We start from the raw sequence: 111,572 nt of genomic DNA, 5'->3' as shown, positions 1-111,572 counted from the left end.
AAATATGATGTAGAGCGCCATTCCCGAATTTGTTTGGGTTTTGTTTTTGCATGCTTGGGCGCTGATAAAGCGCTGGCCATGGCCTTTTTTTCCATGTTAGCGCTTTGTTCCAGCTTCAGCTGTTGTTGAAGCGCTATGTAAACCAATATTGCATTGAATTTTGGACAGCCGCCCTCATTTCAAGCTCATATAACTCCAGACCCATATCATTTAGGATTTATTTTCTGATCAAAGAAGAGATTCTAAGGTTTCTAACACGGAATTGAATGTTTATGTAGTCCTAAAACTCAATATTCTGTGGGTTCTCAAATTTGAGTGACAGTGACAAAAACCCTGGCACTGGAGTGGACACATATCTGCACGTCTGGCAGTGAATGAACGTGTAGGCCTACTATACTACTGAAGCTTTCCTGAGTATTTGGTGTAGAAAGTTTGGGGAAAAAAACGCTCTCCATGTTCACTGAACTAACCGCAAGTTTGTCCAACTTTTGGGTGTTCAACTATTTCCCTTTCCCTTCCTCAAACGATTGGAAAAAGATAAATCGCAACCCAATTTGTCCATCCGTCCGTGATGATTCCACTGTGTGTTCCTTCAACTTGGAGCCATATCATACAGCGCTATGGATGTTCTTGGCGCCGGGTTTTCATCAAAACAGGAAATCTCTTGTTATGAGAAGAAGCCCCTTTTAACCACAGATGTTGCACCGACGCGCGACGCAACACATGAAGCATAACAATTTACTTAATGGATGCGTAAAAACGTCCAGCCAAGATAAGCGGCCAAGAAGTATTGTTTGCTGATTGTGTTCATCCCCCCCCCCCTCTCTCTGCTATTCCTACACACACACACAAAATGAGGTTTAGTGAGCTTAGCCCGAAGGCCTTGTGCAATATTTTTCTTGAGAAATCGAGGGAGACAGCAAGAGAGGCAGTGGCAATATGTCACTGTAAATGTTGCCATCACAAAGCACACCCTGTGGCAAGAAAAGAGGTGAGGAGGGGGTGGAGGTGTGATATGTGATGCGCGGTGACGTCGTACACTTAAGAGATGACACCAGGGCAGAGAGAGAGAAGAAAGGGGGAAGGGGGTTGACCTATCTGGTATGTTTGAGTGAATCTGACCCATTTAGATTTTTTTTTTTAAAGGAAAGGTGGACAAGTGGTTCCTACAACTGCTCTACAGATGAAAGGTCCTATATATATGTTGGAACCCCAGCTCCAATATAGAGGTGGAGTTTTGTGTATATTCCTCCATGTTTATGTTATTTATTTTTCATGTTCTAAAATGTTCCTAATTTTAATACTCCGGAATTTATAGAGTCAAGAATCTGCATTTGCCATTCTCTGCATTTTGTCATTTCAAAGTTATGTCTAGCGTTGATACGTATCTCTTGTTTCAGTAGAGGCGGCGTGCAGAGGCGGCCTGTTGAATTAAATTCTCTTCAGGGTCACGAAATAGCTTGGGTCAACCCCGATTAGAGGTTTCAACGAGGATTAGTTGCCTGGTCCAGCAGCTGGTCATCATCAGAAGTACAATAGTGACGCGATGTGGTCATAAAAGGTCACTGCAACATAAATTAACATCCTTACACAAAGGAACACTATGAACTATGCATTGCAAGCGTCACAAAGACATTACGCGGTATATGGGGACCAGGACAACCCAACGTACACGAAAATCCGCGAAGTAGAATCATATAATAATAACCCACAGCTATGTATATAACCTCTGAGTCATTCTGTGTTTTGTTTCTGAACGTTGAAAATAAAATCTGTGTTGCATCAAAACTGTACTGTATTGTTATTTATCCTTCTAAATGGAACTTAACTTTTGCATTCTCTTGCTAATAAGCAACATGTCTCATCAACTGTTTGTTGTGATACGTTTGCAAATGTTAGCGTCCAATTCCTGAACAAACGACCAATGTCCGACTCTGCTCACCTCTGCCCACAACAACAATGCATTCATTCACGCCGAACAATTGCTGACCCGTGTTTGTTTTAATGAATGGCAAGGATAGAGTCCCACAGCGGCTCACTTTTGGGCCCAGTGTGCGCGAACGAAACGTTTGCATGAGCGAAAATAGGAACATGGCAAATAAATCCATCTATGATTTCTCTGCCGAGACCCTGGATGGAGTGACGGTGCCCCTTGGCGACTTTCGGGGTAAGGTGCTTCTTATCGTCAACGTGGCCACCTTCTGAGGGTCAACAATAGAGGAGGTAAATTATGTAATGATCTTTCCAGCATCGTTTGCCTATCGGGGGCCATTTTTTGACACCCAGATGAGCATGATACACTTTGTTTAAATGTTTTATGTGTTCTATTCTCTTCTGTTGAACTTTTTTTAGTACCATCGACTGAATGCACTCATGGAAATGTTTGGTGACCTCAATTTCACTGTGCTGGCCTTCTCCTGCAACCAGTTTGGCCTTCAGTCCCCTGGCAAGTCTACTCATTCTATTGGATGCTTTTATGGTCGGGAGTTTTTATAATCTCTCTTTTTTAATGCATTTTTTGTCTTATTAGAAATGAATAATGAAACCTTACACATCCTGAAGTATGTGAGACCCGGAGGGGGATATGTGCCCAAGTTTCCCATCTTTGGTAAGGTAGATGTAAATGGAATCAATGAGGAACCGCTGTTCACTTATCTGAAGGAATCGTTGCCCTTTGTGAATCCTGTCATTGGTGACATAAAGAAGTTCTACTGGTCACCAATCACGGTCAATGATATACGATGGAATTTTGAAAAGTTTCTAATCACTGCAGATGGCAGACCCTTCAGCAGGTAAACTTGTTTTCAAACATTAAATTGAGGCCCCAAATGACTTTTTTGATCAAATACACTCATTGCTTTTTTAATAGACAGTATATTAGGTACACACGTTTCACAACATTTTTTTCACTTTTTGCAGGTATGAACTTCACTGCCCATTCGACAAAGTTGAGAAGGACATCGCCAAGCTCCTGTGACAGATTCTTGTCAGTTGCTTCATGGTGGCAATGTGATGGTCCCTCGGTAAATGCACAAGTGCCCCTGAGCTGGACCTGATGAGGAGGAGGAACAAAACTTGGAGAAACAGTGCATTCACTCTGAGCGCAAATTCCTCACCGCCACCAATGCAATTAATGAGATGAAATATGAATGAATCGATGAAAAGTTTTGCTTCCTTTCATTATTAGATTAGCCTTTATTAGACCCTATCTGGTCGAAAAACGAAATATTTCACATTATAATCAATGTAATCAAAGTCTGCTTTTTTATTCGTGATTGAACAATACAAAAACGCCTGCTCATACCGGAACGTTAAGCAAGGATAATGCGTCGGTCACAATGAAACGCAACACAAGGAAGTGACGTCTAAAGAAGCGGACACCCGACTTGCAGGCCCCATGTTACGCATTTCTTACGCGCCACTTTGCATTGAACAATAAACATGGCCGCCGTTGGCTTCCGACGGTGGGCTCGAGCTCTTACAAAGGGGCAGGGGCCCGGAATTTCAGGTCTTTTTTCTGGAGTTAGGGCAGGTGAGTTTAGCCGGTGCGCGTCGTCGTGTGAATTTGATGATCATTTTCAAATAAACGCGTCACGCGCTCTGTTTGTAGACAGTAATTAACGTAACCTTGACATGCTAACTTTAGCTTGAGCTAACTGTTTGGCGTCATCTGACGGCGAGGAATGACACTTGCTGTTACCGTGAGTCTGTCTTCAATTGTTTGCTCGTATGCGCGATCTGTGTCATTTTTATTTCTTCAGCATCCGGTTCCTCAAAGTCCGATCTTCCTGGCGCGTACCCCAATACTCCAGAAGAAAGAGCTGCAGCAGCAAAGAAGTACAACATGAGAGTTGAGGACTACGAGCCCTATCCAGACGATGGAGAGGGGTAAGCCTTTCTGTCATAATCATTTTAAATCGTTACATTTAGTTTATAGGTAATGCTTTACTCCGTACTTACTATACTGCCATTGCAAGTTGGAAAGGAAACCAATGCATTTCTTATTTCATTGTTTGACACCTTTCATTTGTCTTTTTCTTGCAGCTATGGGGATTATCCCAAACTGCCTGACAGATCTCAGCATGAGAGGGACCCTTGGTATCAATGGGACCACCCAGACCTGAGGAGGAATTGGGGCGAGCCGGTAATAATCTTAATAAATGATTAACAACATTTTGTCCTTCCACATGGAAGTTGTTTGTTTAGTTCAATCAGTCATTGTTGCTGTTTTTTTATATCTATTTGTTCGTAGATGCACTGGGATTTTGACATGTACATCAGGAACCGTGTGGATACATCTCCCACTCCTGTGTCCTGGAATACCATGTGCAAGCAGCTATTTGGCTTCATTGGCTTCATGCTGTTCATGTTCTACGTTGGAGAGAAATTCCCTAGTTATCAGCCTGTTGTAAGTACAAACCACAGCTCTTGTTTATGAAATCACATAATGGCAAAAAAAGATGAGTCAAATAATGTTGACAATGACCGTGTGACAGTGACCCACATTGTCATTATGAATTTATTTAAATCCACCATTTTTACAATGAGAAATGTATAATTATACCAGAAAAGTGTCAGTTTAAGTATTTTCACTTATGTCTATTTTTCTTACCATTCCAGGCACCAAAACAATATCCATTCAACAATCTGTACCTGGAGAAAGGGGGAGATCCCAATAAGGAGCCGGAAGAAGTCAAGAATTATGAAATCTAAATGATATCTTCATATATATATGTATATATGTGTGTCTTTCGGTCAAGAATAAAAACGCCTACCAGCCTCCACAATTATTAGTGTCATTATTTTAACAAAATGTATTCACACCAATATGACGACTATAGTGATACAATGTTGGTTAGATAAAGTTTATATTTAGGAGCGTTAATGTGGATATCAACTGTTTTGCGTTTGACATTAATGCAGGTCGGAAATCAGTCCCCTTCAGGCCACCGTAGCTGAGTGACAACACGGCATCAATCGGATTGGGTTCCGGTGTGCGGCGGCTAAACGATTAGCTTAGCCAGCGGCCATCGTCCGCTCAGTGCTCGTGGGCTGTCCGGCTGGCATTCAGACTGTTGTAGGTGATATTTGCATGAATTATGAACATATTTTGTTTGCTGTATTTTCAGTTTGAGTGTCGTGCGTCGCTTTATTTTTATGACAATTTAGTGCTAAGCGTGTTGGCCTACTAGCTTGATTTGTCGTTAGCCGCGTAGTCGGTTCATGTTTGTCGCGGGTTAATACAATAAATACTACTTCATATAGCGTTTTCACAATAAATGTTGCTGTAACAAGGTGCTTAACAAAACTTAACATAAAGTAAAATATTAAATACAACGCAATGTCGCTTATTCCAAATAATGACGGCCCTTATCAACTAATACTCGCGTGCCACGCTAATGCTAACCGCTAGCTTGGATTTACTTGGACTTTACTCCAACGAAGGGTTTATTAGCCACGCGGCGAGGCGATTTTACGCCTCGTTTTCTGTTCAATGACTGAACGTTGCTCACAAACACGACATTTGCCTTGCTTATCTTTTGGGGCTATTAAAAAGACGTGTGAGTTTCTCCGCATTTAGCCTCGAGCTGTCAAGAGTAGGCGTCAGTCAAATGAATCATGACATTGTGGGAAACTTTAACAGCGGAGTTCTTCCGCCATAGCATTTAAAAATCAGTCAGGTGAGGCTATTTCACACTAAAGTGACCGTTCGCATAATACTCGTATTTAAAAAAATTCTGTATATATTGTTTAGTGTACATGTACACTGTGCCATATATCTTTTTTGATACCTAAGCCCCTATTTCTGCAGTGTGTTGAAAGGTAAAAGAAGATGAGGTTGAAGGAGATCCAGAGGACCGCCCAACAGGCGTGGAGTCCAGCCGAACACCATCCCATATGCTTGGCTTTAGGTACTTGAACACAGTCTTTTAGAATTAGTGATTGCAGTTTCAGAATTGTGCCTGTTAATTGAGCACGATTTACTTTCTCTTCCACAGGCACGTCAGCGCAACAGCTCGATGCCTCGTTTAACACAACGGCGGCTCTGGAGATATTCGAACTCGATTTTTCTGACCCCACCTTAGACATGAAGTTGAGAGGGTCACTGTGCACCACCAACAGGTAAACTGAAATCACAGTTGACTATTATTTCTGGAGTAATTTTTCTCAAATTAAAGTATGTGTGACTGTACAACCTTCCACAGATTACACAGTCTTGTGTGGGTCAACTTTGGGATGGGTGAGGATGCCATAGGAGGGAGGCTGGTAGCAGGCAGCGAGAATGGCACACTAACAGTTTATAACCCAGAGGCGATTGTGAACTCCGGAGCTGAAGCCTTGGTGGGACAGTGCGACAAGCACACAGGACCCGTGCGAGCACTTGACTTCAACCCTTTCCAAGTGTGTTTTGCCACCAAATACAGAAATGGCTGTCTATAAAAATGTATTTTTATGTTACCCTATGAACATAATGTTCCTCTTGTTGTCCCACAGAGCAATCTCCTTGCATCTGGAGCGAATGATTCCGAGATATACATTTGGGATCTCAACAACTTTAGCAGTCCGATGACACCAGGAGCAAAAGCGCAGGTGAAAACATTGTTACAAGCATTTAAATTAATTGACACTTTTAAAAAGAATGTCCTAATTTTTACTGACTCCACCTGTTGTCACACTGGAGCACAGTTTTAAGCACCATTTACCTCTTATGCTTCACATAAAGTTTGCTTTCTGGTAGCCCATGGAACCTCTTCTTCCCTTTGCAGCCTGCGGAGGACATCAGTGTGGTTTCGTGGAACCGGCAAGTGCAACACATTCTGGCCTCGGCCAACCCCAGCGGCAAAGCCATCGTTTGGGACCTGAGGAAGAACGAGCCCATCATCAAGATCAGTGACCACAGCAACCGGGTTTGTAGACCCTTTGGATTTATTTGAAAGCTCTGCGTAGCTAAACGCTTCAAAAGGTAAACATTTGTCATTTGCAGATGCACTGTTCCGGGATGGTTTGGCACCCCGAGGTGGCCACTCAGTTGGTGCTGGCCTCCGAGGACGACCGCCTACCTGTTATCCAAATGTGGGACCTCCGTTTCGCCACGTCTCCCCTTAAAGTGCTTGAAAACCACACACGGTCAGGCTAAAATAGATCATTTATTACATTTTTTGGGTTTATTTATTAAAAAAAACTCAGTTTTGTTTGTCATTGTCTTCCTAAAGGGGGATTTTGTCCGTCTCCTGGAGTCAGGCTGACTCTGAGCTCTTACTTAGCAGTGCCAAGGACAACCGCATCCTCTGCTGGAATCCAAACACTGCAGAGGTATGGCAATAGTTTCCTGTCTTGTTACTTAGGACAAATGCATAATATATATATATATATATATTTTTTTTTTGATAGGTCATCTACGAGCTCCCCACGACAAACCAGTGGTGTTTCGACGTCCAATGGTGTCCCAGAAATCCTGCTTTGCTCTCGGCGGCCTCCTTTGATGGCAAAATCACAGTTTACTCCGTAATGGGTGGAAGCTTAAAGGCTCAGCAACAAAGTACTGCTGATAAGGTAGAAGCCTACGTCATAAAGTGTCAAGAAATTGTGGGAAAGAATAGCATTAACATTTTTTTCTCTTTCCTAGATATCATCCTCATTTGATACAATGGATCCCTTTGGGACAGGTCAAATACTCCCTCCCCTGCAGGTTCCTCAGCCGATAGTACAAGAAACCATCGTTCCCCCTCTAAAAAAGCCGCCCAAGTGGGTGCGCAGGCCAGTGGGAGCTTCCTTTGCCGTAAGTGAAAAAGTCTCCCGGAGTAGAGAGTTGCATGTCATTGTCCTTCCTGAATCATCTTTTTTTTTCTCACATCAGTTTGGCGGCAAACTGATCACGTTTGAGAATCCCAAGATGGCGCCCGTGCAGAGCCCCCAGCCCGTCCCCATGCAGGTGTTTGTCAGCCAGGTCACCACGGAGACGGAATTCCTCCAGCGCTCCAGGGAGCTGCAGGTGGCACTGCAGTCAGGTTCCTTCAACAGCTACTGCCAGGCCAAGATCCAAAGCGCAAAGTCCGAGGCTGAGCAGGACATATGGAAGTTTCTTCTGGTAAGGCGTGCATGTTCTTACGATTTGTTGACATCATTCATTTGTTACTTTTTGAAGTACATTTCGTGCTTTTTGCGTGTTTGTGTTGACAGGTGAATTTTGAAGATGAGGCACGCATCAAATTTCTGCGGCTTTTGGGTTTCAGCAAAGAGGAACTTGACAAAAAGGTATTATGAAACTGGAATTATATTTGAAAAAGCTTGCACATTTTATACACAAAATCCTCTAATCATGGAGGCCAGTATTAGTAGATATACCTCAACGGAGTTAATAAGCATGCACACTACTTTTATACCCAACAGATTTCTAAATGCTTAGGGAAGAATTTTCAGCCCAACGGACACGCCGTGGATGCTGACGACCTGGCTCAAAAGATGCTGCAGCTCTCCACTGAGGTCTGTAAATTCCTCCTAAAATTCCGAATACATCTTCGCACTTGATTCATTGAGTAATGAAACCTCTTATGTTTTCTCCACAGCGGTCTGAAGAAGCCGATGGCGAAATCAAGACATCAGGCTCCGTCTCCCCCGCTGACTTTTTCAACCAGAAAAGGAACGAAATCCCCAACTTTCAGATCCCCGTTTCATGCGGTAAGCCCAAGCAAATCTTTCGCCCGCCACAATTGAGCGCCGTGTGGCTGAACAGGGAACGTTCTTCATTAGATACAGACGGTTTGATAAGCCAGGCGCTGCTGGTGGGCAACTTTGAGGGCGCAGTGGATTTGTGCTTGAGCGACGGCCGCTACGCCGAAGCCATCTTGCTGTCCATCAGTGGCGGTGAGGAGCTGCTCAAGAAGACCCAGCAGAAATACCTGAGCAAACAGAAGAACAGCATCTCCATGGTGAGGCATTGTAAGATTTTTATAAAATAAAATGATTTAGCAAAAAGGGGGTGTCAGAGTCTTAATTAAATGTAGTCTTTTTTTGTAGCTTATATCGTCAGTGGTGACGCAGAACTGGAGAGATATCGTGCAAAGCTGCGAGCTGGACAACTGGAAGGAGGCGCTCGCAGCTCTCCTTACCTACGCTCACCCCGAAGAATTTGCCCAGCTGTGCGGTAAGATTACGCAACTGTCACAAAAAGGAGCCTCTTTCGCTTACGTCATATTCAATGTCTGGGGGCTAGATATCCTGGGAGGCCGCTTGGAGCGAGGAGGATTGGAGAAACGCTGCCTACAGGCGTGCTTGTGTTACATCTGCTCCGGAAACATCGAAAGGCTTGTGGAGTGTTGGGCTTTGCACAGGGACTGCTCGACTCCTCTCGGCCTGGAGGTAAAGAAAATTCTGGAAGCAATTTTTAGTTGAAAGTATCATGAGCATCGCTAGTCAATGCTTTGTAAGTAAGCCAAATAAACATTATAATTCCCTTAACATGTAATTGTATCCACATTCTTTAATATTTTATTATTAATCTGATTTTATGCAGAAGGTTTTTTTCAAGTTCAAGGCAAGAAGATAATTAAAATTGCACTTGAAACATGTTTTTATATTGAGCTCAGAATGCTTTAACTCTAAGTTGTTTGTTCTTTTTTTTTTTTCAGGATCTGGTGGAGAAAGTCATTATGCTGCGCAAATCAATCGAACGCCTCCGCAACAGCGAGGTGGCGGTGCAGAGCCCCGTCCTGGCCGAGAAGTTGACGTGCTACGCCGGCATCCTGGCCGCAGAGGGCAGCCTGGCCACTGCCATGGCCTACCTGCCGGACAATTCCAATCAAGTGAGCTTTTTGTCCTTATTTTGTCCCACGTCAAGTGAAAATTAACTTGTGTCTGATTGATGTGAGTTGTTTCCCCAGCCTGGACTCACCATGCTGAGAAACAGACTGTTCCATGCTCAGGGAGAGGCTCCAAGCACAGCCAAGCCCATTGCTGCATCTCACACTCCTGGACAGAAAGCACAAATCATGGTATGGATTCGTGCTTCATCATTTTCTTACTCGCTATAAAAAGTAGATGGGGCAGCATTCAGTATTGTTCTCTTTCTCAAATGAAGGATCAGTACCGGGCTCCTCCTGCCACTCATCATCAGCAGCAACAGCAGCCTCCCATGCCGACATCAACTCTTTTTCAGCCTCAAGTTGCTCCAAGTAGTTCCGGCCCAGGTGTGCCTCCGTCTCTTCATGGGCTGCCGCCGCCAACCATGAGACCTCCGTACCCGCAGCACCCAGCTCCAGGTATCACGAGAACTTGATTCGTCTGTCGCATCTTGAATTTGATGTTTGAATTAATTTCTGTCTTGAAGGTTTTGTTCCTCATCAGCCATTCCAGCCATCCCCTATGAGCGGACCCTCAGTGTTCTCTTCTACAGGCCCCACCATGCCGGCCGCTAACTTGTCAGGACCTTCTCTGCAACACCCGTCGTCAGCCCCTGGGGGCCTCCCCCCCATGCCCAGCCCTGGGGTTCCACCAACGAGCTTTATGCCGTCTACCTCCATGCCATCGAGCTCCCAGCCCGGAGCCCCCGTCCCCATGTACCCCGGAGGGCTCCACAGCCAGGGGCATCCACCCCCCATGGCAACCGGCCCCTATGCCCCGATTGGATCAGGCTACCCGCAAGGGGGCCCCGGAGCCCCTGCTGCAAAGCCCTTTGCGACCTCACCTGTCGCTCCTCCTCCCCCAGGTTGGTGCCTTCTCTTTCACTTTAGCTTCCATCTTTTTCTTGTCTCACATCTTCTGACTTGATGTGCGCATCGTCAGTGATGGTTACGTTACACTCCTGTCCTCCTCATGTTACTTGCAGGATTCTTTCCTTGGCTGAATACCCAGTCTGACCCCCAAGGTGACAGTGTTAGCAATGCTTTTGCGAGAAAAGTTCAAATGAAGCCAGAAAAATAGACATCTTGACAATTTGCTTCAATAATTTTTTCTTGACTTTGGCATTAAATTGAAAGCTCTATTTTTCTGGACACGTATCGTATGTCTGCTGCCTCTTGCTTTTGCTGCTGGAATATTACAATAATTCCACATTTGAGTGTGAATTCAAGCATTCAAAGGCATCTGCTTGATTGCTGTTGGGTGATTATCAAGTATTTGAACAAAACAGGTCTTGCCAGCTTGATAAATTTAACAAATTATTCTTGAGCTCAACATGCAAATGTTTATTTTCGTCTCTGTTTTAGTGTCCCAAGAAGGCTGGAATGATCCACCAACGGTACGAAGTGGACCTAGAACTAAGAAGGTACACTTAGTTTCTCTCCAAAGTCTCGTATTGCATAGGAATCCCATTAAATTGTTGCATCAGCTCATTGGCGGAAAATAGTTGCACTGTGCCTGTTAGGCAGAAGCCACCAAAGCTAAGCTATTGCCTCATTCGGGTGCAGCAAAGCCCCCTAAAATTGTCGATAATTCCATGTCTGTTGTGATGTACAAAAAATGGCTGTCCAATGTTAACTAACACACCGATGAAAAATGTCCGATTTTAATAGTTTGATGTGTGAAACAGGTTCCCGATAACTACACTCCACCCGCTCCCATCACCGCACCCGTGATGGGTTTTCCGGGTGAGGCCCCTCAGCAGCATAACAACACCCAAGTACCCCCCGGAGCACCTCAGGAGCCCAACATGCAGGTCAGCGTCTGACCCAAGTGCCCCTGCTGCATGTCAGAATCACCCACGTCGATTCCACCTCATTCTTTGTTTGCATATCCACCCTCAGCTCCTCCAGCAGCTCCCGGCAGAGCGAGTGGAGCAGAAGGAGATCCCCGCTGAGCACATGGTGCTCAAATCCACCTTTGACAGTCTGGTGCAGCGCTGCCAGCTCGCGGCAGCAGACCCGGTGAGCCTTCAAAGTGACTTTGTCATTCACTAAAAGGGGACTTTTATTGTATATTGGTACCTATAGTTCAACCAAACTTGCTTACCCACTCATTTACACTGCCTTTGCATAAGCCTAACCTATAAAACATTTATGATTATTAAATCATATCTACTTGAACAGGTAAGCCCATAAATTAAGAGGCCATTGTAGTTATTTCAATTCTTTTATTCACAGCAAACCAAGAGGAAGCTTGACGACGCAGCCAAGCGTTTGGGATGCCTGTATGACAAGTTGAGGGAGCAGTCGGTAAGGAATTTTTCAGTGCCACTCATATCATATTACAAGCACATTGCGGTTCTATGAAGGTTTTCTTGAAATGAAATATATCTATTTAAAAGTGTGGTTTGCAAACATTTTAAACCCCGGTAACACAAACAAAAACCAATAATGAAATTACCTGTAATACACAAGTTGAGGTTCATACCTCCATTTTTTTTCAGCAACTTGTCACATGTTGACGTATTTCTCAAAAATATCTCATCTATAAGGCAATTCTGTGTCCTGAGTCTCAGACTCTGGTGCTTTTGTTTAAATGTCATCCTCTCCAACCCGATATTGAATGATTGAATTTTAAAACCGGTCGGATTTTATAATAAAGCATTGAAAGAAAGTTACTTCAACCTATTGGATACTTTTGACGCCATCGACCACGCCTCCACTTGATTTCCCATTTCACCAATGCGACTTTCATCCTCATCACTCTGACCGCCGTCTTCCTGCGCTTTTCACGAATGGCACCTCTTCTCAGCTCTCGCCCAACATACTAAACGGCCTGCACGAGATCGGCCGCTGCGTGGCCAGCCAGCATTACCAGCGCGCCCTGGAGGTCCACACCCTGGTAGTGAGCAGCAGCAACTTTAGCGAGATCTCTGCCTTCATGCCCATCCTCAAAGTGGTCATGACCATCGCCAACAAACTGGCCGTTTGAGCCACACGGCCTTCGCCTCGGTGAATAAAAACAACAAGAAAATCTTCATATTTATTTCCTTTTTCTTACGTGAGCGAATGGTGGTCTTCATCGTATCATGGGATGGGTTAAATGAATGTATCTTGAAACTTGTGGCGGAACAAACGATGTACAAAATAAAACATTTGTATGCTTTAGTGTGATTTTGTTGTTGGCGGACGGTTTTATAATCAGATGTATGAAATAAAACAAAAACATGTAAGAAATTTGCCATAGTGCACCGATCCATTCATGAATTGTGCCATTTTTTCCCCCACCATATTCGGTCTGTAATTTAGCAGCGGATGAATGATCAGCATATTAATTTCATTTGACGTTGCAGTTTCCTGGCTTTGTCTTCTACTTGACTTTTTAAGTACTTGTACAGTAGATGGCATAGTTGGAAAGCACTGCATAATCTGGTGGGATTGTTTGCCATGTCACGGAAGGAAAAAGGCAGTAAAGTGCCTCCTTTTGTGTGTGTGTGTTTGTGTACGTGTACGTGCTATTTTTTTTTTTTTTTTTTGGTTTGCACAAATGTTTATACAGAATGATCAATTTTGCTTATTTAACCCATGTCTGATTTTTTTTCCCTCCACTTTTCAAATAAAGTTGTACCTTCCATTTCAAGGCTGCCGCTCTTTATTTTGGCACCAAAATGAAGTTTATGGATAGATAGAATGATAGAAACTGTTTCACTTAGAAAGGTGAAGTATCGTATTTTCTGGTGTAAACGGCGCACTGGAATATAAAGAGTACCCCCAATGAATGATGTATTTTCAAACTTTTTCCATATAGAAGGCTCACCTTCAATGTATGACAAAAGTTTTCCAAGTATAACATAAGTAATATAATATATACACATACATCAATATATATAAATCCATATATATATACATACACATACATCTATACACACACATGTACATATATATATATGGATTTATATATATGTATGTGTGCGCATATATATGTATATGTGTATGTATATATGGTTTTATATGTGTATAATTTATATATAATTTATATATATATATATATATATTTGTAACAAAAAATGTATTTTGCATTTGTGTCATGAAAAATGTATTTTGCATTTGTGTCATGAAAAATGTATTTTACATTTGTGTCATAAATATAAATATAAACTAAGCCAAGGAAATATCAATATTTAAAGTTGGTTACTGTATTTCAAAGGTGAAATGTAAAAATAATTCTGACTCATGATTAAAAGAATAATTGTTTTATTTATATTTTTAATGGCTTGGTACCGGAACAAAAAATGCCGCAAGTCATATTCTGTTTGCATTCGACTCATGCAGTCATTTTAAAATGTACCTGTATTTTTTTTTTTACATATTTTAAATGTGTGCTATTTGCATGAGTTGATATCATTGTATTTTGCATTTATGAAAGGTAGCAGTCACACTTGATCCCTTTTCCTCCCAATTCCCATGTTTTTTGAAAGCCTTCCAAGGCATCACCTTTGGGAGGGCAGAGTTTTACTGCCTTCAAGGACTTGTTACATAACAGTCTTCGCGCATTTCATGTTATGTTGACACAAAGTTCACCCGCCGCCATTGGTGAAAGGATAATCAGAAGTCAGGAACTAAAGGTTGGGTCAGTGTGTTCATTTTTTGGGTGACCTTGAACTCGAGTAACCCTGCAGTCATGCAAGCCCTGCGGTGAGTTCATATTCCCAAACATCACGCCACACGGAGCAGCAGACTGAGTCATGATTCTCTTCTTGGGCTGCACGCACTGAACTGGAACCCGTAAATGGGGTCAGGATATTTGAATAATACCTTTCAATGCAAACGCAATGCCATTTTTTGGATGTCTTCTGTCCACTTTGCATCCTATTTTCACACAATGGTGCTTGAATAGTTTTAATTTCAAATTTCCTTTTAAATGGACAACAAAAACACTGCCATCTTCCGTTTTTGGCAATGTCGGCTAAATTCTTAAGGCACCCAACAAAAATGACACAGTGTCTTGAAAATATTGTGAACTTTATTTCCGAACTGAGCATTTTGACAAAACAATTCAAGACTTTTTGCGATGACTCGTCGCTTTGGGGACAACTTTAATTTGAGGGGTGGATGCACAGCGTGTGGCGTCGCCACCGTCTTGGCACATTCGTTGGAGACATGGAGGGCAGAATTTTGTTGACATTTGATATCAAAATCTTTATTCCAATGCTACTTTGAATTCTAATTCCAACTATGCCTCTGTAAACATGGAGCTCGTTTTCATTTTAGCATTTTTTTTTTTTTTTGTCGGGACAGAATGGCTGAAGGAATGAATTCAAGTCATAAGGCATTTGGTAGTTTCCTGACATTTTTTAAGGGAGGATCAAGGGTGGACAAAGTCAAACAGATGCGCCAATTCCAGCTAAAAGATACAAAAAAGGGGTTTTGAAGGCTTGCGGTTCAAAAAAAAGAACGGCAACAATAAATACATAAATAAGTATTCTGTAATACCCGACGCTCAAAAGGGGCTTGAAGTTAAATGCCGCTCACCGACAAAAGCATGTACCATTATCATGCATGGATGAATGGCCGCGTGGTCACATGACCAGGCTGCTACATCAAACGGTGATGTTGCGAGGAAAAAAAAAGCCACGAGAATATCCCAAAACATCCACAAAGCGCGTTCAGAGAAAAAATGGCACTAGATAAATGGCATTTTTGTAAAATTTCACCACAATAGGGAACCATTTTGTTCCGTTTGGTTTAATTTTGAATATTTGGAATCAGATTTTTTTCTTCAACCAAACGATGCTAACTATTAATTGTGTAGCATGGCTAATGTGGCTAACTTAGCAAACTTGGAAAACAGCAAAGATTCCCCCCGCCCCAAATTACTTCACTTCAAATGCAAAACTTTTTTGCCATTGATCTAAACCCAATTGAACATGAGAAATCTGCAAGCTTAGCTAAAACGTGTTTGTTTATTTTAAATCGGCTTCACAAATTCGAGTTAGAGCTACGAAATACCGCAAAAATGTGGTCGCATCCACCGCACCTCCTCCTGTGAAGCCGATTCAAGACTCCACGTAGTGGATGAAGAGATGAAACTCCATCCCCCAAAACAAAAACAATAAAACTTGTGGAGGTTTTTATTTTACGTTTCAAGCTCGGCGAGGTCCGGCCATTTTGATATCAATATTTTTTTAGCCACTGCGATAGTTGCCATCGCCCGTCCGCTGCACTCGTGCCAACACCGTCTCGTGAGATACTCGCTTCCGGTCCTTAGCGAGGCCCAGGAAGCACATCAGGTCGATGAAGCAGGTGGTGAGGTTGAACTTGCAGCCGAACTCGCTGGTGGCGTAGTCGTAGGGGAATGTGTGGTGGTAGTTGTGAAATCCTTCGCCTGGATCAAAAATACATTGGGACATTATATTACGATATAGAATGGAAAAAAATGAAGTATCGTGATTCCTTGCATTTACTAGGCTAAGCTAGTTTCTTGTTAGCCTGTCAATGGGATTTTTAAATGGGCTGTGTAGTTTTGGTTCATTTTGGAAGTCCAAGATGGCGCCCGAGTCGGCAGCTGTCGTTTTTACCATTTTTGGCCACGACATTTATGAAGGAGGCGACTGCTGAGCGGATATGCCAGCACTGTTTTTGATTGGGAGGAATGTCTGTGCCATTTGTCATTTTGCAGCAGTGAAATGTCCATTTCTAGTATATAAAGCACCGAAAGAGCATCCCCAACAGGCTGCCTCTTCGCTACCATGTCTGCTCGCGTTGTGTCATCATACCTATGGCGCTAAACGTGACAAACTTGTTCTCCCGGGGGTTGATGTTCTGGTCGTACGGCCGGTTGCCCCACATGTGCGCGGCACTGTTGACCAGCCAGGTGGCGTTGAGCACTAGCGTGTAGCGCAGTACCGCCGGCACAAAGTAGGCCACCCGCAGGGACTCGCCCCAAAAGTACCAAGGCACAAACATTGGCACGAAGAAGCACATGAGCACCACCGATAGCTTGTAGTGTCTGTTCGGAGGAAAGAGACACAAGTGAAAGTATATTTCCTTACCGTCGTCAGGCGGCATCGTTGTTTACATTTGTGTGTCAATGCCAACATGCTTGAATGACCTTGTGAAACCAGACTGGCAGCATATATTGTGAAAGCACTATCCTGATCATTTTGCATTGAATTTGTTTTCTAAAATAGCCAAAATGTACTCACTTCCTCTGAAACATGACCACTTTGTCAGCTAGCAAGTCGTGAAGCTCCACCTTGCGTCCCTTCTCGATAACGTCGGGATGTTTGCGCACCAGCAGCCAGCCAATGTGGGCAAAAAAGAAGCCGCGCACGGCATTGTGTGGGTCGGCGTCCGTCTCCGAGTACTTATGGTGGACCCTGTGGTCGCGAGCCCACTCGTAGATGTCGTTCTGTCCGCAGGGTGGAGGGCAAATAATTTAGCATGAATAGCCAAAGACTGACAGTAGTATTAGTATGGTTTATTTTTATTTTTATTTTTATTTTTATATTATTTTGTGTGTTTAGTTTTTTGGTACCTGAAAGGACATGGAGTTGGCCACGGCCAGGAAAATCCTTAAAGGTAGAGTGGCCTTGTAGGATCTGTGACTCCACAGGCGGTGAGCACCTGCTGTCACTCCTAAAGCACTTAGCAAAAAGCAAAGCACAGCTGCAAAAGACACAAAACGCACGTCAACATGCAATCCCGAAAGCTCTCCAATAGCTTCTCTACAGGACATTAACTCATTCACTGCCATTCCCGAATTTAATTGGGAATTAATTGATAATAGGATGTCAAGCGCCATTCCCGAATTTTTTCGGGGTTTGGTTTTTCTTGCTGTGGTGCTGATAAAATGCTGGCCAGACCTCTGGTAATGTTATTTTCCCTTCCACAAGGGGGCATCATTTCCCTGTTTTCCTTGTCAGCGCTTTGTTCCAGCTTCAGCTGTTGCTAAAGCGCTACATCAACCAATATGAATGTATTGCATTGTACTTTGGACATCTGCCCTCATTTCAAGCTCATATAACTCCAGGCCCATATAATTTAGGAATTTACTCTTTTTTCTGATGAAAGAAGAGAGTAAGATTTCTTACGCCGCATTGAATGTTTGTCATCCTAAAACTCAATATTCTGTGAGTCCTGCAATTTGAGTGACAATGACAAAAAAACCCTGAGACTGAAGTGGACACATTTCTGCACATTGTCTGGCAATGAATGAGTTAAAAAAACAGCTTAAGTCAATTCAAAAGATTTTTAAGGGCGTGACAAAACATTCGCCGTCAGTGTTCACTGTGGCGTTCTTTTATTTTAAGGGCCGAACAAACCGTGTTTTAGCATTCAACTGAATAAGCTACAAGTCAAGGCATGTCGCACAGTTGTGTGAACGGAGTCATAAAGTTGCACATGATCACTGACTCATTGCATTTTGATTTATTTGCCGTTCACATGCGGGCAACGCAACATGATTTTTCTATGTTGTCTATAATCAACCATTGCCATTGCTACTCCACTTCAAATTTGTAAGAACAGCATCTCAATCTCCAACAAAATATGCCTTCAATGATATATGATATAATAATAATATGTAATCTATTTTGTATTATCTCCTTTGAATGACCTGACTGATGTAGCCTTTGCCCCCATCACATTTTCCAACAGCAAATTTGAAAGCGACTAGACTGATTATGTCATCCACGCATGTCATCATAAAGAGTTCAAAGACCCTTTAACACCCCCGTTATCAGTAATAGCTTTTTACACGCACAACAAAAAAACACAACAAAGCAACACAGCTTTTATTGCAATGTCCTTTTTTTTAAATAAAAGACAATGCTTTTAACTTGTAAGCCTGGACAACCGTAAAGCTTCCAATGGAAGGAAATTACCGTATTTACTGGAATATACGGCGCACCTTCGACGAATGGCATATTTTAAAACCTTTTCCATACATAAGGTGCACTGCATTATAACAGGCACCTTCAATGAATGACGTTTTAAAACGTTTTTCATACATACGGCGCACTGGATTATGAGGCGCATAGACAGACTTTGATGACACTCCATTTATTTGTAATTACATTCAGCGTGTTTTTCCACTTTTATATAATCCCGGTTAGACCCCCAAACATTAGTTCAAAGAGTCTAAGCTTTCTTATATCAAATTATTTGTGGTTTGAGATTTTTGAGATTTATGGACTGACTTGTACATCCACTGAGGCCACAGTTTGACACGTTCATTCCAAATTGCCATCCAAGTCAAGATACTGTTAGAAGTGCATTTCAACAGCCTCAGTTTACATCTCAATACCACTACAGGTATTTTGGAACCTGGATTGAAACTCCCTAACAAATGCGACCAGACAATCAAAATTTGGAGCGCCCTATCAAACTGTCATACATTGTTTTTTGGAAGGCGGGAGGAAGATCAGAGCACCTGGAGAAAAGCCACATAGGCGTGGAAAGCATATAAAAACTCCACACAGAAAGACTACCGCCTAAATGATTTCAACGAAAGCACATTATGACCTTTGACAGACATTCCCAAATCTTGCTACCATTAACTCAAGTGTAATCCACTTGTGAGGATTTGATAAAAATAAAAACGGCATTGTGAGTGAACAAACAGGAGATTGTAAGTCGCGATATAAGTCCACTTACACCACAACAGGGTAGCAGGCGAGGCGCTGGGGACGAGTAGCACGCCGTACAGGGCAGCTAGATGCAACACGGTCATGAGGATAACGTTCCTCCACACGACGATCCTCGGCGGCTTGGGGCCTTGCTTCTCCTCGTACGTGTGGTCGAACGCGTCTTCCCTGCAGGGGGCTTCCATCGGAGAGTCGCTGCTGGATGCAGGCTGTTGTTGTTTCTGTTTTTGCTCCTCCGCCTCCGTCATCGCGGTTGGTGTTAATGTCGGGTTTGGCTGGATCAAGGCTCTTCGGCCACCACGGAAAAATACAAAACAACGGTTAGAACGGTTGTCTAGTCCAATGGAAGGGAGGCGGAAAGGCGACGGATACGGTGATGCTCAGGCCACTCGCGATCGTTGCGTAACGTCGATATGACAGGCTCCTTGAAAATAATGGAGACCCGGTGGAGGGCGGGGGGGGGGGGTGAGCTGCAGACAACTTTAACAACTCACCTAAAGCAGGATTAAAGAAGCCTTGAATGCCAACCGTTCGTCTTGTATTGAACGGAAAATAAAAGAACAGAGAGAAGTGTGTCGCATCAAAACCAAAAAGAGATAGGGAAGCGCGAGGTGCTTCTGCGGCTCTGCGGCCAATCGGCGTGTAGCTCGCTGCTCACTTTCTGCTCTCTGATTGGTTGACGGTCCATCTGCTGTTCACCACCTCTTCTTCGCTTTGCATCCAGATGTGCAATTATTAGGCTCGTCTAACCCCCTTTCCACCCACCTAGACGCGCACCCCTGTCAAGCGCACCTTTCACACGCACACAAAGTGTCCCACACCACCACGCACACCCCGTGGAATGACAGGAGTGCCGTCACAAACAATAGAACATTTAAATTAGGAACGGTTCCAGCAGCACGTAAACGCATCGACGTACAAGTTTGGTATAACGGAACTATCCAATCGACCATTGATATCAAATTGGAATTATTTCCTTTGTGATTATTGATTTTATTTGTGGGAGAGTACTAATGTGCATGCATGTTTAACTACGCAGCAATGCGTAGTGACAGGCAGTACAAATAAATTCAATCAAACTGCATGTTGGATTGGATTGGATGTGCCTTTATTCGTCTCTCAGTGGAGAAATTTACATTTCACAGCAGCAAAGTTATGAAAGGAAGAGAAAAGGCATCCATGTAAAATATGTGCATTGGTTCAATATAGGTTTGGACTACTGTTATCTAAATTCAGTGACCACTCCCTGCCGGGGGGAGTGTTTGAATGCCCAATCGAACTGAACTGGGACGTATACTTCATTCATGCAACTCCATTACCGCTTGAAAATCCATCCGTGTCAATATATTTTCAGTTTTTCTGAGTAGTTCAAATACAAATATATGATAAAATGAATAAACACCCCCCCCCCAAAAAAAAGCTATACAAATAAATACCTATACAATTATGCAATTAATTAAAAAAACAGCAAAAAATATCGGTAATCTTACGATGCCATGTCTTTTAATTAGTGGGTTAATATATGCACAATCATTAGGGCCACGTTTCGTTGTATTCGATTATTTTTATGTTTTTGAACACTGTAAATATGACACATCCGCGTCTTTGACCTACATTTTTGTATTTGGGGATTTTTCTCCCTCTAGTGGATAAATTACTACACTACTGGTCATGCCCTGCTCGCGATGCTAACCCATTTCTTGAAGTCTCCAGCGATGTACAGAATTCGAAAGGTGAATTACATCCATATACATTGCGTTTGGTGACGTCACAGTGCGCATGACATAACCGTACCGCTTTCCTGACTTCCGGTCCTGCCGCTAACCCATCCGAGGTCCACCATCACCATGGAGGTGAACCGGGATGAGGCGGAGAGGTGCATCGACATCGCCACCGCGGCTATGGGCAGCGAGGAGCCGGACAAGGCGAGGAGGTTCCTGGAAAAGGCCCAGAGGCTCTTCCCCACCGAGAAGGCGAGGGGTAAGTCGGATTTACTAGCACTTGAACGCATCATCGGCCTTCTGCATGGATGTCTATGTGCAAATACAGGGTGATGTACAGCGCTTTTGGTGGGGGGTAATCCTGCTGTGATATTACCGACCCCGGACGCAACCACAACGCATAATATAATTGAACACACATAAATGCATATTTTTAAAATCAGTTCTTTCAATATTAATGCTTGGACCAGAGGCCATTTTGGACAGTTCGTGTTGGAACAGTTTGGGTCACAGCGCAATAAATACAATTAATACATTTTCATTAACACTTTAGCATTAATACTGTTGCTTGATCCATTCACACATCCATTTTCCATCCATGTTTATTTTTCATTCATATTTGAAGTTAATAGTAAATTTGACAAATAACGAATTGTGAATTTTATATTTTCACACCAAAATGTTCAACCAATCCACATCGTTTCAAGATAGTGTTGCTCCAACTATTTAGTTCATCTTATTAAAATATTTTAAAAATCTCCCCTTCAATGTTGAGTGAAAAGCAGCTTGCCCCTGAAACACCAAAAGACGCCACAAGGCGGCGCCAAGTGCCTTTCTTTTCAAAGAAGGATCAATTTCTTTTTGTTTTGTTTTTTTCTTTTTCTTCTTTGCTGAAAAAAAAATCTGGGTTCAATTGACAACCACTGACTGCGTTGTTATTGTTTGTCCTTAGTGTTACTGGAGCTCATCTCCAAGAACGGCTTTGCACCCAAACAAGGCATTCAAGTGGACTTGAATGGAAACTCAGGGCCTCGACTACGACAGAACCAAAGTGACCATAACAGACCTCAAGAGAAGAACCCCTCAGATACCTTAAAGTCCTACACCGCGGAGCAGGTGGCTGCTGTGCGAAGGTAACCGATCTATATAAAAGAAAATAAGTTATAATAGAATGCAAAACATAACTACGAGCATCATTAAAAAAGTATTATTATTTTTGAATCCCTGTGCAGGATCAAGCAATGCAAAGATTTCTACGAGATCCTCAGTGTGCAGAAGGACGCCTCCGAGGATGAACTTAAAAGATCTTACCGAAAGCTTGCATTAAAATTCCATCCAGATAAAAATCAGGCTCCTGGTGCTACAGAAGCATTTAAAGGTCACCTTTATTATCAACACTTTGAGCTATTTATTGCCGATATGTACAATTAAACTAAAAGATGTTGTCGTCATACATTCTTTCTCACGCTTTTATGTATGTTTTAAATGAACAGCCATTGGGAATGCGTACGCCGTGCTGAGCAGCGCCAACAAAAGACGACAGTATGATGCGTGCGGCGAGGAAAGGCAGCATCCTTCCAGCCAGGCAGATGGCAACTTTGACGCCGATATTTCCCCTGAGGACCTCTTCAACATGTTCTTTGGAGGAGGTTACCCAGCGAGTACGCCTAGCCGCTCTCCGCGTTTAACTTTTTTGATGAAGTATTTACCTTGTATTATTGTATAGGTAGTCACCATGTACACACAAATGGAAGGAGGCATCACCAGAGGCCACAAAGAAGAGAGCGACCACGAGATGTGAGTATTTTGTCTCAGAGCAATTTTGCCTTTTTTGGCCAATAGGAGTGATTGACGTTTTAGCCACCTGGCCTCAGTATATTACAAATTACAGGTATTCTCCAGAAGCTAAATATTTTTTTTTCTCTCTACAGGGGGGCTTTGCTCTCTTCGTGCAGGTCCTGCCCATCCTCATCCTGGTTATTGTGTCTGCTCTTAGTCAAATCATGGTCAAAGGCCCCACCTACAGCCTCAGCTATCGTCCGTGAGTCTATAAAAAAATAAATAATACTATTTTGACTTTTATTCCAGATGTGTCACAACGTATCTCCCTGTCGCTTCGTCACGTGGCAGATCAGCAGGTCACACGCAGAAGCGGCTGACGGAGAACCTGAAGGTGACCTACTACGTGGCCGAGAACTTCCCCAAAGACGTCAACGACGGGAATCGCAAGCGCCTGGAGGAGACGGTGGAAGACGATTATATATCCACATTGCGGAACAATTGCTGGAAAGAAAAACAACAAAGTACATTGTCAACTTGTATAAACTACATCAACCCTGCACACTTCATGTACCTTTTGAATGTTTTTTCCCCCTCTCTTTCGCAGAAGAAGGCATGCTTTACAGAGCGCGCTATTTCGGTGACTCGGATCTCTATCAGAGGGCGCAGAGAGCCCGGACGCCGAGCTGCGCCAAATTGTCCGAGATCACCGCCTCCTTACATGGTTGAAGTCCTCCTTATTTTTTTGCAAGTAAGGAAATAAAGTTATTTCGCAAAGGAAATATGCTAAAAGAAATAATATTTGGAAGTGCTACATAAACCAATATGTATGTATGGCATTGTATTTTGGACAGCCACCCTCATTTCAAGCTCATGTAAAACTCCAGGCTCATATAATTTAGGAATTAACTCTTTTTTTCTGATGAAAGAAGAGAGGCTAAGGTTTCTAACGCTGCATTGAATGTTAATGTAGTTCTAAAACTCAACATTCTGTGGGTCCTGGAATTCGAGTGACAATGACAAAAACCCTGTCACTTTGTCAGTCCAAAAAAAACATCAAAAGCTGATAATCATTGTCTGTTTATATTGATTCTTTTTTTGTGTCCCTTTCAGACTGACCTAGCTGTAAAAAGATGCGCTTCCCTCCCGAAGACAACTTGACATGGAACACTTGACTCAGCGGCTACTGCTAAACTGGTTAAAAAGTGACAAAGCAAAAAGGGGTAAGGATTAGTTCCCGTGTGCCAAACTGGGTTTTAATACCTTATTGCACGGGGATCATTTTTATCAATGGGAACGTTTCAGTTGCACCTTGCAAGGGACCCCTTTCAATCTATGCAGAAAGCATGTGGAAACACTCGCCTATTGTCTCATCACCTATGTTGTCATTGATGTCTCGGCCACAAAGGTGTTTAAAAATAATTTTCGAGTCCATTTTGAAAGTCACAGTCATGTGAATGGTCACAGTGGATTTTCAATGAGTCCCAATAGGTCACAATGCTAACCCCAAAGACTAAACCCCATACGCTAGCCTTTAACCGGTAGTCGTCCTAGCTTGAACGACCGTCTCTTGTCGCATCTGTTTGACAGAAGGCCATTCCAGAAGGCCACAGGTGGGTGCAAATTCCCCATGCTAACGCCAATGATTTTTACATGTCACCACGCCAACTGAAGACCACGTCTGGTTTTTGGCACGTGTTCTGGCATTCGCCGCAGATGTCTCGCTAAGAGCAAAATGCGGCGGGTCCGAAACCACAAACAAACATGTGGAATTGTTTGACCATAAAAAAGGCCAAGGACCAGAGACAAATATACAAATTTCCCCTCAAAAATATCTGCTTACTCAATGAAACAAGAACCATCCACATTTTAATGCAAACCTCTAACCTTGGCCTCGACCATGCCCGACTGTTCACAACAGTGAACAACAAAAAAAAAAAAAAAGCGGCGTGCCATTTGGCTACCTCTTCATCTGTTACTCATTAACTCATTCACTGCCAGACATGTGCAAAAAAGTGTTCACCCCAGTGCCAGGGTTTTTGTCATTGTCACTTGAATTCCAGGACCCACAGAATATTGAGTTTTAAGACTACATAAACATTCAATGCAGCGTAAGAAACCTTAGAATATCTTCTTTCATCGGGAAATAAGAGTTAATTCCTAAATGATATGGGTCTGGAGTTATATGAGCTTGAAATGGGGGCGGCTGTGCAAAATAGAAGGCAATATTGGTTCATATAGCGCTTTAACAACAGCTATAGCTGGAGCAAAGTGCTATCATGGAAAAAAAGAAAAATACTGCCCCCTTGTGGAAAAGAAAAAAATGCCAGAGGCCTTGGCTGGCGCTTTATCGGCACCCAAGCATGAAAAAAACAAATTCAGGAATGGCGCTCTATGTTATATTTTTAATTCCTGAATAAATTAATGAATGGCAGTGAATGAGTTAAAGAAGCGATGCAAAAATTGCAGCTTTTATCCACACTGGCATCTTCTTTTGCCCCGATGCCACCTCACACCAGTCTGGTTTGCCTCACATGTCTCTTGACCTTGTTACTCTTGCTGAGGAAAAGGTCGTTGAGAGAAGCCGATTGGCAAATGGAGACCTTTGCACAATACTTCCCTGTTTTTCAAAGGTTTCTTTCGGTTGCTTGGAATCATTGCATTGTTAGTCTCCTAAAAAACTCTTCCCACCGTGTTTTTACCGGGCGATATCGGGCAATGAAATTAAAAAAAAAACAAGTGGAAATGCTTAACAACAGCGTGGTCGCTTTGTGTTTCGGAGCTGAACAAACAAGACTTAAAGCAAAGCGCCTCGTCAGCACTTTTTCAAGGCCGCAGCTGGGATCGCTGCTGCCCGCACGTTCACGTTACTTGGCCGGTTGTGCCGCATGTGTTCGGCAGGAAGTGCAGTGTCATGTTCTCAAAAAGGCCTTGCTGTTTTTTTTTTGGGTCGTGTGTCACCGGGCAGATTTCGACAACCTTCCCCTTAAGATGCAGATCATGCTCGGTTCATGCAAAGTAACTTTTGACTTCATCTTCGCAGCAAAAGCCTCCCTCATTGGCCCAAATTTAATCCTAACTTCAAATTATCCTTGTAAAATATCATATACATACATGGGGTTTAACATTTCTCGTTTTTCTTCTATATTTATATTTCACAATCAGAATCAGAAAGCCTTTAATAGTCAACTTCACAAAAGTGACATAAAAAACTGTTCATAGTGCAAAATATAAAAATACAGTATAAAAGCATATTTAATATATGTAACTGCATTGACCTGTCATAAATTGGCTGTGCTATTTAAAATGTATGAGTCCAGGTTTTTTTTCCATGTGTTTAATAATACAAATTCAATTAATATTATTAAAATCAGAAAAAAATATGTATATAAAAATAAAACAATATAAAATGTCCCTATTGTGGGACGAATAAAGGTTTTCTGATATATGAATATTATTAAAATCTGAAAAAAGTACAATTCCTTCCTTTATTATGCACAATTTATATATATATATATATATATATATATATATAGTATATATTTTTTTTTCTTAAATACAATTAAGACAAAAAAATGCACCTTGATTTTTTTGTAAATTCTCTTAAAGACAATTTAGAATTTATATATGTATATATAATTAATACATATATATTATATATGTATAATTATTATGTTATCATCAATATATATATAATCAGTATACATTAAAAAATGACTCCACCCGTTTAAAAAAAATAATTTATTTTTTTTTGCCATTGTGAAAATACAAAAAGCAAAACAAAAAAAATTGTGCAAACAATGTGCAATGTCACATGAGCATTTGAATATCAAATAAATGAGCGTCCACACGAATATGGAATGACGTCTGACTAGAAGCTGTTATGCTAAATAATTTTTCTTGTTATTTGTTTTTAAATAACCATATAGCTGTAGCTGCCATTTGGGCGGTTTCTATACAAACGTACGTTTTACGCTTGAGAATGCTTCACGCGTACCGCTGTAAGATTCTTCCATGTTAGAAGGTCATGTTCAACATTCCTCAATCAACATCTCCTCAGAACAGTACAGTTTCTTTTTGATGACACGGAATCCAGTGCTCAGCTTGATGGCTTGTCTTCCCGCTGGCGCTTTGGAAGTAAAAAGTCCTTGAATCTTGGGCCACAGCCCCCCGGACTCCAGCCTCAGTACCAGAGTGAGCTGAAAGGTGGGCACCAGATACGGATCCGCCGAGATTTGGGCCACGCTCTCGCACTGCGGCCCCCGTTCCACGCACAGGTCCACCAGGGCGCCGCGTAGACCGCACGGCTCGCTGGCCGCCAGGTGCAGGAGCTCGCCCCCGATGCGCTCCAGGAGCCGCTCGGGGATGAGGAGCTTGGCGCAGCGCAGCGCGCACGGCGTGTCTTTGGCTTTGCGCAGGCTTCGCTCGATAAGCTCCACCACCTCCTTCAGGACGGCCTCTTCTGTGGGGTTGTAGAAGAGGTCCTCCTCGTACACGTCGGACACTGTTGGGGTCAGAAGGACGATGAGACCACTTTGAGCAAAATTTGCCACAGCCCAATTTGACTTGCAAAACATCTGCAAGCATCACTGAGAAAAATCAGAGCTTTCCGAATTCTGCATTTGACCCACCTGAGTCCGAGAGGTCACTCCTGCTGCTGTTGTTGGACCTGGACTCCATACTGTCGGTCAGCCTTTGCGGCAGGTTGTCCCAAGACAGCCTCCTGGGATTACCGTCCACCGGGGACGAGGGCAAGATGCCACTTTGCACGTTTGAGGCACTCGAATGCATCTCCTGTGTCACAAAAAAAAGGGATGAGATGAATGTTGAAGTTGCTCAAATGCTAACAAAGGAAACTTGAGGACAAAGAACGTCACTTTTCTAACATTAGTGAGAACAATCCAGATATAACATTCTAAAGACTATGTCCGCAAAGTAGGCAATCTGCACACCAAGTGCAAATGCTTTCCAGTTAGGATTTAATATTCCCTTCCCCCCTATGTCATGTCTGGGGCTCCATACATTACTACCCCCTCCCCTTTTTTTCCCCCTAAAGCGTTTATGGAAAGTCACTGTGCTGTCACTGTACTTTTTTTAATTAACATCAGGATAAAAGCGGTGCACAATACTTCAATAAAATCTGATATATACGGCTCTGAATTAAAATTCCACAACAAAAGAACAAAAATCGACCTTTGTAATTTTTTTAAATGCTCTGAAAGACGTTATTTCGAATTTAGCAGTTGTAAATAGTTTCAATTAACTAAATTAGAAATGGCAAAATCAGGGGAAAAAATGGCTGTCATTTTGCAGCGGTGTCTTATTAATTTTTTTCCCGAGAATGTGCATTAAAAATATTTAGGACGAGGACAATGACTTTCCAAACGCAGCGTCGTCCAATCTCAATCACAAAGTTCTTACCTTGTAAGATCAAAGCAAAAAAAATGATAGTTCTTTGGAGTTTTATTGTCTGCAGAAAGCAACCATCGGATAACTTCCTTGTCCCCTTCTGTACTTATTAAACAGCAGTCGAAAAGCTTTGCGGCTTCGGCTTACCCTGCAACAATGATTATATAGTCTCCTCGAGGCCACGCCTGCTCATTGGGCCAACCGGCCAATCAAAAACGAGAAGAACACCGGACACGCCCCCTAGCTGCATCTTGCCTGGTAACACGCCAGCAATGAACAAAAAAAGAAGGAAAAAACAAGGGGGGCTAGTGTTGAAATAGCAGACCCCTCTGCTGTGGAAATGTACAGGGACTTGCCTGGGCTTGTTTGGAAAATATTTTAGATAAATCTTTAGGTTTTTTTGTCAAGCGTAGAGGATGTTAAATGCATAATAGTCGCGCGACCCGGTTCGCCTGGTAGTGCTTTACTGTATGGCTGCAAAGGCATGACATCACCTGTTTTGCTGCTAAACCATTACATCACATTTTTTTCTGCTGCAGAGCCTCGAAAACAACACTGCAGCAAAATCTTAGTAAAATGACAACGAAGCGCTCCGTTCTAACAAACATACAGTAGATGACATAGCATTTTAGCGTTCATAATGCACATCATGAACATAAACTGCATAGTTTTATAAGGCTTGTTTTTCTAACCTGTTCATTTCCAATCACCTTGTAAATACGACTATAGAGTAAGCAGCAAAGACGTAAAATGAATCAAGTTAAATAAAACAAAGTATAGTATGTACAAAAGAAAATGATAGCTAAGTATGGATGCTTTGTTAGATTTGCAAATTTCTCCATTGTGGGACTATTAAAGGCTTTCTGATTCTGACGACATCACATATTTACAGTTCAGTCCGTGCTTTTTTTAACCGCAATATTTGTACTTTTACTTTAGTACAACGTGAATGCATACTATCACCACCTCCGCTATGTATGACACAGTCAATACTTTGTAGTTACTACTCTATAGAATATTACTATTATTAATCTTTTTCTGTCTGTCTGCGTGTACTAACAGGATGTTCAATTTCAATGTGTACCAATGACATTGCAGCAGCCATCACCTGACTGTTGAAAAATGTGTTTTGCTGCCTCTCAACGCCCGAAAGATGACACTAGCATCTGATTTGTTTATGAAATATTCACAGGGGCACCGGATGGTCAACTGCTTTGGCATGTTTGCGCGCTGGGTTCACGAAAGGCTTCAAAATGGACGTCACGGGTGTCAATGTGAGTGTGAATGTTTTGTCTTTATGCACCCTGCCATTGACCGGCCAACTAGTTTGGGGTCAAATGCGACGGGGTGGGGTTGATGGTGCATGCATTAGTGTTGGGTTACAAAAGAGGAAGTTCTTAGCAGAACTTTAATGAGTACACGTGAGTGGGAGTGGCTGTTTAAACAAAACAACCACCATAAAGCACTCTGTGTCCCAATAGGGAGGGTGGGGTGTGTGGGTGGGTTGGACTCAACGTCTTACAGTGTGGCGTGGCCCACTGGCGACCCCCCAATAATATCTAGGTCAATCTTTTCTTAGAATTGGTGGTCATATTTTGATTTATTTTTTTGACAGGATGAGAAGATAACTGGTCAGGGAAGCTGCAATGATGCACATGGCGACATTGGAAGAGCGGCAGGAATTTCTGGCAAGTGTTACCCGACTGCGCACATGGGGTCAAATGTCGTGGCAATGGCGTTTGGATTTTAGGATATTGGATTGGATGTACCTTTATTCGTCTCGCAGTGGAGAATTTTACATTTCACAGCAGCAAAGGAAAGAAAGAAGTAGAAAAACAAAATGAAGGCGCTGCTGGAAAGGCAGCCACTCTCACGGCGCCATCTTGAAATAAAAAAACTAAATAAATAATATGACAACACAAAGACAGTCATTCAGTCTTCAGCATTTGCTGTACCGTCTTTGTGACATGAAGCAGTTCCAGATGAAAGAGGAGAAGATCAAAGTGTCCTTTACAGCAGTGGATCAGGGACGTCATGGTGGAATGTGAACTTTTTTTGTGATACGTTGGGCTCTGTTATTCTTCACCTGGTCGTTGTTGTCTTTGGTAACTCATTCACTGCTATTCACGAATGTATTCGGGAATTGAAAATATGACATAGAGTGCCATTCCTGAATTTGTTAGTTTTTTTTCACACTTGGGTGCCGATAAAGCGCTCCTCAGACCTCTGGTAATGTTTTTCCCCTTCCACAAGGGTGCAGCATTTGCCTTTTGTCCATGTTAGCGCTTTGTTCCAGCTTCCGTTGTTGTTAAAGTGCTATATAAACCAATATTGCATTGTATTTTAGACAGCCACCCTCATTTCAAGCTCATATAACTCCAGACCCATATCATTTAGGAATTAACTCTTTTTTCTTTCCGATGAAAGAAGAGAGTCTAAGGTTTCTTATGCTAAATTTTGATGTTTATGTCATGCTCAAACTCAATATTTTGTGGGTCCTGGAATGCGAGTGATAGTGACAAACACCCTGGCACTGGAGTGGACATTTCTTTTGCACGTCGTCTGGCAGTGAATGAGTTAATGAACGCTTAGGCCGACTATACTACTGAAGTCTTCCTGTGAGGTGGTATTTGGTGTAGAAAGTTGGGGAAAAAAACACTCTACATGTTCACTGAACTGACCACAAGTTTGTCCAACTTTTGAAAAATATGCACAAGTTGCAGTCCATCTTTGCACAAAATCTTCAGCTTTCTTAAAGTAAGCCACACACTGGAATAATTATTATTTTTTTAGGTGTGTGTGTATGTGTTTGCACTGAGACACCAAATTTGACTCTTATTTACTTGAGAGAGCTTTTCATTCCTGAGGCTTGATTTCTTAGAAAGTGTTGTCGAGCACGCCAACGATTCTAACTCCCTCCCCGGGATTAAATTCCAACCGCATCCAGAGGCGTGGACTGCTCTTCTCCAAGTGTGACGGTACATTCTGTACCCCCTCCCCGCCGGGGAAAAAAACACACACACTCATTCACTTGTAGGAACAAAACATGGTGTTTGCTCGCTGTCAACACGGCACGTCCGCTGGTTGAAACAAGACCTGTGACGTCACTCCTCATTCAACTAGAACATGTTTGTTTGTGAACGGGCGCGGTCAAGAGTGGAAAAAAACAAACGGCAGCTGACCCCAAGAATGTACTTCTCGTAATTACGTGCATCAATGCATTGTTTTGGACGGCTTTTGGGACAGCTCGTCCATCATTCATTCGTACCAAAGTACATATTGTATATTTTGTAGCAGGTGTGCACATTCCACCATAATGTCCCTGATTCACTGGTGAAAAGGACACTTTGATTCTCTCCTTTTTCATCTAGAACTGCTTCATGCCACAAAGTGAGTGCAGACAGTGCTTAAGATTGAATTTGTTGTTTCGTTTTTTTGATGATATGACTTCAAGATGGCGCCGCGAGAGTGTCCGCCTTTACTGCGGCTCCTGTATTTTGTTTTTCTACCTCTTTTTCTTTCCTCTTCCTTTAACCACTTTGCTGCTGCGAAATGTATATAATAGCAAATCCAATCCAATCTTTTTTATATACACGTACCGTTAGTTGTATTTCAGAACAAAGTGTGAGTACTTTTACAATCTCTTTTTATTAGATAAAATACAAACAACAAAATTCCAAGGTGTCAGAATGGGGTTTTGTTTACGATGTCGTGAATCCGAGGAGCTGTTCGATTGGCTTGTACCGCCACTCGTCCGCTTCCAGCTCTTCGACCAGGCTGGCCAGCTTCTCCATGCGGGAAACTTGTTGATCTGCAGAGAGATCAACAGTCAGCAAAGGAAAAAAAAAACAAATACATTTCCACATCTGTTTCGGTCAAATACCGTGTTTGACTTGTTTAAGTGCCGATGCCACTTGGTAGCTGAACACAGACTCGCATAAAAACCTGTCTGAGCCATCTGTAAAGGGGAATGCATACAAGTATGTTAGGTCCACTGACGTCACTGACATATCACGTCCATTAAATCTTTGCGCATTATTTTACACACACCCAGCTTATGTATGCATACCTTCCATCATCTCGCCAGCTCCTTTCGGATAAGTATACAGGACCTTCCTGGGAGGGATAAGTTCGGAAGCGCTGAATCCCGAACCCGTCACCGTGCTTCCACTAATGCCCCCGGCCGAGGAGGACGAAGAAGACGCCGCCATTGCCTGTGCAACATTTTTAAAGACAAACACTTTTCACTCCTGCATCATTTTGATCTAACGCTAGTATTATGGAAACGGCCTTGGTAAAAACACGAATGTTAGTTCGAGCTAGCTGTAGTTAACAAAGAAAGCAACCGATCTACAATGTGACAATGAACGATGTCATCTAAAGAAACATCGCATTGGATCATGTTTTAAAGTCTCTTACCGTTAATGCACGTGATAATGTCCCAAATGATGATGAATTAACCCAGCTGACGCTGCCGTTTTGTTGACATGAACTGATACATTGCCTGCACTTTACGACAATAACGACATTTTCCGGCAAAAGCCAACGCAAAGATTTACGGCTTTGAGACATTTAATATGGCGACAACGACGCACGAGGCAGCGTATGTGTGTTGCATATGTGTGTTTACAAGCTAGCTAATACTGTACCACAAGTAATCAATGAATTTAAACATCGTGATCGCTCTTTTATATTCTTCGCGTTGAGAACATGGACGTTTTACGCCCTCCTTTAATTAATATAAACGGCAGAATATACCGAAGGAACGTCGTTCAAGAACAAGAGTATGAAGGGGAGGAAGATTTCGCCAACATGGGACCACTTGGTAAATTTTGTCACACGCAATGAAAAGTTTGGAATCAAAACCGATGGTCCAATTTGTGGTCCGATACAAATGACTGTTATTGGTGCAGAGAGCGAAGAATTTGACGCCGAGGACACATGTGACACGCACTCTATTGAAGAAACCGACAGAGGATTCCGATGCGCCATCGATGTCCCAGCTGTCCTGTACAAGTCAGTCAAAAATGCATCGAAAGCTCGTGCAGTTCTGCGTGAATTCTACACCTTTGTGGTTTGTCTTTTATGTTTTTTTTTGTGACAGATACATCATTGGGAAAAAGGGTGAAACGCGTAAACGCCTCGAATCGGACACAAAGACGTCGATTAACATCCCCAAGCAAGGAATGGAAGGACAAATCGGTACATGTATTATCTCTTATTTTGAAGGGATGGTGATCTTATGCAAAACTGAGACACCGTTGTCTAAAATTCATTTATTTGTACGTTTTTTTGTCCCCCCCCCCCCCCCACTTTACAGTCATCACAGGGTCACACAAAGCTGCAGTCTCCTCCGCCATCACGAGAATCGAGGTCCTGGTTGACAATTTCCGGAAGAAGCAGCCTTTCACGCACTTCCTGTCAGTCCCCCTCAATGACCCGAAAATCCAAGAGGGATTCTTACGGTTTAAAGATGATGTTTTGGATCAATGTTCACAGGTACTAAAAAGATGCACAAAATATTATTGTTATTTTATCATTATTATTATTATTATTTTTCCATGTAGGATCACGGACTAGATGAAAGCATCTTTCAGAACCCGGCAAAGCTTCACCTGACCGTCGGCACCCTGGCGCTGTTAGACGATTCGGAAGTGAGGAAAGCCTGCGGGCATCTACAGGACTGTCAACATTTTATCAGGTATGTTGTCAATTTGGATAACAGTTGAATAAATAAAACAACTACGTCTTCCCTGCTTAATTTGTCTCTCAGGGACATCACAGGAGGAAAGCCTCTGCCTGTACAGGTAACAGGCATCGAGTATATGAACGACGACCCAGCCATGGTGGACGTCTTGTATGCGAAAGTCAACGTGACGGATGGTTCCGATAAGTAATAAAAGTGCCACAAAAACAGAAAAAAAGTGTTTCTTGGTCTTAAAATTGACCACAGGGTGATTGTGGTCCAGATTGCAGGTGATTGCGGATCGTCTAGTGGACTATTTTGTCTCCGTGGGACAGATGGTGAGAGAATGGGACAGGGTCAAGCTGCACGGGACTGTGATTAACACTCTGTTCAGAAAAGACACGACAGGTGTGTACACATGTAAATAACACACAAAAAAGAGAAGATGAAGACTGTACAAAACTCCAATTTCCTATTCTGCTTTTTTGTCTCTCTTTGTCTATTTTTCAGCGGAAGATGCTAGCAGGTCGGCAAGACAAAGCACAAATGAACGAGAAGCATTTGATGCCAGAAATCTATTAAAGGTGAGATGAACACGCGGTTATCGACATGGTAAAGGTAGTCAACGCCTTTTGTGTGTGTTTTTTTTAATGCAGATATTTGGATCTTATCATTTTGGAGAACTGGATCTAAACATGGTGTCACTGTCGCAACGCTATTCGGCCGACTGCACGGGCTACTACACGTCTGCGGGAAGTATCAGTTTTAGCTGAGGTAGCGTTGCCCCCAAACTGACATTTTGAGACCACTGAATGGCAGCGTGGAATTCATACAAACCAAAACTTCATATCTAATCGTGATTTGTGAGCTAGCATGGACGTGATACAGACTATTTTGATTGCGGTACGTTGGCTTCACCTGAAGGCTCACTTGGAATTGCCGCCTGACCCAAATTGTGTCCCGACTTTAGCATCCAGCTGTCAGTGAAGAATATTCTGTGTCTAGGCGTCGCCAATGAATGTCAACATAGCTGCAGCAGAACGTGGCTTACTATACATTATCGTATTTTTCTGTCTAAAAACGCCCCAGTGTACGTGGTCGTTTTTTTTGGCCAAAAAATGCCTTACCTTACATGGTTGTTTTTTTCGGCCTAAAAACTACACAAATGACTGTATAATAAGGCTTTTTTTTAGCCCGAAAAAAACCCACCATGTATAGTAAGGCATTTTTGACCCACAAAAACGACCATGTATAGTAAGGCGTTTTTGCCCCCCCCCCCCCCCCCCCCCCCAAAAAAAATGTATAGTAATGGGTTTTTAGCCCAAATAAAACGACCATATATTGTAAGGCGTTTTTGGCCCGTAAAAAAAACAACCATGTATACTAAGCCGTTTTTAGCCAAAAAAAAGACAGTGTATAGTCAGCCGTTTTTACACCAAAAAAAGACCATGTTTGTAAGGCATTTTTGGCTTTCTAAGAAATTACATCGAGCTCAATGGGGAATTTAGCAGAGCATTGTCATCAAATGGTGAGTATAGTTTTGCCTTTTTGATTGTTGCTGTGCTTATGACCATTTTGTGTTTGGGAGCCTTTTACTGAGCGAGTTGCTTGTTCTGTAGCCACAAAGGGACATAAGTCGTCTTGTGCCGGTCCCAAGCCCGGATAAATACAGAGGGTTGTATCAGGAAGGGCATCCGGCATAAAAGCTGGGCCAAAACAAACATGCGTATCATCCCTCTGAAGATGGAGGTTACTGATTCGCTGTGGTGACCCCTTGAAGGGAAAAGCCGAAAGGAAAAGAAGAAGAGCACAAAAAAGGACAATTTTGGCCTTTTTAGCAATAAAATAAAATAAAATAAAACAGCTGAAAAAAACGATCATATAAACTAAGGATTTTTTTTGCCTAAAAAAAGCCACCATGTATAGTAAGGCGTTTTTAGCCCCAAAAAACAACAGCGTATATAGTATGGCGTTTTAGGCGAAAAAAAGACCATGTATAGTAAGGCGTTTTTGGCCTGTAATTGAGATGCCTTTTTTCGGCTGTGACAAATTTAGCATGCTTATTTTACAGTTGCTATGCTAAGTTTTCAGCTCCGGTTTCTATCCAAGAAGCCCATCCAGGGACACGGGTTGTGAATTAACTACTCGATATGCAAATGCCCATGACAACTAAATAAATATCTTCTTCTTTTCCTTTGGGCTTTTCCCGTCAAGGGGTTGCCACAGCAAATCAGTGTCCTCCATCTTCAGAGGTTTGATTCGCATGTTTGTTTTGGCCAAGCTCTGACGTCGGATGCCCTTCCTGACACAACCCCTTGTATTTATCCGGGCTTGGGACTGGCACAAGAAGACACCGACTTCTGGCTGCAGAACAAGCAACTCGATGACCTTCATAAAGATGAAGATGCTCGGTAAAAGGCTCCTATACACAAAATGGTCATCGGCACAGCAACATTCAAAAAACTCACCATTTGATGACAATGCTCCGATCTTACCATAGAAAAAATGAAGCAAAAAATATATCCGTGTTTCTTTCTGTATTTCAGTTTATTTACACAGATCCAAATACACAAATGGGGTGACAAAATCTGCAAGCATGACACATGCACAGTTAGCCTAATGGTTAAAGATCTGCGTTACTGTCCGCTGAGGCCGTGTTTGAAGTTAACCACGATCGCTCCTGTTTAACACACTTATATTCAGGCCTCCCTGGTGGTCGTCTTTTTCTGTGGAAAGTGAAAAGGAGGTTTTTTCAGTCTAAGTCTTTTTCTGTCTTTTTCAGGGAAGTATATGACAGAAGATACCTGTAACCTGCTTGTGGTCTCCATGGCTGACTGGTTAAGGTGATACACTCCCAATGCGAGGGTTCTGGGTTCAATCCCGGCTCTGGGCAACATATCCAACTTGTGCTTTTGGTCAATCAATGACCTTCAGAATAAGATATAAGCAAAGAAAACAAAATTTCAAATGGATGTTAGAGAAAAGACAAGTTTTTTAGTCTAAGTCTTTTTATACTTTAAAGAATATGATAGAAAATAACCGAATCACACTTGTGGTCCTCGTGGCTGACTGGTTAAGGCGATGGACTCCCGACTTGAAGGTCTGGGGTTCAAATCCAGCTCTGGGCAACACACTTGTGCTTTTATTCAAACAATGACCTTCAGAATAGGATATAAGCGAATAAACCCGATATTCAATTGGGGCCCCGTGGGCCGCTGAGAAAAGTACAAGGGTGTCGACTGCGCGGCACGGGTTCGAAACCGAGTCGAAGCGAAAGGTACAAGGGTGTCGACTGCGCGGCACGGCCCCGAAGCGAAAGCGACCGAGCGAAGCGAGGTCGCTGGAGCGAGTTCACGGGTCCACAAGTGGACAGCCTCCCAGGGCCCGACAAGCACAAGTGTGAACCTGCGAGCGAGCGAAGCGAGCGAGCCAAGTGTCTCAATGCGAGCGAAGCGAGCTCGCTAGGCAGGTTCGAGGCGCGAAGCGCCGAGAACCTGCAAAGAATTTTACTAAGTGTCAACGCGGTATCGCATGATAAATACATGTATTTTTGGCGAAAACAGCCACGCCCCCATGGTCCAGTGGGCAGGGCAGATACTTGCAGCGCAGAAGTGCAGGGTTCAAGACCAGGCACGTGCAACTGGTACAACCTGCAAAATGTCATTGTGACAAAGGGAAATCAAAACACCTCACTACACATGGTCGCTTTATTTTTGGTCTAAAAACACATTTTTTTTTCAGCAAAAAACACCTGACTACACATGGTCTTTGTGGGGATAAAAAAACTTACCACAACTCCGGAGCGAACTTTGATGAGTGACCTGGTGCCAACTTTCTTCCTCTGCCGGGTGGGTGTCCCTCCTCTGGTGGTCCCATCAGTTTCATCCAGGCCTGTTTAATTGAAAGAAATTTAAATAAATCAGTTGAAAAACACATCAAAAGAAACCTCAGTGTCATAATATATGATGACTTTTGGTGAGTTCTTTTTGTAAAAAAAAAATTGTTTGCAATAAAAGACGTTTTCACTACAAAAAGGTGACTACCTTCATTGTGGACGACTTGGCTTGGGCGTGGTTCTTCTTCTTTTGTGTCCTCGATCGAACCCGGTTTTGTGCATCATCTTGTCTCACACCAACTCATGCCCGAGCATCTTGAGATGAGAGAGTCCTGCCAAAACAACACGAACGTCACAATCATCATTTGTCATATGATGGGACAAATTTGTCGAGACAAACTTACGTTGAATTCGGCTCCATTTTCAGCAGATCTTTCAAGCCGTCAAATGTCGGTTCCTTTTACGAGAGGCTAATGACGCATTCAGCTGAAATACAAACATGCAAGCATCTTATCACGTCCAACGTAGCAGAGTCTCAATGCACAAAAACAGCTGTTAGGTTAAAATATTACAAGCCAATATTAGCATTACCAACTTACATTTAATCTTTTTAACTCACTATTTTAATGTTCATCCTACAATGTTTAAAATGGCGAATTAAATGTATTTATTCCCTTCACAGCTAACTTCCAACTTGAAGATGCAAAACAGCGATATGACACAAGTTAACATTAGCAGGTGTGACGTTAGCTTAAGCGCGCTAGCTCGGAGCGACGTTAGCTTTAGCGAGATAGCTCGATTACTCGGCGTGGTGGTCAAACCTCAATCTTTGTCGCTGGTTCCAAGATGGTTGTCTCCGCGCACACTTTGGACACCAAAGATATAAACTCGAGCTGGGTGAACCCGTCAACATCTGCCATCCTTGCTCGTTTTGTTGCCTCGTTCGGTCGGAACAGAAGCTCCGTGCTATCCATGCTAGCACATCTCAGCATTGGGAGAACATCCGCTTCCGGCCGGCTTGGGCGGAAACACGTAATCGGAAAGTAAAACGTTGCAGTCAGAACAAAAACATATTTGTCAAACAACCTGATGATGCATGATCGTTTTTTTCGGCCAAAAATGCATTAGTATACATAGTCGATTTTTGGGGGCTAAAACGCCTTCGTATAGGCGGTCGTTTTATTCACCTTAAAACACCGTACTACTATACATGGTGTTTTTTTTTCCGGGGTAAAAACGCCTTCCTCTACATGGTCAGGTTTTTTTTTACCTAAAAACGCCTTACTATACATGGTCGTTTGTTCGGCTCAAAAACGACTTCCTATACATGGTCGTTTTTTTCGGGCTAAAAACGCCTTTATTTGTCCGCCAGACGGCGCGAATTCCCAATCTCTAGATGTAATTTCTTTGTTTGTCCGCCAGACGGCGCAAATTCCCCATCGATGTAGGTGCAGATCTGTCCCAGGTATATTAAGGCATTTTACACCGAAAAAAAAGAGTTTTGAAAGGTGTTTATAAATGAAATGCATTATTAAATGTATAATATATAACTAAAATATGTACCTCTCCATTCCTTCAAAAAAATAACAAATCAATTTAAGGTTAGGTATACAAAAAAACAACAGGTTCTGAAATACATCCATATATATTTTTATATATACTAAGTATGTATTTATTAAGCCATCTCTTAAAACTCCCTCGTGAGATTAAGTTAGCACAAAAACACCATAGCCGTATATACAAGTTGGGAGTGAGGGTGGAAAATGCTTTAAAATGCTTTAAAGTGATGCCAATCAATTCTGAGCAGAGAAAAAAGTGAAGGATTGTTCCTTTGACATTTTAACGTCAATTGGGTGCAATTCCACCAAATACGTTTTCCAGAGATACAGCAAGGGAGCGGATGGTTGCGTTGTTTTTTTTTTTAAAGAACATATCGAATGGGCAATTGGAACATGAATAAATCAAAGGACAGGACGATTATCAAGTGAAGATATCCTATCGTCGGCACTCCTCCCTCCCTCACTGATTAGCTGCATTCAAAAGGGACGACAGGCATTTTAGTGAGCGCAGCTTCTTTGCGGCGCATCCTTCCTCCCTTGGCAAAAAACACGTGCAACAATCGGAGCGTACTTTTGAAGCACTTATCTCGACATAGATCATTTTATCTATTTGTACGATAGATTGACGGGTAAGGCACATCGTTTCCATGAGATCAGGGACGCACAACCTCGTGCACACATTTAAAGCACGCATGAATCGATAAGCATATAAGCACCAACAACCCAGAACATATCAGAAAAATAAAGTAAATGCAACAATTTGTGAGTTAGTCGAAATGTGACGTCATAGTACGCACTTAGGCAGCATCTTCGGTGCAAAACGTCACTATCGTTAAACTTACGTTTATCATTTTAAAATGCTGCCCGATTCTTATTTTTTGTCAGTGTCATGGGCGAATGGTATATGAAAAAAGTTTTGAATGAGAACAATAAAAATTAAAAAACGCTTGTCCATGCTGAGTGTCCACTAACACAAACATACAATTTGAATGACATGCACACAATGTCAAATTTTGTCTTCCTTACTTTTGTCTTTTTTGGAGTCCATCTTTGCGCGGCTGTATGAGAGAAGGAAGGTGAAAATAAAGTCACAATGAAACGACAATGAAAAATTCAAAACTATTTAAACCCTGGACGATACACAGACTAGTTGTTATCAAACAAGAGCTAATCAGTCCGGTGGTCACTGGCATTGCTGGAAAGATAAACATGGTGTTTGGAGTAAATAATTCTCTCTTTTTTTTTAGAGCATTTAAGTCAAAGTGGATCATTTCCTTCCCCACACCTAATGATCTCATCATCTTGGTTGTCAATCACTGATGAATAACACTTCAATGTTAGATAAGATGTGACACCTGATGACACGCGACCTTCCTCCGACACCCACAAGCACAACGCATTTTGCGGGCAGTGGTGTGCGACCTACAGCCAAGATTGGCTCCTCGAGGCTATCATAGTACCTTCACACCTTACAGAATGCCATTATGGGCAGGTGGGGTTACGGTGGGAGCATTCAATTATTTGGGGATTGGAAAACTGCAGGAAAAGCAATTGCAGTACACACACGGAAACGTGCTCAGAATACAAAGCAACAGTGAACACATTGGCGGATGGATCAATGATGATCGTCTCATGTATATTAGCTGTCTAGCTAGCTAGCTAAATGGATCGCTAGCTATTAGCTGTCTATTAGCTAGCTAGGTAGCTTTCTATCTATTTTGAGTTACTTCCGCTGTTGTTAAAGTGCTATATAAAGGAATATGTTGTGTATTTTTAACATCCGTCCCCATTTCAAACTCAGATAACTCCAGACCCATATAATTTAAGAATTAACATTTTTTTTATGAAAGAAGAGAGTCGAAGGTTTCTAAAGCTGTACTGTATTGAATGTTTATGTACATGTAGTCCTAAAAGTCAATATTCGGTGGGTCCCGGAATTTAAGTGACAATGACAAAAACCCTGGCACTGGAGTGGACACATTTTTGCACATCGTCTGGCAGTGAACAAGTTAATTTAATTGCCGGAGCGGCGAAACATCGGTTTAACGATCTGCGGGTCTGTCAATAAGTTGCCAGCAGTGTTTTGAGTAGACATCAGCAAGTCTGCGGAGATATGGGATATCTTTTAAATGAGGGGTGTAAATCTTTATAGAGATCCAACAGGATGGATGGTTCTTGTCTTTGTGTGTTTTCAGTCCAAGAGATAAGACCATGTGAGCGTGGATAAATTGACCATGCGCCCTTCTCATCCCAAAGTGTTTGGAAGACTTTACAACGGTTTCTTTCAGCAATGCAGGTTTCAAGCGGTTTTGATAAATGTCACCCTTGGCGCCAAATATGACCGTTTTTCGGATTAATTGTGACATAGTTGAACAAAATGGAGACGACGAGGGCAAAATGAATTTAGAGGGGGTCACTCCCAAGTCAAGGCCAGGATAGAGTCAAGCTGCCACGTGCGCCTTTCATCGGTGATAAAAAAGTAATAGGGCAATATTGTTGGAATAGGACTTGGGGCTTTTGTGTAATGGTGATTTTCATTTTATTCGCACCACCAAAATAAGATCCGGCGCATACATTTTCTATTTTCAAAGTGACTATGGAACTATTAACTCATTCACTGCCAGACACCATTTTTTTTTTCAGGCCTGAGGAAAATATGACGTGGAGCGCCATTCCCAAATTTGTTTGGGTTTTGTTTTTTCATGCTTGGGTGCCGATAAAGCGCTGGCCGTGGGTCTCTGGCAATGTTTTTGTCTTTTCCACAAGGATGCAGCATTTCCTTTTTTCCATATTAGCTACATGGCTATCTATTAGCTATGTCCTTGAGAGTTTTGTATACAATGTATTATTATTATTATTATTATTATTATTATTAGCTATCTATCATCTAGCTAGCTAGCTTTCTACCTATTTGAGTTAATTCCGGGTTGAGTGAACGCTGGCGCATGTGGCTCCCGCTGCTCACACACAGAAAAAAAAATATCCTGACTGCAAAGTGACATTGAGAGTTTTGAAAGACGCTTATAAATGAAAGATGTTATTATTATTATTATTATTATTATTATTATTATTATTATTATTATTATTATTATTTGTTACAGCTTTTGTTCAAGCGCTATATAAACCAATATGTATGTATTGCATTGTATATTGGACTGCTGCCCCCATTTCAGGCTCATATAACTCCAGACCCATATTATTTAGGAATTAACTATTTTTTATCCTTTTTACTGAGTGTAAATTTTCATTTTTAGTGCTTGTGCGTGTCTAACTTTTCTAATCTGCCTTTGCCTCTTCTTCCACCCCCCTCACTGAGTAGCCCCCTACTCTTCTCTCCCCTTTTGAGCCTCAGTCTGTTTGTGTGTGTGCATTTGTACAGTGAGAGTCACCAGAGAGCAAAGTATGCCGCGTGCCTCCTCATGCCAGTCCAGGAGGTGGTGAGATGACTCTTCTCGGTTCAGCTGCTAGCTCGTATTTTATCTCCCCGTACTCGGATTGGCCTCCGGATGCTGATGCTACCCAGCTGGAGGAAAGCAGGGAGAGAGAGAGAGAGAGTGAGACAGATTGGTCTGCAGGGTGGGGATTATGTTTGGTGTGGTAAACGGGTGCAAGTGCAGCCTGCAGAGGCGTGTGGGTTGGGTCACACTCCGACTTTAAAAGACACTTCCCGACTTTGGTGACCAGTGGAAAGAAGCGTTAGTGAGAGGTGTTCTCTCAAGTGCTTTTTTTTTGTATTTTTTTGGGGTGGATTTACATTTGCGGCTGGCAAGGCAGACATGAACAAGTTTTTGTGGTCGGTAGCGTTGGTGCTGCAAGTGGCGCGGCACTGTGACGCTCTGCCAGCCAGCTGGCTGCCGGGAGAGTATTTTAACACGGCGGTGGATGCAATGAGGTTCCTCAGCGATTATAACAGCACGGCGGAGGAGGTTTTTTTCTACAGTGTGTCAGCCAGCTGGAACTACAACACTAACTTGACGGAGTACAACTCTCAACTGCAGGTAAGATCACTCCTAGACTATCCGATCTGTTTTACCGCCATTTTCCACAATTCATTTGTGAGGAAAATAAAAAGCAGATGATTCAGCTTAGATGAAAAAAACGCCTACAGGACAAATATTTCCAACTTTTACAGTCAGTTAGTTTTTGTCACAACGTCATCCGAAAGGTAATCGGTGATATTGACATTAGAATGGCGTCAATTTAAAAAATACTTACAGTCTTTTATTGTGATATCTGTGCTGATACAGCTGTCACAGCGGGGAATTCTGTATCACATCCAATCTCGGAGAACAGGTGGAGATGCAAGCACCCCCCCGCCATGCCAAAGCCAACAGGGTCATTGCGCAGAACATGTTGTGAAGTATTTGAAGCCTGTAAAGGTGAACGGCAAAAGAAAACGGATCATAGAAGCGGGGCGGGAAACTATTTGGAAATCAGCAAGAGGCCTGCAGTTATGTCCAGAGTCAGGGAGGATTTGATTTCAGGGCAAATGAGGTAACGGTTTGCACCGGAGTAAAAACCATTACGGGAGAATAAATAGATGACATTTATGAAAGGATTCAAGACTCTCAAATAGACTTCATTGTTGAATCTTGGTCTTGTGAGAATTTAGGAGTGGATTGAATTTTTTGCACCTGCACAAGCTCCTTGTGCAACAAATATCGACTACATTAACTAATTCACTGCCAGACATGTGCAAAAATGTGTCTAGTCCAGTGCCAGGGTTTTTGTCATTGTCACTCGAATTCCAGGACTCACAGAATATTGAGTTTTAGGACTACATAAACATTCAATACAGCGTGAGTAACCTTAGACTCTCTTCTTTCATCGTAATAAAATGAGTTAATTCCTGGGTATTATGGGTTTGGAGTTATATGAGCTTGAAATGAGGGTGGCTGTCCAAAATACAATGCAATATTGGTTTATATAGCGCTTTAACAACAGCAGAAGCTGGAAAAAAGCGCTAACATGGAAAAAAAAGGGAAATGCTGCCCTCTTGTGGAAGGGGAAAAACATTACCAGAGGTCTGACGAGCGCTTTATCAGCACCCAAGTGTGGAAAAAAAAAACGAACAAATTCAGGAATGGCACTCTGTCATATCTTCAATTCCTGAATACATTCGTGAATAGCAGTGAATGAGTTAACAAAGACAACAACTACCAGGTGAAGAATAACAGAGCCCAAAAAGTCCACATTCCACAATGACGCCCCTGATCCACTGCTGTAAAGGACACTTTGATCCTCTCCTCTTTCATCTGTAACTGCTTTATCGGCACCTAAGCATTAAAAAAACACACAAAACCCAAACAAATTTCTCTGCCCCTGTCATGGGGGATTTTGGTCCAAACCGCCCCCCACAATCACCCAAATCCACGATACTGATGTCATGTAAATACTTCTTAGGCATGTCTGTGTACCTTATAGGTCAATTCATGACATTATAAAATGACTCTAAAGATCATGTTTTCCTCCCCCCGTCCACGTTGTGCTTAGGTCAACGCATCCTTAGAGGAGCAGGCCTTCACCGAGGCCTGGGGGCTGAAGGCCAAGATGGTGTTCACCCCTGAGGTGCTCGACATTCTTGATCCCAAAGATAAGAAACTGATGAACAAAGTCATGGTCCTCGGAGCAGCTAACCTGCCTCCGGCAGAAAGAGAAGAGGTAGGTCTCCAGTCAATTCTCACAAAAAACGCCCAAAAAAGAACCAAACTTTGATTTTCCCGTGCTTGTGTGCAGTATAACATCATTCTCAGCACCATGGACAGTATTTATTCAACGGCTAAAGTGCATCCGCAGCCCAATGTCAGCTGGAGCCTGGAACCTCGTGAGTCAAGTTTATTGAAGTGTTGAGTAAAATGCTGGGATAACAACACGCTAATTGCCCTTTACTGCGCTGTGCATTGGGAACAATGGCCTGATGTTTTGTCTGCAACATAGTTCGGCATTTCCCCGCGCACGATTGAATTTTGACAGTGAATACTATTCGTGTACTGCAAATAATGTCATCAATACAAAAGGCAACATCATTGCAAATGTATGCGCCATTATTGCAATGGAGATTTCTGACGTTTTACAAATATGTCACATTTGGTTCGAAAACTCGGCCTTCCTTGTCACGCCCAAAGCTTTTCATATACGTGTGTGTGATCCTTTACAGATCTTACAGACATCATGGCCACCTCCCGGAGCTACAAGAAGCTGCTGTACGCTTGGGAAGGTTGGCACAATGAGTCGGGTGTCCCCCTCAAGGCGCACTATCCTAAATTTGTGCAGCTCAGCAACAAAGCCTCAAAAGCGGATGGTAGGAAATTCACGTTGTTTGTGTTAATGCTGCAAAAAGGCTTGTAGAGTTGTATCTCGGAATCTATTGGCTTGGATGAGCATTTACATTTCACCACAGTAATGAAATGGAAGAGGAAAGGAAAGAAAAAAAAATACAGGAGGCACCGAATCTCTTGGCGCCATCTTGAAGTCAAAAGAACAAAAAAACGAAATAACAGATAAATTAAGATGACGCAATATGAATCAGTTCTAGATGAAAGAGGAGACAACCTAGTACGTCATGGTTGAATGTACACATCTTCTAAGGGCTAAATGTTGAAAGCAAACACGAATTTGTAGCATCTATTGACGAAAAGCGATTGTCTCACATCTCCTGTCCCAAATCCGCTTCAATTCCAACCCGGGACAGTTCCACATACAATGTGACTGTCCAAAAGCACCCACCTTTCCGCGGAATAAAGCGGGGCCGTAAAAATGCTGCCCATCACAGCCGCAAAAAAAAAAACACAATCGCCCTAGAGTCAAATGGCACCGACATTCCTCCCAATCAAAAACGGTGCTGGCATATTCGTGCCGCCGAAAAGTTGCAACCGCTCAGCACAGTCTCCTCCTTGATGAATGTCATGGCTAAAAATGCTGAAAAACAATCTGTTCTGCACTGACAGGATTTGAAGACACGGGGGCCTACTGGCGCTCCTGGTATGAGACAGACAACTTCCAGGAAGTGGTCGAGGACCTGTACAGAACCATCGAACCGCTCTATCAGCACCTGCACGCTTTTGTACGCCGGCAACTCTACAGGCAATACGGTCCCAAGTACATCAACTTGCAAGGACCCATCCCCGCTCATCTGCTGGGTACGACGACACGCTGTCGCGGTGCCTTATCTGGTCACGGTTGGACGCAAAGCGCTTCAAGCGGGCATTTCCGATCGAGCTTAGCTCAAGTGTGTTTTTCTTCCTCGCCTTCAGGAAACATGTGGGCCCAGACCTGGAACAACATCTACGGCCTGATGATACCGTTTCCTGACAAACCCAACATGGACGTGACTGAAGAAATGCTCAAGCAAGTAAGGGAGGGGGAACGGCCCAGTATCCCTACACAAAAAACAGTTTCCACAACTAAAAGGCTAACATTTTTTTTAACGGCCATTTTTTTCGACAGGGCTACAACGCCACGGCAATGTTTTACATCGCAGAGGAATTTTTTAAATCTTTGGGTTTAGCCGAGATGCCTCCAGAATTCTGGAAGGAATCCATGCTGGAGAAGCCAGATGATCGCGAGGTGGTGTGTCACGCGTCTGCCTGGGACTTTTACAACCGCAAAGACTTCAGGTAATCAGGATTAGGACTAAGTGCCATGTGAGGGGGGTCCGCAACAATGAGGACATTTCCACGATTCTATTCCGTGGCGATAATGGATCTCACTGTATCACCCCGCATGGTAGGATCAAGCAGTGCACCACAGTCACGATGGAGCAGCTCTTCACCGTCCACCATGAGATGGGCCATGTGCAATATTACCTCCAGTACAAGGACCAACCTGTGGGATTCCGCGGCGGGGCCAACCCGGGGTTTCACGAAGCTGTCGGCGATGTCCTCTCTCTGTCCGTGTCCACCCCCAAACACCTGGAGACCATCGGACTGTTGGAGTCGGCAGTGTCCGACCTTGGTAAAGAGAAAACGAAAGACCTTCAGATCATTTCAGGGGGAAGTGTTCCGACTCGAGTACCATGTTCTGTTCCCTCCAGAATCTGACATCAACTACCTGTTAAAGATGGCGCTGGAGAAGATAGCCTTCCTTCCCTTTGGCTACCTCATTGATCAATGGAGATGGGGCGTATTTGGGGGCAGCATCCCACCGGAGCGATACAACGCAGAATGGTGGTACCTCAGGTAGGATAGCGTTAAGATCAGGTCATTAACTTTTTGAATACAGTTATTTTTCCTCCACCTGTTTCTTATTCTTCTCTCCAGGACAAAATATCAAGGCATCTGCCCACCCACCAAGCGCACCGAGGATCACTTCGACGCCGGCGCTAAATTCCACATTCCCGGAAACACGCCGTACATCAGGTAGCATCTTATTTTATGCATTAAAATACAGAACAAATCCACCAACGCAGGAGTTTTTTTTTAAATGTTAAGGGCGCGTGTACCTTGAGTCGGTGCACGGCGTAACGCAAAATACAATGCGCGCAAGATGGGAATGAAGGTGTCATTGTATACTGCGATCTGTCATCGGAAATGCCGGTAATGGGATTTTCAGAAATACGAAAGCTTTACAATAGCAGGAAACTGGGCCCATGGAAACCAGCAGCACTTAGCGAACCACAAAAGAACGAGTAGTACACGACGAGTAGTAGGGCAGGACATTTGCATTCCTACCTTGAGGGAATCATTTTGTCTTGAGTCAGACGGCGCAGTGGAGCTTGTGGTTTGCAGAAGAGTGTCCTGCACTTGCAGGGGGTCATCTAAAGGCCAACATCTGTGACTGTGACAGGCCATTTCCATCTCCAAAATTCAATTCAAATATTTTCTTCCTCAGGTATTTTGTGAGCTTCATCCTGCAGTTTCAGTTCCATGAAAAACTGTGCCAAGCGGCTAAACACACTGGTCCCTTGCACACGTGTGACATCTACCGCTCTGCAGAAGCGGGGGGCATTTTAAAGTATGTTTTATATTTCGCGGGATAAACACAAAGGTAGATGATGGCGGCGATCAACAAAAGCCTTTTGTCTTCCAGAAAGGTTCTTCAGGCCGGTTCCTCCAAGCCTTGGCCTGATGTGCTTCAAGACGCCATCGGGACAAACAAGATGGACGCAGGCGCACTGATGAAATACTTTCAGCCTATTATCACGTGGCTGGAAAAACAAAATGTCAATGAGGTCCTGGGATGGCCGGACTTTAACTGGGTGCCACCCATTCCGGAAGGCTATCCAGAGGACATCGGTGAGACAAACCGTGCATAGAAAGGCTTCGTGGTCAGTTTCCCTGACCTTGCGTTGTGGTTTTTGTCATCCTTGTCCGTGCAGATAAGAATACAGATGAGCTGGCTGCCAAGAATCTTCTGGATGAGTACAATAGTACAGCGGAAGTGGTGTGGAATGCCTATACCGAGGCCTCCTGGGCGTTTAACACTGACATCAATGAAGCTAACAAACAAAACATGGTGAGATTAGATTAGATTATATTAGTCTAGATTAGATTAGCCTTTAATCGTCTCAACACTGGAGAAATTCACATTTCGCAGCCGTAGACTGTCCAACAGCACCGACCTTTCCACTAAACAATAGATGACTGAAGCAGTCACCACTTGCTCATCTATCACACCTTCTTCTGCCTTCAACCATTCCATTCACTCCCTGACTGAAAGGTAATTTTTTTCACCAGCTCCAGAAGAGCCTGGAAATGTCAGCCCATACGTTGAAATACGGCCAACGGGCACGGCAGTTTGACACGACCGACTTCCAGGAAGACGCAGTCAAGCGCATCATCAAAAAACTCAGCGACATCGAGAGGGCTGCGCTGCCATCGGCGCAGCTTGAGGAGGTGGGCAAAAGTTGACTTTTTACCAGTCGAGGGGAGAGAACTAAGTCAATGCTGATCTTTCCTGTTTTTAGTACAACAATATCCTGTCCAACATGGAGACCAAATATAGCGTTGCAGAGGTCTGCAGAGATCGGGCCCAATGCCATCCACTGGATCCTGGTAAGAACTAAAATCATCCATGGTGGCATTCGTGGTCCTGGATGCCACAGTGACCATGTTTTCTTTCAGACCTTCAGAAGATCATGGCCGAATCCAGAGATTATGATGAGCTGTTATTTGCTTGGAAAGGCTGGCGAGATGCGGCTGGCAAAGTACTTCGCTCGGATTATGAGCGATATGTGGAACTGGCTAACCAAGCTGCCAGACTCAACGGTACGCAAGACTTGACAATGTTTTGGAATGCAGGTTTTCCGTGGTCACCATTGACCATTAGGTGGTAGCACACTGTCTTACTGTGATTTTATATAAATATATATGATCACCATCCATCATTTGTTATAGGTCACAGCGACAATGGTGCTTTCTGGCGCTCACTGTACGAAACGCCGACCTTTGAGGAGGACCTGGAAAGACTTTGGAAGGAACTTGAGCCACTCTACCTGAACCTGCACTCTTACGTTCGCAGGGGTCTGTACAACAAATACGGCCCTAAACGCATTAATCTGAGGGGGCCCATTCCTGCTCACTTGCTCGGTGAGTATAGTCAGTGACCTTTATTTTTTTTCTTGGGCTCTGGAGAATTGTTTCTTTGATTGAATCAGACCGTGCAAAACCGCGAGGCAGTCAGTACTACGCTGCGGAATTCACAGACGCCGCAGCAAAAATATTCCCTTTTGTGTTAAGGCATACCCCGCTAATATTCTGCAGCTGGTGCCAAATGCCTTTACAGTTGGGAAGGATTTCATTTTCTTTCAAAAGCGTCTAGCGTGAGATTGCGTGTGACACTTGCGCAAAGTGAGGAATTCAACTGGTGCCCCAAGAATTCAGCGTGTTGAATAAGCATAACAGCAGAAGTGTATTCAGACAGGGAAAATCACACACCTTTTGCGTCGCCTTAGGGAACATGTGGGCGCAGACGTGGTCCGGCATCATGGACCTGGTCATGCCTTATCCGCACGCCACGCAAGTTGATGCCACGCCAGCGATGGTGGCGAAGGTGAGCATGCCGACAACATGCGTTCTTCAAGCGGCTTTTACAGACTCTCTTTGTATTTCCATATTTCAAATAGGGGGATTTTACATGATCACTGTTTTTTTTCCAGGGTTGGAATGCCAAAAGAATGTTCCAAGAATCAGACAATTTTTTCACCTCTCTGGGACTGCTGCCAATGCCAAAAGAGTTCTGGGACAAATCCATGCTGGAGAAGCCTACCGACGGACGCCAAGTGGTCTGTCACGCTTCCGCATGGGACTTCTACAACAGAAAAGACTTTAGGTTAGAAACAGCCTAATTTTCAGGTTTGAAAATGTTTTGCAATGTGACTAAATGTCATCTTGTGCCACCAAATTCAGAATCAAACAGTGCACAGTTGTGACCATGGACGACTTGATCACCGTCCACCACGAAATGGGACACGTCCAGTACTTTCTCCAATATAAGGATCAACCCGTGGCGTTCCGCGAGGGCGCCAACCCGGGATTCCACGAGGCCATCGGTGATGTTCTGGCTTTGTCCGTTGCCACACCAAAGCACCTGAAGAGTATCGGCCTCCTGGACAAAGTGGAAAACAATCACGGTGAGTTGGCGTAAAACTGAAATCTTATGTATTTCTGGTCTCACTGGGCATTTTTAAGACAATAGTTACATTTATACATGCACCTGTTGTTTTTTTTCAATTAGAAATTCTTGATTTAATGTTACAGAGAGCGACATCAACTTTCTGATGAACATGGCACTTGATAAAATTGCCTTCCTGCCTTTTGGCTATTTGATGGACCAATGGAGATGGAAGGTCTTTGATGGACGTATCCCGCCCTCTGAGTACAATAAAGAGTGGTGGAACCTCAGGTAAAATTTCAGAGATTGGGATCCCTGTTGGAGAACCAGACACGGATGCGTTGCTTATTTGTCGACGCAGAATGAAGTACCAAGGACTGTGTCCACCCGTCGCCCGCACCGAGGATGACTTTGACCCAGGTGCAAAGTTCCACATCCCGGCTAACGTTCCCTACGTGAGGTGAGGGCTGTCCTTTTCAGTAAACAAACAAACACATCTGATAATTAATCACAGATGAGCCGACAGCGTGCAAACACATGACGATGAGATAAGATAAACAAGGAGGCGGCCATTATCTCCTATCCATGTGACTCAACGTTTGCATCGTCCAATAATCGTGGTTGAATATGGGCATTTATGACAAGTATATTTTATCATCCGCCAGGTACTTTGTCAGCTTCATTATCCAGTTTCAGTTCCATAAGGCCCTGTGTAACGCTGCCAAACATGTGGGGCCCTTGCACACGTGTGACATATACCAATCGAAGGAAGCTGGGAAGCTGCTTGGGTGAGTAACATCAATCATTTCATAAATAAAGAAATAGAAAATTCAAATGGGAGCTAAAATCATCACATCACCTTGTCATTGAAACATCGCTGTTTCCTTATGTGTCACTCTGACGCCCTGCTCGTACCCGCAGAGACGTGATGAAACTAGGTTTCAGCAAGCCCTGGCCCGAGGCCATGACCATGATCACAGGGCAGCCCACGATGAGCGCCAAGCCACTCATGGAGTATTTCGAACCTCTCGTCAAATGGCTGGAGCAAGAGAACGATAAGAACAAGGACATCCGGGGATGGCCTGATTACGACTGGAAGCCTCTGAGTAAGTCTTTGGGATTGCCGCGTTGAAAGATGTGACAGTTTCGTGTGTGGACAAGGTGGGAGTCCAACATGTGGGAAGCACATTTGCGAGTTAGTCTCCCTTCAAGAGGAAATAGTAAAAGAATTAGCTGGAAGACTTGAACTGGGGTGGGGGAAGGATGGTGTTGCAGTTTACAGTGAAAATCTTTGTCTCTCTGATTGTTTTCCTGATGAAAGGATGTGAACAGATTAGATTGATGGGCGTGAAAAACAGTGCCAGGGAGAGACAACAGTGGCTCCTGTTTGGACACTACCCACAAAGACAGTTTGGGGGTTTACTCAGACTTTGTTTTTAAATCATCTTAACCCTTAGCTAACCGTTCTGTTTGATATATCGACAGGCCACGGTGTAGTGCCAACTACTGGGAAGAAGGACTTACTCTCTATCCGATTTTGCTGCTGTGACAAGAATCCGATAGATTGAAATAAAAATAAACAAAATAACTAAAAGTACTGCAGCTCACTTAGTGTACCGTATTTTCCAGTGTATAAGGGGCACCCAAAAGCCTTGATTTTCTTCAAAAGATGACCCTGCGCCTTATATGCAGGTGCACCTTATAGGTGAAGTCATATTGAGCCATTATATATTGAAACAGTTTGAAAATACACCATTCATTGAAGGTGCGCCTTCCTGAAAATACAGTACTTGTACAAATGGTTTTGGTATTTTGCAAAATGGGAGCACTGTTCATTAAAAATAAATACAAGGCCCAAAAAGATTACGTGTTCTTTGCTCATCCAGCAGATGACCCCGACGTGAAGACCAGCACGGTGGATTTCCTGGGAATGAACGTAGACAGTGCGGCCGCCATTGCGGGCCAGTGGATCTTGCTGGTGCTGGGCCTGGTCCTGTTGCTTGCCACCATCTTCCTGGCGTATAGATACAGGAAGTCAAAGAGATCCAACAGGTCGTTATCAACGATAGAGCTCAAGCAAAAAGACTAAGTGGCAACTTGCGCAGAGGATGGAAAGGAACTTAATGTGAATATCGATGTTTGACATTCTGTACAGTGCATTTGATTTGACCATATTCCTTTTGGGTCTGCCTCCCTCTATTGTGTATTTTATATTTATTGTATACTCCAATTATATATTTGCATATGCAAAATAAAACATTGCAATTTTGTAATTTATTTGTAATATGGTCATATGTAGGGAAGAGGTATTTGTAAAGTGGTCGATCGTGTCAGCATTTTTGATTTTGTTTCTACAATAAAAATGAAAAAAACTATGACTGACTTTGACATGAGACATGAAACATTTGCAGGGAACTCATTTAAACGATCTTATGAACAATTCAATTACATCACATCAAAACTGCACAGTATAAAAATTATCAGAGAGCAGAGTTTGTGCATTTTAGGCCCCCCCGCCCTCTCCACCCTGAGAAGTCAAAGGGGCCTCTGTCAAGGGTTGCAGTTCTCAGTGTCACAGTGGAATACCTGGCAGCTCTCAGGTAACATGAGCCAAAAAAAAAGCAAGGCAACATTTGTCCCACTAGAGACGACTGTAATCAATGTCTTCTCAGTCCGGCCCACTTGTTGGACCTGAAAGCTTCCCAAAAGCCTTGGACGGCATCCCAAAGTCCTGTACAAATATAAACGACAAATGATCTCAACTCACCGGGCATGGCATGACATTAGCAGATTTTCTGTCAAACTAACTCTAACGGAATTTACGACATGTTTGCAGTTCATTGCAACATATAGCATTATTGAATCCAGTGTAGCGACTCCCTGCGTGAGATCATCCGAACTCTGATTCAAAATGGCTCCAGGCAAGTTCCCTAGTTCGTACTGTCCAAATATGGGCCACTGTAATCGTCATGGAGGAATGGCAGAGGGGCTGGCGGGGGTGCGTTGCTGAGGAAAAACGTACCGATGAAAATCACCACCTGAGAGCGCCAATTTTCAATTCACAACACTGCAGTCAGTACAAATACTGAACAATTACAATCTCTTAGACAAAATGTCCAATATATTGCACTACACATAAAGATCAAGGCATTTGTATCCACAGTTGGCCCAGACCGGGTCTGGTTTTCTTTCATTTGGCCAGTCGGTTGCTGAGAGGTCAAAGTCACGGCCTCAGTAGTAGAAATGCTGCCTCTCTGTCCAGTTGGTAATCCAATATTTTCTGTGAGGCTCCTCCAGCTCAAATCCGACATTGAACTGATAGCGATCGGCCTTGCAAACTTTCACCCCGCGGTGCTTTGGCATTATCAGGTAGTAGAGGGATCGCTTGAAGAATCCAAGCTGAGGAGAAAAGAAGTGACATGAGAGACTAAAGCGCAGCTAAGATTTAATGTCAGCTTGAGAACGACATTTAGGAGATTTAGATTCCTTATAGAGACGGAGCGTCGGGGGGAAAAGAGCAAGGGGGGTGGGTAGAGCCCCGCTGAAGAAGACGTGGAAGGAAAGCATAAGCAAAGGTATATAACCCTGCTCATTCCCATTTTCAATAATGCACGGAAATGCTGAGATTACGCTTATAGCAAAGATTGGAATGAACTGTTTAACTCATTCACTGCCAGACATGTGCAAAAATGTGTCTATACCAGGGCTAGGGTTTTTGTCATTGTCACTTGAATTCCAGGACCCACAGAATGTTGAGTTTTAGGACTACGTAAACATTCAGTACAGCATCAGAAACCATAGACTTCCTTCTTTAATCATAAAAGAAGAGTTAATTCCTAAATAATATGAGTCTGGAATTATATAAGATTGAAATGAGGGCGGCTGTGAGTTGATTATTGTGCTTGTAGCATGTAGCTCAATGGACGCATGTACCGTGTTTCCCAATGTTTGTTTAGCCACTTAGTTTCACTAGTTTGAGCTTTAAAAACCTCTCAGAAACTCCGATATGTTTGAGTGCGTGGTAGTAACACTCTCAGCGTTCACACAATCACAAGTTGCTGAAGTTCCAGCCTGGCAATGAAGCGAGGAGACGTTAGACATATTGCGCACAAGCCAAGAGTCAGAGAAAGAGAGGCCAGAATGTGACAAGGAGGAGTTAAGGTGTAAATCCATTCATGGGTAGGGGGGGATTTGTTACCCAAAAAAGCCCCACTGGTGTGTGCAGTTGAGCGCCCCTAGTGGGTCTCAGTAGTCCTCGGTCAGCCTCTCTGTCTCAGAGGGCTGGATCTTCATCTCAGCCTTCTGGGCTTTGGCTTCATACATCTCCCTCCTGCTGGCCCTCTGGAAGAAGCCACACTGTGTGGAGGAGGCGGAGGAGGATGTGAAAAGTTAAGACTCGATTGGTCAGCGCGAGTCTCCGCGTTTGGGTTGAGGATATGTGGCGAGGTTTTTTAATGCCACATCAGCCATCTTGTGCGAATCCACTGAACAGAGATATTCTCTCACCTTCCAAAGTATCAGAATGATGATTCCAAGAAGTAGAACACCCGCGACGATAGCAGAGATGATGATCCACAGGGGGAGTTCATAGGGCATCTCCACTCGCGCCTCCGGCTCGATATCTACAGTGAACTACATCGGGGTGAAGACAGCAGTCATTTTAATTCACTGGAAAGCTGTTTGTAGCCGTTTTTATTTGACGTGTGTTACCGGCGTGGTCTGGGGTTCCATTTTAAGGGTCGGTTTGTCTGTAATGAGTTTCAAGGAGGCTTCGCCGACAACTTTGATCCATAAAGCATTGGCAAAGTCCTGCAAAATAAAGAAATAAATGAATAAAAATAGATTTGAATACAGTCAAATATATGTTTGCAGATGTTTAACTCATTCACTGCGTCATATGTGCAAAAATGTGTCCACTCCGGTGCCAGGGTTTTTGTCATTGTCAATCGAATTCCAGGACACACAGAATATTGAGTTTTAGGACTACATAAACATTAAATACAGCGTAAGAAACCTTAAAATATTTTCTTTTATCAGAAAAAAACAGTTAATTCCTAAATTCTATGGGTCCGGAGTTATCTGAGCTTGAAATGAGGCAGGCTGTACAAAATACAAAATTGTGGAAGAGAAAAAAACATTGCCAAAGGCCATGGTCAGCGCTTTATTGGCACCCAAATATAAAAAAACAAATCCCGAACAAATTCAGGAATGGCGCGCTACATCACTTTCATTTCACAAATAAATTTGCGAATGGCAGTGAATGAGTTAAAAAAAAATACATTCTTATTACTTCCCCATTTTTATATTTTTTTCAAATTGTGAATTCATCACACCACCCTTGTATTAATAGTGTGAAGATTTACTGCTCTTGTGTAAACATTGCTTATTATCGATCGTGAGCCGTGTCGTCGCAGCGGGTGAAAGCACCTCCAGCATGGTACTGTTCCACAAACGAGCGCGGACGTGAATCTTGGCCGAGTTGCTCATGTTCAACAAAGGACACGAAAAGGTCACGCATCTCGCAGTTCCTTTGGCGCATTCCTGCCAATGCAAAGAAGAAACGTCACCAGATGGGTAAAAACACTCCCAAATTCTCACACACACACTCAGGGTGATTTGCTGACACCCCCCCACCCCGAGCTCACCAACAGGTGTGATTCTTTTCGCGGCGTGAGCAGAGTGAGGGTCGCTTGTGGCTCAATCGCCCGAGTCGGGGTGTTACCATCCAGATCGTCTGCCTCGATCTGCCTTTTCACACGTTTCAATGTACTTTCTGACAGCTGCAACAGAAGCAGAGCAGACAAGAGGCAAAACGAGTGGGTTACATCATGAGATCAAATTCTCAAAATAGCACCATTACTTCTATTTTTGATTTGCGGCACGGGGGAGACGACTTCAACGTGGTGAATCGGACATGACTCCATGAAGAAGTTTAACGTGGGCTTTGTTTGGCATGCGAGGCTCTTTCTTAACTCATTCACTGCCAGACGATGTGGAAAAAATGTCTCCACTCCAGTGCCAGGGTTTTGGTCATTTTCACTCAAATTGCAGGACCCACAGAATAGGAGTTTTAGGACTACATAAACATTCAATTCAGCATAAGAGACCTTAAACTCTCTTTTTTCATCAGGGAAAAAAAAGTGTTAATTCCTAAAGGATATGGGTCTGGTATTATATGAGCTTGAAATGGGGGTAGCTGTACAAAATAAAATGCAATACTTATTGATTAATATTGCGCTTTAACAACAGCTGAAGCTGTAACAAAGCACTAACATGGACAACAGGCAAATGCTGCCCTCTCGTGGAAGGGAAAACATTGCCAGAGGTCTGACCGCCGCTTTATGGGAAAATTCCGGAATAGCGCTCCACGTTATGCTTTTTAACTCCTGAATAAATTCGGGAATGGCAGTGAATGAGTTAACCACCGCTCAGATAGTCACACCGCTGCCATTCGTACATAAAGCGGAATGCAGAAGGGAAATTCCAAGTAAGATGCCTGAAAAAAAATTGCATACGATCTAGAGTCTAGAGTGTACAACAAAACCAAAAAAGGAAGCTCACAGTTAAGTTCAACGGGTTGATGACGTCCCCGGGCGGTCGACATTCGCTCTGGGATTGTGTGTGAACAATGATCTGAGTCAGGTACAGAAGCCACTTCCCATTGGACGCCTCAAAGGGCCACTCAAACTCCACGGCCAAGATCCCCAAGTCCTCCAAGGGCGGCCCCCTCATGTTGACCTAGTGATCGCAAGAAGAGAGGAAAAGTTGTCAACCGACAGCCACATATCCTCTTTTCACCCCAAAATAGCATCCGCCCCTGCATACGGCTGCACCGCAATCCATGACTTGTTTCCCCCAGAAATAATATTAACCATATGACAGTAAAAGGCGTCAACGAGAGAGTAAAAAAACAAAAAAACTGAGCGGTGAAGATGACTCACGTTGAAGGTGAACTCGAGCGGACTTCCCACGTCGCTGCTGTTCACCATGGCCGACTCGCCCTTCACCGTCCCGCCAAATTTGGTTTGGATTAACGCCTTTGCACTGCACGGGGGAAGTGGTAAGCGGTTGAAATTGCAGACGATTGTCACGAAAAACGAGGAAAAGGAAAGGAAGAAGTAGAAAAACAAAATACAGGCGCTTTTGTAAAGGCAGCCATTCTCGCGCCGCCATCTTGAAGTCAAAAGAACAAAATAACAGTATGACAACACAAAATTATTTATTTTTTTTTGTTTTATTTACTTCAAGATGGCGCCGCGAGAGTGGCTGCCTTTCCAGCAGCTCCTGTATTTTGTTTTTCTACTTCTTCCTTTCCTTTCCTCTTCCTTTCATAACTTTGCTGCTGTGAAATGTAAATGTCTCCACTGCGAGACAAAGAAAGGTACATCCAATCCAATCCAATCTAAAAGACACAGTCATTCAATTTAAAGCCCTTTCTGCACCCTCTTTGTTGTATGAAGCAGTTCTAGATGGAAAAGGAGTGATCAAAGCATCCTTTTCACCAGTGGATCAGGGACATCACGGTGAAATGTGCATGTTCGCTACAAGCTAAAATGTTGAAAGCAAACACAAAGGTGCAGCATCCATTGACGAAAGAGATTGTCGCACATCTTCCATTCCACGTAAATCTGCTTCAATTCCAACCCGCAACAGTTCCACATACGCTCCTTTCTTCTTATTGCGCTTCTAATAGTAACTAAAAACGATTTAAATGAAGAATTATTATTATAATTATCCACTTTTGGGTCCAAGTTCTATTACCCAAAATGATTTTTTTGCAGATATTTTGCTGTAAAGTTATTTTAAAGCTGGTCATTGATTTATTTTTATTATTTTTTTTCTATTTGCAATAACAACTCACATGGAGAAGGAAGGGAGGATGGTGTTCTCAATCAGCAGGGTGACAGGAACAGGCAACAAGTCGCTCTGTTCACTGAGACTGAAGGAGCCAATGAAAAGACAGCGCCGTGTTGAAGTCATAATCATCATGATTATTATGATTATCACGATTATAGTGTTAGGAAGGTTGACATTACGTAGACAGGAGCAGCTGAGTCTGAATCTCCTGGGTGTACAGATCTATGCCTGACGTCTCCAAGCGCAGAGCGAGTGACACCTGTTGACAGAAAACAAGGATTATTATTTTATGTATTTATTTATAAGAGGCAAAAAACTTTAAAGGAAAATAAGCGATGAGATGATGTACCTTTCCCTTGCCTTTCAGTGGATTACCCAATTCACAAAGGACGCTGCCATCATAGCGACATTCAACATCATGATCCTAAATTGGAAACAAAATAAAGTTAAAAGCTGTTGTGAAAATAACATAGAAATAATTTGAGAGATGCAAAACAGTATCAACAATTGTCATCTGCTGCCCTCTGTTGATTTTACCTGGGACCTAACGCCGGAATATTTGAGCGCATCAGGAATGGTAACGTTGAGCATGGCCTGGTGGGCATCCTCGGCCAGCTTCCCCCTTGTGGGGAAGTTGGTCACCTCCACCATCAGCCTGATGATCTTCATGCTGCTGCTAAATTGGAGTATTTGGGATTTGTCCTGCCTGGTTACAGGAAAACAGTGGTTGATGTGCATTTTGATTTTGGGTTAAAACTATTTTGCTGTTGGTTTTTACCTGGGGAAGGGCTTTTCTTTATTGTCGGCAAAATGGGCCGTCAGCTGCAGGTTACTGGTGCACTTGTTGTCGGAGCCGCATTCCTTCTGGAAGTGAATCTGAGAACCAACAAGTTACGAAAATGGACATTCCGTTTCGTGCAGGTATGGCAACAGGAGAGTAAAATGACCTGTGCGCACGTCGAGTCTTACCTCACTTCTTTGGGTGAGTTTCTGGTCTTGACTAAGAATGGGGAATGAGTCCAGGTTCTGAATGGCGCGTCTTGATTTGGGTTTTTGTTCATCTAAGGACATCATGAGGGAGAAAACTACCGGCTCCAGTTTGTCCCTCACCGGCGCCTTAAAAAACACACCCGAGGATATTTATGTGATGAGACGTCACAATGAGATCAACAATTTTAACTGACCTAAAATTAATGCATATGGCGATACAAGATATGTCATATTTGGAGAATCTCTGAGAACATACCACAACGTTCAAGTTGAGACGATGACAATGACTTTTGGAAGCCGGCAGGGTCAACAGGCCCGTATACGTGTTATCACCGTTGTCTTGGAAACGAACCCGTGGGCTTCTTCTCCGATCAATGTCGGCCTCCGCCGTGTACTTCACCGCTGTAACATGATCAAATAGGTCATATGCATTTTTGTTTAATAAATCACCAGACGTTGGATGACTAGTGGATCGACTCACTGATGCTTTTCTTGAAGTTTTTGTTGCCGTTGCTTAAGGTGAAAGATGTGCAGATTGTGGCCACAATGCTGGCAAGCACAAATAAACTCAAAAAATAAGACAAAGGCTATAAAATGAGCCGCTTTGATCGTGACACTCGCTCACCATGGTGTACTTCCTTGGCATTGATTCGGATCCACAATTTTTGGCTCCACGTTAAAGTTCTTGGTTAAGTGGACAACAGGGCGAGTCCTAGCATCAATAAAGATAGCGCTTTTGAATACGTCACACTGGATAATAGATAAAACGCAAACATCCCTTTTGGACGAAAACTATTTTTGCCTACCTGAGCAGGGCGATGCGGTCATCCAAGGAGCCCACCAAAATGTCAGGGTAGCCATTGTCGTCGATGTCCATGCCTCCACTGATGGAGTAGCCTAACGTTTGGAATCCTCCATTTTCGAACGACTTGCCCTCTATCACCTGAAATATGATGAAAATATGGGCGGTGGCGCCAAAGAAGAACTTGGAAGTGTTTTACACATCAGGAGATGCGTTACCTGGCTCGGCTCCTCTGAGATTCCTTCTTTACTTCCCATCCAGATGTAAACCTTGCCCGTGCCACTGAAAGGAGCCCCCACAGCAAAGTCTGCAGATATAAAGACATGCAATGACAGCAAAAAGCCACTAGGTAGCACCTTGATACTGTAATATGGGCAAACGGTTGTTCCAATATTTTTTTTTTAAGTAACAGTCCACAAAATATGAAAACAAATATTTATACATAGCCCCAATAGTAAAAGTCTTGTTTTTTGAGAAACATATGGCTTACATGTTACATGTTCTGCTCACCCGCAACCGTGACTGTAAAGTGTCCTTGAGAGTTTTGAAAGGCGCTTAGAAATAAAATGTATTCTGATTATTCTGATGATTTTTATTATGATACTGATGACACTTTTAATAGAAATCCAATTTCATATGTAATGTGAGTGCGTGTGCTCGCGCACTTGCCTTGGAATCCATCTTGGTTGATGTCACCAATGGCGGCAACGGCGTGGCCGAATGCAGAGGATGCGGGGCCCTTAAGCACCATGGTAGGAGTTTTCTGGAAGGACCCATTTTCGTTCATGTAGATATAAACTGCTCCTCCCTCGTCTTTCATGCGGTCAAAGTAAAACGGGGCCCCGACGATGATGTCGTTCCAACTGCAGGTAAAGGAAAGGCAAAAAATGAATGGAAATGCGGTAAATCCACCCTGTAATGTCAACATTTGCCCACCCCCACACATCCGTCAGACTCCCTGAAATTTCAATCAGGCATAGCCGAGCGTGCCAAAAGATAACATGTCAGCAAGGTCATCCTTAGTCTCCTTCTGGAACTTTGTGCTTACAATGGGTGCATTTGGTATGTGGCATGTGGATGACGTATTGTGATTTTTGACAATGCAGACCAGAACTGTAGAATCTGACCTTTAACGAATAGTTAAAAAAAACAATTTTGTGAAGTAATTGTTAATTAACGTACTTGTCGTTATTGAGGTCAGTGACAGCCAGGCTGCTCCCATAATAGGAGCCTACTTGTTCCCCGGGGATGATGAGCACCGTCTCGATGTTGTTGTCGGTCTTTACACCGAGGACCACGGAACCCTTGGACTCATACCGAGGAGCGCCCGTCACCACTGTGTAGTTGTCAACATCCAGCAGGCGCTTCTCTTCCAGAACGGAATAACCTGAAGGGAAAGATTTAGAGATGAACTAAAACGCCAGGATGTATCAAAGAAGGAGGAGGTGTTGAGCAGTTCCTTAGTGCAACGTAATAATGAATGTTTGAGAAATTTTGACCTGGATTCTCCTAGAAAACCATCGCAGACCTTCTCCTTGCCACATTCCTTTTTAATTCATTCAAGAATTTATTCAGGAATTGAAAATATGACATAGAACGCCATTCCTGAATTTGTTCGTGTTTTGTTTTTTCATGCTTGGGTGCCAATAAAGCGCTGGTCATGGCTTCTGGCAATGTTTTGTTTCTTTTCCACAAGGGGGCAGCATTTCCCCTTTTTTTCCATGTTAGCGCTTGGTTCCAGCTTCAGCTGTTGTTAAAGTGATATATAAATCAATATGTATTGTATTTTGTACATCCGCACCCCATTTAAAGCTCATATAACTCCAGACCCACATAATTTAGGGATTAACTATTGTTTTCCTGATGAAAGAAGAGAGACTAAGGTTTCTAATGCTGTATTGAATGTTTATGTAGTCCTAAAACTCAATATTCTGTGGAATTGGAGTGACAATGACAAAAACCCTGGCACTGGAGTGGACACATTTTTGCACGTCTGGCAGTGACACCTTTCGTGATGAGACACGAGAATGAGAAAATTACCCATATAGTAGAGCTTGTGTTGTTTTTTCAGTGAGCCAAAGTCTTTCTCAATGGAATCCCACGAATTGGCGGGATCGGGATTTCTCCATATAACGTGGACATTTCCTAGATGAAACACACAAACTGTGACTCATCGTGCATGTTAGCGTGAGAGCAATCCATTTAAATTCCAGTTCCCACCTTGCCACATGTAGCTGCCTGGGCTCCCCACGTATATCTCATCTTCCGTCATGCCGCCCGAGATGCCCATGTTGCACATGCCCTCGTCTCTCATGTCGGAGGTGGGGTCGCACACCTCGTAGGTGTGAGTCTGCCAGTCGTCATTACGGTCGAAGGTCAGGTCATTGCTTCTCACAAAGCACTTTCCTATCATCCGCCGCTGCTCCTCTGCGCCACTTCCGAAGATCCTGATGTAGCGATGGCCACATGCCTAATCGAAGAGATGATAGAAAAATGGGAATGGATTATTTGCAATATTTTGTAAACTAAGAAAAACAAAAGTGACTCCATCCCAGAATTTGTGACAGAAAAACATGGTGGCCCTCTCACCAGTACGCGCCCGGCCGACTGGACTCTTTGGCTGGCTACAGTCACGCCAAGCCACATGCCCTCCACCATCTCGGACGGGTCTGCTGTAAATGGGTCGTAAAAGCGACAATATTAAAAAGAGCTTTTGTCCGTCGCAAGTGATTGCCTGGCAACTCTTCTCCTCACTCACTTGAGCTGACCAGGTCCATTCTGGAACAGTCAGAGGCGTCCGTGCTAATGGGGCAGGAGTAGACAGCACCTGTTTCATTGACGTTCACCAACGATATGGCTTTCTCCTTGGGGGCTCCTGCTAAAAGCCTGCACAGAAACAAAGATGGTGGCGGATAAATATTATGTGCTTTTTTTTATTCGCCAGAAAACATTCACAATGTGTTTCATTATATTTAGATACAAAATTAACTAATTCACTGCCAGACGATGTACAAAAATGTATCCAATCCAGTGCCAGGGTTTTTGTCATTGTCACTCAAATTGCAGGACCCACAGAATATTGAGTTTGAGGACTACATAAAAATTCAATTCAGCGTAAGAAATATTCCTTCATCAGAAAAAAATAGTTAATTCCTGAGTTATGTGGGTCTGGAGTTATCTGAGCTTGAAATGGGGGTGGCTGTACAAAATGCAATACAATACATACATATTGATTTATTATAGTGCTTGAATAACAGCCGAAGCTGTAACAAAGTGCTAACATGGATGAAAAGCAAATGCTGCCCCCTCGTGGGAGGGAAAAACATTGCCAGATGTCTGAGGAACGCTTTATCGACACCCCTCACAAGGAAAAAACAAAACCCGAATAAATTCAGGTATGGAGTTCCACATCATGCTTTTCAATTCCCAAATACATTCGGGAATGGCAGTGAATGAGTTAATAAAACAAAATATATGTACAGTATATACATGTGGCTCTGGAATGTAACCCCCATAGTAAAAGTGGTTTATAAAAAGAAAGCAGACTTTCATGATGGCCTGCTCAAACTGGACTTTTGGCAAGTCCGGGCAACACCACAGGACGCACACACTAGGCTGTTGTTGGTGGACCTCAATGTTTTTGTCGTGCACGTATCGGCACGCCCTGTGTATCTGCAGCTTTCAACACGGTGACCTTTGAAGTGGAAGGATTAAGGGCACGGTGCCGTGTGCTCAGACACACGCTTGAGTGTCAGCGCCAGATTTATTATCTGCACTTGTAGGCAGAAGGTGAGGACAAACCTGTTTAGGGTGACCGAACTGTTCTGAGTCGCTTTCAATTCAGGTATGTGGAGGTTAGAGTTTTTTTTTTTCCAGTCCGATTTCAGCCTTGAACTCGCTAATTCTGTCAGTGTACTTACAGACTGGCTCCGTAGACACCTGCAATCTTATCGACAGAACATCAACATGCAGCTAGACACAACTACGCCCCCGCCTATGTCTTACCATGACAATGCAATGGCAAAAGGAATATGTTTGTATTTGTTCCACTCAGAAAGCAATAAAAACCAAAGAGGCTCTTTTTGCAACAAACAAAATGCTCGACGTGAAAAGGACGTGAAAATTATCTCATCGCTCTGCTACCAGAAAGAGATTATCAGCCTTGAATCAATTATTTGGCCCTAGTGATGACAACTCACAGGAGCCAAGATGGCCTCGGAAAGGGCTGCCAGCGATGATTGGAGCGTCCTATAAATGAGATTCCACAAAGGTTTGAAGATATCGCTGAAAGTTACAGTATGTAAAGTGTCAAGACCGCCGCCGTCTTGAATACATGTTCCCTATACAGTGGTATGCATCAGCCAGTGGCGGGCCATGGATTTCATCACTAGGCCTTCAGTAGTGCTATGTCTGAATCAATCCAGACTGAGAAAAGTAGTTCATGGACAAAATATAATTAACATCAGTCTGTTATTCTGATATTTTTAGTCCAGCAGAGAAGATCTTGCAGGCCTTGACAGTCCGCCACTGATATCAGACTTTAATGAGGCGAATATAAATTTGATGCTTGACCCACACTCGGGACCAAAAAAAAAAAAAAAAAAATGTGACAAAGCCTCTCTCAACTTCCGGACGCTCTGACTCAGCCAGCACAACGCAACTCATATCCTGCTCGGTGTCAAGTCCAACAATGCGTGTCCACCTCCCGTCTCTTTTGCCAACTCATCACCTCCTCATAAATGCGCCGACAAAGAGCCCAACGGGAGGGATAGCGAGTGGGCATTGAGCTCCCCCGCATTCCAACCGACGTGTTGAAATCTGTTCTCTTCTCCTCAGCAGGTGATGGGAACTGCTACTCCAGATTTAATGCGGCTTACAAAACACAAAAAAGGTGAGAGTGTCTCCCTATTCCACATTAACGCAATGAAGACTTACGTATGACTCAATTTGAAGCGGTCATATCCGATGACGATTTAACCTGTCAATCAGCTGCACTCAATGACAGACAAATGTCACCTCAGCCATTGCGTCAAGACTTTTATTTTTGTCTTAACGCCATTGCGTCAAGACAAAAAGGGCCTGTTGTTCAGCGCTCCTCAAACATGAGTCAAGCAGGCATCTCAGCTGGTCAAACATCCTGTTTGCAGCCCACCAACTGCAACTGGTGAAACAGTAACGAGAGAACAAACTAATTTCGGACCTGGGTGACAAATAAAACATGGCCGGTCACACCCTTCCCGATACTCCGCTAACTTGTTTTTCATTAGCAACTTGTAAAACCTTCTCTGTGAAGTTTGCTGAGGTGTAAGGTTGACCAAATTCAAAACACTGACAGGTCCGCAGACCCATCCCTGGTGTAAGCCGAAACTTATTTTCCTTGTCAAGGGATGAAAAATAGTCTGAAAGGTATTGAAGGATATAGATTTCGTGAGACAGGTGACCCCCTTTCACCCACCCAGAGGCAAGCCAATTTACATCAGTTTTTTTGTCCCTGCACAAGAGCAAAAGGATCTCTTGCAGTGACTGGTGGGTAGTGGTAATAGATCCAATTTCAACATGTAATTATTAGAGAGCGGAAGTCCAATATTGTTTGTGTTTATAAAACTTACCACATAGTTTGACCTGCTTAATCTGCTCACACAGTTGGAAAAAAAAATAGGGGGAGGGCGGCGCCAACTAATTAAATGGCGGACTTTCATAGCCTGGGGCTGATACAGTCAGACAAAGTGGAAAACAACAGAGAAACTTCCAATTTGGAATCTGTATTTGTCCAGTAGAGGATTTTGGGGCCACACTGAGGCAACGACTACAAATCAAAGAAATTGTGTCTTCTGGAAAATAAGCGTACTCCATATTTTGGTGAGTTCATGTGCATTTGCCAACAAGATCATCATCTTGACTACTGTCTTGTCTCAACCTGAAACCTGGCAAGTTGTGACTGTGTGTGGAAGGCTAATACATTCCACACATACCGTGGGGTCAGGGGACTGGAAGAGCCAATAGGTGGCCAGCTGACTGCCCAGTACCACCTCCTGCCTATAAAAGAGGACACAAAAGCCCACAGAGGAGACTTGACTCTGTTACAAGTAGTGTACTAGGGACCTGTACAAGCTAAGTACAGGTCGCTTTAATTTATTTATTGTTTCTTAACTTTAATTTCAAACTAGCCATACATTTACTCTAAATCTGGCCTGATGGATCCAAAGTAGTTAGTTCAAGGTGTCATGGTTTCACAACTTTATTGCATTGCCTTTATTGCAAAAGTGGGAGCGGCAATCGGTCCTTGACTTAGATCCCGTCCTCGGTCTGACTCATGCCTGCGAGAAAGCATGCCCATTTTTAAGTGCCAGGACTTGTTGAAGCTGGTTCATTTTCTTGGATTTGTCAAAAGTGCACTCAATAGTCGTAGGAAAAAAAACATTGGGGTACGAATAACAACGGTGGTGCAGATAGATGAAAATGTACAATTCATTATCTGTATACGGCACACTAGCCGAGCTAGTATTGATGCTATAAAAACTTTAGCGTAATAGTTGATGATAGGACCCAATGACATCCACAGAGGATGACTGCATCAAACCTGGGACTTATCCAAGATGGCACATCGATCCAGTGTCATCTGGACACTGCTCTCCATCCTTCTCACGCTAATGCGCATCTTTGTCCCTCTTCACAGAGATTATATCGATACTGATTCTCATAAGTGGGAGCTTAGCAGACGTGATGCTGGAAAGGAAGTGTGCCATGGTTTTGGACACTTTTTGTCACACTCGACTTCTCAAAACGGAGGCAAGATGCAGATAACAGATGGTTGAACAGTAGTAGTAGTAGTCCATCACGCTTATTTTAGTTGCAGCATATGGTCTTCTGTCAGAGTGAGTTGAGGATTTTCATTTTGACAATGATAATGGTCGTGTTTTGGTCTAGTAACTTCTCTAGGTGCTCGCTCAGTCAGCCATTGAATGAACAAGACGGTTGTTAAGGCAGTCCGATCTGGTTCCGCCCACTGGGTCAAAACAGGTGTCAGTTGTTTCCAGGCCACCAGGCATCAAACCAGAAATAAGCGGACATGGTAGGGTGGGACGAGGGGGGGCAAAGTAACTTACAGGTATTTCCTGGAGCCCTCCGTCTGTTCATGCATGGCCACGGACAATCCGAAGAAGCTGCCTTTGGTTTTGCCCTCTTTGATGACTGGGAAGCGCTCGTCCACATTAAATCCGCGGCATGGTGTCACTGCATAGATGAAAAGCAGCGAGGTGCAAAAAATTAGCCTTGGGGACATTTTGTTGACTTGCGAAAAGGAGCGGCAGATCCACGATCCCAGTGGATCCGACAGGTAGGCACACACATACACATACAACAGGGACCTCCCCACGCAAGAAGTGCAGTCGCGAAGCACGCTCGCACACTCAATGAGAAGGTGAGCTTGCTCTCTCTGGCTCTCTCTCTCTCTCTCTCTCTCTCTCTCTCTCTCTCTCTCTCTCTCTCTCTCTCTCTCTCTCTCTCTCTCTCTCTCTCTCTCTCTCTCTCTCTCTCTCTCTCTCTCTCTCTCTCTCTCTCTCTGTCACTCACTCACCCTCTCTCTCTCTCTCCCCCTCTCAAACTCCGTTGCATTCGGTTTATGTACATTCAAGGTGCTTTGTCAGTGTTCAGTGGAACCTTGGCACCCCTGAAAACGCTCCCCCCTAATCCCACTAATACTCAAGCGGGTCCACCTTCACATGAGCCCACCGCCTCTGCCCACCTATCAGCCGCACTTGTGGCCTGGAACCGGTCATTCATTCAACCCTTAATCCCTTTACAGAGAGTTTGAGAGTTCACGGAGGCAATTAAGAGTTTCTCGAGCCCACCGAGTCGCCTTTCATTGCGCCACCACAACCTCCTTCCACCAGAATGTGTCCAATTTCCAAAGCGGTTGTGGCCTCTTTTATTATCGTCTAGGTAATAATTGAAATGCGTTCATTCAATTGTGATAGGATTGTTTGAAGTGGATGTCGAAATACGCTTCGTTATGCTTACACAAGCGCCAGTGTGTGTGACATGAAGTGGGAAGGGCGGGAGATCCAAAGATTGGCTTTGGTTTTAATAATGACACGATGGGGGGCAAAAAGAGGACGGCGAGCAATATCAACTATAAGCTTTAACGACATGAGTTGACCTCCTCCTTTGGTGTGCCCTACCACTGCCCTTCAACCAGGATCGCATCTACGTTTGTTACCGTCTTGCTCGGGAGCATGATCATCGAACTGAAGACGCGTGCGCAACACGCCCGTGTGTACACTGTCAACATCCTGTTGCCTGCTGCCCTAATGGAGGCCCGCATCCACAGCGGTGACACTCAACAGAGTGGTGCTGTTGTGTTTTTAGCAGGGAGGAATTGAGGTCCAGTATCCCCCCGCACCCCCTTTAGCAATGATTGAGTTGCATGCTTTTTTGTCACACGCTTAAGGCCTGGGAGGGTATCCGATTCTGAACCTGCATGGCTCATCTGACCCTTTTGACATCTGAACGGCTTTGGATAGGCGACAACTGGAATGCACCGAAACAATAGAGCAAAGTGTAAAACTTATGTTTAAACTCAATCACTACCATTCACAAATTGATTCGGGAATTGAAAATATGAGATAGATCACCCTCATTTCAAGCTCATATAACTCCAGACCCATATAATTTAGGAATTAAATCTTTTTTTCTGATGAAACAAGAGAATCTAAGGTTTTTTTATGCTGCATTAAATGTTTTCAGTATTCTGTGGGTCTTGGAATTCAACAAAAGCCCTGGCACTGGAGTGGACACATTTTAGCACATGTGAATGAGTTAAGAAACTTTTTTTTTTTTTAACTAAGGACGACAAGGACCTGAATGGAGTTGCTACTGTTGCGACCTGGACTCGTGTCCACCTGGACAAATACAGTAATGGGAACGTCATTTGCAATCGATGGTATCTCCCAGTTTCCTGTTTCTTTTCCACACAACATCACTCCCAGAAGAAATAAGGAAGTGTTCTCCTCTTCCTCCGCTTGAAGGTCGGACGGGATTGTGGGTGAATTCTGATCTGAATGTCTGATAGCAGAAATGCTCACAACATTATGCTCTACAACTCGGACAGTCTTTTTGAGTAAACACAGTGTAAAAATAGCCAAACATTAATTAATTTTAACTGTCGGTTCTGTGTTGTGAACCTTATGAATTTTAATCCTTAATTACTGGAAGAAGGAGAATAAATAAAGCAAGCGGGACATTGGATGAATAGGAAACGCAGCACGCTCTCACTTACCGACGAGTCGCTCCCTCCGCGATGACATAGGCAGGTGTTGCCATGGCGCTGGCGGGTTGCTATGAAGCCAGTATGTTCTGGAGAGCAGGAAGACAGCCTGTTTAAACTTCAACCAGGAGTCTCGCTGGGCTCCGATGACCTTTCCAGTGAAGAGGGGCGGGGGGACCAAACTTCATCTCTTGAGGCGAGACAACCACTAGTTACACTGTAACGGAAATCAAATGCAGGTCGATCCAGACTGCAACACAAACAGAATTTCGGACGCGGTGTAAGTGAGTCGTCGCCTATTGTAACTCAATCAGGCTGGCATAGGACGAAATCTAATTGCGGGAGAAAATCATCAAAGATTAATGAGCTCAATCGAATCATTTGTCAGTTGCTTCTTGGATTGCACGGAACAAGATTACGGCGAGGTGAAACGCATGTTGCGCGGGTTCTCAAACTTGTTGACGTAAAGCGCCATTCCCGAGTTTGTTCGGGTTTTGTATATTCATGCTTGGGTGCCGATAAATCGCTGGCTATGGCCTCTGGCAATGTTTTTTTCTTTTCCACAAGGGGGCAGCATTCCCTCTTTTCCATGTTAGCACTTTGTTCCAGCTTCAGCTGTTGTTAAAGCGCTATATAAATCAGTCTGTATGTATTGCATTGTATTTTAGATAGCCACCCTCATGCGCACCACTAACTGACATTTTGCTTCATACGAAAATTGTACGTTAACAACACGGAGACGACAAAGCGAGTCAGGAGAGGAAAACGGGGGGCAGAAACGGGAAACTCCCCAAATGGGCCAAGTTCAGGCACGCCTGGGTAGAATTGCTAGTCTTGACGGTGTTAACAAGGTCAACTAATGACAAGCTGATATGTGTGATTGAAGTACTACAAACTTTCAAAGTCATTTGTAATAGCTAGTTACTTTTCACCTATCCTGTATGGCAACCGGGTGTGTTTTTTTTTTAAAATACTGTATTTTTCGGTGTATAAGGTGCACCGGAGTATAAGGCGCACCCCCAATGAATTGTGTCCTTTCAAACTTTTTCCATATATAAGGCGCAGCTTCAATGAATGACATGTTTAAAAATGTTTTTTATATAAGGCAAACCACATTATAACGCTACAGTAGAGGCTGGGTTTTATCAGTGTATCACCATACAATAATAAATATCATTTTCAGATATTACCAATCTTCCTTGTTTAAAATGTTGAGATTCCTTAGAGGTTTTCATGGAATATGTCGGCCTTAATTTTTTTCTGAAATAAATGACTTTTATTTGTATTTATTTTTTATTGAGACGCTAAATACTAAAGCAAGCAAAAAAGCCACATTTTTTATTTCTAATCATTGTGTCAAAAAGGTAAAACCATGGCAAAATTGAGAAAAAAAATCCACCTTGCAAAATAATAAACTCATTCACGAATGTATTCGTGAATTGAAAATATGCAAATAGCAAAAAAATGCGGTATTTAAAATGTGTCTTTATGATGTTTTGAACCGGACAGTGTTGTCAAGATTGTTCCCAAGTCACACAGGAGCAGTTTCATCTTGCCCCCCTGCCCGAGTCAAAACATGCTCAGATTCAGGGTGGAGTTTCCTGCTTGAACCATGGGACAGACAAGATCAACAGCAGTCCAAATATCACCACGCGGTCACGCCGTTGGATGAATATTTTTGCGTTTGAACCGCTGACGAGGGGGACGGTGAGAGTGTTGTGCGGGGGAGACAACGGGTAGATAATGAGAGAGAGTCGGCCGTAAATAAAGCTTCCAGGTCTCCCACTCGCCTGATTCGCAGTCAATCAGATCATCTTAAACTAGCCTGTGGCGCTTCATTATGGAGACTCGCTTGAACTTTTCAAAGGCAGATGAAATTGAGGGGCAAAGGGGGGCTGGGGTCTATAGGAAGCAATTGTGTGTCCGTCAGCCTTTCGCAATCACATCATGTAAACATCCTCTGGGATTAGACCTCGGGTGTGTAGTCTCAAGGCTGATTCGCATCAAGCAGTTTTGAGCTTTCCGATGTGTTTATTTACTCCACTGCACCTATCAGGAGTCAATATGTACACAAAACTTCCATATAATAACTCTTTTGTGATCCTTTCATATGGTGCAATAAAACTTGGTACAATTGGTCTAATACTATTTCCCCGTCGAGGCGTTGCAACATGAGTCAGCCTGAGGCAGACTCAATTGAAAGTGGAATGCAAAAGCTGGTATTTGGAAATAAAATGGCAACAAAGGAATGAGATGAGTGAGAAAGAGGGAGGGAGGGTACGAGTAAATAGGATGGATTTTGTTCCCCAGAGGAATTTTTGATCCTTTAGTGGTCAAGGTCCAATGGAAATTGTTGGACTATGTACCCACTTTCACTTTGCGTTCTACTAAACAGGTCCAGACCTGGCACTGTGTAAATAAAGTACAGGAAATTATTTCCAGTATGTGTACAATTTAAACTTCCTCTTGTGTTTCAGTCAGAAAAATACGTTGATCTCTGGTCCAATGCTGGAACAGGGCCAGCAGCGCTTACTTCAACCTACTGTGTTAGTAAAGTACCAAACAATGGAAGCTTTCTCAAGTTACCAGGGTGCTGAAGTTGAATAGGTCGGTTTACTGCGAAGGAAGATAGGATATTAACTCATTCACTGCCATTCATGAATTTATTGCGGGAATTGAAAATGGCAGGGAAGATGGTTGGCAAGGTTTTTCCTTTTCCACAAGGGGGCATCATTTCTATTTTTTTCTATATTAGCGCTTTGTTCCAGCTTCAGCTCTTGTTAAAGCGCTACATAAACCAATATATATGTATTTCATAGTATTTTGGACAGCTGCCCTCATTTCAAGCTCATATAACTCCAGATCCATAAAATTTAGAAATTAACTCATTTTTTTGTGATAACAGAAGACAATGTAAGATTTCTTACGCTAAATTGAATGTTTATGTAGTCCTAGAAGCGAATATTCTGTGGGTCCTAGAATTCAAATGACAATTACAAAAACCCTGGCACTGGAGTGGACACATTTTTGCACGTCTGTCAGTGAATGAGTTAATTTGGTTACATGCATAACGTTTTAACCCCCATGCACAGAGGTATATTGTCGGACTTACTTCAGTGCTTCTGCAACAACCTGGAATCTTCTCTTGGATGATCCTAACAACCGTAAGTGGCTGCAAAAGAAAAACAAAAGGGAAATGTTATTTATGTCAGGGAGTCCAAGGGCACGTGACAGTGAAAAATACAACCAAGTTTGCTAAACAATTCATGCGTTGTTTTTCTTTGCTAACAAGTGCAATTCCATATTTTATCCGCCTGCGCCCTCTACTGGACATAAAAGTGAACACACATTGCCCCGTTTGAAAGTTGCACCGCGCAAATCTACCACAATAGGGCGACAAAGTATCACGTAACATGGTTGGCAAAGGAACATCCAAGGTCTATGTGTTTTATGCAAAAGTCACATTAAAATAATAGCATAATTTAAAATATTCATCAAAATGTACCAAATTACGCTATCACTATTCCCACATTAAATGGAGTAAGGGGTGTTCACCCTAAAAATAAAAATACATCTTAAAAAAGGTACATAATATTACATACCCCATATCACTCCACTTATTATACTGTAATCCATCCGTTTTTAACAAGCCATTTTGCTCCACCCACACCCCACAAGAAAAAAAACCACGCATAAACACTTCAGAGGAATTCACCCTGGGGGCTGCATCAGCTGAAGCATTTTTTTTTACTTATATCGTTCCTATCTCGTTTTTCTCACCCTACAGTTAACTCCTGTGCCTCTCCATCAAATTAGAATCACAATGGTGAACAGCAGGGAACCTTTTCATTTTGATGAATAAAAGTGTCATCTCCTGGCAAAACATTGCATAAAAGCATCAAGGAGACGGTCTGGCGATGGGATGCGTCTCCAAAATGCAAACAATTACAGGAGAAGAAAGAAAAAAAAAGAAAGCTTGGGGCAACTACTGGAAAGCTGCAAAAATGAAATAAGTGTATTTGAGTAGTTGGAGGCGAATCTTGTTGGATGAAGGCCCGAAAGAGCTTCCGGTGTTGTTTTCTCACCGCGAACAGGTAAATGTCAAAAAAATGAAGAAAAAAAAAGTCATAAAAACTCAAGGCGGTGAGGATTGCGTGCGGGTGCGCTTGGCTGGAAGGCAGCAGGGAGAGGGTGGGGGTAGTGTGTGTGTAGGGGGGGGGTTAGCCAATGGGAACTCAGCATCCCGCCCATTTCTCTATAACTTCATGTCACACACACCAAGCCATGTCACAACCAAGTTCTTGCAGCTGGAAGACTTTAAGTGGACTTTTCTCCCCCTCCTCTCCTCAAAAAAAATCTTTTTTCCTTCATCAACGCGTGGATTTACCCCCATCGTGGGAGCACCCCCCCTACTGCTCACCCCCCCCTATGCAACTGCCCCCCCTGAGAAAAAAGTATGAGTGCCGATCAGCTCTACGAGAAGAAAATCGCCGGTATTCTAACCGACCTTCCGGGATCTATGAGCTCCCACCCGACACCCAAGGACTCCCCGACTCTACCGGAGTCCTCCGTGACGGACATGGGCTACTACAGCGCGGCGCAGTCGGCCCACGGCCATCACGAGTATTACCAGGGGCAGGCTTACGGACAGCCCGTCAATTCTTACCATCACCATCATCACCATCACCAGTTTAACCTGAACGGAATGGGGGCCGCTGGAGTGTACTCCGCCAAATCAGAGTACCCTTACACAAACAGTTACAGACAATACGGACATTACAACAGAGATCATCTGCAGGCGTCACCTCCATGTTCAGGTAAGAAGAAATGGCCACTAATACGCATGGTGTGTGTGTGTGTGTCAAGTACTAATTTTAAGCCGATAAAAGATAAATGGACTATGTCAACAATCTATCCTTTTCTATTGAAACGTCTAGAGTGAGACTACAGTCTAGAGAGAGACTAGTCTAGAGACTAGAGAGAGACCAGCGTCTAGAGACTCTAGTCTAGAGCCATATGTATTTGATTTGCATTATCTTTACTTTCATAGCAACTTATTTCAATTTTTTACCTTTAACTTGTAGTAAAAGAGGAGCCAGAACCCGAGGTCCGCATGGTGAACGGCAAACCGAAAAAGATCCGCAAACCCCGGACCATTTATTCCAGTTATCAGCTGGCCGCCCTGCAGAGGCGCTTCCAAAAGGCTCAGTATCTGGCTTTGCCCGAGAGAGCCGAACTCGCCGCCCAACTTGGCCTGACCCAAACGCAGGTAAGATCTGTCTGTTTAACTGAATATTAAATGCACTGTAAAAATATATACTGTATTGGTATTTACTAAGGGCAATGAAAGTGTAATTGAAATCTGAAGAATTTTAAATTGAAATGCTGCATGGTATGAATGTTATTTGGCACACAAAAAAATCTGGGTTTTTACTTAAATCTTACTTACTTAAATCTTGGTTGCGGACAATACAGAGAACTATTAGTTTTGTAGAACCTCTTACTTCCTTGTAGTAGAGTGATGGAAAGCCAAATTTCACGATAGCAACGCTTCAAATGTTTTGTTGAATTGAACATAATATTCAATATATAAAATGTTCACATTGCTCAACTTATTCCCAATCTCTGTCCTTCCCCAGGTCAAAATCTGGTTTCAAAACCGGAGATCCAAATTCAAGAAGCTCTACAAGAGCGGCGAAGTCCCCCTCGACCACAGCCCAAACGCCAGCGACTCCATGGCTTGCAATTCCCCACCCTCCCCCGCCGCGTGGGACAACGGAACCCCCCAAAACAACCCCCTCAGCAGAGCTCAGGTGCCGCAGCCGGCCCACAGCTCGTCGTCGCCGCCTTACATGGACGATTATAGCAACCACTGGTACCAGCAGGGATCCCACCTACAGCATCCGAGTACCGTGCACCACCCAGTCCCACCGCAGAACGTGGGAGCTGTTTATTAACAGTGACTTCAAACCCCGCTTTTTTTTTTTGTAACGAGGTCAAAACCCCGAAAAAATAACGAACACGTTTGGACCAGGAACAAGCCTGAAGAGGTGAACAGAACTTTTTCTTGTTCCATTCACAAAAAGGGATTTGTGATCACTTTCACGATGTATTTAATGGATTATTTCTGACATGCTTTTTTTTCAAATATATATAGATACATAATTTATCTCTGTTATATCCCCCCTATGCTCTCTTTTTGTAAACAAAAAAAATATGCGACGTTATTTTTGTGAAACAGTAACCACGCAAGAATGGAAATAAAACGATGCAGTTAAAACATCGGATTGATAATTCACATCCGAGCGTCACATTTACTTAAACTCAGGTCATATTTATAAATATTTTTTGTACAAAAGCGTGGAAGGCTGTAAATATGTGTGTATATAGAACCACTATGATGATCATATTTGTTTTAAACGACTCGATTGTGGTTCTTCATGCAGAAGTCATTTTTATTTTCATGTCATTCCGCCTTCTTGTCTTCTGAATAAAGCTGTTAACTGCACCGCGTGTGTGTATGTGTGTGTGTTCACCCCCTTTATAAAACAAACATAAAAATAACATTGAAATATATTTTGTGATATTATTATAGTGGTGTAAAACGGACATTTTAAGTAAAATGTCCAGTGAATGTCCGCTCAATTAGAAAATAATACTTGATATGCAGGAAAATCAACCAAAAAAATGTTTTTTTTACAATTAAATTTGGACGGTAGTCTGTGTTAATATGGCGTTAGAGAAATGATAATTCATGTCCTATATGAGTCAAATTGTTGCTGTAAAGGAGCAAAATAAAGGGTGCTATTAAATGATTCTGAATTAAATTCAAATTTTAATTGCTTTTTTTCATGAATAAACTTGGCTGGGAGATAAAAGTTAGTCTGAATTGTATATTTTGATTCGCAATGGATTTATGTCATAGACTTGACTCAATATTTTCACAATTCAAACAGTAGGCGGATGACTTCATAACTATTTCGCCACTCAATTCGCCAGCAGCTGCCTTTAAATTCCACCATGTTGGCGTGCCGCGCACTCTTACACGAGCAGATGTGAATTATTTCAATTTCGCTATCAATTCATTCTCATCACGGGGGGTGGGGGGGGGGGGGTCATGCGATCTCTCGGAGTTGACCCAAAACGTCTCGGCATGTGTGGTCCTCGCCCACCCTTCATCAGATGAACCATTTGTGCTGAAGACAAACGTACGGGTGTGAGTGTGTGGGGGCCCTCCAATGTTCAGCTATCGCAAAATATGAAAAAGTGCAGGGTAGCCTACATGGTTATTAAAAATAATAAATAAATAAAATTTAAAGCGACCAGGCTCTAAATAGAGGCGGTGCTTCGATGCCTTTACCTAGTTGAGCAGTCAACAGGACGGTGTCAATGCTACTTTCTGGGGGGGGCGGCAAAATGGCGGGTTGAAGTGGAGGTCGAAAGATCCTTGGCGAGGCTGATGTGATGATGGAAAGACTTCCAGCAACTGGGTCCGGACCGAGCTTCGGCTGTTTCGGGATCACTCAAATGCTGTAAACACAAAAGAAATATATTAGTCAAGAGGGGACAGCTGTGGATTTATGAACCCTGGATGACCCTGAAAAAAAGTTAGCTTTATATGTTGGTCCAGTTTATATCTAGAGTGCAATTTGAAAGGATAATTTTGACTTTTCAATGAACCTCACATGTATTTTCCTCCATTTCGCATGGGAATCGAATTGAATTGGATTAGATTAGCCTTTATTACTCTCGCAGTGGAGAAATTTACATTTCACAGCATCAAAGTGGTGAAAGCAAGAGGAAAGGAAAGGAAGAAGTAGAAAATAAATACAGGAGTTGCTGTAAATAACAAATAATGTGACGCAACACAAAAGTCATTCAATCTTGAGTACTTTCTGCACCCTCTTTGTTGTATGAAGCGGTTCTAAATGAAATAAGATAGGATCAAAGTGTCCTTTTCACCAGTGGATCATCAGGGACATCATGGTGAAATATGCACCTCTGCTACAAGCTACATGTTGATAGCAAAAACAAAGCTGTTACATCCATTGACGAAAAGAGATTGTCTCACATCTCCCGTCCCACATAAATCCGCTTCAATTTCAATCCGCGACAATTCCACATATGCATTGGCGCTCTGCGCTGATGCTCATTTGTTTTCATCGCGAGCTCCTCATGCCATTAAGCTGCAGACTGTCCAAAAGCACCAACCTTTTCGCTGAACAAAGCGGGGCTGTGAAAATGCTGCCCATTACAGTTACAGGCGCAAAAAAAGTTCGACATAATCAGACTCAGTCTCTCCCAGCATGTCCAGAATCTTCCATTCTGGAGGAATGCTCAACAGATGCCATCTCATACAACGCGAGGAGAACACGCAAACTCCACACAGGAAGACCAAACATCGGATACAAACCCCCGGAGTCAAGCAGATGTACCCACCAGTTATTTGTTCGTCCCCAACACACGCATTATATATTTACATTGTGGGGAAAAAAGCACATGTGATAGAGATTAACAAGCGTGTAAATGCTGCCATCTTATTTGGATCCATGTGGTGTTTGGTCTGCAAATCTGTATATAATGATGTTGGCGTGAGCAAGGGGGACTGGCTCATGACAGGATTTCAGACAAGGCATGTCCCTTGAAAAATAACTTGTCATGATCATCACTCTGTGGGAAAAGTTAGCCAACTTGCAGGGGAAAAAAAATCCGGCGTTTGCAAAAATAATCCTTTTCTGTTTTTCATTGACATCAGTTAACCTGCGTTTATTTCTGCAACTTGAATTGGGGCATGCTGAACAATGTCGTATTTTGATTGACAGCATATCAATATATTAGAAGTAGCTTTCTGTATGAAGTCAAGTTGTGAGATTGCATCAAAAAGGTATCCTATGACAAAGTGACTTTGAGAGTTTTGAAAGGCGCTTATAAATTAAATGTATTATTTTTATTATTATCTGTTCACAACATGGATGGTTGAGATGGATAGAAAGGAGGTGGAAAAGGAATAGAGAGATAGATCAAAAAAGATAGAGGAGAAAGCAAAATAGGCAAAACAACAGCCGTTTCAATGACATTTGTCGCATGGTGAGAGCAACCATGACCACAAATCAAACTGACAAATAAAAAAATGGAGACCCCACCATTTCCCCCATATAAATCTTGCATTGGGAGCACAGCCTGAGCATGTGGTCATAATGCGGCAGAGCAGCATATATTCTAATAAAATCTAAAATATAATTACAATTTTTACGGGAAATTGAGTTGTTTTTGGCATGCCTTATTTAGCCTTTCCAGTATGTTACTGTAACACTCAATGTTTGGGATATTTTGAATGCTCGTAAACTATACTTAGCTTTTTTTTAAATATATTTCATAGGCACATTAACCCATATCATAGTGAGCGCAATCCAACCGTTCCGGGAATAAAGATCATTTCAATAATTACATTTGAGGCTAAACACTTAAGTTGCAGATGCAAAGTAGTGATTATGGTTTTGGGAGAGGAGGTATAGGAGGGGGGGGGTCTCCACAGAGTGTCTATAAGTCAACATAATGCCATTTGCAAGGATGTAAAACACAATGGTGTGTTTGCACGTCCACCGCTTGCGAGCCCGACACCTGCCAAATAGGATCCCGCCTCTGAATGTAGAGAAAACGGGCACGATGTATCCCATGGATGCGAAGTCAAGACTCACTTGAGTGGAACCCAAATTGCTCTCTCAAAACGTTCACGTCACATCGCTGCAGTTAATGATAATCACCCAAGAGGCCCGCTTGTATTCTTCCAGCCGTTTTGCATCCTATTGCAAATCAAAAAGTGAAAAGACTCTATCCGCGTGGCTTTATTCAGCCCTCCACAAAGCCTTTTGACTGATCCCCTTCACTGCACTTTCATGAAAATTGGTTTGAAAGATTCATCTGTCCAACTCCACAAGCCATTTATTCTAATCTGAAGATGTGAAATTGCCTATAATTTTCCCAGACGTTCAGTCACAATGTTCAACAAGGCGCGTAATCGTCTATGAGAAAAGGCCTTGCATATTACAGAGAGAAAGGGGACTATAAAAGAGCGAAGTTTGGGTTGGGGGGGTGGGGTTCTAAAGTGACTAGAGCGTGAGGGAACACTAGCAAGAAATCTGAGTTTCAATTTAGTAACATGATGAGCTCACAATTTGTATTTTTAGGTGATTAAAAAGCAATGTTTATAATGTTGGTTTTGGCAAGTGTTTACATTGAAAATTAAAATGTCCCTGATCAGGAGATTTAATAGGCCTTTAAAGCCAGAAGGCATAATGAAAAATTTAACAAGAATACAAGAATAGAAACTTTGAAAGAACTGAGTCAAGCTATTTTTAATGAAGATAATTACATACTGTAAGAAATTATTGGAGCCAAACAATAAGTCAGTCTAAAAGATTTGCAATTTGATATTAACAGGGATGAGATTTCAATATGATCTCCTAATAAAAGGAAATAACATCACACTTGCCTATATGAATGATATGAATGTATATATATATATATATATATATATATATATATATATATATATATATATATATATATATATATATATATATATATATATATATATATATATACACACACATTCATATCATTTCCTTTTATTAGGAGATCATATTGAAATCTCATCCCTGTTAATATCAAATTGCAAATCTTTTAGACTGACTTGATATCTATGTGGGAAAACGTATATGAATAATATATTTTCCCACTTACATATATATATACAGTATATATAGTATATACACACTGTATATATGTATATACTGTATATACGTATGTATACACTGTATAGATATATATGAAACATATATATATATATATATATATATATATATATATATATATATATATATATATATATATATATATATATATATATATATATATATATATATATATATATATATATATATCCCATTAAATTCCTTTTTTTTTCGTGCAAACAATTAAAAAAAAATCCAGTCGTCACAAAATCATAGCAGCAAGTAACCAATCTTTATGTGTTCATTTCAAAACAGTAACAGTGTTTCATTTGCGTTTCACGTCGGATTGGCCGAGTCCCGTTGGAGCGTCTTTTTTTTTGGCCGAGACGATTTCAACTCCAAAGTCACAACAAGGTTCCCAGAATCCATTTCGTTCTCTCGATATTCAAGAGAATGGGATCACGGGGAAAGGCTTTTTGTTAATAATCATGCACATGGCCTGTTCTAAACGCATTTATCCAGACATTGTGTCGTTAAAAAAAAAAGTCCCATTCAGTGTCTTTTCAAATGTCCCTTTAATCGATGCGCAAAATTAGCGCGTAATCCAGACAAGGATTTGGTGTTGGCAGGAAACAATCCACTCACATCATCGAATGCCTGGACATGCTCTCCTGGTGAGAAGGTTGGCTCGGGTACCAGTGGCCCAGATTGTTCATGTAATTATTGGGGTACATCGGGACACCTGCTTTATTCGCCTGCATGGACACGTCCCAAAGTTGAGGCAGAGCGTGAGGCGAGCACGGCGAGGCCGAACTGGTGCTGCTCAGGTGCTCGCCTTCGGGTCCGCTTCCGTGCTTCATGATTTTTTTGTACTTGGAGCGCTTGTTCTGAAACCAGATTTTCACCTGGAAGGAAGAAAGGGGAAAGCACGTACTTTATTATCCGATTGCGTAGAACTCAATACAATTAGACATAATTGTCAAAAAGAAATTATTTTGTTGAAGCAGTGGCTGAAATGACATTTTATTTACGATATTGTATGTATTTGTTCATATCGAAAACCAGCGACTGTGACGACATACATAATGTATATATTTTTATGAGTCATACGGTGCGTCGAATTTTATAGGCCACAAATAAAAGTCTAGATATTAGAAACGACTCTCATGTGTCAAAACAGTCATTAAATGGTTATTGTATCGAGTCGAAACGAATATTACATTCTCATTACACTACGCAGGTATATAATCAGAGTGTGTAAATGAAGGGAGGGTTGATGGCTGCGTCTGAATGAGACGATTTATAGCCTTACGCGTAATCGAACCGAGTGTTCACATCATCCAAAAAAAATGCAATTTCAGGTAGCTACATGTGATTAGACAGCATCCAATTATCACACCAACGTGTCGCGTAAAACGTGACGCGTTCGAGAGAGACTATTTCTGAATTTGTGGTTAAGGCGCTTTAATCAAACGGCGTCATTAGCCGAGTCAATAAATCGGGCGTTATGAGATCCGGTGACAAATCACAACAATTATGATTTGGGATTTGCACCCCCCCCCCCCCCTACACTCCAATCCCTCGCACACGTTTGATCTCCAGGCGTGCCTGGAATGATTCCGGATCGTTTTGTTTTTAACCCGTAAGGCAAGTTAGATTTTTTAATGCCGTTTTTGTTTCAGTTATTCACAAATCGACATGAGTGTCAGTGTTGGGGAGTCCACCTGAGTCTGAGTGAGTCCCAGTTTGGCCGCCAGGTCTGCGCGCTCGGGAAGGGCAAGGTACTGGGTCTGTTGGAAACGCTGGTGCAGAGCCTGCAGCTGCAAACTGGAATAGATGGTGCGGGGTTTACGGATCTTCTTCCCTTTGCCGTTTAAACGCACGTCCCGGTTTTCCAGCACGGGTGCCTTGTCGTGATCTGGAATTCAAATCATTTCAAGAATGAAGAGAGGGGGCTATTTTGGGTGATAGTGTAAAATGATGTGTAAGGTTGAAACAGAATGACAAAAACGACCCCCTTACTTATTTATGCATGCACAACGTATCTAAACGTATTTGTATTTGAAAATGAAATTTATTCGTGAAAATATAAAGTATTGTACTTCTTTTCTCAATTGTGTTTCCTGAGAGTTACTGTTTAAAAAAAGTTGACTATATATATCCTTTGCTGTAAAAGGCAGCTGTCAAAGTCAAGGCCCAAGAGCAAGACTTAACCATTATTTTTATGGTCTACCAAACAAGAAAAAATGGCTAATATTTTGCTCAATTTTCCACATTGATCAAAAGTGCCATTTAACACATTTGGTTCCGTTTTTCTTAGCTGCTTTAAAAATAGCTTAAGATGAATTGAGCAACAATTTTACACAACATGAAAATATTCAAGAGTGACTAATTTCCATGACTTGTTTCAAATTCAATTCAATGTTTAAAACTATCACATAGGAAAAAACGTTGGCTTCGGTGCAGCTCAATTTGCACTTCATTCAAACATGATATACTATGTATATTTATATTTTATTGTACATACCTGTGTGTTCTAAACGTCTGTGCAGGTTTAAACTGCTGCTGGAGTTGCTGCTGCTGTTGTTGTTATTGTTGTTGTTATGCTGGTAGGGCATGTAAGACGACTGTGGATGTGGATTCGAGGCGCCGGGGTAGGCGTAGCCCAAAGTGCGGCCATACGACGCACCGGCGGGGAATGAGCCGTCGTGCTGCGAGTGGCCAGCAGCGTGGAAGCCGTGCACGGGGTAAATATGAGCAAGTCCCGGCGAGCGCTGCTGGTGAGCGGGATTGACGTGTCCAAATTCGAGAAAAGCCGATTTGGACGGATCGGGCCCATTGAGAGTGTCAGGCATGAGAGCCATTGACATGATGAGAAAGGCAAGATGGTTTCATGAGTTCTGAGGAAGAGGAGAACTTGGAGGAAATCCACAAGAAAACGGCGCGACGATTCCAAGGTGCGTCCAAAGTCTCGAAATCCAACAAAAGCAAAAAAAAGTTTTTGAAAAATAAAATCGCTCTTCCCTCGTTGACAATGCTCCTGCAGGCTACGCTTTATTGAACACACTGCTTGTCTTGTGTCATGCAAACTCTCTCTCTCTTTCTCTCCCCCCCCTACCGATTGGTCTTTAGCCGCAAACTTGTCCCTAGAGCTGCGTCAACCTCATTAACAAGCGCGAGGATGCAAAGTCGCACCACATGCACGCATCAAGGACCTCCCTCCCAAACAATAACAACAGATCCGATCATTTTCCCTGATCGTGTCATGCTTGCGGTGACTGACAGGAGCAGTCTGCGAGTCCACACCGGCGTCCAAAAAGCGACTCGAGCGCACAACGAATATCATTAAAATATGTATTTATTAGCTCTACGTGTTTTCTTGGAAAATAATTCAGACTGCGGGGGGGAAATGCTTGGAAAGACGAAGTGAATTAGTTGTACCCACGGGGCATTTTAACCGAGAGAGAAAAGTGTATCATCGAAATTGGCCGGATGGTTGATGTTGTTGTTGTTTTGTTGGGGAGGGGTGTAATCATATTTTGTTTACTGCTGTTCATTTATTTTTTGTGTGTGATTACACACACACGTTCTGATATGCCAGCATTTAATTTTATACTCAAGGATTTTTTTTTCTCAAAACAATACAATACATACATAGTGCTTTAACCCTCATATTATGTTGAAAAATAAAATCACATTGATTATGTTGTGGGTCATTTTTTACCGTATGTAAAAATCCACACAAAACAGTCAAATAATAGGAGACATCAGCAACAAATATTTCTGAGATGTTACTGTTTAAACATAATTGAAAAGAGAGACAACATATTTTCTATCCCATTGGGATATTTTAAAACCGTTTAAAAAATGAAAATAAAAGGATATTCAGTGCTTTAGTCAACACAAAAAAATGGAAACACGTCAAATTGACGCCTTAACATATTAGGAGGGATGTAAACGGTAACAAAAACAGCTCAAATTATTTATTTCCTCAATCCATGTTGCATTTTGAAAGGCATAATTAAATTTGTAAGAGACACTGTATATGCTAGTTTGAGTCGCACATAAGCTCCATTAATTAAAATGCATTTATCATCTCTCCCCCCCCCTCTCCATTGTGGTAGAATGACTAATAGAACAAATAGGGCATCCACGTCAAAAAGAAAATTGCTCATGAAATGTTTTGGGGCCACAAGGTTTATAAACATGGTGGTAAAAGATTATGGGAGAGTGATGCAGCCTCAGCAAAAAGAAAAAAAAGGAACTAAAATGTTTAAAAGTGCATTTCATAGTTGCTTCGACATGACAAAAGAAATGCACTGTGTATTAAAACATGCTAACACACACAAAATGTATTTTTTAAAATGAAAATAGAGCCATCATGTGTTTTGCGCATGTCTAATCTACAATAAGATAATGGTAAGTGTTTGGTGGGTTGAGCGTGTTGCTGCTGGGAAGTCCAAACCCATCATTTTGGTCAAGTCCGACGACTAAAATGCTGCCTGCAGCTACACGGCCATGGCAAAGGCCTGCCTGCTGGGGGGTGGACTGTTTCCCTGAGCCTTACGCAGCCAAAACAGGCCGCCAGAAATTATTCTCATGACGGGGTAAATTTCATTCACGGTTATAAATGTGAGTGTGAACACTTGAGATACTGTGTCGCTATATATGAGCCAAGATAGCTAAAGAAGAAATGAATTCAGGACAGTAATTTCTGTGAAAATCAATGGTGTGGCATAGGAATTCAGATACTGGTGATGCAAATATGGTCATCGGGGGCTATGATGAGCATGACCTAACATTCAAAATGCACTATTTTTAACTCATTCTCTGCCAGACGTGCAAAAATGTGTCAAGTCCAGTGCCAGGGTTTTTGTCAGTCACTCGAATCCCTGTACCCACAGCATATTGAGTTTTAGGATGACATAAACATTCGATACAGTGTTAGAAACCTCAGACTCTCTTCTTTCATCAGAAAAAAAGAGTTAATTGCTAAATGATTTGGGTCTGGAGTTATATGAGCTTGAAACGTGGGCGGCTGTCCAAAATACTATGCAATATTGGTTTGTATAGCGCTTTAACAACAGCTGAAGCTGGATTAAAGTGATAACATTGAAAGAAGGGGAATGCTGCCCACTTGTGGAAGGGAAAAAAAGATTGAGGTCAGGCCAGCGCTTTATCGGCACAGAAGTGTGGAAAAAAACAAAACCGAACAAATTCGGGAATGGCGCTCTATGTCATATTTTCAATTCCAGAACAAATTCGTGAATGGCAGTGAATGAGTTGATTTGTCACATGCACGGTTTCGTCTTACGAAAAGATTAAGTTGTTGTTATGAGGTTGTTGTCATCACTATACGATATGACAATATATAAGACTAAAATTTAAAACTTGTGAAATAATATTTTATATGATTCACAGGGTATAAATTGTGATTTGTCGCCTCCTTGGGCTACACAACCAGTTCATATCTGACTTTGTATTCATGGTGGTTGGCCGTAGGCATGTGGCACATTGCTTTAGTGACATTTAAAAAGGAGGTGTTGCTTTATATTGTTCTGGTTTTAACATCAAAAACATTTTTGGGGGCAGGATGATGCCGATCAAAACAAGATTCAATTGTGATTTTTTTTAGGGTTTGGGCGAGGCATGATTATTTGTGAGGGACTAACACAAAACAGCATTAGGATTATTTTTGGGAAAAAAATCATCCTACATGTTGGAAAACCTTTTGCAGGACGAGTCCATCAACATTTTAGTCTTCCATAGCGATGAGAAGAATCTGGCACTCATAAAAAAGGGGTTCCAAAGAGTTCTCATGACTAGTGAAGACAGCGTTAAGTGTTCAGCATCGACATTGCATGAGAACTAAGGTGTGGACGCACTCGCACTCACACACACGTGCACGAAGAGGACGGGAGGCCCTGCCAGGCTTGTAATTATGTCTGTACAACGAGCGCAGAACAAAGACGAGCCCTGCAGTCATGGGGCAAAAGGGATGGGTCCTACGCCATGTCTCTCTTAATACAAACATTTTGAAAACATCAGCGCTCTCAGACTCGGCGGCGTCTAAAAAACAAAACGCCACACACACTAGGCCTATGTCGGGGCCTGTTCCACGCAGGTGTGTGTGGCCTCCTCGGCGGCACACCGCTCGAGTTTGTCCATCATGTATGCATACGGCAGATTGACCACATTCTTTGAGGCGAAAACCAAACTGCGCATTCCGAAATAACTGCTCTGATCTTCGACGCTGGCTGGCACGTCATGTTTTACAAGTCAGACAGTTTTTTTTTCAGAGTTCTCATGCAGGATTTAGTAAAAAGACCTTACCTGGCTTTGCCCGGTGTTTGCTTCGGTGGGGGCCTCTCATGTCTGAATGAATACCTGAAACAAAAAAATAGAGTAAATTATGTTTTCAAAACAGTATTTGCAACCTCAACGTTGATCTCGTGAAAGAAATGTATTCAACTTGATGTCGGCCATCATGGACTATGACCGCCAAGTACATTGAATCAAAGTTGAACTCATTCACTGCCAGACGTGCAAAAATGTGTCCAAAATGTGTTTTTGTCATTGTCACTCGAATTCCAGGGCCCACAGAATATTGAGTTTTAGGACTACAGAAACATTCACTGCAGCGTAAGAAACCTGACACTCTCTTCTTTCATCAGAAAAAAAAGTTAATTCCTAAATTACATGGCTCTGGAGTTTTATGAGCTTGAAATGAAGGTGCCTGTCCAAAATACAATGCAATATTGGTTTATATAGCGCATGAACAAAAGCTGAAGCTGCAACAAAGCGCGAACATGGAAAAAAGGAAAATGCTGCCCCCTTGTGGAAGGGAAAACATGGTGAGCCCTTTAACTGCACCCAAGCATGAAAAAACAAAACCAGAACAAATTTGGCAATGGCGCTCTACGTCATATTTTCAACTCCCGAATAAATTTTTGAATGGCAGTGAATGAATGAATGATGTTCCACATCGATCCAATTAAAAGTAACGTAATACGGGACGGTTCGAAGTTATTCCACGCAAAAGCGACATTTCAGACCGAAGCTAGGTTGTTAAGCTTGTTTTTTAAACGATTCCTTTACATAATGACTGCCAGACAGCATCACCAATCGGTGTCAACTTTTAATTGATTAGTTTGGGGGGGAAGAGGAAAAAAAAGAACTTCTGGAACCAATTAGGCACAATAAGTCAATAAGCTTGAGCAATAATGAGACTACTCTTGTCGCTTGGTCTCGTGTGCTTCAAAATAGCGACAATTAGGGCAATTGCACGCCTTCCACTTTGGACGGCTGCTCGGGAGAGCACCCCGTTGCCAGTTTGGACTTTGGAGAGCAGGGCAAACGGCCGCGGATTTTTTGATACAGCGTCCAGGGCCCCCCCGCTGATGCACAGGACAGTAGTGCTAGTGTTTTTTGCGTTACTGTGCTTGCTGGAGTGTATCGGTACTAATAGCGTCGCCTCATGCATGCATACATGCATGCATCCTCCACATCTGGAACAAAGAATCCAGTCTGGGTGCACGCTGGGTGTTTACAGCACTTTTTTTATTCTTCACGCTCCTCACAAAATCTTGCCAAAGCACACATTCCGGTTTCACCAGCTCAACATGGCGGTGGGGGTAGATCTACTCTGTTTTTTTCCATTGTAAATCGTAGCCACAGAACCAGGGGAGGTGGGTAGAAAACATAAGATGGCACGCATCACTCCCAAGGAGGGAGGGGCGGGGGAACAGGCAAGAAGAACCGTGACTCCGAATCTCACCCGCTGTCAAGTTTATAAGTGGCAGAGGAAGTCATCATGATATCTGTGGGTTCATTATTGAGGATAAAAATATGATGTCATAATGCATGTCATAATAATAATAATAATAACGATTAAAAGAAGAAGTTCATGGCAATAATAGAATAGTATTGCATCACTTCGGAAGCTGGAAAAAAAAGAGCCATGTCCCATTACATCAAGAAAATGTCATTGTGCCGAAGTTAGCAAACCCGTTGACATTTCATAACAGTTTATTTGATACTTGCACACTTTAAGACTTTAATTCCGACTCCTTAAATACGTATTCGTATTATATTACAATGACATTTTGGATTGTAATTACAAGTGTAATCACTCCCCTCCATTCAAACTAATAAATTTTGAATTCCCCTTAGCATTCGAATCATAAAATGATGATGTGCAAAAATGTGTCCACTCCAGTGCCAGGGTTTTTGTCATCGTCACTTGAATTCCAGGACCCACCGAATATTAAGTTTTAGGACTACATAAAGATTCAATACAGGGTTAGAAACCTTAGACTCTCTTGTTTCATCAAAAAAAGAGTTAATTCCTAAATGATATGGGTCTGGAGTTATATTAGCTTGAAATGAAGGCGGCTGTCAAAAACACAATGCAATATTCGTTTATATAGCGCTTCAACAACAGCTGAAGCTGGACCAAAGCGCTAATATGGGAAAAGAGGGATATGCTACCCCCTTGTGGAAAAGAAAAAAACATTGCCAGAGGGAATGGCCAGAGCTTTATCAGCACCCAAGCATGAAAAAACTAAATCCCAAAAAAAATCGGGAATGGTGCTCTACGTCATATTTTCGTCATATTAAATATTAAAACAGTCCCATTAAGTAATCAAATAATGATCCATAACAGTTTAACAAGCTGCCGATAAATTTACTTGTTCAAGAGACATTTTCGGGCTTGGCGAGTTATTTTTACAAGCTGACAGATGGAGGTGGAAACAGCGACACAAGCGGACAATGATTTACCCTGAGGAGTCTCTCTCACACACACACACTCAGACAATCACAAAAACAATGAAACACGGCTACGGGTCCCACAAAAGGACCGGTTTGCCAGGTCCGAGGATTATCCTCCTGAAGTTACCCCTCCAGCCCCCTCCCCCCGGGTAACGTGAACCCACCTTTGTGATCCTACAGCCAACAATGTGCGAGATAAGCGTTGGTTTGAAATGCCAGAGGTGACCAGGATGACAAGCGGAGGTGGAAGGGGGACGGGGCATCTGTCTGGCCATCGGGACGAGGGTGGGGGCGGTTCTCGCTTTAAATGGGAGTTGGGGAAAAAATGTCAAAATGGAGAGAGATGGCGCTAATATGAAAATTGACTGACATGATGTTTTTGGCTGAGGGTTCTACAATCTGGGGGCGATGGTTGGATGATTATACACCTCGATTCTGCCGTGCAAAAGTCCCACGTGTCACTCAAGACAAACTGCAAGAGACAATTTTCATAAATAGCAAGAATTCATGTGATCAATATTTATGTCGAGTCAGTCAATGGCTCCTTTGGCAGTCAGTGTTATTCCAATGAAGTATTTTAATTTTTCCGGACGAGAGTTGTCCAATAAATTGGCTTAGTCAGGAACTACCGTTTGTCTAATATGTCGCGCTGAATGCCCGTTGGATTGGCATACATGCTAACATACAGTAAACGTTTGAAAGAAAAAAAATGGCTTCCAAGGTGTCACGGTCACGTCAACATTTCAATCAAGTCATATCTCCGTTCACAAGATCAAGATCACAAGCCTCGGTTCTGTCAAGTGTTAAGTTCCGCTGTAACATACAATGAGACACAAAGCCGGACCTCACGCCCGATCAGGTGACCCACTTTAAAGACGACACAAAAAAAGGGGGTGACCGCCATTTTAGGATTTGCTCACTTGACCCTGACGTCGTCATACAGCTTTTTGGTGCCGGTCTTCAACCTTGTCATATTAAAGAGTTTGTCACCGCAGGGCGATTTTAAAAGGATGCTGCCGGAATGTAATGACGAACCTTTCTTATACATGTCACATTTGCCTGTACGGATAAAAACATCACGCCAACTTTCTTGTCAAGGTGAGGAGCCACTTTTGTGAGAAAGGTGCAGCCTCCCGTCAGCTCGGAGGAGGGGGCAAGAATGATGGCCAGGAAGGAGCTACCTGAGGCAGAGATCAAAGTCAGACAGGATACATACGCTTGGGAATTTAACTCTTTCATCTCCAATCTTTTCTACACGAGTCACGACCCCTCACCTGTCTATCTGCTTGACCTCGCCATGATGAATGGCGAAGCCTACCGGGCTATGAAAAGGTGATTTTGGCATGTCGAGGAAAAAAACTGGAATAACTACACCTCGGCCAACGTTGAACAAGCCTAAACATGACTCATTTGAACAAACTGTCAACAACACTGCTCCACTCCAGCCCTGCTAGTGGCAGTAATGAGCATTACAAACTTGGTGTTGACGGATGCGTATGTGGAACTGTCGTGGCTTGGAAATAAAGAGGATTCACATGGGACAGGAGATGAGACACTGAATGGATCTTTTTGTCAGTGGATGCTACAGCTTTGTGTTTGCTTTTCACATTTAGCTTGTAGCAGACGTGCACAGTCCCTGATCCCTGATTTGATCCTCTCCTCTTTCATCTAGAACTGCTTCATATAACAAGGAGGGTGCAGGAAGTGCTTAAGATTGAACGACTGTCTGTGTCTTTTGTCACATTATTAATTTTTGTTATTTTGATTTCAAGATGGCGTCGCGAGAGTGGATGCCTTTACAGCAGCTCCTGTATTTTGTTTTTCGACTTCTTCCTTTCGTTTCCGCTTGCTTTCATCACTTTGCTGCTGTAATATGTGAATTTCTTCACCGCGAGACGAATAAAGGCTAATCCAATCCGTTACAATTCACGATTGATGATATAAAATTTAAAAAAAGCACTGATCACATTAGCGATTTCTCACAATGTTGATGTGTGTGATCTGAAGGTCACACTCCTGTGCCAATGTTCACACCGCATCGACAATATTCCTGGAGAGTCGCCAGTGTCTAATCACAGGTGAGCTATTTTTGGAATAGGCCGGAGGCCTCCCTGGTGGGTTGAACACCATCATTAGAATCAAGGGAGAAAAATTACATTTTCCCCCACCCGTCATTCTGAATACATTTTTACTAACAATAAACTATTGAGTAGAATTGCGGCCATTGTCTCACGCGTCAAGAAAAATAAGGCAAACCTCCAAACAAAGACAAAAAAAAAAACTTGATACTCCTCAGCGTGGGGTTTTCCTCACTGAGGAGTCTTAACAGTGGAGAGCTATTTGCATTCCAGCAGTGAGAGTGAGGACAATTAAGCCATTTCCCCTCCAATCTATCTCCCTCCAGCCAGGCAGCCATCCAGGCAACCCGGCACATCAATGGGAAGCGCAGCTGCTCGAACCCATGTGGGCCAGGCTGCGAGACGGAGGCGAGGAGAAGATTGGGGTTAAAACCCTCCTGGCCCTCAGATTGGCTCCATACCTGAGTCAAACTGCAGATGAATCAACAGCTGTTGCCCAAGCGAAGAAGGGGAAAAGAGAGCTACGAAATAGCGGTTACGTCGGGCCTGCTGTTTATTTTCCGAAGGTTTTGTACGCACCGTCATTTTGGATCACGTCAAGGGGGATTCATTTGAAGCAGAAGCGGTTTCAGTTTCCCACCATGGGTGCTCCAAACTAGCCACTCCAAAATCAATTAGCCAAATCGCATTTCACAAAAAGTCGCTCCGTTGTGCCTTCAAGCGGTCAGGCTCCTCGGGTGTCAAAGAGGCGCGAGAGGTAAACTCGGATTTAAACCCCTTAAAAAGCCACAGACATCCATTCACACCTGTGGAGGTCTAAAAGAGACAAACCTGGGTCCAAACGGCAGGTGCTCAAAACGTAATCACTAATCTCGCAGGCCTACAAGGGGATCGCATTCATTCATATCCGCCAATGGACAGAGTATCTCGAACTCGAAGAAACATTTTTGCAACGAGGACCTCCATCTACGCCTGCAGAGAGACCAGGCGATCAATCATTTACATGTGCAATTAGGAGCTGGTGTCAAAACAGAAACTGTACACGTGTGCTCCATGGGCTTACATCAGACTTGGAAAAGAGCAATTTAACCAGAGGAAAAAGGGACAACGCAGAGAGATATTTTTTGCAGCACACGGGGGAGACTAGCTTTTAAATCGAATGTGTCGTATAAGCGTGCTTAAAACTGATCCGCAGCCATACAAACATGTCCGCAAAGAATAACAATTAAGAGACTTGTCTGCGGAGATGAAAAGATGACTCAAACCGAGTTGTTTGTTCAAGCTTTGCAATCTTAAAAAGCCTCAGTGTTAAAAAAAATACATTTCCTAACGCGCTATCAAAATAGCAAGACAAAACAACGCGTGCCGAGTAAAGCTCCGCTGCGGACGGCGAACAAACAGCGCTACGCTTCATGAATACCCTCAAGCGCGCAGGTCAAGCCACTTTTGTTTCCCTCAAGTGGTTCAACGGCCTCCCGAGGCCGTGACAAAGCGTGACAGAGCAAAAACAAACACTCGATGATTGCTTTGAATACACTTGATGAAAAGGACAAAAGGATGCTATGAATTTTGGATTGGATTGGATTAGCCTTTATTAGTCTGGCATGTGGAGAAATTTACATTTCACAGCAGAAAAGTGATGACAGTAAGAGGATAGGAAAGGAAAGGAAGAAGTGGAAAAGAAAATTACAGGAGCATCTTGAAGTCAAAACAACAACAAAAAACTAAATAACGAATAATGTGACACAATACAAACGTACAAATCAATCTTAAACCCTTTCTGCACCATCTTTGTTGTATGAAGCAGTTCTTGATGAAAGAGGATCAAAGCGTCTTTTTCACCAATGGATCAGGAACTTCATGGTGAAACGTGCACGTCTGCTTCAAGCTAAATGTTGAAAGCAAACACCAAGCTGTAGCATCCATCGACGAAAAGAGACTGTCTCCCATCTTCTGCCCCACGTAAATCCGCTTCAATTCCAGGCAGCAGTAGTTCCACATATGCAACGGCGTTCTGCGCTGATGTTGCTTTCATCTCATTGTCGGCTCCTCAAGCCACGCGTCCATCCAGGCGCAAAATTTCAACGATTACGGGAGCAGTCGACATCTTGGCGGCATTAATGGCGGCTATGATTTATTCAGTTGACAACCGTAAACATTGGATTGATAGCACTTGTTTGTCTGCTGCTGCAGCTACGTAAAATTTAGGGTTGAACCTTGGTATTCCATTAGAAAGTTGCATCACATGGATCGGTCTTTATTTTAATTACATTTTCGATTATTATATATTAAATGATATTTTAACAACGACTCGCAATTTATTTCGTTTTTTGAAACAAAAACAACAATGCGCCACCACGTGATTATCCCTCTCTTTAAAATGACAAGTTCACGTGACATGGCGGCGTGGACGTCGAGGGGGATGCCTTTCCCGCAGTTTACAGGCGTGCTGCAAAACGGGCAAAGGGGAATGCAAAAATACCAGCGCCCAATAATCCACCTGTCGCTTGAGGGCGGATAGGTGTGGCGCGCCAAGCTTTAAGGAGGGGATGTGTGCAGGCCACCGTGACTTATGTGGACTCATCCAGCCGTCAGCTCAGCGCCCAGAGGGGGGGTTGAGTGGGTGTTTCAAGGAGCCTGTCCGGGGATGGGAGTTTAGAGTTTCTCTATGCAGAGTGGCTGACTGGCTTTGAAGAGGTAGCTCCGGTAATGAATTGGCGTATTGTCTCTCTTTCAAGGGAGAAGAAGAAGCCTCTGGGTGGGACAGCACATGAAAGGCTCCTATTTTATTACTTGTAGCATCAGTTTAGGTATGCAAGTGGACACAGTCGAGCACATTAAAAAAACACTTAAAAAGGGTTTAATATGGGACAAAAATCTATTAGTTGGATCGGCTAATACCTCAATGTATATTTAGACTGAGGCTACAATAAACCAATGCTAAATTGGTTGTTATGATTGAAAAACAAGATTAAAATCGGAGTTGAAGTAGGGTTGAAGATTGGAATTGAGCTGAGCGTGGGTGTCGCTTCGGGAAACGTGGGGAGTTCAATTGAGTTGAGCTGGGTGGAGTTGCGTTCCGACAGAGTCAAGTTCAGGTTGGGGTGAGTTGAATTGATCTCTAAAACAGTGCAAACTCAACTTGTGGATTATCATTTGTTTCATTATATTAAACGCTGTGTGTGCATAATGCAGATAATAAAGCCCTTCTAAAAAAGACTGCCCTATTTTACGCTGTATAAGGTGCCCTATAGTATAAGGCTAACCCCCAATGAATGGTGTATTTTTAAACGTTTTCAATATACAAGGCGCACCTTTAATGAATGAAAAAAAGAATTCAAAATATAATATATAAATAGATAAACGTTTTCCAAATATAAGGCACATTATAAGGCTGGGGTTACGCACGACTTCTTCTAAAGCAGAAAATGGAGTCACTTTACAGTCAGTCAGTACAGATTTTTTTTTTTTGATATTACTATGCACATAAGGCACACCTGTGTATAAGGCACCGGGTCAACTTTTGACGAAAATCAAGGCTTTTGGTTGCCCCTGATACACTGGAAAAAACGGTATCCGTTCTCATATACGGCATCTGTCAATATAAATTCGACAAATAAAAGAACCACATAAGTGGTGGGGTTGTTTAATCCTAAGCGCCAATTGTTAGAACGAAAACACGGACCGCTGCTTGTTTACGTAATTATCAGGTTTTAGCTTTTCTTGGAAAACACAGAGAATGCGCACACCAATTTGCAAAGCGACGCCAGGCATGTGCTGCAATCATTCACAACATGAACTCCCGAAACATACGGAGTAGACAACTCTTTCCTATGTAGTTGTAAGACATTTAAAAATTGAGTGGGTCACACTGAAAAGTAAATGACTGATTTTAAACCTGCAGCAAATCACTGAGGGATTAATGGCCACATCCCCTTTGAATACCCCCTAAGGGGTTGGGGTGGTATCACAAACCCCCCTCCTAGACCCCCGAGGCACTTCAACATAGTCTCCAGACTGTATGTGCTGGATCGCTTTCCGGTGAGAACGCTCACACTCTGCTGGTGCTTTTCTCCCTTCTGTTTCTCGCCAGCTGTGAACGCTGCTCAGTCAGCCAGCCGTAATGTTGTAATTGCAAGCGTTCTCTGTCGCTCGCCGGCCAAAATGCACGTATGGCGGCTTAGGCGGAAGGGGGGGGGATAAGAGCCCTGGCAAAATATAGGTGAATCTGAGATCATTTCCACACCTGTTGCTCTCACCTGGCTGGTGTTTTGGTGGACTCGATTTTTCTCTATCAGACTTTAAACAGCAACATGTCTGAGGCTTGCCACCATCCCCAGGTCGCAATTAGCCTTGATGACTCACCTGAGCGGAGCTTGTGTTCAAATAAACGGCTCTAATTTTTTTTTTTTTGCCAGAGAGGCAAAATAATTGATGTGAGGGGCCTGGAACCACAAAGCAATTACTGATCACTTATCTCTGCTTGTCAGGTATCGCGGAGTAGCTTTCAATAAAACAAGTGTAGGGGAAAACAAGAGCGCACCTTGAGGGATTTTGTTTCTGTCAGGGGGAAGAAGAAAAACGAAAGTGGATGCAGCTTGCCAAGAAACATGTTTTTTTTTTTCAATTAACTGTGCGATAACGATCATGGTAAGTCAATAATGAAGAATCAAAAGTCTATATTACCGTAATTTCCGAACTAAAGAGCGCACCTGATTATAATATACATTTCTAAAGAAAAAAAAACATTTTGTACATACATAAATCGCATCTGTCTATAAACCACATGTCTATAAAGAAAGATGGAAAAAGTTTTCAAAGTTTTAATAACGTACTTTAACTTGTCTTTCAAAACAGTGCCTGTTACACAGCAGCAACACAACAAGCATTATGGTAGTAATACAGACCTAACTGGGCTGGTGAAAAAAAAAACATGGTGGTAAAAGTGAGACACGGCAGTAACACAGCAGCAACACGTTAGCACACGCTAACAGGTCTGGTCAATACATCCGGTGTCCGACATGAGCAGCGTCGGCAGCGGTGTACTTCCTGTGGGCTTGTGATGAGATCACACGATAACGCATGGGCCGTTTTCCCCACAGCTGCCTCCTTTGGACAGCCACATTAACTTGGAACTCATTAGTCATAATCGGCTCCCTGAAGGCAAGCCTTGAATAACCCCCATCTAGCAAAGGCATTGCTTGACCCGTATACAAACAACAAAAACACACTTATCTAGGTTTGGAATGTCTTCCTGTATGGAAGCAGATTACAGATCTCACGGCTGAAAATTTGTTAAAAATACTGTTCTGCAAATTGGACAACGAAGGCTAGAAGGACTTAATAAACACAAACCGGTGCATAGATCTGCAGAAAGTCAGCAATGAGTAAGGACGACAGCAATAGGCCCGAGGAATTTGGCCACGCTTCACCGTGACAAGACAAACCGGGTAGCGATAGCGCCGTCGGAATGAGTGATCCCGCTCATTCCAAAAACATGTCACTTCTGAGCTGACTGTGTACAGGCTAGCACTTCAAACGCATCCATATTTCAGTGACAGCAGGCTCCGGGGTAAAACAACCCATTTACCTGTAATCTGTTTTAAAAGCCGCCTGGGAGGAGTGAGGCGGCTCGGCGGACGGCGACAAAGGGGAACCCTGCCTTAGGAGACTCTCGTCAAGAGTTGGGGAAAAATAGAAAGACGAAAGGTTACGCGTGAAGCTTCAATTGACCACAGCTTGACCCAGTTTGCTCTAGATACATCCCTCTGGGCAAATCACAACATTGTTTTGGTGTTGCGCGACCAAAATCAATAGAGATTTGGCATTTTCAATCATGACAGAAGGACTCTAAGAGCTGTTGACAAACTTGGACAACCTTCTGGTAAAAAAAAATAGCCAAGTGGAAAAACAACCTCTTCCTGTCCTATGGCATGTCATTAAAGAGAGTGCCGATGCTTATGTGAAACTGTCGCGGCTTGGGATTGAAGCGGATTTACGTCGGACAGGTGATTTGAGACAATCTCATTTTGTGCAGACGTGCACATTCCACTATGATTAATATATATATTCAGGGGTATTTTAGTTTATAAACTGAAGGCACAAAACAGCGAAATTTGCTCTGGGGGTCAGCGTCTATTGTTGCTGACATTGTAAAGTCCGCCTTCTTAAGGGCCACTTCCCCCACTCGCTCCTAAAAACTTCCGCTCTCTGAACGGACCTTCGGACTGCAAGGAATGCTGCAAAAAAATCCGACCAACAATGACCACAAAACATCAAGAACGCCAAACCGGATTGAGATACCTCCTCTGGACATTCAATGCCCTTGGATACCTGCCCTTCCAATTCAACCCGACCCCTTGCCCCCCTGCCATGCCAAGAATGCCGGAGGACAGCGACCTTTTCAACCAAGAGTCCCACCTTGGTTTCTCAGGAAGATTACCGGCGAGAAAGAGTACAAGAACCATGCGCGGTCGTCAATCCTGGGTGGAAAGTATCCCAGTGTTCTGGAGCGGGTTGGACCAGACATTAGGAATTAAGGAGAACACGTCTTGAATTTCACGCTGTGTTGCAACAACCTTGTGAGCTTTTTATCTTCCGCTGCTTTGGCTATCAATCAAAAATGTGAAACCAATTTCACAGCGGTTTTTTTATTACAAGACCTTCTATTGCGAAGAAGTCTCATTCAAGTTTTTTTTTTTCGTCAATGGCAGCAGACATGACAAAAACAAATGATGACGTACTGGGATTTATTTACAAAGTCCCATTGACTTCACCATTGCTGCTATTGTTGTTGGACTGTTGCCCAAAAGCGTTTCTGGAAGGCTCCTATGAGGCCAGAACTACAGTGGGGGGGGGGGCACTGTCAGGTGTGCTGGCCCCGCTTAGGTGCTCATCAGGTGGCCCACAACAGATGTCAAGGTGGCAACAGTGATCCACGACTGGGAACGGTGTGGTGGTGGTGGTGGGTGGGGGGGACCAAACACACACATATGTATGTTCCCAGGAGGTGTCAAGTGTGATTCACGGCTGGTGAGGCGCCGACATAAGAGAAATTCTTCTTGGCACATATCACTTTCCTCATTTGCTTTTCGCGAGGTGCAAAATATGCAGAGGTGGAAGAAGAGTGGCCACCACGACGTGGGGGCCAATTGGTGCACCTTTCATTTAAGCAATTGACAAAAGCTAGCATGTAACAGTCAAATATCAAACAAGTTAGTCAAAATGGTGGCGGTGGGGGGGATTACATCCGATTTTAGACATGCCTGAAAACATGTCGGAGACAAAGAGACTTGCCAACACAAGCCGCCACTGGGTGAGGGGCGGTGCAATCGACGGCGACATGTTGTCTGCTGCCGCGTTACGCCTTCTATTTGCACAGAAAATATGGAAATTCAGCAGGTTTATAGAAGAAAAAAAAATGATTCAATGGCAAAAAAAAGTCTTCCACTCAAAACCAGGGCTGTAAAATCTACTATACAGCTGCCTGGCACACTAAAGGATGACCTCAACCAAATAAAATTATTACAGGGGTAGAAGACATGGAGAATAGACAAACAACAGCAAAAAGGGATTAAAAAAAGCTCCCAAGACACTCTAGAAATTAACATCTCGTCAACAGCTGGGTGTTACCTCAGCAGACAAAGAAAAAAAAATGTCTTTCCTCAATTACGTCTATCACAAAGCAGAACGTTTGAAATCCCAGCATTGGGATAAAAGCTTAATCCAAGGGAGCTCAGTGCTGATAACCAAAGTTAGCAACCATTACCGCAAAGCGTTGCCAGATGCTTCCACAGCGCAACTAGTGCTCGATACTATCTCGGCCTTTGAAGCCTTTGTATAAACAAACACGGGTTAGACATATATGGAATATGAATCATTCAGATTAATATTCAAAGCGAATGAGCGCGACATGGTTTCTGTTGCACAAAATGGAGTTATAGCCGAAGGGCAAAAATAAAAAAAATAGAAAGAAAAAAGGTGCAACGAGGTCGTAAAAAGCCCCCAGCTCCTTACATTGGCAAGGTGCCATTAACATAAATGAAACGCTGAAGTTGCAAAGCCCACCTGCGCACTGCATGCAACCATCGTAAAGCATCCTATCTCGACTTACTACGGGGTTGACGAGAGACTTAATGTCGGAGAAAAACAAACAGTTGCGCATATTTACTTGGAGTTACGCCCGTTAACGGCAAGACTCTTTCGAACTCATTTTCCACAGAATGACAAAAAAGACCGGAGGGAACGTAGCGGCCGTTCGATTTTTTTTTGTATTTTAAAGTGAGAACGCAGGACAGTGTTTTTGAACTTCTGCCAGATTGTCAAGATCAGTGGTGTTAAACTCATATTTGTCGCGGGCCAGATCGGTTACGTTACGGTTTCCCCCTGAGGGCCGTTATGAATTTTGGGAAACCATATTAATAATTTCATCATCTCCACATATTATATACAAGTAAAAATTATTACTGTTTTTGTGGTTTACATAGGACAATTTGACATTTTGGTTCAGACTTTAACTAGCATCATGGAATTTCACAAGTTAGATTTGCTTCGGCGGGGCGAATAAAATTATGTGGCGGGCCGGATTTGGGCCTTGACTTTTACACCTGTGCTCAAAGTGAAGGATTTTATGCGGCTTTTGGATCAAAGTTATACAAAAAAATTCAAATTTAACATTGAAAACGTTAAAATTAGCAAACAAAGTGATTTTTTTTTAATCGTCCCTAAACTCATCACTCACTCATTAACTATCAAATCAGAGAAGAAGCAAAACGTATTGCTTTCTTTTTCTCCCCATGATTCATTTGTGCAGGAAGTTGCAGTTTTGAGGCACGATGGAAATTTAATCCATCAGGGAAGATCGAGGCGGGTGGGCCTGCGATGTCTGATACTGGCCAGACGCCTCGGTGACAGCCCCCGGGCCGCAGCGCCGATGCATGTGTTACCTGGCAACGTAGGCTGAAAGAAGGCTGAGCCATGAAAGTTGATGGAAAAATATTAAAAAAGGAAAAACTGAACCAATCCACGTATGTTGGGGGCAAAAAATGAGGTTGAGAGCGCCGAGAATTGATGAATATTCCGCATACAACATTGAAGAAGACACAGATACAAATTAATAAATGATATCACTTGATTATCAAACGGATGTTTTTTTCCTCCTTGATGCTCGGCACCTAACGGCTCCGTAATGGTCAGATCAAATGTCGGTGGCAGCAAACAGAAGCATGCGCTCTCTTTGTGCTAATCCACACAAGCGGCTTCCTACTCCAATCAAACCTTTTGTAAACTTCACAACTTGGGGGCCGCAGACACCTTGACTGCTTTATTTCAAACCTCCTTAAGACCACAAATAGGCCTAAATCGACCCAATTACTTTGTGCCTCTTTAAATACTTGCACAGCGTATACTGATCCTTTCCAGCAACAGGGCTGCGTGATAACGTGCTCTTCTTAACTTGATTTCCGCATGCGAGATGCCATCCAACGGCTTGAATGTTTATTGAAGGCATTTTAAAGTGTTGCGCATCAAATTCTAATGGCAAAATGACGCTAAATAAATGCTAAACGACATCCTTCAAAGTTAAACACAACCAAACTATGCTTCAGCTGTGATTTCCGATAAGTAGAGCACCAATGCGTATGTGGAACTGTTGCGGCTTGGAATTGAAGCGGATTAACTGTACGTGGGACAATTTTGATCATATCCTCTTTCATCTAGAACTGCTTTATATGACAAATAAGGTGCAGAAAGTGCTTAAGGTTGAATGAGTGTTTGTGTCGGATAGCAGTCAGAGTGAAACTTTTTGTCGATTCTTCTCCGGGAAACTCAACACTTGGCCGATCGCGGCCCGCAATGGTAATAATGCACACTTTGTACAAAGTGCCATCCTGGCGCGGCAGTGACAGACAGTGAAGGTGACAGACGAGACTGCGCTCTTTGAGTGGGCCGACATATGGGAGCAATCAGCAAAAGTGGGGGTCTGCCGGCCCAACGGTAATTAGCACGCGGCCTCATGTTCATGTTTCTTATAATAGCTCAACACAGCCCGGTGCGGACTAAAAATAAACAGGGCAATTTGGGTGGGGGGGGGGCGGCGAGGAAGGTCATCATTTCAGGGGTGTGACCTTTGAACTGGGGTCAGAACCCATAGAGAGATGTCCATGTGGACCACCTGTGCCCCTCTGGCTTGCTGGGGAAAGGAGCCATGTCGTGTTTATGTTAGGGGTCAGGCGTAGAGTTAAGACGCTTGTTGGCTAAACTGGACGTGTGAGTAAACATTGTCTATTTATATCGGGAGGGGGGCAAAAAGTGGGATGAGTTTTAGATGCAACAGTGGTACCAGCTCGTTTTGCTCCTGGCAGAGGTTCACGTGAAGTAGATACGATCAATACAAATGGGATTTGAGAACAGACGGAAATCGGTGATAATGAAGCTGAATGTAACGATTTAATAACGGGTGGCCTTCTCTATCCCGAAAAAAAGAGCAAATTTGTTGAGTAACGTAATACAACGAGGCACTCTAAGGGAATCAAAAGACATTTGGAGGTTTTTTTTTTCTTTTCAGGTAAGTTGTTGAGACTTTCGGAAAAATCCCCTCCCCTTACCTCAATCTGATTGAGTCCATGTTTGAGCTTCACCATGAATCTGACGTCTCTGGCGAGATGTTCGGCGCAGATGTTCGCCTCAGATTCCCGCCTAGACGAGAAAAAAACAACAACTTTTCCCACCTGGCAAATCTCAAAACACAACTTGGCACCCAAAGAAGCGGCAAAGGTTGTCCCGCACTGACCTTTCAACCTCTTGTGATGTCGATGAACCTCCCGTCTAATTAAACGATGGACGCGTCCCTCGGAACTGTCAAGACGCAAAGACAAATGAATCTATTAGATTATTTTTTTTGCTTAATGGCAAGCAGAGAAGCCCAAAAATGTTTCTATTACTGGAAGTCATTTGTGTGTGAAGCTTGTTTTTCTTCTTGCTGTTGTTTGGTGCCTGAGTGGCTCCAAAAAAACAGCAGCTCAAAACCCACAGTTCCTCCGAGCTGACTCAAATATGATCGAGTGTGAGCAGAGCTGGCGAGCCGCAATGACAAGGAATCATTCCGTGTTGCTTTGCATATGAGGCGGATTAATGGCGATCTGTTGGGATCTCGCCGGGCCAAAAGAAACAGCGCGAGCAAGCCGCACATCCACAGGGCCGGCTATTTTTAAACCCACATTTGGCCTCGGAGCTGCGTGCCTACCACAGTAAAGGCGACGCGATCCATCATGGAAGCCAAGCACACAAAGACAATGTAAAAGGATGGAACCTCAAAAGAAAACAACAAGGCCAAACGCTGTATTTTTACTTTCCAGTTCTTGCCTTGCAAAAGTTGAACTGACTGAGATGTGACAGTCTGGATCCAGGTTTTAAGGTGCTATATCCAGGACCTTCTTGAAGCTTCACTTTGACCAGGTCAGTGAACTAGACCCCACCCCCTTGACCGCCTGAGAGAAGAAAGACCCCCGCGCCGCTTGCAAAGTGTTTGTTCTTACCGTCGGCCTTCAATTGAGGATAATTGTCTCTTTTAGATCTCAAGAGCCTGTGATCTACCATCCATTGAGCTCAAAAGGAGGTTATGTTTCACCTTAGGAAGGGGGGCAATATTTGGGGGGGGTTCAACAAGGGCCGCCTTGACACTGTCGTAAGCGTGGCGTCAATATCAAAAGCGAGATACGAGATTCTTTAGACCGTGGTGTCAAAGTCAAGGCCCGGGGGCCAAATCCGGACTGCCACATTATTTTTTTCGGCCCGTGAAAGCAAATCAAATTCGTGAAATTCCATGATGCTTGCTAAAATCCTAACCAAAATGTCATATTTTTGGATGTAAACCACAATAACAGTCATTATTCTTGACTTCAGATTTGAAAACTAGTTCTTCATTATTTAGTTGTGCACTCTATGTGTAATATGTGGAGGGGATTAAACATTCTAATGGCTTCCCCAAATTCATAACGGTCTTCGAGAGGAAACCATAACTACAATGTGGCCCGTGGCAAAAAATGACTAACACCCCTGCTTTAGACAAATCATTGTCTCAGGTTCAGTACCGAAAAATATCTTCACTGTTGGGATGTGCAACACCCCTCCCCCCACCCTTACTTTGCTCCCCGTGGTATTCATCCTCCCGCCGGAAGGTTTTTCTCTCCCTCACGTGCAACCAAAATGCATCGTAAGCATTTTGGCTCTGGTTTGCACTTCATAGCTGCCGCTTCCTGCCTTTGCGTGATGCACCTGCACAGCTGCTGGGAGCACACCCGAAACACATTAAAAGCTCCTGAAAGCATCCACAATTGAGAACATTTGCATAAGGTGAGGTCGCCACCGCAAAAATTGCGAACCGGCAACAGGGCTGGGAAGCCATGATGTACGATGACTTCGTGAATGCGCTTCAATACATTTCTGACGTGCAGTCGTGCATTCAAAAACAAGTTCAATTTGTTTTGTGATCATGACGTCTGTGGAAAAACAACTTGATACAGCAAATGATAATTCTCCATTCAAATAAATGGTGAACGCCAATCATCCATTTTGGGCTCCCTGCAACAACAACAAAACTTTTTAAAAAGGAGAAAATGGAACTCTATATTCATGGAAAACGCTTGCTGTAATAATTATTAGAATGTTAAATAAAAGTGTGTGCCTTACTTATTGATACCAACTCCTTCTCGTGCGTGCAAAGAACAAAGAACAGGATTGTTTTTCGCTGGGGATAAACAATGGCAGTACTAAAGTGCCACTGTATGTCCGACTTTCCTTCAGCGTTTTGCCACTTTGACTCACTAGATTTTGAAAATTGCTCGCACCCCGTTACACTTTTATTTTTTCAAACCTCCACCGATGACTGCGTAACGTCAACATGGGTTAAGATCTCGATTGACTGATGGAATTCATAAGACGGACCGTAAAACCGCGACAGATGGAGGGACGGTGGCCTAATTTAAGAGAAGTGTTTGATGTGAAGCGCTCCAGGAAGGATTTGTGGCTAATACGCTGTGTGTCTTGTGGCCGCCTAAAAACCACAAACTTCTGACATTTATGAAGTTTTGGGGGAAGGGAAAGGTGTATTATTTTTCCTGGCATTAGGAGCTGGTTTCTTTTTTTTTTTTTTTAGACTGCTCTTTAACTCAATCACTGGCAGACAAAAATGTGTCCATTCCAGTGCCAGGGTTTTTGTCATTGACTCTTGAATATGGGTCGGGAGTTATATGAGCTTGAAAATAGGGTGTCCGTTCAAAATACAATGCAATACATAAATATTGGTTTATATAGCGCATTAACAACAGCTGAAGCTGGAATAAAGCGCTAACATGGACAAAATGAAAATGCTGCCCACTTGTGGAAAAGAAAAAAAAACATTGCCAGTGGCCATAGCCAGTGCTTTATCGGCACTCAAGCATGAAATATTTTTTTTTCCTGACTAAATTCGTGAATGGCAGTGAATGAGTTAAGAAAGTTGCGGGAAGACGTTAGAGCAGCATTTCAAATTGTCAAAAAAAAGATAATAGATCGATAATTGACAATAAAAATTCTGTATTTCCACTGGAAACGAATAAATAGAATCGGGACTTGAACAAAAAATATATAAATGTATTTATAAATATATTCTTTCTTCTGATTAAATGGCGAGTGTGTTTTTTGCCAGTGAAATGCTGTATGTTGACTCACTGACTCACACACGGCAACTTTGCAACACCCCGCTCCCTCCCCATTCCTACCATTTGGGCAAGCTCTCCATCACACTCGCTTCCTGGCTGCTGGTTCAGCGCCTCATGTGGGAACAATGTGTGCGCGGCGCTGCGGCAGAGGAGACAGCCGTCAGTCCGTAAAAAAAAAAAAGAGGAAGCTGTGCTGTTTACCCCAAAGGAATAAGGAGAGTGTTTATCCTGACTTGCCGACTTTGATCTTTTCCTGTTAATCACTTCCTGCAGCGCTATATGCAGAACTACAGCGAGAGGCCAAGCTACCATCTTGGGTTCTTATTGCAGAAGGAGGCAAAGAAATGTCGGATTTCCCCCATTCATGACACATTGATGGCTCTTTCAGAACAGACTATGTAAAATTCTGCATCCTCGGGCTTCTATTTGACACAATGTGGGATTCCAAGAACAGCAAGCACAGACCGCCCTTGATTGGGTGAGGTCCCAAAACGCATGACCACACTGCTTTGGCACGACTGTGACATTTCAATCGGGCCCGTTTCAGTTGTCTGAAACAAACCACTATCGTAAGTGGCACGACGTCCTCTTTTAGGATAGATTTACAGGCAACATACACATTAGGGATTTGTGAAGTGTCATTTAAGAATTGCATTTTGGTGCAAGTTTTCATTACACGAATGCACAATGCACTGCGATGCACTATTTTTTTTATTGACAGTTTTAAGGATTTACTATATTACAATAAAGTGTTTAGTGATAAAACTGTGTACAATTTTACAATGGATTACAATTATTTAGTCAAACAAGACAGTCTCTCACTCTCGAGGACTTGCACACTCCAAGAATCAAGACAAGAGCATGGAAAGTACCTACTGGACCCTCCGCATACTTTGCACATTGTCTCGCAATTGGTCGAGAGGTCTCACTTAGATTAATGAATTAGATTAGATTAGAATTATTATTAGTGTGCTCCATACTTATTTGTCATGCCTTTTTTATGATGATACTAGTGCAGCATCTTCAACTGGAGACAAATTCCTTGTGTGTTCATACTTGGCCAATAAAGATGATTCTGATTCTGACAGTGTCTGACCTCTGACTTAACACCAAAGTTGTGTTTGTCTACATTTGAGCCTCATGAATTATTAGCCAGTCAATGTCGTGCGGCCTGACAGTAACTTTCTTGCAAATTTGTCGAGACTGGCGGGTGGTGCATCTTTCTATTCCGACATTGAGCAACGAACGCCCTCCCTCTAAGGGTCCTTTGGTTTACGGCTTTGTTTTTGTACAAGTTGGCAAGCCAGAAAGTGAACATCGCGCCACTCAAATTAATCAATGCAATACACGTTGAGAGGACACTTGATTAGGTACACATGCACAACAAAAGGGTCCCAGCGTGGGTTTTCAAGATTCTCCCATGACAAAGACAGCACCCCGCTTAGATGGAGATTCATTTAAAACATTTTTATGACAGTGGCTAACCTGCTGAATTTCGGATTATCATTGTGGTTACGGATGGTGGCCCAATTTGATCCCGCCCTTATGCGGCCTGAGCAGTCTCTGTTCTACCAGTAACCCTGAGCAATCCACATCAATCTTCACCCAACCTGGCATGGAATCAAGAACATACAACAGAATAACCCAAAAAGTAGTTTATTTTTATTCACTTGAATAACTTATCGTCGTGATTATAATACCTGTATACTAAGCAAAGTCTCGTGCCGGGGTTTGTTTTTTTACGCGGCCTTTAAAAACTTTCTGCGGGATTAAAAGTGTCTTGATGCACACAACACACTGCTATTTCCCTCCGGGCAGGAGAGGAGGAACCTTTCCACTCTCGGCTCTAACACTCCGTGCTAGTCACGCAAGCCTCATCATCAAAAACACACCGCGATGCACACGTACACGCGGACGAAACCTCGCACTGGAACACAATGAGTCAGCGTTGCAATGGTGAAGTCTCATATTGTGTAACGTTGAATTTGGTGTTTTATGTGGCTTTTGAAATGCTAACCACATGTTACGGTTACATCGACGTGGGCGACTTAGCGTTTGTTACGTTGCCCTGCAGCCGATCGACTTTATTTTAACTCATTCACTGCCAGATGATGTGCAAAAATATGTCCACTCCTGCGCAGGGTATTTGTCATTTTCACTCGGATTGCAGGACACACAGAATATTGAGTTTTAGGACTACATAATCATTCAGTACAGCGCTAAAAACTGTAGACTCTTTTCTTTCATCAGAAAAAAAGAGTTAATTCCTAAATTACATTGGTCTGGAGTTGTATGAGCTTGAAATGAGGGCGCCTGTCCAAAATACAATGCAATACATACATATTGGTTTATATAGCGCTTTAACAACAGCTGAAGCTGGAACAAAGCGCTAACATGGAAAGAAGGGAAATGCTGCCCCCTTGTGGGAAAGAAAAAAACCATTGACAGAGGGAAAAGCCAGCGCTTTATTGGCACCCAAGCAAAGAAAAACAAAACCCGAACTAATTTGGGAATGGCGCTCTATGTCATATTTTCAATTACCGAATACATTTGTGAATGGCAGTGAATGTTAACATTGAAGAGCAGAGACGGCAATAGGAACATATCTAAAGCACCGGCAAAATGTCAGAACTAAAATAACCGCTAAATCATGGGCGGATGGTTATGAGAATAAAGACTTTTTTCCCCTCAAGAAGAAAATGTTATGATAAGAAGAATAACTTCAAATTTTCCAAATGTGGAAATTCAGACGAAGATTTCGCAAGGCCTGACCCATAGTTAGAACTGAAACAATCCCCAAGTGAGTACTGACGTGTAGCTGCTGGATTCTGTCACATGATGTCACAAAAAGATTCCGAGTCGTATATTCGAAGGAATCTATATCATTACCGGTCTGAAGTCATCTGTTGTTTATTGAAAAGACATTCTACTGCCATATCAAAGCGTTGTGGGTGGAACAGTGGTGTCGTCTTGGCATTTTCTCCACATGTTGTCTCTCTTTTATTTGCCTTTCCCTAAAGTAGTAGATGTCACTTCTCATGCTAACTGCCGTTACTGAGAATGCGAGATGCTAAATTAATCTTAAATCCATTCAGAGATTTTTTTTTTCTAGAAAGAAGACAAAGGGGGAAAAAACATGTTTCCTTAATTTTGGAGTGAATGATTAGGGCAAGTAGCTCCGAGCATGCAGGATTTGATGCATTCAGAGCAATGGAGGAGTGGGAGTGAACAAAGAGGGGCGGGAGGCCTTGGGGGGGCACCCTGCTGCTTCCCAATCCCAGAGACAATGTGACAGGTGGCGGGGCCTGGCCCATTTGGGTGTTCCAGGCTGAGCCTCGGGGACGAGCTTCACCTGTTACGCTCATGCCGGGACAGGTAAGACCCTCGCCACATCCCCCCATCCCAACGGCCGCCGCCGCCACCCAGTCCCCAGCACCCTACAATTCTTTTATTCCTTCCTGGAGTTCAGTCTGTCCTGTTCACCCCCCCCCCCCCAAGTATACTTCACAACTCAAGCGCGGATGTGTGGCAGTTTAAAGATTCCCATCTGTTGTCCTTGAATCGGTGCCGGGGAAGAAGAAGGGAATGCCAGGAAGTGGAATGGTTGAGCTTTCTTCCATGATCGTGGCACAGAAAGCCGTCGTTGATATTTGTGTTGGAGTAAAAAAGGGAAATATTTAGTTGTTGGAATATCAAAAACTTGAATTCAATCATTTCTGGGTTGTGTCCGTTCATCATTGTTGCACATGTCCCATAAAAATAGTGACGACAGCAAGATGGAGTCAGTTACTGTCTGGTAGTTGAGAGAAAAGCTTTCACATGCTTCCGAGTGTCAAAAAACAAAAACCTTTTAGTTTATAATTCACTCAATCAGTTTGAACTTGGTAATATGCGTAAGTAATTTATGAATGTAGATGTTTTTGTTTCATCACTCAGTGTTTTGCCACATTTCTTGAGCCAAGGTTCATGACAGGAGAAAAACTTAAAGGCACACCACGAAACAAAAATGTCACATTCAATGCAGCGTAAGAAGCCTTACACTTTCTTCTTTCATCAGAAAAAAAATTATTAATTCCTAAACTATATGGGTCTGGAGTTATATGAGCTTGAAATGAGGGCGGCTGTCCAAAATACAATGCAATATTGGTTTACATAGCACTTGAACAACAGCTGAAGCTGGAACAAAGCGCTAACATGGAAAAAGGTGAGATGCTGCCCCCTTGTGGAAGGGAAAAACATTGCTAGAGGCCATGGCCAGCGCTTTATCGGCACCCAAGCATGAAAAAACAAAACCCAAACAAATTCGGGAATGGTAGTCTACGTCATATTTTCAATTCCCGAATAAATTCATGAATGGCAGTGAAGGACTTAAAAAGTGACCAAGACAAATGTAGCAACTTTTTCCCTCACTGATGTGGCCTACAAACTACAAAACTTTTTCTTTTTAATGTTTGAAAAGAGGAATAATCGTACACACACCTGCCACCATTTAAAGTGCCTCTGAATAACCCCACATAAATTACAGATGTTCTAGTAGATTGTTTTGTTTTGATTTTGTTTTTGCTTTCTAGCGGAAGCCTCAAAGTCTTGTTTTAACACCAGCTGCTATTTGGAACCCGTTTTCTGTTTCTCACTTTCTTTGAAATTTCGACTCAGCAAATGAAAGTATCTCTCAGTGTTTCATTTCAGTCACAAACCTTATTTTACATTTTGATAGCTTGAGGTTGCCAACGACGGATTTTTCAGATGTAATAAAATAAGACAGAGGCGATATTTGTTCCCAAATGGATCCGGAAAAAAAATATCAATAAAATGTTTAGCAAATAAACCGAGGATAAATACAAAAAAAAATAATTCCCACATTATCATGCGGTAGGTGCTTAATCAAGATGTCCCGTCAGTTTCGGCGGGCTCCCTTTTCTGGAGGAGTCATGGAAGTGGTGGCCTGGTGCCAGTAAACACAAGCGCTTTTGTTTGTGGGAAACGTCCTCAGGTGCTGTTGACCCCTGACCTCTCAGCCTGCAGGTTGAACAAAGGGCCATTAAGGAGAGCAGGGGCATGTCTCCATTCCAGAATAACTGAAAGACTGACTCGGAGACTGGCGGAAAAATGTGTAAAAAGGAACAGAGCGTCAACATATGGAAGACGTCCAACCAAATAATTAGGCAGTTGTCCCACAAAAAAACCAAACGGGGACACTTCAAAAATCATGTAAAACAGAGCAGGCTTATTCGGTCCCAGATTTGGATCATCTATCAATCGGCTGGCCTTTCAGGAGAGACATCCAACATCAAACAAGCGCTGACAGCCGTCATCGACACTAGGGAATCCAGAGCAGCTCACTTCATCATTTGATCAGGGAAACGAAGTTCGGCCCTAGAAGTAGCCCCCTTGTTCGCCCTGTCGCCAGCAAAACAAAGTAGAGACAGCGGCATGTCCTCTGGGCTATTGCTGGTGACAGCTACGTCCTTTCGGACTTTTCAGCGGCGCACAATGCTCTCAGTCTCTCGCAAAGCCTCGGTGGGACAATGGTGTCATTCAGATCGGAAAGATTGTGTTGTGCGGGCATCCTGCGTGTTGCCTGTCTTTACACCTCAAACTGACAGGTGGTTGATGCCTTTGGCTGTTTTTTCCCTCTCCCTGATGAAAAAAATGGCAAAAGTTTGCTGTTTCGCCCTACCACAAGACAAGGATGCCAAGTGGTAGCTTCAAGTTGCTCCATCCTGTGTGGAAATATTTTGCTGTGTCTGCATGGAGGTTTGTTTGTCCCCTTCTACTCAATGTCTCTCTGTGCTGGCTCAAGACTGCCCCCTAGTGATACACCCTGGAAGAATTAACAGTCTTCGAGTTACTATATACATCATCACTTTAATGTCCCCAAAAAGTGGGAGAGAGGAGAGAAACATGGCAAGAGTTTTGATTCTGCCCTGTGTTCTGAATGGAAGTAGGAGGAGAGGGGGGGAAGTCTCAAAATGTGTTGTGATCGTTCACAAATAACACGGGTGAAGGTTCCAGAAAAGTTCCTACTCCGATCTTCAAACACATTCCTCAGCGGTGACTGTCTGTTAGGCCTGTGTTCCAGCTATGATGTACATGAACAGAATAGGCCGGCGCTGGCATTACAAAGTAGCTCAGCAAGTTTCTTTTTCTGCAATGTGCAGTCAAGGCAATTATCCCCAAACGCAAGCGGTGACAATTTGCCAATTGCCGTTTCCTTGAATGTCTCGGCGAAGAAAATGTTTGCAGGCTGAAGTTGGATGCAGAACACGCGTTAGTGATAAAAACAAACGACAATGTTCACTTAATGACGTGAATGAGGGAAGACGGGCGGTCATTTAAAGACTTTTGATGCT

General features: G+C 43.0%; 13 protein-coding genes and 1 long non-coding RNA gene across 30 annotated transcripts; 7 read left to right on the top strand and 7 right to left on the bottom strand.

Moving 5' to 3' along the window:
* Positions 1 to 2,010: 2,010 nt before the first annotated feature.
* Positions 2,011 to 3,183, top strand: gpx9 (glutathione peroxidase 9). Of its 2 annotated transcripts, none has more exons than XM_089015210.1 (4): positions 2,011 to 2,167; positions 2,353 to 2,446; positions 2,531 to 2,792; positions 2,920 to 3,183. In XM_089015210.1, the coding sequence occupies exons 2-4, from the start codon at positions 2,374 to 2,376 to the stop codon at positions 2,975 to 2,977; spliced, it is 393 nt and encodes a 130-aa protein (XP_088871336.1). In that variant the 5' UTR covers positions 2,011 to 2,167; positions 2,353 to 2,373; the 3' UTR covers positions 2,978 to 3,183. The 2 variants fall into 2 exon arrangements, with proteins under 2 accessions (XP_088871336.1, XP_088871335.1); XM_089015209.1 differs by having other exon boundaries at positions 2,012 to 2,223; positions 2,920 to 3,180.
* Positions 3,184 to 3,385: 202 nt separating this feature from the next.
* On the top strand, positions 3,386 to 4,787 carry ndufb8 (NADH:ubiquinone oxidoreductase subunit B8). Its single transcript, XM_089015211.1, has 5 exons — positions 3,386 to 3,532; positions 3,762 to 3,888; positions 4,045 to 4,144; positions 4,253 to 4,408; positions 4,621 to 4,787. The coding sequence occupies exons 1-5, from the start codon at positions 3,442 to 3,444 to the stop codon at positions 4,711 to 4,713; spliced, it is 567 nt and encodes a 188-aa protein (XP_088871337.1). The 5' UTR covers positions 3,386 to 3,441; the 3' UTR covers positions 4,714 to 4,787.
* Positions 4,788 to 4,959: 172 nt separating this feature from the next.
* sec31b (SEC31 homolog B, COPII coat complex component) lies at positions 4,960 to 13,473 on the top strand. 5 transcript variants are annotated; one of them, XM_089015854.1, is made up of 27 exons: positions 4,960 to 5,077; positions 5,813 to 5,912; positions 6,000 to 6,123; positions 6,207 to 6,402; positions 6,496 to 6,591; positions 6,768 to 6,908; positions 6,986 to 7,128; positions 7,215 to 7,314; positions 7,393 to 7,554; positions 7,628 to 7,780; positions 7,859 to 8,089; positions 8,182 to 8,256; positions 8,392 to 8,484; positions 8,568 to 8,679; positions 8,752 to 8,930; positions 9,019 to 9,145; positions 9,215 to 9,360; positions 9,630 to 9,803; positions 9,882 to 9,992; positions 10,157 to 10,259; positions 10,328 to 10,705; positions 10,826 to 10,864; positions 11,205 to 11,263; positions 11,528 to 11,653; positions 11,742 to 11,861; positions 12,078 to 12,149; positions 12,652 to 13,473. In XM_089015854.1, exons 2-27 carry the CDS (start codon positions 5,834 to 5,836, stop codon positions 12,829 to 12,831), a joined length of 3,519 nt encoding a protein of 1,172 aa, XP_088871980.1. In that variant the 5' UTR covers positions 4,960 to 5,077; positions 5,813 to 5,833; the 3' UTR covers positions 12,832 to 13,473. The 5 variants fall into 5 exon arrangements, with proteins under 5 accessions (XP_088871980.1, XP_088871975.1, XP_088871979.1 ...); XM_089015849.1 differs by having other exon boundaries at positions 10,079 to 10,259; XM_089015851.1 differs by having other exon boundaries at positions 5,008 to 5,081; positions 10,079 to 10,259.
* A 641-nt stretch (positions 13,474 to 14,114) lies between these two features.
* Positions 14,115 to 30,273, top strand: dnajb12b (DnaJ heat shock protein family (Hsp40) member B12b). Of its 3 annotated transcripts, XR_016117475.1 has the most exons (12): positions 14,115 to 14,633; positions 21,133 to 21,466; positions 22,160 to 22,340; positions 22,440 to 22,585; positions 22,701 to 22,868; positions 22,934 to 23,004; positions 23,139 to 23,248; positions 23,338 to 23,510; positions 23,594 to 23,737; positions 24,100 to 24,209; positions 29,588 to 29,669; positions 30,011 to 30,273. XR_016117475.1 is itself a non-coding variant. In XM_089015289.1 (11 exons), exons 3-10 carry the CDS (start codon positions 21,334 to 21,336, stop codon positions 23,713 to 23,715), a joined length of 1,104 nt encoding a protein of 367 aa, XP_088871415.1. In that variant the 5' UTR covers positions 14,115 to 14,633; positions 21,133 to 21,219; positions 21,321 to 21,333; the 3' UTR covers positions 23,716 to 23,737; positions 24,100 to 26,357. The 3 variants fall into 3 exon arrangements, 2 of the variants coding, with proteins under 2 accessions (XP_088871415.1, XP_088871414.1); XM_089015289.1 differs by lacking the exons at positions 29,588 to 29,669; positions 30,011 to 30,273 and having other exon boundaries at positions 21,133 to 21,219; positions 21,321 to 21,466; positions 24,100 to 26,357; XM_089015288.1 differs by lacking the exons at positions 29,588 to 29,669; positions 30,011 to 30,273 and having other exon boundaries at positions 24,100 to 26,357.
* Positions 14,845 to 20,134, bottom strand: scd (stearoyl-CoA desaturase (delta-9-desaturase)). The gene is made up of 6 exons (XM_089015290.1): positions 19,981 to 20,134; positions 19,497 to 19,774; positions 17,377 to 17,507; positions 17,045 to 17,250; positions 16,616 to 16,848; positions 14,845 to 16,224 (listed from the first exon to the last, which is right to left on the bottom strand). The coding sequence occupies exons 2-6, from the start codon at positions 19,732 to 19,734 to the stop codon at positions 16,025 to 16,027; spliced, it is 1,008 nt and encodes a 335-aa protein (XP_088871416.1). The 5' UTR covers positions 19,735 to 19,774; positions 19,981 to 20,134; the 3' UTR covers positions 14,845 to 16,024.
* ddit4 (DNA damage inducible transcript 4) lies at positions 26,713 to 28,557 on the bottom strand. Its single transcript, XM_089015413.1, has 3 exons — positions 28,408 to 28,557; positions 27,618 to 27,780; positions 26,713 to 27,490 (listed from the first exon to the last, which is right to left on the bottom strand). The coding sequence occupies exons 2-3, from the start codon at positions 27,775 to 27,777 to the stop codon at positions 27,018 to 27,020; spliced, it is 633 nt and encodes a 210-aa protein (XP_088871539.1). The 5' UTR covers positions 27,778 to 27,780; positions 28,408 to 28,557; the 3' UTR covers positions 26,713 to 27,017.
* Positions 30,274 to 32,024: 1,751 nt separating the features above from the next.
* Positions 32,025 to 32,953, bottom strand: anapc16 (anaphase promoting complex subunit 16). Its single transcript, XM_089016131.1, has 4 exons — positions 32,815 to 32,953; positions 32,465 to 32,609; positions 32,279 to 32,353; positions 32,025 to 32,206 (listed from the first exon to the last, which is right to left on the bottom strand). Exons 2-4 carry the CDS (start codon positions 32,604 to 32,606, stop codon positions 32,097 to 32,099), a joined length of 327 nt encoding a protein of 108 aa, XP_088872257.1. The 5' UTR covers positions 32,607 to 32,609; positions 32,815 to 32,953; the 3' UTR covers positions 32,025 to 32,096.
* A 13-nt stretch (positions 32,954 to 32,966) lies between these two features.
* ascc1 (activating signal cointegrator 1 complex subunit 1) lies at positions 32,967 to 37,819 on the top strand. Its single transcript, XM_089016129.1, has 10 exons — positions 32,967 to 33,220; positions 33,309 to 33,411; positions 33,500 to 33,597; positions 33,716 to 33,894; positions 33,963 to 34,096; positions 34,169 to 34,288; positions 34,365 to 34,489; positions 34,592 to 34,665; positions 34,738 to 34,855; positions 36,864 to 37,819. The coding sequence occupies exons 1-9, from the start codon at positions 33,106 to 33,108 to the stop codon at positions 34,852 to 34,854; spliced, it is 1,065 nt and encodes a 354-aa protein (XP_088872255.1). The 5' UTR covers positions 32,967 to 33,105; the 3' UTR covers position 34,855; positions 36,864 to 37,819.
* Positions 36,607 to 50,755, bottom strand: LOC148887440 (uncharacterized). Of its 7 annotated transcripts, none has more exons than XR_016117692.1 (13): positions 50,618 to 50,755; positions 50,350 to 50,512; positions 47,525 to 47,647; positions 47,300 to 47,424; positions 43,691 to 43,846; positions 42,865 to 42,998; positions 40,502 to 40,533; positions 38,738 to 38,933; positions 38,321 to 38,402; positions 38,125 to 38,248; positions 37,122 to 37,972; positions 36,886 to 37,009; positions 36,607 to 36,807 (listed from the first exon to the last, which is right to left on the bottom strand). XR_016117692.1 is itself a non-coding variant. In XM_089016132.1 (11 exons), exons 7-11 carry the CDS (start codon positions 38,128 to 38,130, stop codon positions 36,781 to 36,783), a joined length of 366 nt encoding a protein of 121 aa, XP_088872258.1. In that variant the 5' UTR covers positions 38,131 to 38,248; positions 38,321 to 38,402; positions 38,738 to 38,933; positions 40,502 to 40,533; positions 42,865 to 42,998; positions 43,691 to 43,846; positions 47,300 to 47,424; the 3' UTR covers positions 36,607 to 36,780. The 7 variants fall into 7 exon arrangements, 2 of the variants coding, with proteins under 2 accessions (XP_088872258.1, XP_088872259.1); XR_016117693.1 differs by having other exon boundaries at positions 37,132 to 37,972; XR_016117691.1 differs by having other exon boundaries at positions 36,886 to 37,731; positions 37,872 to 37,972.
* Positions 43,072 to 53,302, top strand: ace (angiotensin I converting enzyme (peptidyl-dipeptidase A) 1). 2 transcript variants are annotated; one of them, XM_089016125.1, is made up of 25 exons: positions 43,072 to 43,473; positions 44,969 to 45,136; positions 45,212 to 45,299; positions 45,633 to 45,776; positions 46,423 to 46,614; positions 46,729 to 46,826; positions 46,922 to 47,091; positions 47,205 to 47,428; positions 47,508 to 47,652; positions 47,734 to 47,832; positions 48,305 to 48,427; positions 48,503 to 48,708; positions 48,792 to 48,928; positions 49,150 to 49,308; positions 49,380 to 49,467; positions 49,537 to 49,680; positions 49,810 to 50,001; positions 50,367 to 50,464; positions 50,571 to 50,743; positions 50,821 to 51,044; positions 51,172 to 51,316; positions 51,387 to 51,485; positions 51,691 to 51,813; positions 51,947 to 52,131; positions 52,915 to 53,302. In XM_089016125.1, exons 1-25 carry the CDS (start codon positions 43,252 to 43,254, stop codon positions 53,112 to 53,114), a joined length of 3,846 nt encoding a protein of 1,281 aa, XP_088872251.1. In that variant the 5' UTR covers positions 43,072 to 43,251; the 3' UTR covers positions 53,115 to 53,302. The 2 variants fall into 2 exon arrangements, with proteins under 2 accessions (XP_088872251.1, XP_088872250.1); XM_089016124.1 differs by having other exon boundaries at positions 43,077 to 43,473; positions 52,912 to 53,302.
* Positions 53,303 to 53,429: 127 nt separating this feature from the next.
* On the bottom strand, positions 53,430 to 71,110 carry itga3b (integrin, alpha 3b). 3 transcript variants are annotated; one of them, XM_089016127.1, is made up of 27 exons: positions 69,952 to 71,110; positions 67,781 to 67,907; positions 63,433 to 63,560; positions 63,264 to 63,346; positions 62,895 to 63,144; positions 62,715 to 62,819; positions 61,857 to 62,061; positions 61,344 to 61,537; positions 60,893 to 60,981; positions 60,679 to 60,815; positions 60,498 to 60,584; positions 60,354 to 60,421; positions 60,129 to 60,274; positions 59,852 to 59,998; positions 59,661 to 59,758; positions 59,420 to 59,588; positions 59,232 to 59,306; positions 59,062 to 59,141; positions 58,887 to 58,964; positions 57,967 to 58,069; positions 57,587 to 57,763; positions 56,671 to 56,805; positions 56,453 to 56,566; positions 55,736 to 55,834; positions 55,532 to 55,657; positions 55,224 to 55,381; positions 54,254 to 54,424 (listed from the first exon to the last, which is right to left on the bottom strand). In XM_089016127.1, exons 1-26 carry the CDS (start codon positions 69,977 to 69,979, stop codon positions 55,271 to 55,273), a joined length of 3,159 nt encoding a protein of 1,052 aa, XP_088872253.1. In that variant the 5' UTR covers positions 69,980 to 71,110; the 3' UTR covers positions 54,254 to 54,424; positions 55,224 to 55,270. The 3 variants fall into 3 exon arrangements, with proteins under 3 accessions (XP_088872254.1, XP_088872253.1, XP_088872252.1); XM_089016126.1 differs by lacking the exon at positions 69,952 to 71,110 and having other exon boundaries at positions 67,781 to 68,103; XM_089016128.1 differs by lacking the exons at positions 55,224 to 55,381; positions 69,952 to 71,110 and having other exon boundaries at positions 53,430 to 54,424; positions 67,781 to 68,104.
* Positions 71,111 to 74,247: 3,137 nt separating this feature from the next.
* dlx3b (distal-less homeobox 3b) lies at positions 74,248 to 76,447 on the top strand. Its single transcript, XM_089015332.1, has 3 exons — positions 74,248 to 74,756; positions 75,024 to 75,208; positions 75,579 to 76,447. The coding sequence occupies exons 1-3, from the start codon at positions 74,396 to 74,398 to the stop codon at positions 75,894 to 75,896; spliced, it is 864 nt and encodes a 287-aa protein (XP_088871458.1). The 5' UTR covers positions 74,248 to 74,395; the 3' UTR covers positions 75,897 to 76,447.
* A 4,455-nt stretch (positions 76,448 to 80,902) lies between these two features.
* On the bottom strand, positions 80,903 to 83,789 carry dlx4b (distal-less homeobox 4b). The gene is made up of 3 exons (XM_089016130.1): positions 83,200 to 83,789; positions 82,397 to 82,590; positions 80,903 to 81,577 (listed from the first exon to the last, which is right to left on the bottom strand). Exons 1-3 carry the CDS (start codon positions 83,540 to 83,542, stop codon positions 81,314 to 81,316), a joined length of 801 nt encoding a protein of 266 aa, XP_088872256.1. The 5' UTR covers positions 83,543 to 83,789; the 3' UTR covers positions 80,903 to 81,313.
* A 3,256-nt stretch (positions 83,790 to 87,045) lies between these two features.
* Positions 87,046 to 105,467, bottom strand: LOC148887435 (uncharacterized). Its single transcript, XR_016117694.1, has 4 exons — positions 105,280 to 105,467; positions 102,312 to 102,376; positions 102,127 to 102,217; positions 87,046 to 87,059 (listed from the first exon to the last, which is right to left on the bottom strand). It is a non-coding gene; the product is annotated as an uncharacterized LOC148887435 (long non-coding RNA).
* Between the last annotated feature and the right edge of the window lie 6,105 nt (positions 105,468 to 111,572).

The sequence above is a fragment of the Hippocampus bargibanti genome, linkage group LG15 (assembly GCF_051943395.1).
Source record: "Hippocampus bargibanti isolate YZ-2025 linkage group LG15, ASM5194339v1, whole genome shotgun sequence".
NCBI classification, from domain to species: Eukaryota; Metazoa; Chordata; class Actinopteri; order Syngnathiformes; family Syngnathidae; genus Hippocampus; species Hippocampus bargibanti.
Note: the sequence above shows the minus strand (reverse complement) of the source record. Positions and strands in the feature narration are given on the sequence as shown.

Coding starts and splice junctions, on each gene's coding strand:
- scd (XM_089015290.1), bottom strand. CDS start 19,734: ATGACGGAGGCGGAGGAGCAAAAACAGAAACAACAACAGCCTGCATCC. Junction 17,508..19,496: donor GCCTGCTACCCTGTTGTGGT/GTAAGTGGACTT, acceptor TGTCTTTTGCAG/CTGTGCTTTGCTTTTTGCTA. Junction 16,225..16,615: donor TGTCACGTTTAGCGCCATAG/GTATGATGACAC, acceptor TTTTTGATCCAG/GCGAAGGATTTCACAACTAC.
- LOC148887440 (XM_089016132.1), bottom strand. Junction 37,732..37,871: donor AAGTTCGCTCCGGAGTTGTG/GTAAGTTTTTTT, acceptor GACATTTTGCAG/GTTGTACCAGTTGCACGTGC. Junction 37,010..37,623: donor TGTTTTCGCCAAAAATACAT/GTATTTATCATG, acceptor CTTATTCTGAAG/GTCATTGATTGACCAAAAGC.
- ascc1 (XM_089016129.1), top strand. CDS start 33,106: ATGGACGTTTTACGCCCTCCTTTAATTAATATAAACGGCAGAATATAC. Junction 33,221..33,308: donor CGCCAACATGGGACCACTTG/GTAAATTTTGTC, acceptor TTATTGGTGCAG/AGAGCGAAGAATTTGACGCC. Junction 34,289..34,364: donor GTGACGGATGGTTCCGATAA/GTAATAAAAGTG, acceptor ATTGTGGTCCAG/ATTGCAGGTGATTGCGGATC.
- gpx9 (XM_089015210.1), top strand. CDS start 2,374: ATGGAAATGTTTGGTGACCTCAATTTCACTGTGCTGGCCTTCTCCTGC. Junction 2,447..2,530: donor GTTTGGCCTTCAGTCCCCTG/GCAAGTCTACTC, acceptor TTGTCTTATTAG/AAATGAATAATGAAACCTTA. Junction 2,793..2,919: donor GATGGCAGACCCTTCAGCAG/GTAAACTTGTTT, acceptor CACTTTTTGCAG/GTATGAACTTCACTGCCCAT.
- dnajb12b (XM_089015289.1), top strand. CDS start 21,334: ATGGAGGTGAACCGGGATGAGGCGGAGAGGTGCATCGACATCGCCACC. Junction 21,467..22,159: donor CCCCACCGAGAAGGCGAGGG/GTAAGTCGGATT, acceptor GTTTGTCCTTAG/TGTTACTGGAGCTCATCTCC. Junction 23,249..23,337: donor TACAGCCTCAGCTATCGTCC/GTGAGTCTATAA, acceptor GTCACGTGGCAG/ATCAGCAGGTCACACGCAGA.
- anapc16 (XM_089016131.1), bottom strand. CDS start 32,606: ATGGCGGCGTCTTCTTCGTCCTCCTCGGCCGGGGGCATTAGTGGAAGC. Junction 32,354..32,464: donor AGCTGGCGAGATGATGGAAG/GTATGCATACAT, acceptor TCCCCTTTACAG/ATGGCTCAGACAGGTTTTTA. Junction 32,207..32,278: donor ACTTAAACAAGTCAAACACG/GTATTTGACCGA, acceptor ATCTCTCTGCAG/ATCAACAAGTTTCCCGCATG.
- dlx4b (XM_089016130.1), bottom strand. CDS start 83,542: ATGTCAATGGCTCTCATGCCTGACACTCTCAATGGGCCCGATCCGTCC. Junction 82,591..83,199: donor CAGACGTTTAGAACACACAG/GTATGTACAATA, acceptor TTTGAATTCCAG/ATCACGACAAGGCACCCGTG. Junction 81,578..82,396: donor TGGGACTCACTCAGACTCAG/GTGGACTCCCCA, acceptor TCTTCCTTCCAG/GTGAAAATCTGGTTTCAGAA.
- itga3b (XM_089016128.1), bottom strand. CDS start 67,956: ATGTCCCCAAGGCTAATTTTTTGCACCTCGCTGCTTTTCATCTATGCA. Junction 63,347..63,432: donor AATGGACCTGGTCAGCTCAA/GTGAGTGAGGAG, acceptor ACCCATTTACAG/CAGACCCGTCCGAGATGGTG. Junction 59,999..60,128: donor GTCTCAACTTGAACGTTGTG/GTATGTTCTCAG, acceptor GTGTTTTTTAAG/GCGCCGGTGAGGGACAAACT.
- ndufb8 (XM_089015211.1), top strand. CDS start 3,442: ATGGCCGCCGTTGGCTTCCGACGGTGGGCTCGAGCTCTTACAAAGGGG. Junction 3,889..4,044: donor TATCCAGACGATGGAGAGGG/GTAAGCCTTTCT, acceptor TTTTTCTTGCAG/CTATGGGGATTATCCCAAAC. Junction 4,145..4,252: donor GGAGGAATTGGGGCGAGCCG/GTAATAATCTTA, acceptor ATTTGTTCGTAG/ATGCACTGGGATTTTGACAT.
- ace (XM_089016124.1), top strand. CDS start 43,252: ATGAACAAGTTTTTGTGGTCGGTAGCGTTGGTGCTGCAAGTGGCGCGG. Junction 43,474..44,968: donor AGTACAACTCTCAACTGCAG/GTAAGATCACTC, acceptor CGTTGTGCTTAG/GTCAACGCATCCTTAGAGGA. Junction 49,309..49,379: donor CATCGGCGCAGCTTGAGGAG/GTGGGCAAAAGT, acceptor TCCTGTTTTTAG/TACAACAATATCCTGTCCAA.
- dlx3b (XM_089015332.1), top strand. CDS start 74,396: ATGAGTGCCGATCAGCTCTACGAGAAGAAAATCGCCGGTATTCTAACC. Junction 74,757..75,023: donor GGCGTCACCTCCATGTTCAG/GTAAGAAGAAAT, acceptor TTTAACTTGTAG/TAAAAGAGGAGCCAGAACCC. Junction 75,209..75,578: donor TTGGCCTGACCCAAACGCAG/GTAAGATCTGTC, acceptor GTCCTTCCCCAG/GTCAAAATCTGGTTTCAAAA.
- ddit4 (XM_089015413.1), bottom strand. CDS start 27,777: ATGCATTCGAGTGCCTCAAACGTGCAAAGTGGCATCTTGCCCTCGTCC. Junction 27,491..27,617: donor GAGTGACCTCTCGGACTCAG/GTGGGTCAAATG, acceptor TGACCCCAACAG/TGTCCGACGTGTACGAGGAG.
- sec31b (XM_089015849.1), top strand. CDS start 5,834: ATGAGGTTGAAGGAGATCCAGAGGACCGCCCAACAGGCGTGGAGTCCA. Junction 9,361..9,629: donor CGACTCCTCTCGGCCTGGAG/GTAAAGAAAATT, acceptor TTTTTTTTTCAG/GATCTGGTGGAGAAAGTCAT. Junction 9,993..10,078: donor GACAGAAAGCACAAATCATG/GTATGGATTCGT, acceptor TCTCAAATGAAG/GATCAGTACCGGGCTCCTCC.